We start from the raw sequence: 143,402 nt of genomic DNA, 5'->3' as shown, positions 1-143,402 counted from the left end.
CCAATGAATTCACTCGAAGACTACTCCGCAATCTCCCTAATGGGGAATGAAATTTGCAATCTTCCTGACGAATTGGTATGTCCAAAACTCCAGATTTTATTACTACAGTCAAATTTTCGAGTAGAGGAGATCCCAGAAGATTTTTTCCAAAGCCCAAATGCATTAAGGGTATTCGACATAAGTAGTACCGAAATTTCTTCATTACCCTCATCATTTAATCTCTTAACCAAGCTCCAAACGCTGCATCTAGATCGTTGTCAGTCAATAATGGATGTATCAATTCTCGGAGAACTGAAAAAGCTGGAGGTTCTTAGTTTGAGAGAATCTGGTATTGAGGAATTGCCGGAAGAAATTGGACATTTGACCAATTTAAGGATGTTGGATCTCACTATGAGTACCTACATTGCAACAATTCCATCCAATGTGATATCGCGGCTGTCCAAATTAGAAGAACTATACATGCAACAGAGTTTCGCTGACTGGGGCAAGAAAGTTGAAGGAGAAGATGACAAAACTAATGCTAGTTTTGATGAGCTAATTAGCTTGTGTTACTTAAACATTTTGAAGGTTGACATTTCTGATGCAGAATGCCTTCCGAAAAATGTAGGGTTCCTTCGAAATTGGGTAAATTTTGATATATGTATCAGCAGAGACCTATTTTATCGGTCCGTGAATGTGCAATTATCAAAGAATACTATTACTCCATATTCAAGAGCCTTGCTTCTGGACACAACAATCAACAAGCTGCCAGATTGGTTTAACAGCACAGTAACGGAGAGAGTGGAGAAAATAATCTACATGGAGGCTAGAAGTTTAACTGACATTCTTGTCGAGTACGGTCATGGGAAGTTACATGGACTCAAGTTTTTGCATCTCCAGGAGTGCCGTGAGATGGTAACTTTGATGAACACAGTAACTAGGGTTCCAAATAAGCCTGTGTTCGAGAGCTTGGAAGAGTTGCATGTCTTCTACTGGGACTGCTTGCAACAGTTATGTGTTGGTGAATTACTGCCGGGGTCGCTTGGAAATCTCAAGATCTTGGAGGTGGAGCAGTGTGAAGGTGTGGCGGATGCACTTGTTCCATCTAATCTGTTGCGGAGACTACAAAATCTTGAAGTACTTATTGTATGTGGGGCTGATATGGTTTATATATTCAGATCTCAAGGGCTTGAACAAGGAGAAACGGTCTTGACAAAATTGAGAGAGATGAAACTGGAGAATCTGCCGGAACTGACAAACATATGGAACGATCCTGCTCAGCCTGCAATGTTTCATAATCTTAGAATTCTGACAATTTCCAAGTGCAAGAAACTGAAAAGTCTCTTCACATTCGACATAGTTCAATGTCTGCTGCAATTGGAAGAGCTTTGGGTGGACAAATGCCATAGCTTGGATCAACTTTTCGGCCTAAGCGAGGGATTAGTAGTGCAGGATTCCGAGATCATTTTTCCACAACTGAAGAACTTAGCATTGCAAAGTCTTCCAACGCTGACAAGCATCTTCGCTGGAAAGGCTAGACTTTTGTGCCCTTCATTGGAATACTTGCATGTGCTGGACTGCCCCAAGTTTTTAACCTCTACTTCTGACTTCCGCAGCCAGATGCAAGTCCAACTAAACAATGAGCAACATTTCCTCCTCCTAAGGAAAAGGTACACCTGTTTCATGCGTAAATTTCATTTGTCTTTTCATTTTCACTCTATTTTCTCTATTTCCTTCAAAGGAAATGGCTAAAATTACCACAAATCAAATACTAATTGATTAACTAATCAAAATTAATTACCTACTACATATCAATCAATGAGAATGCTAGTGGGAATCTATCAAAAGTTGACTCTCTCCTGTATTCTGGTTTCTGCACAATGTTTTATATTGTTGGTACGAGAATTGACGATAGCAGAGAATCCATAGAAGGTGCCACTTTTGAGAGAGTGTTTCATCAATCAATTATTGACATTGAAATTTGAAAATAAATTGGAAAAAGGGTCCAATTAATGATCTGCAACAACATTACTAAATGTCATTTACATACATTCAAATCTTTTCTTTTAAAGCAATTGAGTAGCTTATTATGACAATGCAGATGGTTTGTTTACACTAGCAGAGACCCGTTAAGGGTTACCCTGAGCTATAGCCCATGTAACTTTCAATGAAAAATAATATTTTACATGTAAAGTTTATTGATTTTCGAATGTGGCTTACCATATATTTAGTCACTAATCGGAATTCTATCAGTTTAATTATATAAAATTATATAACTACAGTTTACAAACCATCTCTTTTTTAACATCCTTTTTCTCGTCACTTTTCATACATATACAAGTTTGGATTGTTTTGAATTTTAACACGTATTTATTTAATAATGAAAATTCTTATCTCACCTTGTGAAAATTTGATATTGTGAAAAAATATTGTATCAAGTTTCCTTGTTTATAAAGATTCAAATAATTAAGTTAGCCCACCCGGTGAAAAATTCCTAGCTCCGCCATTATTTATCTTTTGTTTTGAATTTCTTTTAATACTTGAATTACACAAATAGTTATAAATTTATTTGGAGAGCAAAAACCAAAGCAAATTGCTAACTTATACTTGTCCATTATTTTGAATTGACCAAAAGGTTGTGGGAGCAGAGGTAATTAATTTTCCTGGAAGAAGAAGTTGATGAGAAACACATTATTGCATAAGGTCGCACATCTTTCACCATCCAGGTGGTGGCACCTTCTCTCCTTGTGAGAGATTTTCTCTCCTTCTAAGAGCTTTTTTCACTGGTGTGTGTGTCCTCCACTTCGTTCTTCCCGCAGCCGCCAATCCTAGCTATGGCCAAGGTTGGTGGCCGTCCTTCCCTTCTCCTTCATCTTCCATTTTCCACTGCCCAGTGGCCTGTTTGCCACTCAGCCCCCTGTGCATCTGCTTTCTTTGACTTCAATATCTTTTCCAACTTTTCTCATTTCTTCCTTCCTTCCACTGTTCCCCTTTGTTTCCTTTCGTCTTCCTTCCACCTTTTCCCTTCTTTCCACCTTTTCCTCCTTGCCCCCCCCCCCCCCCCACACGTTCCCCAATCCAGATTGGCTCCATCCTTCTTCGACTCCACAGGATCGCCTCCCACTTTTTTTTCAACGCGATTTATCGCGCTTCTCCCGGAAGGTGAGTAGAGCGTTGGTTCAGGTGTTCACACCACCTCCTTCCTTTGGTTTGCCTTTGTTGGCACTGTTGCTAGTGGGTTTTTTCCCACTGACTTTCTTCGATTTGTGGCGGCTACTGTTGTGGTGCTCTGTGGAGGAGTTTGGGGCTCTGTTTTGGGGTTCTGCTGTGGCTTAATTTTCATTTTGGGGCTCTGGTTATTTTTTTATTTCAGATGGTTGCGGGGGATGTTCGTTCGGCAAGCAGGTTGGCGGCAAAGGTAGGAAGCTGTTAGGGTTTGCTTTTATTTTTTTTTCTGTTTAGGGCTCAGAACTATTTTTTGGGCTGTTGGGTCAATATGGAGGTCCATCTTTTTGTTTGTGTGTTTATTGTATTTAGACATTTTCTTATGTAATTTGTTGACTCCATATGTATAAATATCTGGGAGACTACCATATTTCCACGTACGAGTTATGATACAGTAGTGTCATGTTATTTGCACACTAATCTAATTTCCTAAAGTGCCAACCGCAAGGTTCTTGTGCAGAGGTAAAATATCCTAAATTATGGGATTAATTGTAAGAATTTAATCTCCTAAATCATTGCACGTTGGTGGATTCACAGTGGCCTTAGAAGCCAAAACTTCCAAGGCTCCCATTGTATGCATATATAACAAGGATTGATATCGCAAGTTAATTTGGACTCTTCATCTCCCAATTTTGTTTCTTCTTTTCCTTCTTCCATGAATGATATGTGCGGCATTCTCCTATTTGCGTATAGGCATGGTAATCTGATTAGTGTACTGTTTTCTGTGTGCGCCTCACTGTCAGCATATAGGAATTTGTATATGCATTTCCATGTCGATTTTCTTGTTGGCAAACTCATTTTTTTTTTAGGAAATAGATAAAAGTGACTCATTTTCTTAAACTTAGGACAAAAATAGGAATTTTCGAATATACAAACGTCATGCACAACAATACGACAAAAATGATATTTTTCCTCGTATATAGATGGGTTATTTCGTCCCACCCAGAGGTCATTTGCAGAAAATCTCTCTTACACCCTCTCGGTTATCTCTCTTCTCTCACTTTCTCCCTCACGCACTCTCTCTGCCATTTTCACTGTGCACACACGGTGATGCCTACAAAGCAGAAAACTAATGATGCCTAAAAAGTAGCATCATACCAAAAAACCGATCTCCCAAGCACATCCTCCATGTCCATAGAGCAACCAATTTGATCACAAAAGAGCACCATACCAACAAAAAAAACAAAAAACAAAAAAACAAAGAAATTCCTTAAGAAGTGCTGAGCTAATTCTCAAATCTATAGGAAACTATTATTGAATGCAACCTGGAAAATAGTAAAACGAGATAGAATAAATAAGTGTATATAAATTAGAGGTTTTTTTAACTTTGATCCTTCAAGAAGATTGAAATTTAAAATAAACTTGGTGTTAGATTATATATTGATTATAATTCATTGATGTGTCCTTACTTCAAAATAATTAATGTGCATTTTATTTAATGTCTCCCATTAAATATTTAAATTTATTAACATATAATTTTTAATTTATTTTTTGACCAAAAAAGAGCTTTTTAATTTTTTAATTTTATTTAACATTCTTCAAACTTGAAAAACTCGTTAATGTACCTAAATGTTAGTACGGAAATGTATTATATTGAACTAATGTATTTAAATGTTAGTACTGAAATATATGTACCGAAATATATGCACCGAAATGTATTATATTAAATTAACGTACCTAAATGTGTGTACTGAAATGTATGCACCGAAATATATTATATTGAATTATTGTACCTAAATGTTTGTATCGAAATATATGTACCTAAATGTATGCACTGAAATGTATTATAATGAATTTAATGTACCTAAATAAAGAAGACAAAGTACATCAAAATATATTGTATGGCAAAAAATAGTTTATCTAAATGTTTACAACAAAATATATTACGATAAATGAAATGAAAATTATAATTATAGTGAAATAAAATTAATATATTAAAAATTAGGAAGAAAATGAGAAATAATTAAAAAATCAAAATATAATTAATAAATGAGATTATTAATGTATCAAGGGACTAAAATTAGATTTTGATCTTACTCATGGTTATAATCTAAAAATCATCTTTACCAAGGATTAAAATGAAGTTTTCTATACCAAGGGAACCCAATCAACTTATCATTTTTATTATTTCATATATACACAAACGGCTTCTATGGTGGTGCTAGATATATCTAACCAAATTGATACTAGAAAGTTCAAGTAAATATACAAATTGAAAATACAATAACAATAAGCTCACAACCAATTTTAACAATGAAACTAAATCCTTTCTACCCTATTCACCTTTAGATCATGAATCATGATCCTTCTCTTTCATTTTTTTTAATTGTATCTCACACTCACTTTTTCATAATTTTGTTGCTGAAGGCCCTAATAATTTCTATGTTGTCCTACATCTGTCTTAATATCAAAATATTTGAAAATTATCACACTACGTACCATTGAGCAGTTATAAATAAGTTGATGGACCAAAAAGAAGGTGTCTTATAATCAAACCATCTGGTACACCACGATGTTTCAATGTTTTCAGAAATAACTTGCAGGATTTGAAAAAAAAATAGAAACCAGTAGATGCGGAATTATGAAAAAGGACCAAAGCATCATAACTTTTAACTAAGTTAATGATCATTTCTAGTGTCTCTAGTTAGATTGAAAATGGCAAAGCTTTTAACAGAGTCAATGAGCATTAATAGTTAGAAGGCTCATTGAAAAAGTGTATCAACCTGGTCACCACGGTTCATTTGTTGCGCATTGGGAAAAACGAGTTTCAGTTCTTGCGATAGTATCAACATGTGCCTCAGGAGCTGCAACCTGTGTGTCAGGAGATGCCTCTCGGTAGATCATTACCCTGTCATTTGATGTGTCACTAAAATTGATTTCACAAATATTCAATATGATCCCAATGTTATTAAATCACTAAGCTGATTTTTCATAAAAAGATGCACCAATTCTGTCAGTGCTCTGACCCGATTAGTTAAATTGTGCACCTTTTCATCCATCTGGTGATTACGCAATTTCTGTTCTGAAAATATAATATTTCAAGCTTTGTAGGAGGAACACCACCTCCGACTCCTCTTGCACAACCATGGCGCTCAGCACCAAAAACTTTGGAAAGAACGTCACCTCGAAAACCAGATGATGATCCATTTCCATATTGCTTAATTTTTTCGTAACGTTGCACATCAAAGTTAAGACCTCATCAGTTTGCATATCAACAAACAAGAAGAAATAAATGGCTAAAAATTACTTACAATAGTCTCCGCAGCAAGCAAATTGGATGGTCCACCACCCTTCTTAGTATGTGCTGAAATCCAAACATCACCTCTAGAAACTAGAGAAGGGTCTACACTTTTTCTTTTCTACAAAATAGAAACATAAATGTAGTAAACACACAGTAGAACACAGAATAAAATTAGTAAATTGTTCTTGTCCTGTAGAAAAGAAGGCACTAGAATCAAATGTAATTACCAAATCCTCCGCCAACCTAGCATATCCTTTGCGTCTACATGTGTGCGGGAGTAGCTTAGACTTCATCTCTCTGAATGTTTCGCTTTTGTCCTATCAAAAGGAAACAAATGATTCATATCACGTATCGATTAGCTAGCATGTACCAAATCTATCTTCAAACTAATTTAACATGCAATCAAGATAGAATCCCACACATGTTTAACTAACACCAAATTCTTGTGTAGACGGGCTTGGTGTTGAAATAGACTTTTAACTACTATCAATTTGATTTCTGTGACCCAATTTTGAACTCAAACGAAGATAACTAATCTTAGAAATAAAATAAAAGGAGAATGAGCTTACAATTTCATCTTAGAGTCATCTTCTTTGCAAGGAAAGTCTTCCAATCTTGAATTAATTTGACATTATTTGGTATGACCCTTCTTTCTTTTAGTTAGATTCGACTCCTCTGTGAATAGGTCATCTGGTACTTCTTCGTCTTCTTCTTGTAAGATCGTCAGGTGCAATTTCAACATAATATTCTTTAGATCAGCCTGAATGCCGCGATCTTTTCTTTCTTGGAAAAATCATCCTCAACTAATGAACCTGGAAAACAAATACTGATAGTACATATTTAACAGAATTTTGTTATAGAAACCATTGTTATACTCACGATTATAAAGAATTAGAAACTGTCTATACTCATGATTATAAAGAACTGAAAACTGTACAGTCAACGATGCAACCCTTAAATTAGTGAGAGTCATGTGCATTTCATACATGAATCATATCCATGTAACGCACTCCACAAATTTGTAAAGGAAAAAGAATCTTGGGTAATTTGGACATGTAATCAAAATTATGTATAAATATGGAACTAAAATTATGCGTCAATATGTGCTTACTTTTCAGTATTGTACGTATGAGAGTAAACAATGAAAGTATAAAAGCGATGAACACCCCTTCAAAAGAAAATTATAAACGTCAACAGCACCCTGCTACTAGGGCTCTACAACTTTGTCTTGGCCATCTTATCAACAAAACATAATCCACATAAGAACGATTGACTACTGTAATTAGAACACACTAGATTCGCAGCCACCTTTCTTCTCAGTTATGTTCACTATATTATTGAAATCACCCATTAGGCACCACGGTTTTATCCTTTGGATCTAATTCAAGGATATCCTCCCACAATTCCAACTGTAACCGTTTTTTAGAAAAAGCATACACAAACGTAAAAAACTGATCTTAAGTAGAACAAGGACCGATCACTAAACAAGGCAAATAACGAGCAGTCAAGGTGATAGCATTAACTACAACCTTGGACGAGTTCCAAACTAAACATAGACCACCATCCCTGCCAGCAGGGCTACAACTAATCATCTTATCAAAAAACTTTCCATAAAAGTTTCCACGGACCTTCTCCACATCTATTTTAGTTTCCATTAAACAAAAAAGGTCCACCTTAAAACTAGCACACAAATAATTAAAATTACTCTTAAAATCAGGTCTTCCAAGACCCCTGCAATTCCACATCATGCACTTCATTAATCTATTTCTTTAGTCAGACTAATGTAGCTCGGTCTTGCTTCTGCATCTCCTCACAGACTCTTTTACTTGGACTTAACACTTCGTTACTTAGCCTAAGGGAAGACGTCGCAGCTCCTGCTGCCTTAATGGATGCCACAACATCCCCCACAAGCCTATTTCCCTCCCCCACAATCCTACTTCCTACCTGAATCCCTACATCCTGGCGATTAAGCATACAATTACCAGCAATCATATTTAGACAAGCCAAGTTCCAACTTACATAATTCTCACAACAGTAAACCATTAACACCTTACTAGTAAAATCAATCCATAGTTGATTATTTATCAGCATATTATCCCAATAAAACCAAACAGTACCAAGCTTATTATGCCTAATTAAAGGGTAAGCAAACAAGGAACTATACTTTTATCAAACCATAAACTATAACACCTAGTACTCACCTTTTGCATACAGTCAGCAACCTTCTCGGTCCTTCTCCAGTCCCGTACCAGCCCCGCTCTCGTAACCCACACCTAACAGGCTGAGGTGAGGATTTCATGAAAACCAACTTCGTCATCACTCCCAAAGATCTTCACTCCTTTAGCGCCCTGCATCTTTACTTGTTCCCCAGATAGCCCGCATAGCACATGAACCCTCACATAGGCTTCTATCTCATGTTCGTCAAATTTATTGAACATCAAATAAGCTACAAACCCCGTATATTTGCAAGGGATTGAGCAATTAAGCTCTAGAAACCCGAAACCACGGGTTTGTGAGGCACCATTTAATTGAATCACAGCCAACCCGAATTGTATTTGAAACAAATGCAAATGCCTCAATTCGACATCCCACTGTTGGTGTCTAAGATTTCTTTGGAGAAGGATCCTCGGACCTTCGCACAGCTTCTTAAGGGATTGGCACTTTGGATGTGTAGTCGGGCTCTTGCTTGTGGATGTGCTACAAGAAGAGGACAAAGTTAGTTTTGAAATGTGCCTTTGTGGGGCCTTAGGTGAAGGCCTTGAGGCTCGCAATCAAAACTAACTAAGTGTTAGGCGTGCCACTGCTATCTCAATACAGTAGATGTAGAACAAGAGTATTTTTAGTCGATTACTTACGCCCCAAGTTACTCAGACTTCTTGTTATCAAAGGATTGTCGTGGATGGGTTAAGTCCACATTAAGTTCTTTTTCTTGCCTTGTAAATGAGGACTTTTAGTTCATAGTCTTGTATGTTCGAATGAAGAGAGTCCAAATCCCCTTAAGCTATTTGCTTGGTTCTTGATTGATTTTAATGAAAACATATCCATTAAACTAACCAGATCCAAATGCAAATGGAACTCTCAAAGTAGGAAAACTGATGGAAATGACTTGAATACATGCTGAAGAATGCATTAAGTAATAGATCTACAAGTTTAGAAAACAAACAAAGAGCTTCGGGTAAGATTTCACCTTGTCTGTCAAGGTTGAACCTCTTACAATCATTTCTCTTTGAATTAACAGGGGTTTATATGTTAAAAAGGGATGAATGGTAAACAATTTTACACAAAGGAATCGATACTACACCACCGAGGGAGATAGCAGAGCTTTAAACTGGACAAGAGATAGCTTGTCGCTAAAAAGGACTGAATCTGGGTTGATTTCAGCTTTTGAATGCAAAATCTGGCTTGAGAACAGAGTTTGTATGTTTGTTTGTTTGATTGGTTGAGTGTCCTTGTTTCTGGGACCTCTTCCTCCTTTTATAGGCAAATGAGCCCGACTGCTGTGACTTTGTTCTTGCCCAAAAGCACTTTAAGGGTAGTGAGTCATCAGCTTTTTACTTGGAATGCCACGAGAAAGTGTTCTTTGGCTCGTAGTAGGTTAGTCCCCATCACTTGTCACTTCAATGGTAAGCACGTGGCTTATATCTTGGCTGAGAAGGCTTCACTTTGCCTGTGGGCTTGGTGCTGGGCTTCGAGCAAGTCCTCTTTAATTTGGCATCCTTAGGCTTTCTTTCATTTAAGCCCAATGTTCAAATATTAACCCAAACACCCACAATAACCAAAAAAATCTACCCCATATTTTAATTTTCTCCAGTTACCTTCCTTGGCTCTTACATTGTTGCATGCCCAAAAACCTAGTTTTAAACTTTGCCTCTAGGCTCCACTCCCTAAGACCCACCATTGATAATTAGCTAGAGGAAAAATCCTAACTACAACCCAATTAGACACAAAGCTGCAATTTGGATTGTAAATTGGACGAATACCTTCAGCCCACCCATACTTATCGTTGAACAAAGCATTTACGCTAAAGCGATTAGCTAAATTGCAAAACTGAACTAAATAACTGCAATTATCTGTTCTCCAATTAACCTTCAACCCATTAAATAGCCTATCTACTTTCACAAAAATGCAAATTAGAGCAAGAACCAGGGACCAGAATTGAATTCGTACCAAGATACTTGGCCTTATGCGCTGTCAGCGCCTCCACCAGTCTTTAGATAACCCTAGCATCATTTTTCTGTTTCGAAATCCACTCTATATTTCTCTTTCAAGTTTACCAAGAAAATACAAACCCTTTTAAGATTTGAGGGGGAATTTTAAAAATAAAAAAAAAAAAAACCAAAAAAAGAAGCGGCTAAATAAAAAATAGACGGCACGAGAATGAATTATTAAGCGGGCTTCTTTACACCAAAACTTCTGTGCTAAAAGCCATTATTTACCAAGTGTTATGTGTACCATAAGAGGTACGAACCCCAGTATATGGAAAGTCCACTTTATGACATAACGCAAAGCTTTAAAAGAAAAAGGAAATGCTTTGTATAAATTGTCAAATACAACACACAACGCTTAAGTTATATATAATTTTATTTACGACTTACACAAAAGTGACTCTGTGAATGACAGACCATGCACAAGTATTATGACATGAGCTTTATAAATGTTATGAATAATATCATTTATAACATATCAGTATTATACGCCCTATATTTCAAGTCGTAATAAACCTAAAATGTTGTAGTGGTATGAATGAACAGAAAAATATTGAAGCACAAGTATTTAAGGAGAGGAAAAGAGCTCAGCAAGGAGCTGTACAAGTCAAAGAGAGCGGCTGCAATATTCAGGGGGGTAAGCTAATCTAGCTGACTTTGACACTAACTGCAAACTTTGCTTTGCTTTTATGTTCAAAAAAGGTTGAGAGTTAATTGTGTGTGGGGAGAGTTTGTCCACGTTGGTGAGAGACAAGTCTATTTAAAGACTTATATAATTTTAGGCTACTTTTTATATTGTCAATTAATTTTATAGTTGAATTTTAATTTTATCGTGGTATCAGAACATATTGTCTCTCTTGTGAAAGTCTAAAGGGTCACACGTGCTCACACGTCACACTTATTGCCCATGTGTAGGCTTGAAAATCAACCATACGTATTGTCAATTGATTTTATGGTGAAACCCTAATTTCATCACTTTTGTATATATTTTCAGGGTAAAGTTTAAGAAACAAGTTATCTAAAGCTGGTTGGGGAGGGCTAACTGTAGAAAGTGTGACAGTTATGAAGGAATCAGTTTGACAGGGGGAAAGTTTAGAGAAAGATTGAATCTAAAAAAATGTACTCTCATTAACCTTCAATGAATGTACATGTGGAGTATAACAATATGCCCACTATACTTGCTGACTAAGCAATCTTAAGAAACAAGTTATCTAAAGTTAAGGTGTAACTATGTAAATAAAGGCACTTGTGATGCTTAAGCCATCTCTAACCGAAGGCTGGCCAAATGGTTCGTTTTAGCCAAAGTTCTAAAAAATGCTAGGCGCTAGTCGGATGGTGGGCTAGCGCCTAGTGCCTAAGTGGCTAGGCGGGGTCTAGGCGGGCGCCTAAGCGGATTTAGGTAAATTTCTTGTATATTTTGTAAATAAGTGCATATTAACACTTACAAAAAATTATACTTGTATGAAATCCATGGATAAGATAATAAAAAAAATGATAAAATACAAAAAGAGTATCCAACAAGTCCAAAATTTAAAAACACATTAAGCATATATGCCATATAACCATAGTAAGGAATATAGGATAACACATATACAACAAATTCTCAATTTTAAACCACTTAGACTTAGATAGGATTTTTATTTTTAATTTCATTAAAAAAAAAAGGCCTAGCTCCGCCTAGCCCCGCCTAGAGCCCATCTGATTTTTCCAACCAATTTGCAAGAAAACGCCTCGTCTTGCCATCGCCTAGCGCCTAGGCAGCTGCCTAGGCCCTTTTTTAGAACATTGGTTTTAGCCCTCTAACTCTCTAAGAAATTAATATTTTAATGAACAGTACATGGCCATATTTGCCTCCATCTCCAACTGAGGACCATATGGCTCGTTTTAGCCCTGTTATAAAAAACCGTCTTCAACCGAGGGCCATAGGGCCAAACATAATTTATTATTTAAAAACTACAACTTAAATTTAAATACAATGTAATGTTGTTTCATGTTACTTAATTTAATTTAATGTTGTATAATGACTTAGGAAGTTATAGAAAAAAATAGAATTTAAAAAATATATGAAACAAATTTTGTAAAATAGAAGTTATAGGAAAAAAATATAATTTAGAAAAAAAATATAAAACAAATTTTGTAAAATAGAAGTTATAGAAAGTTATAGAAAAATAATTGTGTAAAAAAAATTCAAAAATAACGACTAGCTGACGTCAACTAGCCATTGCATTTGAAATTTGGCCTAGAATTCTGTCGATTAAATTCGACAGGAATGCTAGAATTTTTGGCCCAATTCGAGGCTGGCTGGTTGGATTAGGCCAGCCAGTTGGCACTTTGACCCTTTCAGATTCCGTGGGGCACATGAACCCTTTGGCCTAGCCCTCGATTGGAGACAGCTTTCAGACTAGTTTTGGCCCTTTGGACTCTTCGGTTGGAAATGACCCTAGGATCCGTTTGGCAGAGAATTAAAAATTGTTTTTGAAGCAAAGAAGTCTATGCATAAACTTCTACGGAGAGAGTCCATCTACAGCTCTTACGAATTACGAGTGAGTAGCTGTGCTAACACCCCATGCCAACAGCAACCTAGTCCAAGTTGAACTGGACGGACATGGTGGCGGAGTGGAGTTGGCGAATGAAAACTCAGATCATCAAGTTGTCAGGTATGGAGAGAAAATGCAGATGTACAGAAAAGAGGAAAGTATTTTTGAGTGAACGAGGATTCTCGCCGGATTCTCTTTGTGAGAATCTCGAAAATCTTCTAATCATATCTGTTTATTGTGCGATTAGAAATTATTGTAAATTTTTTATTTAAAATTGAATATAAACAATACCTGACGAAAACTAATCGTAAGATATACGACAAACGGATGTGATTGGAGGATCCTCATTCTTTTTGAGTGAGTGAGTTAAGGATGTCATTTTATTTTCTTAACTCTCTGCATTCTAGAAGTGGAAATTTAAAATTACTAAGTAACCTCAAAATGATAGAATTTGAAACTATAGATTTTAATTTTTTAGAATTTGTAAGCTTTCTTATTGGATTACTAGCCCTCGTAGTGATAGGGTAGTCAAAAGAAAGTCCAAAATTGAAAATTCTATCAACTTTTTGTTAATTATTAGCACGTGAACCACTCATATTAGGCTAAAAGTTGACGAAATTTTTAATTTTGGGCATAAATCCTAGGGGTGTGCTATTCACACACCTCATTTTACTTCTCACACACCCTTTGTTAATTTATGTCTGCTGATCTTTTTTAATTCATCCGATCCGACGGTCGAAAATTAGAAGGGTGTGTGAGAAGTTAAAAAAGGTGTGTGAATATCACATCTTTAAATCCTAATAAACTTCACTACAGAGGCTTAAATCCTAATTTTTTTACCACATGCATTATCTTCCAACTACCCTATTTCCACGAGAACTATTAATCTAATTAAATCTAATCTAAAAATAATGAAAGCTTTAACAAAAATGATTTGAACTAAGTTTAATTTAACCAAAAACTACTGTGTACTATTATTTAATCAAGAGTTTCATATTTAATCATAAGGACAAATTAATCTATATTAAGCTCCGCAAACATTGAACAGATATGGGCTGAATTAAAAGCCCAAAACGGAATAAATTATTTTCCAGCTTTTGCCCCTAAGACCATCTCCAATGGTTAGGCTAAAGGTCAAATTTTTTAGCCCGAAAAATTTAGCTTTTAACCCAGAAACAGCTTTTCTACTCCAACCATTCTACCCAAAAATTTTAGCCCGGGATTATTAAAGAATGAATTTAGGCTATTTTTTTTGTTCAATTAAATTTTTTTTAAAAAAATAAATATGTAGACTATCGTAAATTAATTTTATGAACATTTTAATCTAAAAAAATTTAAATTCCGAAAAATATTGGGTAGAGTCCACCCTGATTTCTGGGCTAAATTTCGGGGGGAATTTGGCATTGGGTTGGCATTTAGCATTTAGCTCAAATTTTCCTCTTGGGTTGGAATGCGTTTGGGGAAAAATTTTGGAGGGTAATTTGGCTTTTAACCCACCATTGAAGTTGGTCTAAGAGAAAATCCCACTCTGTCAGCCAATTCTGTTAGAAATAAACTTTTCTTTATGTACAGGTATGCCACTCCCTCATAATCCACCAGACAAAAATTAATTTTGTTATTCAAATTTCCAGATGCAAGCCAAAAGTAAACCATTTTACAAATTTCTAGTTCCTTCTTTTTTCTTAAAAAATTTGAAAATTTTAGAAAGAATTCTGAAGATAAATCTACTGAAATTCTAACCAGATAAATGTTTGAACAAAGTTGATCAGATTCATGAGGAAACTCGGGATCAATTAAACATTTAAAGAAAGAAAATCAAGAATGTGCCGACTAAACTTCATAAAAATACAACGACAAATAGAAACGCAAGTTCAAATTCCAAAAACAAATCAAGAAACGCAAAAATTTGAGAAAATAATTGAAACACAGTAGAGAAAAATTAATTCCAAAGAAACCTGCGAACCTCTCGGAAGAGTGACTCATCACCGAGTGGAGGAGCCAATGCATCCGTCGCCGAGACGCAAAGCAGCCATTTTTGTTTTTTCAAATTAAAGCAGAGAAGAGGAGAGAGAAGAGTGCGGGCGAAAGCCTGAAACCCACACCCATTATTTTTCTTCTTTCTCTCCTGGTCCTGACAGAAATCAGAAAATGAAAGCTGGCATTTTTGTAAAATGGGTAAACTACATTTTACCGCTTTAAATTTGGATGCAATGGTAACTTTACAGAACATGTTTAAAACATTTCATTCACGTACATTTTTGAAAATGGATAAATTACGTTTTACTCTTTCAAATTTGGATGCAATTACAATCTCATACAACATGTTTAAAACATTTCAGTAACATATATTTACTTATAATTTAATTATAAATTTATACATTCATTAATCAAATCGTCAATTTAACTGTTAAGGGATGACGTGACAAATACAAAACTCACATGTTTTTAATTAAAAATCAATTAAAAAAACTAAACTAAAACAAAATCATTCAACTCATCTCTATCTCCCTCCCTCATTTCTCTCTCTAAAAAACTTCATCTCGCACAGCCCCAAACTCAGTGGCTACTGCCACTGCTCATCGTCTTCTTCGATGATTTTCCCAACGTACCCAAACAACTTAGACGGCGATGAAGTCGTCGTTCCCCGTCGACGTCAGACCACCAACATGACCCAATGTTTCCCATGGAACAAACCCATGTCTTTGCTTGGTGATTTTCAAACCCCAAGCCCTCAAATCGAAGAGCCCCGTCGAGGACAAGGAAATCGAAACTTAAGTCTCTGCAGCAACACTCACCCTTATCAACGCTAGAAACCGAAATCGCGGAGCTCCCAATTCAAGACCCCGAAGGCCACACAGTCGCGTTGAGATCTAAACCGTCGGGGATGAGGAAATCCTCGGCCACCGATGGCAGGTAGAGGTCGTCCAAGTCGTCGAAGGTGAGCTCGAACTTGCAATTTCAGCGGCACCGAATCCAAAGTCAAGATTGGACATAAATGCGTTGTTGGAGGGCACAACGACGGTGACCATGCTGTTGTCAGATGAGAAAAATTCAGGGTCGAGAGGAGGAATCGTGAGGGAATGACGGTGAAGCATCACTTTCTTCTAAGTCTAAATTGTGGACGGAGTCCCATTTTAGGGTTTTAGAAAGGTTTCTTTGAGAATTTAGAGGGAGAGGCCCAGATAGGGAGAGATGAAGATTGAGGAGGAGGAATCTCCTTCGATTGTCAAATACCAAAATCCCATTCGATTTCGTTGCTGGCTGCGTCTCACGGTTCTGATTGACGCTAATTCGAGGTTGGAGTGAGAGAAAAAGAAAGAGAAAAAGATGGAAGAGGTCGACGGAAATAGGTGAGAGGACGACAGTGGTGTTTTAGGGGTTGTTGACCCTAAAAATTACAAAACCTACGTGGCGCGCAGGCCGAGTAACTAATAAGCTAATTACGTCATTCAGTTAAATGCGGGACATGCCAACTCGTCGGCTGAGCTCAGCCGAGGAGTAAAATTTGTTAATGTTGCGTTGAGCGCGTTACTGACTTTTATATCTTGTGACTACGGCCGAGGAAGAAACAGATCTCGGCCTTTGGATTCTCGAGCCTGAAGACAAGGCTGCTAGTTCTACGAAGTTCACAATTTGTCGGTGCCCGATTCGGTCATAATGATTATATTCGTAAGGGTATAAGCACGTCGAATCGACACCAGACTATACAGACACAAGTACTCAAAGCTGATGTATGTCTTGATGGTGAATGTGGTTCGGTTGTTATAATGCTGAACTCTGAAACTCACTCGTGAATATCCAATCATAAAGACATTCGGCGTCCAATACGCCGAATGTCATAACTCGTTCTTACTTCGCCAAAAAGGCTAATAAGATGACCTCTGCCAATAAGGATTCGAAAACCCTTCTCGACCGAGACTTGGATAGGTAACCAGTCGGCCTCAACGCAGTGCTGTTTATTCAAACTGAAGGTGCTCCTCGGTCGGCTGATTCTACAACAACAGTGCTGTTTATCCAAACTGAAGGTGTTTGCCGGTTGCCTTCACAGTGTTATTTATCCAAACTGAAGATATGTCGGCGGGAAAAAGAAAATAAAAATCTCAAGATGTTTGAGAGGTTTTGTACAGAGCAATTGTGTGTTGAATTGAAGGTCCAGAATTGTTACATGATGTCTTGTATTTATAGCACCAACTCCTTCTTGAGATCGAATTAAACTCATATCTGGATTGGGAGTTCTTGTTTCGTTCCAACTTTGCTTCAAACAACCTTACTCCTACTAGGACTTTGAACTCACCCCTTTTTAGGGCTTTATTCATTGTTGGTCGAGAATCCTAATTGCACTAGGACTTCCTTGACCCCTTTGCTTATCTAAACTACTCCTTCTTGTGATAGGACTCAACCATCCCTGCTAAATGGCCCGGAATCACCAGACAGCCCATAGTACTTTTGACACGCCTTTGGGCCTAGCACAAACAAATACTCGGCCCAACAATATTATTTTGGGCCCAAACAGGGGTATTTCCTTTTTTTCTTCTTGGTAATCTGTTTCAGAAGGTTGATTCTTCGGTGTGTGTGTGTGTGTGTGTGTGTATATTTACATATAATTTTTTTGGTTGATTCTTGTGTTAGGAAAAAAATCTGGGTATTTTGGGATGTGGGGGGTTAGGTTGCAGACTTGCAGGGACGGGAAGAAGGTTGAAGGTGAATAGTTGTAGTGGTGGACCCATTATGTTTTAAAACTTTTAAAATTATTTTCTTTTTTCTGTGGCATGTTAGTGACATCCACTTCAGCAAAAATGTGAGCTGTATAAGTTTCACGTCATCATTTAATGATGAAATTGACGGTTTGACTAACAAATGTATGAAAATGTAATCAAATTCAAATTTGTGTACGAGATTGAAATGTTTAAAAAATTATGTATGAAGTCGTAATTGCACCTAAATCTGACGGGGCACAATGCAATTTACCCATATAAAAAAAGATACCGTGTCTAGAAAAATGAAAGGAGAAAGCCGAGAGGAATAAATTGTACAGGAGATAGACTCTGAACTTTCTCTCTCTGAGTTTTTTTTTTCTTTTTTTTTTTGCTGACGTGCACACTAACAGCGCCAAGGCACTTGCTTATAACTGATTAATTATACGTAATTAATTATGTTGCGTAATTATGTGAGATTTTGCTAGATTATCAAATATTTTTGTATACGTAATTATGTTGCACGTGTCCTTATTTTGTTATTTTTGTTGTTGGGTTTGATTGCTTATTATCCCCTTTCGTAAAGTTTGGCATGATTACAATGGATTTGAATCCTCTCCTGAGCCTAAGGACAGGATCCTACTGATCAAATAGTGTGCGCCGTTGGATTTTCATCCAATGACTATAATTAATATAACTTTAAAATGACCTCTATGTTTATAGCCATTAGATAAAAATCTAACGACCTACACTGCTTGGTGTCATGAGAGGATCTTCTCCTTGAGCTAAGGAGAGGATTCAAATCCGACTATAATAACGAAATGCAAGATGAGTATAACGAATTGAAATACTGATTAATATATATATATATACTTTTTTTTTTTTGAGAACGTAAAATATTACAATGCAAATTTAACATTTTATTGGATACCTCCTATATTTGAAATAAAAAATAAAAAGTCTTGGATTAAAATTGACAACATAGTGGCTCATGAGATGGCGAAATTCAAATTACATAGGTTTTATCACTTGGATTACATAAGAAGAACCTCCTTGGTTGAGCAAAGCTTCCTTCTCGGAAATTGTGGGGACACTGTTAATTATGGCTCCACTGTCCACTTGGGTTGGGAACGAGGTATGTAATTATGACATCACAGTGTCATTGCTTTAACATTTTTACATAGTAATCCCATCATACGATTGGTTTGAAATATCTGCACCTTGGCCTTCTTGCATGTAAGCATTTTTGTGATGGGAAATTGAGCTTTTGTGTGAAAATTTTGTTCCTGTTTGAAAATCGAGTGGAGAGAATTGACTTTCATGAATTTGGCACTACTCGTTATTGAATTTGGATGGTTAGGAATTGGGATGGGAAGTTGGTTTGGCATTTCTTGTACATGATGAGGCTAAAAAACGCACAAAATAACATACACTATTTTTGAAACTACTGTAAAATAACTCACATTAATTCTAGAATTATAGCAAAATAACTCGCATTATTTCTGAAACTAAACCAAATAAACCACACCATTTCTGAAAGGGAACAAAATAAACACTATTTATGAAACTACATCAAAATAGCGAACACTATTTCTAAAATCGAACTAAAATAACTCACACTATTTCTAAAAAGGAAACAGAATAAACATTATTTTTGAAACTACAGTAAATAACAAACACTATTTCTAAAACTAAACCAAAATAACCCACACTATTTCTGAAACTATAGCAAAACTGCGTATTATTTATGAAACTGAACCAAAATAACTCATACTATTTCTGAAAATGAAAAAAATAAACATTATTTCTAAAACTACAACAAAAAAAATGAACAACATTTCTGAAACTAAACCAAAACAACCCACATTAAAATTACGCACTAGTTATGAAAACTAAACAAAAATAACATACACTATTTATGGAAGGGATCAAAATAAATACTACTTTGTGAGTTACATCAAAACAACACACTATTTCTGGAAGGGAACAAAATAAACCCTAAACTAAACCAAAATAACTTAAACTATTTCTAGAAATGAACAAAATAAATACTATTTCTGAAATTGTATCAAAATAACAAATACTATTTCTGAAACTGAACCAAAATAACTTTCACTATTTCTAGAACTACAGCAAAATTATGCACTATTTCTGAAAACTAAATTAAAATAACTTTGGGTTGACAAGTGGGTTTCAAGGTGTCGTTGTGCATGGGGTAAATAACTTTGGGATTAACATGTAGCTTTGCCAACAACGGTGGAAGCTGGTGGTGTTGATGTAATCCCTTAAAGCCTCACACCTCATGGTAAATATAACAACTATAAATTGAAGTTTTGCATGTTGGACTAGGAAAGAAGCCATCTCATTGTCGGAGACCACTAGCAAATGAGATAGACTACACCTTGCAAGACTACACCTAGCTAATTGTACTAAACTATCAACTAGGAGTTGACAATGAAGAAAGTTAGATTGTAACATCCCACATTTTCCAGGGGAGTGGATCATGTAAGCCTTATATTTATATTCTCATCTCTACCTAGCATGAGGTCTTTTGGAAGCTCACTGGCTTCGGGTTCCATAAGAAGTCTGAAGTTAAGCGAGTTTGATGGGTGACCCGCTGGAAAGTTCTCGTGTGAGTTCCCAAAAACAAAACCGTGAGGGCGTGATCGGAGCCCAAAGTGGACAATATTGTGCTAAGCTGGAGTCGAGCCCGAGATGTGGTAAGGGCCCAGGCTGAGATGTGACAATTTGGTATCAGAGCCAATCCTTAGTCCTAGGAAGTTTTCATGTGAGTTCCCAAAAACAAAACCATGAGGGTGTGGTCGGGGCCCAAAGGGGACAATATCGTGCTACGATGGAGTCAAGCGCGGGATTTGGTGGGGGCCCGAGCCGGGATGTGACATGGGTTCCACCATAAAATTAATTGGCAATATGGAAGGTAGCCCAACCTCTTATAAGCCCATGCAAGGTCCTTTCTCCAATCAATGTGGGACTCATTCTCAACACACCTCTTCATGTGTGGCGAATTTTCAAGCTTAATACTTGAACAATACAACAGGGTGATGTGGAGCACGTGGGACAACCAGCTGTGTGGGACAACCTACTTTAAAACTATGAAGAAAGTTAAGGTTCCACCATAAAATCAATTAGTAATATAAGAAATAGCCCAACATTTTATAAATCCATGCAAGGTCCCTCCCTCTCATCCATATAGGATTCATTCTCAAGAGACAACAAAATGCCAATACTGATATAATATATATATATATATATATATATATATATGAAAAAGAAGTAATATCATAATAATAGTTTGAAAATACCATTTTTATTTCTATATTTTAAAACTACAGGTTATCACATGAACATTAGACCAGAACAGACACAGAGAAAAGTTTATTAGGCGCTGAAAATACAAGAAAAACTATATTTATATTAGTTTAGTTTGATAATTAGGCGAGCCAATTCTTTGTATCCATGCATGGAAGATCATGATATTATAAGTTTATATTGGTGAGCAATGTTATCAATTTTACAAGGGTAAATTACATTGCCCCGTCAAGTTTGAGTGCAATTGCAACCTCATACATCATGTTTAAAATATTTCAATCTCATACGCAAACTTAAATTTTATTACATTTTCATACATCCATTAGTCAAATCGTCAATTTCACCGTTAAGCGATGACATGGAACTTTTGCGACCCACATTTTTGCTAATGTGAATGTCACTAACATGCCACAGAAGAAAGAAAATTATTTAAAACATATAAATAGGTCGACCACTACAACTATTGCCCTTTCCTACAAGTCTGCAACCTAACCCCCTAGATCCCAAAATACCCCAATTTTTTTTCAAACACAAAAATCAACCAAAAAAAATTATATGTATACATATACACACCAAAGAATCAACCCTCTGAAACAAATGACCTAGATGAAAAAACGGAAATACCCCTAAAAACAACACTGTTGCCCTCTCACCTATTTCCGGCGACCTCATCCATCTCTTTCTCTTCCTTCTTCTCTCACTCTAACCTTGAACTGGCGTCAATCGGAACCATGAGACGCATCCAGCAAGGAAATCGAAGGGGATTTTGGTATTTGACAATCGAAGAAGATTCCTCCTCTTCAGTCTTCGTCTCTCCCCATTTGGTCCTTTCCCTCTAAATTCTCAGAGAAACCTCTCTGAAACCCTAAAATAGGACTCCAGCCACAATTTAGACTTTGAAGAAAGTTATGCTTCATCGCCATTCCCTCATGATCCCTCATCTCGACCCTGAATTGTTCTCATCTGACAACAGCATGGTCACTGTCGTTGTGCCCTCTGACAATGTATTTATGTTCGATCTTGACTTTGGGTTTAGTGCCACTGAAATTGCAAGTTCGAGCTCACCTTCGACGACTTGGATGACCTCTACCTGCCATCGGTGGCTGAGGATTTCCTCCTCCCCAACTGCTTAGATCTCGGTGTGGTTATGTCGCATTCAGGGTCTCTTGAATTAGGAGCTCCGCGGTTTTGGTTTCTAGCGATAAGGGTGAGTGTTGCTGCAAAGACTTAGGTTTCGATTTCCTTGTCCTTGACGGGGCTCTTTGATTTGAGGGCTTGGGGTTTGAAAATCACCAAGCAGAGACATGGGTTTGTTCCACGGGGAACATTGGGTCATGTTGGTGGTCTGACGTCGACGGAGAACGGCGACTTCACCACCGTCTGAGTCGTCTGGGTGCGTCAGGAAAATCGTCGGAGAGGACGATGAACAGTGGCAACAACCACTCAGTTTGGGGTTGTGCGAGATAGAGTTTTTTTAAAAAGAGAAATGAGGGAGAGAGATGAGTTAGGTGATTTTGTTTTAGTTTAGTTTTTTTTTATTGATTTTTAATTAAAAGCATGTGGGTTTATATTTGCCATTTCATTGCTTAACAATTAAATTGACGGTTTGACTAATCAATGTATGAATTCGCACACAAACCTGATGGGGTAAAATATAATTTCTCCTTTTTATATCTACACCAAATTCGTCATCAACCCACTTATCCAGGTGTAGCAAATAAACGGGCCAAAACTGACATTAAGGGTAAAATTGGAAGCTTAATTGAATATTTTGTTTGGGCCAGTCTTATTGGGATGATTTGATTTTAGGTTTTGTCCTAATCTTTAAATAAATGGTAAATTACATAAAACTACCTCAACTATTAGGTCACTCATAGTTTTATACCCTGTCTCTAAAAAAATTTAATGTCATACCTTATCTTCGAATTTTTTGCAATGTCATACCTTCCGTCAGTTATCTGTTAAATGCTGATATGGCTTGAGGCAGGGCCCACTTTCTATTAAAAAAATTAAAAAATAATAACTTACCTTGAAAAAAAAAAAAAAAAAAATACCCCAAACACCCATCTTCCCCGACCTTCTCCTTCCCTGCAACCCAAATCCAAAACCTCTCCCACCCACTCCCATCACCACACCCCTTATTCCAGTTCACCCAGACATCCACCTCACCTATCTTCATCTCATTCGCTTTGTTCTTGGAAGAGATCTAGATAGACATCCACATCACCTATCTTCATCTCATTCGCTTTGTTCTTGAAGGAGATCTTGATAGGGGCGGATGAGGTCTTGATGGGGGTAGTATGAACGACAAAAGCTTCCTTGGTGGGCTTTTCCCCAGTCTTGTCTACCTTTAAAGCGAACACATTATCCTTTTTGAAGTCGGTGATCGGCTTTTTCTTCCTATGATTGGCGATACTCAGCTCCATTTCTTGGGATCGAGTTGCCAACTCCTTAAATGTTCTCGGCTTTATGCCTTGGAGGATGTAATGTATCCCCCAGTGTATACCTTGAACACACATCTCAATGGCAGAGGTTTCAAAAAGTTGGTCTTTGCAATCCAAACTTAATGAACGCCATCTATTAATGTAGTCGACGACAGGTTCATCATTCCATTACTTCGTACTTGTTAGCTCCGGCATGCTTATAGTGTGGCGGGTGTTGTAGAAGCAGTTGAGGAATTCCCTTTCAAGCTGATCTCAGTTGTTGATAAACTCAGGCTTGAGGTCGGTGTACTAGTCAAATGTGTTACCTTTTAGCGAGGGCACGAACTACTTGACGAGGTAGTCTCCCTCTGTCCCAGCATTGTTACAAGTTTCGATGAAATGGGCAATATGTTGTTTGGGATTGCCCTTTCCATCGAACTGCATGAATTTTGGCGGCTAATAACCTCTTGGCATTCTTAAGGCGTCAATCCTTTTGGAGTATGGCATTGAGTACAGCACGAAGTCATGTGAGCTTCCTTCGTATTGTGCATTAATCGTGCTTGTGATCATTTCTTGCAGATGTGTCAGCTTTCTTGTCGTGCTGCTCTTCCAGACGATTGACGAGTGTAGCAATCTACAAGTCATTTTCCTCTACGGTCTTTGTTAGCCATGCAATTGCTTCGCTTATTTGTGCCAATTACTCTTCGATTGAAGTCGCACCAGTAGTCATGACTTGCATGACTATGGGATGTGATATGCTGCTTGAGTCGACATCGAAAGTTAACGACTCGGAGTACCTTATTGGGTTTTCTTCCCTTGGCGCCCTTAGCAAGGCCAAGGTGATCACAGGTTCGTGCCTCGGGTGCTTTTGCTCATTCGGCAGGTTTGATGTATGGGTGGAAGGCACGATAGAGAGAACTCTTGCCTTGCTTCGGGTTGTGACGCCCAAAGTGCCACAACTTACAGCAAAGATGTTCTTGTTATTCGCATCAGTAGCGGGAACAACTTGATCATTTCTTGATGCCATTTGTACTTTTTGTGGATTTGAAGACAGAGATGAGAGGCAGAGATGTCCCACTAGGCGTGCCAAATTTGTAAACGCGAAATTTCCGTAACGAATGAAACAAAAACACGTGTACGAAGTAGGTTTGTATTAATTGAATTTGTAGGATTACAATCTCTATTTACAAATTTCCTCTGATTTAGTCTTCAAATTTGATGTAGATGCATAGTTGTTGATCCAAGGGTTGTGATGACTTGATCTCACACAAACGATTGAACGATTGCTTCAAGTTTTGAGCTTGAAACAACTCGTGGATAGTCTTTACCTTAGGTTTAGGACTACGGCAAAGGTGATGTTGATGTAGGATTTCGTTGATTTATGGGTCTTGGCGACTTGATCTTGAAACGAATGTCGTTACAAATTTTGAGCTTTCAACAGAGTCTTGAAGGAATCAGCACAATTGCTTGTTGATTCTTCAAGGGAATGCTTTAGCTTTGGTCGAAAGAAAGCTTTGGCTTTGGTTATGCGTTCTTTGAAAAGAGCTTTGGCAGCATATTAGTTTTCAAAGATTTGGCAGAGGTTCTCATTTTGTGAGAATTTTGTCCTTGAATGTATAAATTGTTGACCCTTATGCTGAAGGAAAATTTGTGAAAAACAAGTTCATTTGAGCAACATCAACAACATGCAATTAACAATTAAAGGCGGAATCATGCTTGTATGCACTTAAAAACAAAACATTTACCCATGAAATTCAAAGCCTAGTAGATAGGTGAACCAAGACTCAACTCAAAACAAAGTGAGTTGAGAAATCAATACCTTTGTAGATTCCTCTTTGCATAAGCAAAGGCTAATCACCCAAAGAGAGGGCCTTCATTCCTTGCATCTTAGATCCATGGATTTGGATGGATGAAAAGGTTTCTCCAAGTTCCCAAAATTGAGAACCTCTAATGATTCATCACCAAGGCATAATGAAGAAGAAATGAGTGACCTTGGAGGAGTTTGATTGCTAGATGATCCCTCCAAGGTTGGCCGAAATTTTAGAGAGAAAGGAGAGCTTGTGTTCTCATCCTTTCCCCCAAAAATATCCCTTAATGAATTTTGGCTATTAAGTCATACTTATTCCTTAATTCATTTGAGTGGCAAACTTGTAAATAAGTCCAAAACCACTCCTTCTCTAACATGGCCGGCCTAAGGGGATTTATTGGGCTATTTGGGCCTTTGTGAATCATTATTCATTAAGTTGTCATACAACTTAAGTCAATGGACTTGACGTTCGAAGCCCATTAGGCCTTAAGATCCAAAACTATCCCGAGGTCTTTTAACGAACTTATTCGTTTGATTAATTAGCATATTAATTAATCCTTGCCATTGGATAAATAATTAAACCATTTAATTATTCTTACTCATCTCCGTTGTTTCTTCAAACTCTACCTTACTCGGTGAACGATCCATTAGATTCCTTTTAGCGAGGCAGTGGGCGATTAAAACTCTTTCTAATCGATTGTGAATTGAAACTTACTTTCAATTCTCCCGTTAGTGATAATATACTTTTAGGGCTTCCACAAACCATGGTTGACGCCTAGCAGCATGTCATGGTTACCCAAGCTAATCAGAAGAGGTGGAGAACCTATTCAGTTTTAGGATTACAAATGCAATACGGTCTTTCTCTAATACAATACTCTTGACCACATTGTTTGGTTTGATAGTTTATTCATGTCTACTATCCAATGTGAGTCTTGTGCTTATATGATTACCTTAAATGTGATTTGGAACATATTCCTAAATCTCATTCATACTTTGGCCAAAGATTCTTAATCATATCATAGAGTATTCTCCCTCAAACAGTTTGAAGGTTAGAGATCCCTTGTTGCGCATTCACTTGCCTTCATGGCTAAGTGGCTTAACCCCAACGATGCCTTGGACACCCTCCTGATGGAGTGACTTTGACATAATCAAAGATTAAGGACCTAACCACAAGACAACTGTGATGCCTCAGGTCAAAAGACTAATTTGCATTATCCCAACCATGAGTTCTCATGTGACATGAATATGAGAACTCTTCGTTGATCGTGTTCAGTGAACTCATTCTCTATTGAGCACCTACGTACTTGTCTTGATGTCATACACACCAATGACTCAAGACTAGTCACTCTCCCTGAGAGAAGACATAGCACGTACTGATCTTAACGGACTGTCAATGCCCAATTGACAATCCTATGATCAGGAACGTTTAGGATGTGTCAACGAAAGAATGCTCTCATGAATCTAACTTTTTTAGATCGCATTCTTCCAATCACATATTCCTTGGACTTATCGTTTAAGCATATAACATTTATATGAGACGGCTCAAACAATAATCTTTGCCCTTTACATTTAAACTACATTAGTTTAACTTTCTGAAATGTCCGTAAAGTATCATCATATGATTGGTTTTAGGGCACATTTCCAACATATGCTTGTCTGGGGACCTGGTATTTATAGACTTCCAAAGCCATGCCTTTGGATGGATTTGGCCTTGATTTGTGTCTTGATTCGTCCATGGGAGAATTTAGGCATGTTTTGTGTCTTAATTTCAACTACTTTCCCTTGTTTGGCCGAAATCTTTAAGGCTTGTTGCCTATTTTGTGAGCAATATTCAATTCTTACTTGTTTTGTGAAGATGCATTAGCTTTCTTTCCGGTTTTGGGAGCAATTTAGACCCTTTGCCGATTTTAAGGGATATTTCCCCTTTTTTGCCAAATTCAGAGGAAGTTTTGAGCTTCATTTCCTTGATTTGTGCCACATGTCAATGATGACTTGTCCATTTGTGATGAGTCATATGTCACGTGAAGCTTTGTGATGCATCATTTGTATGCAACAAAATTTACATGTCTACATCGTCTCTAGAAATTTTGGGATTATTTTAAGCTTCACATTATCCTTTCTTTCTAATCTTAGCACCTTTTAGAACTTTGAATATAACTACAATTTTGTGAGCCAATTTTATAAGTAGTCCATTTTATTTGTTACGATTGAAAAAGGTTCGATGAGTCCCTCATCTTTATTTCGATACCAAATTTATCTTACAAGTATTTAATCTCTTGATTTCAAGCTTATTTTTCAATTTTTTTTAAACATTTAAAGAATAAAATATCCTAAATCATAGGATTAAATGTAAAAATGTAATCTCCTAAATCATTGCAACGTCGATGGATTCGCAGTGGCCTTGGAAGCAAAAAATTCCAAGGCTCCCATTGTCTACATATGTACAAGGATTGATATTTCAAGTCAATTGGGGCTATTCATCTCCTAATTCTTTTTCTTTTTTTGTCTTTTCCTTCTTGGTTCCTAATTATGTAGAAAAATATGTCTGAATGAATATTTCATTGTTATGGGAATACAATATATATACAATGACATTCCTTGTATGACAAGAAGACTTCCTACAAGTTAGGGATACACTTATAATTACAATTTAACTCTAACTGATTTTCTAATTGTCTAACACTTCCCCTCAAGTTGGAGAGTGTATGTCAAGAACTCCCAACTTGCGTAACATGCTCGAAAATTTCTCCTTCCCGAGAGGCTTTGTAAACATGTCTGCCATTTGTTGTGTTGTATCAACATGTCTAGTAGCTATTGTGCCATCAACAGTTTTATCACGTATAAAATGACAATCCATCTCAACGTGGCGAGTGCGTTCATGAAAAACGAGATTGACGGCTATATGCAATGCCGCTTGATTGTCGCAAAATAAAAGAGATGGACCAGTTAAATGAACGTTCAAATCCTCCAATAGAAAACATAACCAAATCACTTCACAACAAAGCTCCACCCATAGCTTTATACTTCGCTCCAGCAGAATAGATCAAAACCGTTTTCTATCGTTTTGTTCGCCATGAAATCAAAGAATTTCCCAAGAACACACAATAACCTGTGGTCGAGCGTCAAGCAATAGCCAACCCAATCAGGATCACAAAAAATCGTTAACTTCATTTGGTTATCCGAACGGAATAATAAACCTCAACTCGGAGTAGATTTTAAATAAGAAACAACCCGTAATACGACATCCATATGTGGAAGCCATGGCTCATGCATGAAACGACTTATAACATGTATAGGGTAGGTAATATCTGGTCGGGTTATTGTGAGATAAATGATTCTTCCTACAAGACGTCGATATTTTTTCAGATCCTTTAGGAAAAGAAACAGGGCGTGCTCCCAAGAAACCATAATCTTTGAGAATCTCCAATGCATATTTACGCTGAGAAATATAAATGCCATTTTTGGATCGAGAGATCTCAATTTGAAGTATTAATTTTAATATATGTAATATTTATTATAATTTGTTATATTTTAATTGTCATGTTCTAACTGTATCCGTGTCCTATTTTTTTAAATTTGCCGTGTAACAGTATGGTCGTGTTGCGTGTCACCGTATCCGTGTCCATGTCGGTGCAACTTAGGCTACCATGACTACGACGTCAAGCCCAGTTTCTGTCTAATTAAATCTCGCGGTTCTTCCTCACTGCTTCCTCCCCAACGTTGAGTTTCCTCCCTGCCATGACCACCAAGTAGGTTCCGCAAGCTCGACCTCTCTGTCTTCGACACTCACTGTAGCTCCGCCCTAACTCACCTTCCTCCATTTTTTCTCCAACACACGAGAGATTTTTTAGTGTGATCGAAATACGGAGTGATACAACACGTGTCTCTGTACAAATGGTGGGATATGAGTGTTATAAAGTTAATACCTTAAAAAGTAAAATTTTTCACTACTTATATAAAAACACATGGTATATCATCTGTGGCCACACTAGAATTATTCTTCACCCTGCTGGAAAATTTGATCAGAAGTCCTCGCACAAAATTATAAATTACAACTGAAAAAGTTTGGAGACAAAAGGAAGAAGATGTTGATGAAGAAGCAAGTCCAGCAGCTATCCAATGCCAGAAATGATATCAGAGATAAAACCCAAACGGAAAAATTTGAAATATTTAGAAGAAAACCCAATACAACTCAACAGTCATTTAATTCACATAGGAGTTAAAGAAGTTAAGTTGATAATCTTATGTTCTAATTGTACCTATTTCTTCCTCCTCCTCCTCCTCCTTCTTCTTCTTCTTTTTGAATACCCAGAAGCCAAAAGTTGAAGCTTTTTAAGAATAGAGAGAAAGGTAAAAAAAAGGCAGAGAGAGAGAGGCAAAAACGCATGTATATAGCTGTTTTGATAAACTTGTATAGCTGTTTTGACTTTAGAGTAATTGCTAGCATGACTCTCTCTCTCTTCCCCGTCTTCTTCTCCAAAGAACCAAAAGCAAATTTCTCTCTCCTATGCTATCCCATTTCCGATTAAACTCTCTATCCGAAAATGCATATCCGATTAAACTCTCTAGCGGATCTGACTCTGCCTCCCTGCGAGAAGGTCTATGACTTTTGAAAGAGCCTAGCGGATCTGAATCTGCCTCCTCGCCCGAAACAGCTTAGCGAAATTCCGTCCACAGTGTCCGTAGTGTGTCCAAATGTGTCTTGACCATGTACAACTCGAGTCAAGAGCGTGTTCGAGACGTATCGGCGTGTCCGAGTGTCCTACACTCCGACACATCTAGACAATGAGAATACAGATGGGTTTAGAAAAAGAGTCCAAACACATCTAGACAATGAGAACGCAGATGGGTTTCGAAAAAGAGTACAACTTAGTCACTAAGGCTATATTAGTACTTTCATATCAATTTTTTGTTATACAAATTTTAGTTAGTTTTCCAAATTTTTATAAAATGAGAGAGTCTGAGAGAGGAGCAGAGACTCAGTGAGAAATTTTTTATAGAATGGCAAGGGTGGAGAAAAGGAAAGATGAGAGAATTCTGACAAGGCTGGCAGATGAGTTCGAACAACTGGCCGCTCAGCTGAACTCTCCGGCACCATTCACCATGGAAATTGGCAATTTCACCCAAGCCTGTCGTCTCGTTTCTCCTCTCATTCGATACTTAGGCGTCGCTATGAAGTTCGCCGACATAGAGTACTCTGATAAGGTATTATTCATCTATTAAACTTGAGAGTTTGATGCTTTTTGGTGATGGGGAGATTTGGGTTGCAAACTTGTCATTGTCTTCTACATTTGAATCAAATTTCAAAAGTTTGATATAAAACTTGGGTGTTCTTTAGGGTTTGGTGGCTTGTGACTGATGAGTGCTTTGATTTCTTTGGTGCATTTGACTCATGGGAAGTATACACATGATTAAATCAGTTACTCATTTTTAAATAAACAGCAAAACTAGAGGATACTATGACCTGGTTTGGTAGTGAAGTGATTCTGAAAAAAGCTGGTATCAAAAAAAGCTGGGAGCTGTTTTTGTGTTTGGTAAACATTCAGCTTCAGTTTTTTTTCATAGTTTTGAATGAAAAAAAGCCAAAAACAAGAAGCTGCAAAACCCAGCTTTAAAAAACCATCTTTTTTTCACATCTGTTTTACATAAAAGTTTACCAAACACTAGAATACTGCTTTTTTTTTTTTTCAAAAGCACTTTTACAAAAAAATTTACCAAACACATTTCACAGCTGCCTATTCTTACAGCACACCAGAAGCGCTTGTTTTCAAAGCACAACAATACCAAACCAGCCCTATATAAACAATAAAAAGGGACCAAATTTTATTTTACATAAGTCCTTATCGTTTATTCAGCGTTTCTCAACTTTATAATTGATTTGCTCATAAGTCCTTTTGATTTAATGGATGGGAAGGATATCTAACTTTTTTTGTTATTGATTTTTTTTTTTTTAAATTTATAGTGATGAAGTTTTTATTCATTGCGTTAAAATAATAAAAGGAAGGAAAAAATACTAAATAAAAAACTCAATTATATAAATTACTAAATATTTCTTATTATTCTTATGTATGGTGATGCATGAGATGTAAAAATGAAAATATACTACTTTTTTTCACATCTTCTGGTGAGGGTGAGTAATTTCAATATTGAAATTCCGGTGCATTGAATTTGGAAGAGACTTTAAGAAAAAATTTGGAGTATTTGGATCTAATGAAAGACATGGCACATAACCGAGCTCAATGATATTTAAGGATTCATACAATTGACCTCACTTAATGAGAAAGGGCTTTGTTGTTGTTGTATACTTCCCTTTGATGTAAGTGTTTCTTTGTTTTTTTTTTTTTTAATTATATTTTGATTAATGTGGTGGTTGCCAGATTAGTGGGATTGAAAAGGCAGGAAAGTCAGTTAATACCCTAGAAGATTTGCTTGATAGTGAAATACAACAGAATACTATTAAGCACCAAAGTAGTGCTTCGAGATTCCTCATCAGAGTGAAGCGTTCACTTGAGATGCTTAAGATAATATTCGAGCAAATTATGGCCTCAAGGTTTTACTTATCTCAAACCTAGCCTCGATCTTCTCTGAATTCACTACTTCATTAACACGTTGAAGATCATTTTCGTTAGCAAATGCAATTTCATGCTGCTACATCCACTCATATGTTCTATTTTCTCATATCCACATAATTTATTTTTCCGTTGATCATGATTTTTTTAAATATTTAATATTCATTAAGTGCTTTTAAAAAAACTAAAAGCGCTTTTAATAAAGATGTTTTTGAGTTTCAAGAGCGCTTAAAAGTGCTTATTGCAAGAAGTATCAATTATGTGATTTTTGCAAGAAGCACTTCAATTGTTTTTTTTTTTCTTTTCATAATTCACTTGCATTTTAACTAAGGATTGATTTTAAAAGTACTCTCATCAAACGTACTTTCAATTATTTTAAAAGCACTTACAAACGAGCTCAGTGACTCTTCTCATTCTAAACTCGTGATATCCATTATACCATGACTTAATTATTCTACTTAAGGCACATAATTATTTATTGACTAATCTTTGAATTAATTATTCACAAAAGAACAAACCCTAAATCAATGACTGCTCATCTCTAATTTTTGTATGTCTCTATAATTTGGCAGCTAGCTGTTATTTTACTATCACAGATTCACAGTTACTTATAACTTGAATTTCTTTTTCTTTTCTTTTTTAACTTGGGCAGCGAAATTTCAATCATGGATGCGGTTAACACAGCATATAAACAAGTTTTTTACCCCTACCACGGATGGGCCATCAGAAAGGCTGTTGGTGGTGCACTGCTAACCGTTCCCACAAGGTCACTGTTCTTCATAAAGCTAAAAGTAGATGGTAAGACTATTCTAGTATGTAACTCATCGTTGTCATACTATCTGCTTGCAAACCAGGCTTCTAGCAGACTAGCTCATATCTATTGACATTAGGCTAGAGATTTGGGATTGATCGGTTTGACTGCTCATGGTAGCGGTAGCTACCGTGGCCGGTCGCAGGTTCTTTCTTTCATATCCAATATATAGAGAAGAAAAAAATTCCTAGGTTGTGATACTGAGCATAATTGAAATGAATTTAGTATGACTGCTAATAATATATGTACATGGGTATTTTAGGGTTGGACTTGATATTGGTAACACAGTTTGTTTGTTATTCCATTTTATCAGAGGCATCGGCTTTTGTTCAGATGCAAAGGACAATTATTGCATTGGCTCATCTGATACACTACATCGACAACTTATTCCATTCAAGGGAGTCAGCTCAAGAGCTGCTAAGCTTGATTTGATCGATTTCCGTCTTTTGCACGTACGCATGCATTTTTACAAATATGCTTTGATTTCCGTATTTCATATGTATGATATGTTTGAACATCAGTGTGAACCTTATAAGGATTGTTATTCGATTTGGTTATAATTATGATAATTTTCCTTTTTCCAATGCCTGCCGTTCTATACTTCGTGTATTGTTGGTGAACTTTTTTGAACTAGAAGATCTGGACGGTTCGAAGCGTGGTAAAAAGTCAAAAGATGCGCCAGTAATGTCACTTTTTCATTAAGTATTTAATGAGAGGGAAAGAGTTCAGCAAGGAGCAGTACAAGTCAAAGAGAGCGGCTCCAATAATGAAGGGAGTAAAGCTAATCTACCTAACTTTGACACTGACTGCTGACTTTGCTTTGCTTTTATGTTCAATACTCCCTCACAAGCTGCATCAAGTGGGTTAACGAATCCAAGCATGCTAAGAGCAAGTCCAGCGTGGGTTCCAGCTCGATGGACCGGTTTCATTTCCTACCCAATAATCTCAGCTCCTTGCTTCAGCCCACGTGGACGATTGGGTTGAGGGGGCTCAAGTGAGAGGCCCGGCTCGAATTGGTGGCCTGAGAGCCTAAGGCCAAATGATGCATGGTTGACGTTAAGATAACGTCAGTCACATTAAAAAAATATAAAAAATTAATAAAAAAATGTAAAAAATTAATTTAAAAAATGTAAAAAATTAATAGAAAATTAAAAAAAATGTAAACAATTAATAAAAAATCCGAAAAAAATTTAAAAATTAAAAAAAAAAAAGATTTAATTTTTCTATAAATATCTTATCATTATCTTCCACCTTGCACCACAATTTTATATTTTCTCAAATACTTTGAGTTGTAATTTCTTATTTAATGAAATGTGGTACAACGAGACCGATTACAAATCATATCCGAAATTTGAAATAAAATTATTCTTTATTATTTTATAAAATAAAATATACTAATATTTTATTGCATATTGCCATGGCTATTCAGTTTAGGGGGTGGAAATGCAAAAGGCAATTATTGTTCATTAAAGGCAATTACTGTTCATTAGAGGTTATTCAATAGGAAGTTGCCCTAGAGGTTCTTGATACGCTGGAGTTTCTCTAAGTAGACGCTAAAAATGAGAAATGGCCAAGGCTCTGGTAAACAAATCGGCAATTTGATCGTGGTTGTGAGTGTAGACTGTCTGAATAACCTTGGACTGAACTTGTTTCCTAATGTGGTGGCAATCCACCTCAATGTGTTTTGTTCATTCATGAAACACTGGATTAGCTGCAATATGCATGGCGGCTTGATTATCACACATAAGAGACAATGGTTCTCTGCTAGAAAATCCCAAATCTGATAAGAGACTTTTGAGCCGAATGAGTTCACATGCAGTGGAAGACATTGCTCGATATTTTGGTTTGGCACTCGATCGAGCGATAACCTATTGTTTTGCACTCTTCCAAGTGACAATATTGCCCCCAACAAAAGTACATTACCCTATAGTGGATTTTAGATCAAGAGCATTTCCTACCAATCAGCATCTGTGTAGGCAGATATCTTGGTAAAATGGTTATTGCGCATAAGAATACCATGACCAATGAAACCCTTGAGATAACGCAATATCCGTTTTACAATAAGGAGATGTTTCACAGTGGAGGAATGCATGAATTGGCTAACAAGATGTACTGCATATGTGATATCAGAACAGTAATAGTAAAGTTAATGAGTTTGCCTACTAACCTTTGATAATAACTCACATTGGCAAGTAACTGTCCATCTAATTCAAGTTTTAACTTGCAATCAAGGGGCGTCGTGGCTGCTTTGTAGTCGAGCATGTCAGCTTCTTGAAGTAAATCAATCACATATTTTCTTTGGTTCAAGAACAGCACTTTATGGGATACGCTAACTGCTGACTTTGCTCTGCTTTTATGTTCAATAAAAAGTCATATTTTCTTAATTCAATTCATGCGGCTTGCACCTTTCAAATATTAGCCCACACTCCTTTTAAAACTATTGCCTCCGCCCTTATAAAATGACAAGTGCTACGTCAGTGCAAGGCATCTTTTCAGTTTTCAGACTTTTGTGTTCATTTTGTCCTTGATAATTAAAAAAAAATGAAATGCTAAGAAAACTCTCTTAAATTATAACTCTTCTTAGATTATTTGTCACTTCGTATTTATGGCATAATATTTTATAATGTTAGTATAGAAATTGTGCCAAAAATATGAGATGACGGAGAATTCATAAAGAGTCCCACTTTTAAGAGAGTAACCTTAATATTTCTCTTAAAAAATGTAGGAGTACTTGTATATTGTTTAAATACATCAAGGCACACCTGGAACTGTCCTTGACCTTTGTGCTTTTATTGACATTAAAAAAAAAAAAAAAAAAAAAAAAAAAGAAAACCGCACCGGAACAACCAATCAAAACAAGGACGAAGGCAGAGACCGGGGGAAGCCCTCAACAATCCAAGCCGATAGGCAAGTTTTGCATGCACCCCTCGGGGACTATGTGGCGTCCTGAGCCAATATAGATTGATATTTGTAAATCTCTTTATATAGTATCATGTTGTTGGTTCAGAATATTAGTACAGCGACGAACTCGGTACAGATAAGTTCTTCTTTTCAATTACGAGTGATGAATGCGAAAGAAATATGGGGCTACTTGTTTGAGAGGAGCATTTGTTCTTCCTGTTGCATATTTTTCCACCAAAATCTATGTCGTGTGAAAGGTAGTCATGTCAATGCAATTCCAAGCTCCTTTAAATCATCATATGTAAACTAGTGAGCTACTCACGGGACAAACACTCATTCACTCATATTCGTGGATTAATGTGTTTTGCTCAGGTGATCTCATTATACATGCCGCCATATACTTGCTGTCCACCTAACTCGATATCAATGATGTTGGAACCAAATTCGTGTACCCTGTAAGCGGCGGTTGAGCACAAACTTGAGCAACTTGCAAAACAACAAAAAACCGTGAACAAGCCTAAGATCGGGAGGTGTGTCGGCCAAAGGCTTTAAGACGGTCAAGGTAGTGGATGAAATGACACTCAAGCAGTGGGTTAGAGAATTATAGCGTTTATATTGCGTTATTTACACCATGGGAGAGAGACCTTTTTAGGATAGAATTCTCTTTCTAAGTCAGGAGAATCATGGAGGATATCTAGTAAGTAGATATTGTTTCCTCTTAGGAGTTGTGATTATTTGCGGCACATGCATATCCCTAAATTGTAGGAACTCCAAGACTTATAGGATCAGATTGTGTCCAATTCCAAATCAGATCGCTTGTCTTGTAGAACAAACGTGGTCAACCACTGGAGTCATTTGGACTCTGTCTAGTGCCCCGAAGTAGAGTGATGGTGGCACCCTGCTCCGTCTGATTCAGCTCTGCCCAGATCTGGTGAATCCATAATCGAACTTCTAAGGTAACAGTATTCGGATCAGCCATACTTCAATCCTGGAAAATCATGGTCCAAAAAATGACAAGTAACAACTCAGATCAAAGGACTTCAACAAGGTTGTAATGAGGTTGAGGTTAAATGGCTATACAATAAAAGGTATGGAAAACAAAGTCTAAGGAAAACGTAGAGCAATGGAAAATTTCTTCACAATAGAGAGATCCAACTGCATTGTAGAAACCTCGAAGCACTTAGAACACAAGAACATCACCTTTTTTCGTGTGTGTGTGTGTGTGTGTGTATTTTTTTGAATTTCATAGCACGACTTTTACTCTCTTTTTTACCTTTTTTTCTTAACAGAATTTTTTTATCACCACATTCATCCTTCATGGCACAAATAATTTAGCGCGTTATACGTACGATGTGTTGTGTATGTGCACTACAAGAAAACGAAAATAGCCACGGTGGATGTTGTTGGGAACTTGGGATGGTTATACCAAAGCGTGGCAATTTAAAAAAGTAACCATGGCCAATGTTGTGTAGTATTGTGAAGTTCCATACGAATGAACAGAAAAATATTGAAACACAATTGTTTAGGGAGAGGGAAAGAGCTCAGCAAGGAGCTGTACAAGTCAAAGAGAGCGGCTGCAATAATGAAGGGAGTAAAGCTCATCTACATAACTTCGACACTAACTGCTGACTTTGCTTTGCCCTTATGTTCAATAATGTTGAGAGTTGATTGTGTGGGTGAGAGTTTGTAGTTTGTACCACATTGGTGGTGAGGGACAAGTCTATTTAAGGACTTACATAATTTTGGGGTTTTTTTATATTGTCAATTAGCTTTATGATAGAATTCTAATTTCATCATGGTATCAAAACAGGTTGTCTATACTTTGAAAGTCCAAAGGGTCACAATAGTACTCATACATTTTTTTTAAGGAAAATGTTTAGGTGACTCTCTCAAAAGTATGACTCTTTATGAACTCTCCGCCACCTCATGTTTTTAACACAATTCTCGTGCTAACATTATAAAATATTTTACTACAAATATAAGATGATAAAGAATCTATAAAGAGTTATACTTTAAGAAAATCTTGTTAGCATATCTCTTTTTTAATTATCAAGGAGAAAACTGAACACAAAAGTCTAAAAACTGAAAAGATGCCTTGCACTGACGTAGCAGTTGTCATTATATAAGGGCGGAGGCAAGAATTTTAAAAGGAGTGTGGGCTAATATTTGTTAAAAAAAAAAAAAAAAAAAAAAAAAAAAGAGGAAATATATATGGACACTGAAGGGACGCCTAAATTTGAATTGTAAAACTTGAAAGGTGCAAGTGGCATGAATTGAATTAAGAAAATATGACTTGTGTATATGGTAACACAATATTTATACATTTTTATTGCCCATATTGCCTAAGTTTTGTGCTATGTTTTTTTGTGAAATTGGTTGTTTGATGTGTCTAGTGCGTATTTTGTAGATAATGGACCGTAGAGAAGACTTTGGAGTCTTTTGGTGATTTCCAGACTAAAAAGGATCAAAGCTGAGAAGAACTGAAGTCAAGAAGTATTCCAACGATTATTAGATGCTAATTTGTTCAATCCACAATTTAATGGCTGCTATTTGGAAATTATAAATGGAGCTGGAGGGTGCTGCGCAGAACTGTCATATTCGTTGGGACATTACAAATTCATCAGGACGAATTGGGTGTTGTACTACATATGTATGAAAAGCTCTGGATGTTTGGTTTTGGCAGAATTTTACAGATCATGATTCTGATGCATCTAGAAGAAGTTATACCTGTTTTAGTGCGAGAAAGTCAGTTCAAGAATTCTATGCGATTCCGAAGAAGTGGAGTCCAGCCAAGAAACCGAAGTGTAGTAATGTTGAGATTCCTGTTTGGGATGGGATTCAATAATTGTGGCAAAGGCTAACCTAAACTTTCCCATATATTCCTTGGATGGTTGTTAGAAAAAAAGAGGAGAGCAGCAACGTGGAAAGGAGTAGGAATCACTTCATCATAAAGGATTGACCTAGGGAAGAAGCCAAACACCAAGGGGTCCTTCATTGTTTTCTTTTACATATTTTCAAACTTTGTTTCATGATTATGTTTTGTTATAATTTGAGGAACCGGATCCTCTCTGGATCCCCAAAAACTAAGCAGCCTGAATAATAAATCAGGGTTGTTGAAATTTGATCCAACGGCTACAATTATTATAACTTTTAGAGGGGCCCCCTATTTGTAGCCGTTGGATCAAATTTCAATGGTCCAGGATCATTGCTTAGGCTACTCAATTTTTGGGGATCCGGTTCCATAATTTGATGGTTATGATGAACTAAATTCTTTATTAAGGATCCGATGTAGCCTTCATGATAATTCTATGTCGTAGTTAACTTTATTCTTTTATCAATTCAAATGTTTCTAGTTTCATTCATTGTGCTTAAATCATTCTTTATGTTCATGTTATTGATTAGCTACCTTTAATATGAATTTTTATGCTTAGCCTTGAAATAGCTCTCTTGGATGAATGAATTGTTGTTGATGCATACGCCATGCTAAGACATTTTTTTTGTTTTCTTTGTTCTTCCTACACTTAATAGTTTTTTATTATTATTGACTTAGACATTGTTAAGTTGATGATTAAGAATACTTGGTTACACTCGGACGCCGAACAAACAATCATAATAAAGAGAGAACGAACCCTAGAACCTAAATTGAATTGTTCTTAGTTTCTTACTAAGTTATCTAATGACATAGAATTGGATTGATATGGTGAAGTCGGATACCTAGTGTTTCAACCATTGTTTTTAGAAATTATTTACACAAATTCTCTTTTTAATTTACTGCACTTAAGATTACTTAATCAACTTCTCCTTGGTTAATTAATTGAATTTCTTAGTCTAGTTGTTTTCGTTATTTTTATTCTTGTGGGTGCTGCATAATTGGACTTAATTAGGTGACTTACAAATCTCTGTGGATACAACACTCGTATTTGCTTGCTATACTATCATATCTATTCGTGCACTTGCGAGAAATTTAATTTGTTCATCAAGTTTCTGGCTCCGTTGGCGGGGATTTGTGTTAAAGTCCTATCTAATTATTTCTAGTTATGTATCTCCTGAATTTGTTTATTTTATTTTTTCTAAATTTATTTGTTTCTGTAGGTAGTGAATGCAAAGCCGTCGATCGCAAGAAGGAGAACTATTGTTGATTGACGATAATATTGATCGAATAAGAAGAGGTACAAAAAAGCGTGGAAAAGAAGAAGAGTTGGATTGTGAATTTGATTCCAATCATAGTGCGTCCACATTAGAATTAGAAGAAAGAGAAGAGGACGTTAAAGACATCCAAAAGATGGTAGATGCAAATCTACGTCCCATGAAAGAATTACACGCCCAGTTGTTGAAACATCACCATCATGCATTTTATTAGATGCTACTGCTAGAAATTATGAGTTGGAAAATACTCATCATAATATGATTCCTTCTTTTTATGGTGTTGCTAGTGAAGATCCTTTGTCATTCATTCGTGATTTTTATGCTACAATTCAAACTCTTCCTTTGCAGGGATTAAGTGAAGATCAATTGCAGATGAGGTATTTCCCATATACTATGAAGGACAAAGCTAAACAATGGCTTATGTCTTTGACACCCAAATCACTTGTGATAAGCTCATATTTATATATATTTTACATCAAATTCACTTGTCATTTCTTAGTTAGTTCCTTATATTTTTGAGCTATTTACTTTGTTTTTGTGTTTTGTAGGATTTGTCAAGCAAAGAAAAGAAAAATAGCACAAGTGGGATTTTAAGTAACAAATTTGTCAAAACTGTCTGTGCAGATCAGCTAACTTTGGAAGCAAGTTTCGAACAGCTCAAAATGAATTAGAGAATGAGCTTTATATTCTTGCAAAGCTACGGATGTCTATTTTCTGAAGCATTTCACGGATTGTTAATATCATTTTTCTAGAAGAAGTTATGGCCGTTTTAACACTGAAAGGTTCACAAGAGGCTGAGCAGTTTGTGACTGCAATGAAAGCAATAAACCCAATAAATCTAGCATCCAAAAATGATGTAGCCAAGAACAAGCCAATTGACACCTATTCAAATATTAGAGGAAATGAAATTAAAGATGAGGATTAAGTGGGAGTAATTGGCATAAAGGCTGGCCAAAGAGTTACAATCCAGCCGCACTCAACCATTTCCTCTCTCACTCATCCAATCGATACAAGCCATTTTTCAAGGCCATCAAGAAAGCATAGAGAAACAAGTGGGACGACGAGTACGAGAAAACATTTCAAGACTTGAAGAGATACTTGACATCCCCTCCGCTATTATCCAAGCCAAAAGCATATGAGGAATTATGCATCTAATTGGTAGTCTTAGACATAGCAGTAAGCTCTGGCCTCATACAAGAAGAGCTAGGGGCCCAACTGCCAGTATTCTACATTTCTAAAGCACTCCTCGATGCGGAAAAAAGATACCCGAGGATTGAAAAGCTAATTTTGGCACTAATTGTGGTAGCTTGGAAGCTCAGACCATACTTTTAGGTGCATACAGTCATTGCCACTACTCAATATCCCCTACAATCTATCATATATGGTCCAGACATTTCTCAACGAGTGATGAAGTGGGTGTTGTAACTCAACCAATACGACTTGGTTTTCTGACTACGCATGGCAAAAAAAGCTTAGGCCTTGGTAGACTTCATAGCGGAGTTCACTCCTGGCTTAGAAAATGCAACAGCACAGCCTGAATGAGCTTTTGAAGCAGCTGAGCATGCTCTGGCAGCACCAACCCTTGCCAACAAGGACTTTTGGTGCCTGCACGTCGACAGTTCATCCAACTACAAGGGTTCAGAAGTAGGCTTGGTTCTTGTCACCCCAGACGACTCGATGCTCGAGCAGGCAATCACTCTAGGCTTCAAGGCATCAAATAACGAAGTAAAGTATAAGGCCCTATTGGCAGGCATCTGAATGGAATAAGATTTGGCAATCAAGAAGCTCGCAATCCATTCTGATTCTCAGCTCATCACTAGCCAAGCTACTAGGGAGTATGCAGTAAAGTATCCAAGGATGACACTATACTTCGAGAAAGTATGTAAGAAGCTTGAGGCATTTCAGACTTACACCTCACACAGGTGCCACAGGCAGACAACACATATGTAGACGCCCTGGCAGCCTTAGGCTTTACTTTGGATTACCAGTTCAGACGCTTCATCCCGATCGAGTATTTGGATAGCCAAGCATAAAAGAAGAAATGGCAGCCGAGGTGTTACAAGTCAACACAACCCCAAGCTGGCAAAACCCCATCATTGACTATCTAGTTAATGAGACACTCCCTGCAGAAAGATTGGAAGCTAGGAAGCTCTAAATAAAGGCGGCACGCTACTACATGTGGAACGGCATTCTCGTCCAAAGATTATTTTCAGGCCCATATCTCCGCTGTCTAGCGTCTCCAGACGATTTAAAAGTTCTGGGCTCGATCCACGAAAGAGTTTGTGAAAACCACTCAGAAGGCCGATCATTAGCACATAAGGTCTTCAATGCTGACTATTATTGGCTTATTGTGCATCAAGATGGTAAGAAGTTTGTATAAAAATACGACAGATGCCAACATTTTAGGCTTGTACTCGTACTGCCTGCTAGCGAGCTCTACCCGCAGACAAGCCCATGGTCATTCATGCAGTGGGCAATCGACCTGGTAAGGCCTATGACGCCCGCTACTGAGACTAGGGGCATGATGATCGTGGCTATTGACTACTTCACCAAGTAGGTAGAAGCCGTGCCCATGGCCACCACTACTCAATCAAACATAGAGCGCTTCATATGTAGGAACATCATATGTCGATTCGGCATCCCTCAATCTATCATCAGCCACAACGGCCCGCAATTCGTGGGCAAATACTTGGCTAAGTTCATCCAGAAATATGGCATCAAGTAGCATATGTCTACGGCTAGATATCCTCAAGGCAATAGGCAGACGGAGAAATCTAACAAGACAATCCTAGACTGCCTCAAGAAATCCCTCACATACAAGTAGGGAAAGTGGCCAAACGAACTTCTCGATGTCCTATGTGTGTATCGCACAACCAAATGACAAGCAACCAGTGAAACTTCTTTCAAAAGCAAACATCCATCCCAGTGTCATTGTGCCAAGCATCAACACCATACTGCTAACTTTGGAATAGAACAGAAAGGAGATGGCCACAAATCTAGATTTGGCAGAGAGGGAACGCGAGAGGGTCATCATTCACATCGCAACCTACTTACAGCAGCTTCTCTCTAGCTACAACAAAAGGGCAAAGATCCGGCAGTTTCAGCCTGGAGATCTAGTCCTAAGAAAAGCATTCATCACCGCCTAAAGAGAAGGCTCCAAAAATATGACTCTAATGTGGAAAGGTTCATACAAGGTCAGTAAAGCAGGCGGCAAGGGTAACTACACCCTCACCACCATGAACGACAAAGAGATTAACAAGCAGTGAAATGCCTACAATCTGTAGAAGTACTACACATGACCTTTCACTTCTTCCTAAGCATTGCTCAAACGAAATAAAGCTCGAAGACTCAACCACCTCGACAAGCACTACCTCGCAAGCCGAGGACTATCCAGTTGCTACGCAGTTTCTACCTTTCAGCTAAGTTCGATATCCTTCATCTCATTTTTCAATAAAGATTTCCAAAGTTATTCACCACTTGGCTCGATTGTGTATTTGCAACAACTGTCTACTCCTGCTCTCATTGAAGATCATGCCCAATCAAGGGACCTATCGCAAGAATTGCACCCCCTCATGGACCAACCTTGCGCTCCCTCTAGGAGATGGTAAACTACGCACTTCGAATATCTAGACGTGGATGGGTCGGGTTGCCCTAGTGTGTAACTAGAGCACGATGGCCTGCGCCGGCTTCCCTAGAAGTAGCCACAATGGTCTTTTTCAAGGCTTAGTGTGGTCTTTCTCAAGGCTTAGCTAGATTGAAAGATTTTAGGCCTTTGGCTTGATTCACGGGGACCTGGGCCTCAGAGACAGAGGAGGCACGCTGTGTAGTTCGCCCTTTGGACGGCTGATAAGATTTTTAGTACTTATGAAAAGAAAGTCAAAATCACATAAAATGCTTGCAAGAATACAAGGTTGTTGTAGTATATATGCTCATGCAAGGTCATTCTCCACAAGGATTATTTAAATAATTTATGTATAACTAATTCCTAATTAATCACTTAAAAGTAGAAATTGAGAAAAGAGATTTTGAATTTGGATAATATGAAAAACGAATTTGAATTAAAAACCAAATAATAAACTCAAACCAAATTTTATAAGAATAAAAGAAAAGAGTTTTTAAAAATCAATTATAGGGTTCTGCCATCACCTAGCAATCCTATGTATTTTTACCAATTATTCATGATCTACACATGCCACTTTGAAAGGTTAGGTTTTCCTAATATATATTTGTGGGAGGATAAAAACCAGTTTCAACTCAAGGGCCAATACTGATCATCCAAGGAGAAAGTGTTGTGCAAGATAAAAAGTCCACAAGGAATATACAGACGCAAGGGGAACGTGCCTAGATAACTACCCCACTACGAAGGAGAAGTGGGAGAGGAAGACAAGTCCAATCAACTGATTTGAGCATCGGAGTATCTTTCACAGGTACCTCGCTAGCGTTAGATAGGGAGGAAGATTGTTTAGGACGCCTCTGGTGAGGGATTCGGCGAACGTGAGCACGAGGATTGCAGTTAACGAATCTGTGGAGGTATTTTTCACATAAGAAATCTCGCTCCAACAATATTCTACTTGGAACCTCCAACATAGATCGTATATCTAACCTGCAATCTGTCCGGACGTTTGGATCAAATATGAACATGAGAGACTCATTATATTTTGTGAAAACCCTTTGAAAAACCATGCAACCCTTAAGACGTGGTGTTCATCTTAAGTGAAATTACAATATTTATCACAAGAAGCCAGCGTCAATTCCAAGGAACCTTCTGACCAAAATTGCATCAAATTACTTTTCTAAATATCCTAATGGTGATCAAGCATTAAGACAATTAGATAGTTTAAAACGGTGATCAATAATTCAAAGCATGCATGCAATCAATCATAAGCAATTAAATAAAAATTACATATTCATGCTAAGGATCAAGGCTTCACCCCTAGAAAAACAGATTAGTTACACATATTCATAATTAAAATCACAGAAAATACTATTATGAAGAAAAAGAATGAGAACACCTTAAAGTAAAAATCTAAAAATCTCTACGCTTGGCCAATTTCCTCTCTCAAAGAATGCACGGAGAAGAAGCCTTAATAATAGGGCCGGCCAAGCTTATTTAACCTAGTAAAAATTAAATTCTCCTACTAAAAGGTCTTCCAATCAAACTAGGAAACTAAAATAACTAAAATAAAATAGGAAACATAACCCTAAATTAAATGATAAAATTCGCCTAAAATCTACATAGCCACGTTTTGGACCTATATTTGCTCCAAAACCGGCCAAAATAGCTGGATTTAAAGTTTGGAATATTCCGAAAACTTCTCCAGAAGGCCACAAACCCATAAGAGGTCATCTTGGGCTCCAAAAACACAATTTAAGCCCATAAATGTCACTTTCCAATATCGCGCACTACTTCTTTATTCCATTGCCAGAAAATAACCGCTTGGTAGAAAAATCCCAAATTTTGACAAAAACACACCAAGAGACACACAAACGTCCACCAATTTGAATCACTCCAAAATTTGTCCATTTGACAATGTTTTGCTCCAGAGGAAGTCAAATGTCCTATATTGAAAATATAAAGCAAAGTATCAAAATTCTACCACAATTACCATTTGATGGTCTTGAATGTGTAAAAAATTATTTCCATTAATCATCAATTTTATCTTAAAAGTAATAATACTTTAAATTCCTCTTATCCAGTATAGTACCAAATATAGTATAAATAATATAGTCGTTAGTCCGATACTGTACCAAACGTTAGACAAATTTAATCAATACTATCTGATGACTATTTATAATATCTGACTGAAATAGTCAGTACAATTTGAGTTGTCAAACGAGACCTAAGTCTCTACAATCTTTAAATTGAACTCCAGTAGTTCCTTATAAATAGATTATTCTTATAGATATCATTTTTTATTGGTTGTAAATACTTGAAAAATAGTTATCACGCACCCCAAATTATAATCACTGTACAAACTTTTTTTTTTTTTTTTTTTTTTTTTTTTTTTTTTTAAGTTCTAACGGCATCTAGTCCCTAGAACTCTCATAAAAATACTTATTTACTCATATCGTAGATTTTTTGTCGACAATTTACCTATATCATAAATGGGGTAACCCCCGCGTATGCCGCTTTTAAGCCTTGTTCTAATATCCGGATGTGCCAAGAAAAGGTATTCAACTCTATCTCAAACATATTTCGTTTCAAAAATTTTGTAATCTTTTTATTTTATAGGTATGTTACAATTGGACTCAATTTAAATAACAACTTGGATTTTTATACCTAGATCTAAACTGCCCTTTTTTTAATTAACGAACAACTAAAAAGTTGAGTTGAAGTTTAGCTAAAATTTAATTTAGGAAAAATTAGTATCATGTCTCTAGTTACTAATTTTCATTGACTGAAACCTTATTAGTTTTCAAATTTTGATTCAAGTCCCTAGTATTAATGTAATAATGAATTTACATGTCTGTTACATAATTTTTTAAAATAAAAATTAATAATTGATTTAGAATTTCAATACTCACACCTTTATTAAACACCTAACTAATTTTCAATTCAAAACATTTCCAAAATAAATAAAAAATTAGAATAAGTTTGTACCATTAGCTTTTTTAAAAAATGTTTTCATTTTTTTAATCTTATAAGTACCCATTCATGTAATTTTTTCAAATTTTTAATCTTAAAATGTACTCATTCTTAAATATACCAATTTGTTATATGTAAAATGTACCCTTTTATATATATATATATATATATATATATATATATATATATATATATAATCTATTCAATTTTTTTCTAATCCATTTTTAAACTTATATGGGTACATTCTTTTTTTTATTTTTTATTTGAGAATGTATCCATGTCACATCCCGGCCCGAGCCCCCACCACATCTCAGGCTCGACTCCACCGTAGTACGATATTGTCCGCTTTGGTCCCCGACCATGCCCACACGGTTTTGTTTCTAGGAACTCACATGAGAACTTCTCAATGGGTCACCCATCCTAGAAATGCTCTCGCCTGAACTCGCTTAACTTCAAAGTTCCGATGGAACCCGAAGCCAGTGAGCTCCCAAAAGGCCTCGTGCTAGATAGAGATGGGAATATACATATAAGGCTTAGGAGGATCCACTCCCCTGGACGATGTGGGATGTCACAATCCATGTCAAGTTTAGTCGAAGAAATTTACTAATGTTAATAAGCCTAATTTCCTTTTTATTCTTTTTTGTGTGTTTTTTGAAGAATGTACCCATGTTTTGGTACAATAATTTTTTGGCTAGTTTTGATGAATGTACTCATGTTTATATATATACACACACACAATAGTATAATTTATATTTTAATATTTTTAATCCCACAAATTATGGTTTTTTATTTAAAATCTCATTAATATAAACAACTATAAATTTCAATTTTTAATTTAAAAATATAGTAACATACATAGAAATAAATTATCACTTTAATTTCAGAGATTTCGATCAAAAATTAAAAACTAACAAAGTTTCAATCAGAAAATATTAATAATTAGGGACTTCATCTAAAATCTCCCTTTAATTTAACTTCAAAATAAAAAGCATGATTAGAGACGCATGAAAGCGTATCGAATTTAATCCCAGTCCTCTCCAAAAAATACAAACCATTAAAATATTAGTTGGATTCTTTTCTCTGCTGATCCTTCGTCTACCTTTTCTGTTATCAGACATCATCAGAACCAGGCCTAACCATCCTCTCATAATTGACATTCGTCCAACGTACAAAAACGTTCTCAAAGTCTGTACCAGTTGAAGCTAAGGAAGAACCAGGTTAATCATCTAGTTATCAAATCCCTACATAGTTTTTCTCCCTTTTTGGTGGTACCTATTTTATTGTTTGAACTTTGAATCTTACAACTTTTTTTCTCTGTTAATTAAAAATAAAAAAAGGACAGGTATGGAAATTGTTAGTTTCGTACTAGAATTAAGTTGGTAAGTTGTTATGGACTCCAGTGAAGCGTAATGTGGGTTACTTGGTGCATTACAAGAGCCACATGCAGTCTCTTGAAGTTCTGGTCGGCCATGCAGAATGATTACAAGCGAGAAGTGGATGCGGCGCTAATGAATGGAGACGAAGTTAAGTCCGTGGTTCAAAAATGGCTCAAGGATGCTGACAAGGCAATAATCGATGCGAAAAGACTGAATAATGAAACCGGAGAAGACAAAACATGCCACGGAGGCTGCTGTCCGAATTTGAAATGGCGTTACAGTTTAAGCAAGAGAGCCGTTAAGGAGGCAGAAGAAATGAACAAGCTTAAAGAAGAGAAAAGGTTTGAAACATTTTCGCTTCAAGTTAACCAACCCGTTGAGTTTGAGTCCACCATGTCAACAGGAGATTTCAAAGCATTTGAAGCAACAAGGCAAGCCATGGATGGGGTCATGAAGGCACTGAAAGACGATAACATCACTGTCATTGCGGTCTATGGAATGGGAGGCATAGTCAAGATGACCATGGTGAAACATGTAGGTGTGCAAGCGAATAAAGGAAAGCTCTTTGATCATGTGATTATGGCTGTCATTTCCCAAAACCCTTTCAACAACAGCTTGCAGAAATGCTGGCTTTGAATTTGAATGAGCAGACAGAAATAGCCAGAGCAGCCAGATTGAAGGAGAGAATAATGAGAGGAAAAAAGATCCTTACAATTTTGGACGACATTTGGAAGACAATAGATTTGTCTCTCATAGGGATCCCCGATCACTACGAGCTCCAAAACTGCAATCCCAAAGTTCTAATCACCACAAGGATATGGAATGTATGTCATGCCATGAAGAGTGAAGAAAAGATTCATCTTGATATCCTATCAGAAGAAGATTCTTGGGCCTTGTTTGTGAAAATGGCAAACAGGTCTTTTGAATCAACCAATTTCTATGACATAGCAAGGAAGGTAGCTGGAGAATGTGGTGGTCTCCCAATTACTTGGAAGAATTAATGGAGAGAAGCAGCAGACTAGAGATGTCCCAAACTACCAACCTTGATGACGAAGGGGATGTGCTTAGATGCATAAAGCCGAGCTATGATTACTTGAATGGCAGTGACGCCAAGTCATTTTCCTTACTTTGCTGCTTATTCCCGGAGGACTCTGATATCCAAATCGAAGACTTGATGAAGTATGGTATTGGGAAAGGATTGTTTCGACATGCCAACTCAATGCTAGAAGCCGGAAGCACAGCACATTTGGTGGCCAAGTACCTTAAAGCTTGTAGCTTGGTTTTGGATGGTGAACAAGGATGTGTAAGAATGCATAATGTGATTCGGGACATTGCAATACTAATTGCATCATCTGGGGATGGGCAAGACTCCGCAATCTCCCTAATGGGGAATGAAATCTGCAACCTTCCTGACGAGTTGGTATGTCCAAAACTCCGGATTTTATTACTACAGTCAAATTTTGAAGTAAAGGAGATCCCAGAAGATTTTTTCCAAAGCCCAAATGCATTAAGGGTATTCGACATAAGTAGTACCGAAATTTCTTCATTACCCTCATCATTTAATCTCTTAACCAAGCTCCAAACGCTGCATCTAGATTGTTGTCAGTCAATAACGGATGTATCAATTCTCGGAGAACTGAAAAAACTGGAGGTTCTTAGCATGAGAGAATCTGTTATTGAGGAATTGCCAGAAGAAATTGGACAGTTGACCAATTTAAGGATGTTGGATCTCACTATGAGTACCTACATTGCAACAATTCCATCCAATGTGCTATCGCGGCTGTCCAAATTAGAAGAACTATGCATGCAACAGAGTTTCGCTGACTGGGGCAAGAAAGTTGAAGGAGAAGATGACAAAACTAATGCTAGTTTTGATGAGCTAATTAGCTTGTCTTTCTTAAACATTTTGAAGGTTGACATTTCTGATGCAGAATGCCTTCCAAAAAATGTAGGGTTCCTTCGAAATTGGGGAAATTTTTATATATATATCAGCAGAAACCCATTTTATCGTTCCATGAATGTGCAATTATCAAAGAATACTATTTCTCCATTTTCAAGAGCCTTGCTTCCGGACACAACAATCAATATGCTGCCGGATTTGTTTAACAGCACAGTGACGGAGAGAGTGGAAAAAATAATCTACACGGAGCCTAGAAGTTTAACTGACATTCTTGTGGAGTACAATCATGGGAAGTTGCATGGACTCAAGTTTTTGCATCTCCAAAAGTGCCGTGAGATGGTAACTTTAATGAACACAGAAACTAGGGTTCCAAATAAGCCTGTGCTCAAGAGCTTGGAAGAGTTGCATGTCTTCTACTGGGACCGCTTGCAACAGTTATGTGTTGGTGAATTACTGCAGGGGTCGCTTGGAAATCTCAAGCTGTTGGAGGTCGAGCAGTGTGAAGGTGTGGCTGATGCGCCTGTTCCATCTAATCTGTTGCAGAGACTACAAAATCTTGAAGTACTAATTGTATGTGCCACTGGTATGGTGTATATATTCAAATCTCAAGGGCTTGAACAAGAAGAAACAGTCTTGACAAAACTGAGAGAGATGAAACTGGAGAATCTACCGGAACTGACAAACATATTGAACGGTCCTGTTCAGCCTGCAATGTTCCATAACCTTAAAACTCTGGCGATTTCCAAGTGCAATAAATTGACAACACTCTTCACATTCGACGTAGCTCAATGTCTGCGGCAATTGGAAGAACTTTGGGCGGAGGAATGCCATAGCTTGGACAAACTTTTCGGCCTAAGCGAGGGATTAATAGTGCAGGATGACGAGATCATTTTTCCACAACTGAAGAACTTTGCATTGCAAAGTCTTTCAAAGCTGACAAGCGTACTCGCTGGAAGTGCTCTTTTGTGCCCTTCATTGGAATACTTGCATGTGCTGGACTGCCCCGAGTTTTTAACCTCTACTTCTGACTTCCACAGCAATATCCAAGTCCAAGTAAACAATGAGCAACATTTCCTCCTCCTAACAGGGACGAAGCCAGAGATTTGTATGAATAGGGACATCTTCAAACAAAAAAGTCATAATTAAAAAGCTCAAGAATTTACTAAACACAATACTTATATATTAATCCAGAAAGTTTTTCATACAACAGTCCCTTACAATATCCCTCGACGCGTTTTCATGTTCTGAAAGCGTTGCTTGACAACATCATTACCAATACCATCAAATATCTCTCTTTCTATAAAAATAAGCATGTTACCATACATCCATTGATCTCCCATCCGATTTCTTAATCGATTCTTCAGAATTTTCATGGCCGAAAATGCTCTTGCAACGGTTGCAGTAGTAACTGGAAGAGTTAGTGCTAATGTCACAAGCAAGTAAACCAACGAATACACCTTGTGTTTTTTGCATTGAACCATTTTTTTGCATTGGCAGCTTTAAGTATCACCAGCTCATTCATAGAGAAGTCTTTAGGATAAAACTGATCAAGACGCAATAGCTTTTGGCTATCAAAATCAGAGAAGAAGTCGACTGGACATAAACATGCCAAACAAAGAAGTAACTCAGAGTTGGTCTCATTGAAACGATTATTTAGTTCTTGAAGCTGCCAATCCAAAACAACATAAAATATCCCAACACGATAATGATGCATATTTGTGACTGCTTGTGCTTTTCGTTGCCCTCGCCTTCGAGAAAGAAACATATCATCCTTATTAGGCACATCAATATTATGTTTAAGACAAAATTCTGAGACTTCACTAAGTAAAGAATCCCAGCCACTTTTCCTCATTATCTCCAACCTTTGCTTACCAACTCCAACCAACTTCATGGCATTTACAATATCCTGATCCTTCCTTTGCAATGCTTGTGACAATTCATTGGTTATTCCTAGTATATCTTTCATCAAGTGTAGATTAAACACAAAATCAAATAATTGCATGGAATCCAATAAATGATTTGCTTCACATCTTTGTTGAGAGCTTACTCTATCATCAGCTATTACTTCAAGTACATCAAGTATGGATGAAAACATAGTCCTTATACTTACTAAAGTACCAAAGTGTGAACCCCACCGTGTTTCTCTAGCACGTTTCAAAGTAGTTTCTTGATTTTTGCCTTTCCCACTTGTAAACTCACCACTGTTTAGTGCTTCAATAATTGCAATAGATTGCTTCTCTCGAAGAAGATCACAATGCTTCGATGAAGCTCCAACAACATTTACCAAAATAGTAACTATACTAAAAAGAGACTCAATTTGGATATTCTTCTTTGCCACATCTACAAGTGCTAATTGAAGTTGATGTGCAAAGCAATGAATATAATAGGCACAGCCATTTTCTTTTATAATAAGAGCTTTAAGACCATTGAACACACCTTGCATATTGTTGGCCCCATCGTAACCTTGCCCACGCAACCTAGACATGCTCAATTTATGTCTAGAAAATACCTCATCAATGGTTTCCTTGAGTGAGAGAGCAGCGGTACTAGTAACATGCTCAATGCCAATAAAACGCTCAACGACATGCCCATTCTTGTCCACATAACGCAATACAATAGTCATTTGTTCCTTTGTTGATACGTCGTGAAATTCATCAATTAAAATAGAGAACAACGAAGTGCGAATGTCCTTAATAATAGCATTGATGGTCTCAGTTGCACAAGCATTTACAATGTCTTTTTGAATATCTGGTGATGTCAATTTGTGATTCTCTGGAGCATTTTTCAAAGTAACAGCTTTCACATCCTCATTGTGGTCGGCAAGAAACTGTAGAAGCTCAAGAAAGTTTCCATGGTTGCTTGAATGTTCAGATTCATCATTACCACGAAATGCAAATCCTTGTCTCAAAAGAAATCAACAACAATCAATTGATGCATTCAACCGAGCTCTATATTGAATTCGAGCTTCATCATGCGTTTTAGAGAAAAAAAATTGGATATGTTACTTTTGACTCCTTAAAGATTCAAAATTACTCCATGCTTGATTGTGTGCACTATTGACGCCTCAAATATGGGTTCAACTTCTATAAGGTTTTGGGACCGCACTGTTCTTGAAATTAGGTAAAATTCGGCGAATTGATCTGTTTTGGAGGGTACTAGTGGGTGCAAGTTCAAGTTCTTGATTAAACTGATCAAATTTTCGACGTGGGTTTGCTAAATTGATCGACTTTTGGCGTGGGTTTGCTAGGTTTTTAGCGAAAGTCTTGGTTTTGAGGAGCGGTGATGGACTACGAGCTCTCTGATAGCAGTGGTAAGCTAAGTTGAATTTGCTTATCTGTTTTTCAGTTTTGGTTTTAAAGTACCTTTGTTCTTCCATTGTGTAATCTATTGGTTCTCAGAGTAATTTTGACTCAAATTCTTGAATTTATGTTAGGTGTGGTAGAATTTGGGTTTAATCACTGCTCTGGAGGTATGTTTTACTCTTGAATTCATCATTTTAGTGGGTTTGTCTTGAAATTTAAGTTCTTTGGTCAACCACGGTAGAATTAGAAGAAAATTTAATTGTAATCTAGTTTACCCGGCTTGTGCTCCGAGGTAATAGGATTTTGTATTCGGCTTTGATCTTTCTTTTACTTCTTATAAGTTGGTTTGGAAGCACCATGTAAGACCTTTAAGTTCTCCCACAACATGTACTTTGATGCCATTATTTGGAGATTGACTCCGATTCGGGTATTACATTCTTCCAGTCTGTAAGTTGGTCTTGCTTATTGTTTTGAATCTTGTATATTTGCATTGTGAACACTGGGTGGACACCCAAAAGATAGGTACTCTTTTTGGTTGCTTGGAATTGTTTTTTCATCCTCTAGGGATTAAAGTCACTCGTAATTCTCTATGGAAGGTGAATGGTAGTTAGGTCCTACTATTCTGATTCTAGCCAAGGTCACACTGTGTTGGAGAAAGAGGCTAATTGTTTGAGAAAAGAAACCTACTGGCATTTAGAGTTTTCATATTGGCCACATTTTGTGTGGTTGTTGGTTTGGTTTTAGCGATTCAGTAAAGTTGATAATTAATGGTTTAACCAAGGATGCTTTAGTTTAGTGTAGAAATAATGAAAGATGCATTTTAAGCATATTATAATGTTTTTGTTTTAAATACCTGTAGGGCTGTTATTTAATGTTTTTGTTTTGCTTCATGGGTGGATTGGTTTCATTCCATTGCTACTCGGCGGTTCAAGTTTAAGGAGGAGTATGGTCTTTTGCTTTCTCATGTCGCATTTACTTGTTGGCATATTTGGAAAGTGAGGTGCAATTTTCTGTTTAATCAAACTCCAATTCTACCTACCGAGGTTCTTGCAATTTCAGATTCTTCTGGTGTGTTTCTGGAAGTTACTGGTGATCCTCCTCTTTCTCTCCCAGCTATCTTCACGGGGGATGCTTCTGCTGCACATTGGTCTCCCCTATGGCCCCTTTCCTGAAAGTTAATGTTGATGCTAGTTGGTCGGTTTCATCGCGGGATGGTTTTGTGGGGATGTGATTAGGGGTGCGATGGGTAGGTTCATGGCTGCGGCACGGTATGTGGTCCAGGCTCCAAATGTTGCCTCGGCCGAAGCTTTGGCTATTTTGCAAGGATGTGAGCTGGCTGCTGCTTTGGGCCACCGTTGGTAATCATTGAATCTGATTCGAAGGATTCGATTTCATCTTTATCAACTTCGTTGGAAAATGGCAGATAGGAAGCCTTTCCTCCCTTATTGACTGTTAAGTGAGTTAGGGAGTCTTTTCAGGGTTGTAGCTGGTCTTGGGTTCCAAGATCAGCCAATATGGCAGCGGATACTTGGGCGTCGCAAAGCAACTCGAAGATGAGCAATTTCACTTGTGTCAACCGCCTCCATCTTCGTTCGTTCATGTGCTTAATAAAGATGGCTTACCTTGTCCCCCTTGAACTATTATGGTAGTCGAAGGGGCGACGCTAGAACTCGGTTCTAGTGTCTTTCTTTTGATCCCCTTCGCTGCTGTGTTTTTTTTGCTGCTTTCTTGCTTGTTGGCCTCGGTGTAGGCTTTCTTTGTAGTTCTCTAGCATCTTTGCCCTGGTAATGTATTTTCAGTTTCCAAAAAAAAAAAAAAAAAAAAAAATTGGAAAAAAAAAACACCCGGAATAACCAATCAAAACAAGGACGAAGGCTAAACCGGGGGAAGCCCCCAACAACCCAAGTAGGTAGGCAAGTTTTGCGTGCACACCTCCGAAACTATGTGGCGTCCTGAACAAATATAGACTGATACGCGTAATTATCTCTTTATATAGTATCACGTTATAGATTCAGAATGCCAATAGAGACTATACAGTGGCGACCTCAGTATAGATAAGTCCTTGTCCGGTAAGAGTGATGATTGTTGGGAGAAATATAGATCACCATCCATCAAGAATGCAGAGAAAGACCCTGTTCTAGATTGAACTCTCTATGTTATATGGGTGTTTTTCCTTTGTTATATACGAGAGGATTTTATGCTTACTTATAGTGCAACTATATATGTAAATAAAAAGCATTTCTCAGCCTATAGTTGGCAGAGAATTAAAAATTGTTTTTGAAAGAGTACTAACATCCAAAGTAGGGAACAAAATTTTTAAAATTAAGCAAAGAGAAGTCTAGGCATAAAAAAATATTGATTTTTACAGTGATTTTGCTGTTTTTTTTTATTTTCTTCTGAAATTTGGATTTTTGTCTACTACGTTTGACTTAAGTTCTTCAATTCGACTAGTAAGTTTGTTTTTCTTTCTTTATTTTCTTATGAAATTTGGATTTTTGAGTAATGGGTTTTATTAAAATTTTGTATTAGGCTGTTTACCGGCCTTTAGTGAAATTTGTTCCAACTATAGTTATGTTCAATTTCGATTTTAAACGTAGAATGTTTGAAATTTGATTCGGGATTACTGAAATTTTAAACCAAAAACCATTCTGCAATTAAATGTAGAGATTGTTGGTTTTGCAACTAGGTCTACCTAGAAAAGTTGTGTTCCTTGATTCTATATTTGTGGTTTGTGAGTATATATATCGAATCTATGCCTGTTTGTAGTTAAGTTTCCAACTTTCATTTTATGTTTTTTCTTTCCAATGGAATTATTCTTGGCATAGTAGAAGCTTTCATGTTATGGATTCTCATTCAGCAGCAAATGTTGTGCTTAATGTATATCCAAGTGTCATTGTCTTTTACTTTGCATTTATATAATTGAGTAGGTAATTAGGTACAGTGACTTATGAACTTTATATAGGATAACGTGGGGGTGAAAATGGCAAAGAGATATAAGAGAATGGTTCTTGTTTCAACTTTGGTATATAAATCTAATGCATAAATCTTACCGAAGGCCACCTAAGTATTTCATTTGCTCTCATTTAAAAAGTAGGGCTAAGCTTTCTTTTGTTCACTTGCATGTTATGCATGCACTTACGCAGTCAGCAATTTTATGTACGTATGTTGATCACTTTTACCTAGTAAAGTCGTTATATTTGCTATGATTTCACTTTGTTGTTAAAAGAAAAAAAAATCTTCAATTTAATCATGGAGCACATAAAAGTGAGGCAAATATATTTCCTTGTTGATTCCGTAAGTTTCATGCATATATAGATCAATCATGAAACTACATCGAGTCTTTTTAGTGTGTAAGGTAAGTTTTAAGGAACCCGTATTCAGTAATTTTGCCCATTTGTTGTTATTAGCAATTTCTTTGATCATGTGAGTTTGATAGTGTTTGGCTGCCCAGAAAATTTCGGAATCATGTGAGTTTGATAGAGTTTGGCTTCCCAGAAAATTTTGGAATCTAAAACTATCATTAGATTGTAGTTCCCTTTGTTCTTATCAATTTCTCAAATTGATAACAAAGATTTACTTTTGTAGTTCCCTTTGAGTTAGTTATGTTTTTATTGAAATATTTTTGTTTACCACAGACCTACCTTTATGTTATAGCTTTGTTCATTTGCGATTAAGATTGCCAGTGTTTGGATGCCTAGAAAATTTTGAACAAAAAGAAACAGGGATTACCAAGTTGTGTAGTTCCTTTTGTTCTTATCAAATTTTCAAATAGATAACAAAAGGATTTACTTTTTTGAAGTGCTAATATGTTCATTGAAATGTTTTCGTAATTTTAGACTGAGGAGGAGAAACATAGCTTCAATTACCTCCAATTTGTTCAAGTGGATGTTTATTTTTAAGTTTGTTTTATTGGTTTTTATATAAAGTTCATGTTGCGGTTTACGGATGTAAAGGGGAATGAAGAAGAATGAAAACTCTGAAAGGTTGCATTGAGGTTATTTGGAAGGCGAAGACAAGCCAGATTGGTGAGTTTTTGCAACTAGACTTGCATTATCGTTGGACTAGATACTGTGTTTGTAGAGTATGGTGGATTCTCTTTTCTTCTTTTTTTTTTTCCTAAATTTGAACAGTTTACTGTATGATACAGAAAAAAAAAATGGAAAGTAAAAGTGAGATGATATGGATCCAAATCCAAATACCACAATCTCGGTTATTGTTCAAGTGAGGTGTTTTATTTATATGAAAATTTTTGTGTCTGAAATATCTTATGCATTGTATCAACATGAGATAATTGTAATGTAGTACATGTAGCTTTGATGCCTTTTAATGCTTTTTGCGTTAAACACGTATTTGTTTCATTAGAACGTAGAAATGGAATTTAGGAATCTTTGTACTATTTTTTGAAGAATGTTGGGTTCTTTCAATAATTCTTCCATCTATTTACCTTTTGTTTCTTAAATGAATCTCTATGAAATTCTCATAATTAAATAAAAAAGTTTTAGAAAGCCAAAGAGAGTGGTCAAAACACGTTTGGCCCTTGAATTTGGTTGTAAAAAAAAAAAAAATTTGACCCAAAACAAAATGGTAATTACCATTACCATACCATGTCAACTGAACTATTTAGCATGCCGAAATTCGGTAGACCGAAAGTTCAACACGGTAATGGTAATAGATTTTATCATACCAAAAATTTGGTATAGTAATTGGTATATGGGTTTTGGTAAGGTAATTGTACCAATACCACCCTAATAAGAAGTATGTAATTCATCATTGTCATTACTTTAGTCTAAAGTGGGGGAACGGCATTGTGCAATTTCGCCTCAATTTCACTTTATTTACGAGTTTGCCATCAAGTTGATTTCAATGGGTTTAAGAGGTACTGGTTTGGTACTGAGATTCTTTTAGAAAAAAGTGGGTATCAAAAAAGTTGAGCTTAAAAAGATATTTGGTAAACACTTAAAAATTGCTTATTTTCACAGTTTTTGATAAAAAATAAGTTTATTCTCATATCACAGCAGAAACAGTTTTTTTTCAAAGTAGGTTTGTTGTCATTCAGTGAGGGTTTCGGGGATGGGAGGCCATGCCTCCTCTGAGAGAGAGAGAGAGAGAGAGAGAGGGAGGAGTGGGGACCTCAGCGCCATTGCTGCAGATCCTTGATTGCATGAATGGGAGAGGGGGATAGTCAGAGAAAAGTATTGGGGGCCGTCGGGATTTGAGGGAGAGGGGTAGGGATCGTTGCCGAGGCTCTGGGTTCATCCCTTTGGGCCGTCTGCAACAGCACCACTACGCTCAAACACACACTCTCTCTCTCTCCTCTTTCTCTCGCTCGTACTATCTACTCCCAAACCAGGTTTCTAGCAGACTAGCTCATATCTATTGACATTAAGCTAGAGATTTGGGATTGATTGGTTTGACTGCTCACGGTAGCTACCGGGGCCGGTTGCAGGTTCTTTTTTTCATATCCAATATTGAGAAGAAGAAAAAAAAAAAATCTTAGGTTGAGATACTGATCATAATTAAAATGAATTTAGTATGAATACTATAAATATATATGGGTATTTTGGGTTGGACATGATATTGGTAACACAGTTTGTTTGGTATTCTATTTTATCAGAGGCATCAGCTTTTGTTTGGATGCAAATGATCGTTACTGCATTGGCTCCTCTAATACACTACGTTGACAACTTATTCCGTTCATGAGAGTCAACTCAAGAGCTGCTATACTTGCTTTGATCGATTTCCATCTTTCGCATCATTTTTACAAATGCTTTGATTTCCGTATTTCATATGTATAGTATGATTGAATATCACTGATCAACCTCGTTAAGGATTGCTATTTGATTTGGTTATACTTACGATAATTTTATTTTGCCGGCCCATACTTCGTGTATTATTTGTCCATTTTCTGGTTCTGTTTTTTTCATCACTCACATGCTCTCTACGCTTCACACCTTGTGCGACTCCTATTTTTTACGTTTGGATTCAAACACTACAACAGAGGGTCCGTTTCCTAGTTATGTTTTTGACATTTGGATTCAGATGTTGTGTTGCAGTGTCTGTTTCCTAGTTCTTTTCTTTTCCATCACTCATATGCTTCACATGCCTCCTAATTGAATACTCCCATCAAAATTCAATCCACTCCTCCCGTTTAGAGTGACAGGAGTAGAAATTTGGTGTTGAAGGTTCGGAAAGCCGATAAGCGATGGATTTGGAGACCATATTTGCAGCACATCCACGTCTTCGTTGACAAGCTGGACAGAAGAAACAAGAGTTGAAGCTTTATATGAACGTCAACGTGCCCGACAGAGCATGGAAGCCGGTCCCCTTCACTCACATGTCGACCTTGGAGACAATATCCATGGAGTTCGATCTCAAATCGAAAGTCAAAGTCAAATCCGATGGGTACAATACGTTGTTTATTTCAAAACCTACCCGTGTTTAAAGAAAATTATTATTTTCCTTAAGAAATCATTAAGTTCTCTTGTGGTAACTTTATGTAGGGGTACAAAAGTCTTTTTACTTTAAATAAAATTATCCGATTTCTTGATAAGATTTTTAACACCTGCAAAAGTAGGATAAAAATATGTAAAAATACTTGCAAGAGAATAAGGTAGTTATAATATAAACAACTCGAGCAAGATCGTTCTCCACAAGGATTATTTAAAACGATTTATGTGGAAACTAAATTTTAATTAATTATTTGAAATAGAGTTTGAAAAGGTTGATTTTTTGACTTAAAATAATAAAATTTAATTTAATTAAAACAATTTAAAAGATTCGGCAAGGGAAAATAATTGAAAGAAAACGGTTCACCTTAATAATCCTACGTAGTTTCTCCAATTACTTATGAATTACACATGCATATTTTGAAGGTTAGGTTTTTCTAAAGTATGCTCTACTTGGACCCCCAATCTAGAACGTATATCAAACATGCAACCATGTCCAAACATTTGAATCGAATGGGAACATGAAAGACTCATTAAGCTTTATGAAAACCCTTTGAAAAACCATGCAACCCTTAAGACCTGGTATTCATTCTTGTGAAATTAGTGAAATTACAATTATTAATCACAAGAAGCCTTCGTCAATTTCAGGAAAAACCCTCCAACCAAAATTTGCATCAAATTATTTTTCTAAATATCCTCATGGTAGCCAATTATCAAGACAATTAGATAATTTCAAATACGGTGATTAATAATACAAAATTTGCTTACATAATATTATAAGTAAATTGAAAAAAAACTACATATTTATGCTAAGGTTCATGGCCTCGCCCTAGCATAAATAATTAATTACACATAATCATAATTAAAAAGAAAAATATCATTAAGAAAATGATTGAAACCGCCTTGTAAAATAAAGATGAATCTTCAAAAGCTCTCTAAGCCGAATTCTCCAAAGTAGTGCGTTGTGAACCCTAATGGGTAATTAGCCTTATTCATACTACTACAAAATAAATCCTTCATAGAAAAAGTCTTACAATAAAACGAGGAAACAAAATAAATTATGAGAACCTAGGAAACAATCTCCTAGTTAAACATGGAGAAATCTACCAGCAAACTAATCAGTCACGTTTTGGGCCTTAGACACCTTCAAAACAGGCCCACGATGAATCTTTACAAATCTTAAGGTGTCCTGAACATATTTGCAAAGGGTCTGTTGTCAAAAGGCACCATCTTGGATTCCAAAAAGCCTAAAGAATCTCTAAACGTTGGTTTGACAGTTTCGCTCGCTGGTCTTTTCTTTAATGGGCATAAATTAACCGCTTAGTAGAAAAATCTAAAACTTTGATATGAACAAGTTGAGAGACCCACGAATATCCTTCAGTTGGAATTACTTCAAAATTCATCTGTTTGGTCACTTTTTGCTCAAGAGGAAGTTACATGTCCTATATTAAAAATATAAAGCAAAGTGTCAGAAGTTCACCAAAACAATTACCAAAGCATGCTAAGAATAAAGTTAAATATATAATATAAAATCGACTCACCAGGTGTCCAGAGATAAAACCTGGGTGTATAAAGAACTACTCAAAATATTTCATTTAAGGTTTTTTAGCCAAAATGGTTCCTGAGATTTGCATAACTCCTTACTTTGGTCTATGAGATTGGAAATCAATAGAAGTGGTGCCTAAGATTGTCCACTATCAATCATTTTAGTCCTTGGGTGAAAAATTATTTTAAATAAGGATCAAAATGACAATACTATCCTCAATTTAATAAATATAGGCCAAAATGATTTGACCAAAATTGACGATATTTTTGTCATTTTATTCTTATTTTATGGAGATTTTTCACGGAGTGACCAAAGTGATTGATTGTGGACAAACTCAATGACCAATTCTATCTATTTCAAATCTCATAGACCAAAATGAAGAGTTATGCAAATCAGATGGACTATTTTGGCTAAAAAACCTTCACTTGTTATAAATAGGTAAAAGTTAAAGAGATAACATTTAACTAGTGATGACACACCCCGATCGCTGGCCATCACGTGAAGGTGACGTAACTATGTGCACAGTGCGGAAGGTAATAAAATAGTAATAGAGGAAATACGAATAAATAAAAACTAGCATACAAGGTAATAGTAATAAGTGCTAGCGTAAGTGAGACACAAGTTCAAAGCAGAAGCCTAAAGCAGTCCAACTAAAAAGACGCGACAACAGTACACCCGAAGGTGGCCCTACGCTGGTGATCGTCTGTCAGAAATGTCGGGAAGCCCTTTGGGAAACCACCGAACCAACTGAACAGCTAGAACCTGAAGGGGCGCAAAACAAAAGCGTGAGTGGGCAAAAATAAAGCTTTTCTAAAACCATTTTAACAAATAAGTTCTAACCCCTCGCCGTAAAACCTGTATACTTCCCAGAAAGTAAACATATGTACGTATATATATATATATATATATATATATATATATATGCCAACCATGCATCGAGAATATGCCATGTTGGAACCTCAGAATGAAATGCAAGTGCTCAGGTATAAGTTACATCAATAACATATAATTTGGCAGCCGGAGTCACCTAACATGACCTGTACGGCTGCATCTAGAGCTTAAATCTCAATCACAATAACTAAACCTGCCCACAAGTCGGAACCACCTAAAGTGGTCTATACGACAGGCCTGGGTGTAATACATATAAACGCTCTAGTGCTACGATCACATGAAGGCTGTGCGAATAATCGCGGGTCACCCACGAGTTGGAACCACCTAAAGTGGTCTGTACGACAGGACTGTGCACCTAACTTGGATCCAAGCTGAGCATGTGGTGCGGGAGGTGAACAACACGTGAAGGACTGTGCCCTACTCTGGGCGGGAGCACTAACACCGGGGGTGCAGGTTATGAGCTCTCTAAGCATCTCGAATTACTACTGAATGTAAACATGAATAAGACTTACCTGGCACTTACCTGTGCGTCCACAGCACCAATACATACGAACATATATATGTATATGTAAATGCAACTAATCATGCATAATAACCAACAATATCAAAATGGTACATAACTAATAAACATTTAAATCAATTCCGGGGAAATATAAGTATATAGGTATATACGGAAAACCAAAAGCCCACTCACTGATAAGTGGAAGGGTCATAACCCCCCTGCCTCGAGTGACCACGCTCGTCCTCGGGATACGTCTCACCTATATGCGAAATAACTATAAAAACGTTAATTTTTAAGCACATAACCAAACTTTAGAAATAACTTCTCATACAATGCTCAAATGGGGTGTATGAATACACCAACGTGATCTACTCAACCTCAGGAACATCCCCATATTTTTAAAATAATTTTTCACCACCGCACGCGCCGGCCAAGGCACGGCCACACGCGCCGGCCACGCGCAGGCACGTGCCTGGCACGCTGACGGTGTCAACTGACGCCGTAGGGAATATTCCGTCAGTTTTGACAGATTCTGTCAACGGTGTCAGGAATATTCCATCTTCTTCCCCGGCGAACCTCCGGCGGCGTCGCCGGCGCCGGAAAACTGGAAAATTTCAAACTTTGATATCTTCTTCGTTTTTCAACCAAATTCCACGATTTTGGTACCAAAATGAAGCTTAGAACTAGAGGAACACAATCATACCACTTTCAAGGGTTAAAAACCACGAAATCTCACCTCAAAATTCAACCCAACTCCGGCCAACTTCGAAACTAGTGATCCCGACGTCCAATTCCTTCAAAAGAACTACTCCGAGCCTCCTTGGGACCTCACCAAGCTTCCTACAAGCTTGAAATTTCCTAAAACGTGAGAAATCACGTGTGCATGAATAGTACCCAAATCGGACATCGTTGAATCGACGTGAAAACGATGGAGTTCTTACCTGGAAATGGTATGGTTGGACTCCTACAATCCTCACGAGCTCGAATATGTGCTTGGTTTCCTCGATCTGTGGACGTTTGATGGGTTTATGGGTGTGTCCGTACGTTCGAAGGAAATGGGAAGGGAAATGGGGACTCGGGACAGTGCAGGAAACAGGGAGAAAAAGGGCTGTGGTGTGTGGGAAGGTGTGTGTAGCTCCAAACATGCCAACCAAACTCAAAACAACCAATAAACGTAACGAAATCGAACTAGGGGCAAAACAGTCTTTTCACGCGTACGTTTTAGATATTTCCGGGACGGGCTGTCACAAGTGACATGAGTGAAGCAGCCAAACAGGTGTAAAATATTACACTGTAACTATAACATAAGAGGATGACAAATAAAAGATGGAGGGATGGATAATGATGTTATTGGTTTTTCCTTGTTCTCTGTGTATCTTGAAAGCATACGAAACGCTCTATTTATAGAGCAACTCCAAACAAGCGTATTAACTATACATTGAAATTTACATCACACACCCCTTGACAATACGATCCTCCTTCATTTCCCAAGTCAATATCACTTTGTGTGGGCAATGAAAAATCTACCAATGTTTTCAATATCATTGTGGGCATTCATTAACCCACCAGTATTTTCAACACTCCCCCTTGGATGCCCACATATCAACATCAGTTGCCTCGTTAAAACCTTGCTTTGAAAAACCCAGTGGGAAAAAACCATAGCAAAGGAAAAATAGTGCAACTTTACCTGGATTGTTGATATAATGTTAAATATGCTTATGTTGCCTCGTTAAAACCTTGATAGGAAAAACCCAATGGGAAAAATCCTAATTGAAGAAAAAAAAGTACAACATGCATTTATCGTGGGTGCTCCCCTTGATATGTATCTCCTCATGATTCTGCATTTTCCAAATTTAGCTGATTGGTGAGTCGACGTAATCCGATACTTTGCACTAACTTCAGAAACGTGCACTTTGGTAACGACTTGGTGAACAGGTCTGCCAAATTTTCATTGGAATGGATTTGTCTGACTTCAATAACTTTAGCCTTCTGAAGCTCATGTGCACTGAAAAACTTTGAAGATATGTGTTTAGTCTTATCGCCCTTGATGAATCCTTCCTTCATTTAGGCAAGCTAAGGGATTCCTCCACCCAAAAGTCAACAGACATCGAGTTACGAAGAGTGTGAACGCACTTTTCAATTGCTTGCAATTGGACATTGTTTTAGCGTTAAGATTATGGAAAATAGGACAAACCTAAACTAAAATATTAATTACAACTTGAACATTTTAATACTATCTTCATTAAATAATTTGATTGAATTTGTTTTATGGGTAAAGTACAAAAAAATTACCTCAACTATGGGTCGAACGACACTTTCATACCTCATCTTCTAAAATTGACAATGGCATACCTCATCTTATGAATTTGTGACAAAGTCATACCTTCCGTCAGTTTGTCTGTCATCTATTCCGTTAAGTAGTGACGTGGCTTAAAAAAATTAATTAAATATTAAAAACTAAAATTATAAAATCATTTAACAATTTTTTTTTTACATGGGGACCCACCCCTTATCCCTCTCACCTTTCTTCCCTCCTCCCGTTTTCCCTCACCCAAAACCCAGATCCCATCGTTACCCGCTCCCGTCTTCCCCTAACCCACCCCCCAAACTCATCACCTTTAACCTTCTTACGCACCTGTCTCCCCCGAACTCATCACCCTCACCCTTCTTCCCCATTTCAGTCCCCAATTTTTAATTTACTCAAACAAATCAAATCCCAATTGGAATTTCGCAAATTGGGTGTGCTCTATTGCTACCCCTTTGACACCTCTGCCTCGTGCATCCATCATTTTCTTTCTCCCCTGTTTAAATCCCAATTGGAATTTTGCAAACTGGGTGTGCACCGTGACGGCATGCTCATGCGTCCATGGACTGCTGCATCGCAGTAGAGGAATTAAAGCGGGAAAGGTGTCGGACACACCGATTAAGGCGTGATTATCAACCCGATTCTTCACTAAAAGCCTGAGCTTGGCCGCTGCAGATTGCTTCACGACAAGCGACGAAGATTGAAGGCCGTCGATGCAGATCTTGATTGTCAGCTGAAGATTTTCCGGCAAAATGCTCTCGATGATCTCGGTTGAGAAGTTCTCCCTCTGTAAAAACCCTTGGCATGGTTCCAGTTCTGGCGCAGCCTCAGATAATTCAGAGGTCAACACGTTTTCCGGCGACGGCAAGCTTGCGAGCCATTTTAATTCTCCCAATATGTTGTTGCTACAGGTAAAGAAATCACTGAAGGCTTAGGATAGCTAGATACTCCTCGTCGGAAGACACAGACTTACTGGCGGAGCTGTGGGTGTGGAGGGCGAGCTCGCCAAGGCGCATGTCGACTACCAAATCGGTCAGGTTCTCGGAGACGAAAGGCTCTCGGCGTGAGTGCAAAGGACAAGGTTTGTGAAGTTTAGGGCTTGGAGCTTGTGGACAATGACAGAGCCGAAGAGGCTGTTATTGCAGCGTGAAAGGGAGAAAATTGAGGGGAGGGATGGTGGTTCTAGGCATGGCGAGGGAGAGCGAAGTAGGGATGGGATATAGGTTTGGGGTGGGGGAAAATGGGAGGAGGTAAGAAAGGTGAGGGGGATAAGGGATGGGTCCCCATTTAAAAAAAAAATTGTTAAATGATTTTATAATTTTAGTTTTTAATATTTAATTAATTTTTTTAAACCACGACACTACTTAACGGAATAGATGACAAACAAACTGACGGAAGGTATGACATTGTTACAAATTTGTAAGATGAGGTATGACATTGTCAATTTTAAAAGATGAGATATGAAAGTGTTGTTCGACCCATAGTTGAGGTAGTTTTTTGTACTTTACCCTTGTTTTATTTTTACACCATCAATATTAAGGGAGGAGAATATCCAACCAAGGACCTAGAGTGTAAGTCAAATTATTCTTAACCATTTGAGTTACAAGTTATTTGTGCTCACCTCTAAACCTTGTATGTCTCACTCATTGGTGAATCTATAAAGGGACTGGACCACCAGGACCCTCCGAAGGTCGGGAAAAACAACTGTGAAGGAACTCTCACCCCTTTTAGAATTGTGTCATTTAGTACTTCGGTTTAATGGGTTTTTTCTTAATTTGTAAGTGAGAGTCTTAGGTTTCGATTCTTGCTGAAGACGAAATTGAACCATATTATTGCTAGCCCATTGTAAGGCTAAGCTCATCCGCTCCCTCTTAGTGTAGATAATAATGTTTGTTAAAAATAAAAAATAAACTTATACTTTGAAATATTTCTTATGCAAAAGGAAAATTATTTAATTAATTAAATAATAAACTTACCCGTTTACAAGTCTTCGTCAACAAGTCTTCGTCAACAAATGTAGGCGCGTTTACTTATAAAATGACAGTTTGAGTTTTCCGTATTTGGAAGTGTTTCATTGGATAAGAGAATTCCGTGTACGGTGATTGTCAGACAGATCGATCGATCGAACAAAAGAGCAGAGACTTGGTGAAGAAATTATAGAATGGCAAGAGTGGTGGGAAGGAAAGATGAGAGAATTCTGACAAGATTGGCAGATGAATTCGAACAACTGGCCGCTCAACTGAATTCTCCGGTACCGATCCCCATGGAAATTGGCAAGTTCACTCAAGCCTGTCGTCTCGTTTCTCCTCTCATTCGACACTTAGGCGTCGCTATGAAGTTCGCGGACATAGAGTACTCTGCTAAGGTATTATTCATCTCTTAAACTTGTGAGTTTGATGCTTTTTGGTGATGGGTAGATTTGGGTTGCTACCATTGTCTTCTTCATTTAAATCAAATTTCAAAAGTGTTGTTTAATTTAGGGTTTGGTGGATTGTGATTGATGAGTGATTTGATTTCTTAGGTGGGTTTGACTCATGGGAAATATACACATGATAAAAATTAGTTAGACATTTTTAAATAAATAATAGAACTAGAGGATACTATACGGACAATAAAAAAAGACCTAATTTTAATTATATGGTTTATTCGGTATTCCTCAACTTTATAATTCATTTATTCATATTTCTCTTTGATTTAATGGTTTACAAGTTATTGCTAATTTAGTTTCTTAGAGCAAACTTTTGTGCAACGATGTAAATGAACATTTTACAACTCTAGAGACATATTTTGCTCTAGTACGTAGGAGAATATAAATTTCATGATGAAAATGAAATGCTTCTAACTTTTTCTGTTATTTCTTTATTTTTTAAAATATTTATGGTGCTGAACTTTTTATTCTTTGCGTTAAAATAATAAAAGGAAGGCAAAAATACTAAATATTTTTAATTATTCTTATAGAAACTAAAAACCTCAAGTAAATTACTACATATTTCTTATTATTCTTATAAATATTTTTATTTATTTTACATCTTCTGGTGAGGACTAGTAATTTCGATCTTGATATTCCGGTGCATTGAACTTAAATACATTTTACATATTTCAAACATGATCTTAGTTATATTTTCCTTTTGATTCTGTTCATATCTCCCTTTGATGTGATTGTTTCTTTTGGGTTTTCTAATTATATTTTGATTAATGTGGATGTGGTTGCCAGGTTAGCGGGGTTGTAAAGGCAGGAAAGTCAATCAATACCCTAGAAGAATTGCTTGACCGTGACATACAACAGAATACTATTAAGCTCCAAAGTAGTGGTTCGAGATTACTCATCAGAGTGAAGCGTTCACTTGAGATGCTTAAGATAATATTCGAGCGAAGTATGGCCTCAAGGTTTTACTTATCTCAACCCTAGCCTCGATATTCTCTGAATTCTTTGCTTCATTAACATGTCTATATTAGATCATTTTCGTTTGCATATGCAATTTCATCTTGAGTTGTGCTGCTACGTCCACTCATCCACTTAATTTATGTTTCTGTCCATCATCATTTTTTTTTTAAAATTTAATATTCATATCAACGCACTCATTCATGAACTCTTCCTCCATCTTCTAGACTCTTCTCATTCTAAACTCGTGATATCCAATAATACCATGACTTAATTATTCTACTTAAGACACATAATTATGTATTGGTTAATCTTTGAATTAATTATTGCCAGCACGAATCACTCTCTCGCAAAAGAACAAACCCTAAATCAATGACTGCTATCTCTAATTTTTGTATCTCTATAATTTTGCAACTAGCTGCTATTTTACTATCACAGATTCACAGTTACTTATAACTTGAATTTATTTATTTATTTTTACTCGGGCAGCGGAAATTCTCTCATGGATCCGGTTAACACAGCATATAAACAAGTTTTTTACCCCTACCACGGATGGGCTAGTAGAAAGACTGTTGCGGGTGCACTGCAAACCCTTCCTACAAAGTCACTGTTCATCAAAAGGCTAAAATTAGATGGTAAGACTATTTTAGTATGTACACCCATCATTGTCATACTATCTCCTCCCAAACCATGTTTTTAGCAGACTAGCTCATATCTATTGACATAGGCTAGAGATTTGGGATTTGTTGGTTTGATTACTGCTCACGGTAGCTACCGTGGCGGGTTGCAGGTTCTTTTTTTCAAATCCAATATAGAGAAGAAGAAAAAAGAAATCTTAGGTTGAGATATTGAGCATAATTAACATGAATTTACTATGAATGCTATATATACGTGGGTATTTTAGGGTTTGGACTTGATTGGTAACACAGTTTGTTTGGTATTCTACTTTGTCAGAGGCATCGGCTTTTGTTCAGATGCAGAGGATGGTTACTGCAGTGGCTCCTCTAATACACTACATTGACAACTTATTTCTTTCAAGGGAGTCAGCTAAAGAGATGCTACGCTTGCTTTGATCGATTTTTGTCTTTCGCATGCTTGCATTTTTACAAATGTTTTGATTTCCGTATTTCATATGTATAGTACGATTGAATATCAGTGTGATGACTTATAAGGATTGTTAATTTGATTGGGTTTTAATTATGATAATTTTCGTTTTCCCATAGCCTGCCAATGCCATTCCATAATTCGTGTGCTGTTGGTCAATTTTTTTGAACTAGAAGGTCTGGACAGTTCGAAATGTGGTAAGAAGTCACTTTTTCAGTATGGGAGCATTTTTGTTTACCATCATAAATTATGGTGTATACTTACTATACACCTTATCATTTGCCAAGTGTCATTTCATTTAACCTTAGTCATTTATTTTCAAAATTAGAAAATGAACATCTAATTTGAAAGTTAGCCAGAGTTAGTTGAAAGAACTCGTGGTAAATGATGAGGTGTGTTGTGAGCATACACCACAATTTATTATGATGAGCTAAAATACTCCTTTTGTATATTGGCCATTTCTTTATTTTTTTGCCACACTTTGGCTAGAGAGACTAAATATGAAGACAAAATTTACAAACTAAATGATCTTAAACTCAATCATCAACTTTCATATCATTTAGTTTACAAAACTTTGTCTACAAATTTAGTTTATCTAGCATTACTCTTTTCCCTTTTTCTTGTAATGCACATACACATCACACCCTAAGTATTATTTACTTTAATATGCTCCCGTTGATCTCAGCCCAAAATTGAAAGGGACAATTTTAGTTTCACATGTAAGGCTCAGGTGCAACCTATTAACAAAACTTTCAATTCTAGGTTTGAATCCTAACAAAAATCAACACAAGGGTAATTCCTAATATTTCTTCCATATGAATTATCTTTCATATACTCTATAACCACCAGGACCATTAATCCAATTTGACCTTAAATATATTGCTCAAAGTGTCCCTGTGGCTTTTCTAGCTCCGCCACTAGGCAGGAATACCTATCATTTAGTACCACAACCACAACCACCATCCCTAACGTAATTGGAGCCCCAAAGGGAGATACTAATTGGACTCAATATGCACCTATTGTCCACCATACCATATGGATTGGCTAGTGTTCTTTCTTCCTTGGATCAATTAGAGTTTAATATAATGGCAACTTTAAGTTGGTCTTCTTGGCTAGGGAAAGAAAACCAACTAAATACGTTTGTTTTGAATGCTGCCTGTCTATAATTTCGTAATGAGAGTGATTTTCATTTCCTCTACTTTGTATATATATTTATAGTCAATAGATTGAATAACTTAGAGTAAAATTACCAAACAAAATCAAGAAGAGGAGTGCAGAATTTGAAAATAGAAGTGCGAAAGTCACACATTTAATCACCAATTCCACCTTTGCCCCTCATGGGAAGCCGTGAAATATCCCTTTTAGTTGAGCGATAGAGTAATATTGTTTTGGCTGGCCACTCTTGCTTGCTTGGGGTTGCTGACTTTGTCGTTTTGTTATGGTCGCTTGGCCTGGTCCCTCTGCGTTTAAAATTTTTTTGGTACGTACGTCCAACGAGCCTTAATAATGGCGGACCGCGTGGAAGGTGACTTGAACCTGCTATGCAGTTTAGGAGTTCAGGGAAGAGAAAGGCATACTGGCATACCCACTCGACCTTCACATTGGTTTATATATTTTTGCAGTACACCAACCACTTCTTTGGATTGTTTTCTAATAGTTGTAATACCACTACACGTACAATAGTATAAAGATGTTGAGCCATTGCATGATGATTTAGATTCAAATTTCGCTAGTAGCTAATCTAATAAAATCTATCGTTTAACACAAAAAAAAAAAAAAAAAACCTTCTAATTAAAGAATTCGTCTAACAAAAATATTTACACTTTTTTTTTAAGAAACCTTGATGGTACGAAGAACATTTTATTCTTTTTTATTTTGGAGAATCTTGACGGTACGAGAGAATTTTATTGATATAAAAAAAATAAATTACACCTAATTATAGGAGACATAAACTTTACTTCTCATTAAAAAAAAAAAAAAAAAAAAAACAAGAACATCCAAAAAAGAGTGGGGACATAGGACCATACCTCTTCAAATTTTATATATGCTAAGCGGATGGGTACTGTTCATTAACAGTGCCCGCCTGGTTTTAACCCTCATTTTATTCATGGTTTTTGAACTTTGGTGGTATTGTGCAGTAAATTATCTATTTTGCCCCTCCTTCATCTTTGTTTGCAGCTGTTGCGCCCTTTTGAAAGATGCTTTTTGGTGTTTTTTGGTTGAGCTTTGGCCAAGTTGCATTTTATAGGAAAGATGCCGGAAGCATCTTCTTCGACTGTTTCTTTTCCTCTTCTTTTTTCTCTCTGTCGTTCCGTTTCTTTTTAGTTTTCCCGTCTGTCTTTTGATTTCGGCTCCGATCGGATCTTCTCGAAGGTGTTTAGCGTTTTTCCCCCTGTTTTGCACAAGCGAATCGCTCGAGTTCAGGTATGTTGATTCATGTGTTGGTTTATTTTCTGTTTGGTTAGGAAGAAAATTTTATGATTGATTGTGAATTTGGGCTATTCGGCTTTTTTGCCCAGCGTTTTCTTTGTTTTTTCGCACTCTACGTCTGGTTGTTATCTCTGATTTTGCATTTTGGTTGCGGGAAACATTTTTCTTCGAGTTTTAGGGTTTTATTCTTCGTAGCTTTTATTTTGGTGTTTTAATTAAACGACAAAATTAACCTGCAAATTCAGTTCAGGTATCAATGCAAAACCTAAAAGGTAAGAACTTACAAAACAAAACCTGCAAAACAAAAAAAATATATATGAAAAAGGATTAGATAAAAAAGAAAATGGCACATCAAAACGGAGAGATAATTTTATAATTTTTCCTGTTGGTGGGGGAATGGTGGAGTAAAGTTAGCTTGTGGGGACATTCTCTCTTGGAAACGAATATAAGTCTAATGGCATTATCCGTCCAATAAGTACTTGATATGTATTTGAAAAGAGAATCATTTGACTAATAAACATCTGTCACATGGTGAGTTGATAATAGTAAAATACCTCTCTTTAACTTTGTAGGACTTTGCGCGTCAAAGCAAGTTCTGGCAATTTGTTATTTTGCAGCATGTATTTTGACGTTTTTCGGCTTTTGGCAGTTAGCCCTCCCCAACCAACTTTAGATCAATTGTTTCAACTTTACCCATTCTTATATTCAAAAGGAGAAGAGTTGTCTGCCCTTCCCTTTTCGTTGTCTTCCTGTGTCTTTCTGTTTTGTGTGTTCACGATTAAGCCATATTAATATTTTATATCTTTTTTAAATAGATATAATAAGACAAAAATAAATAGTAATATAAAATATTGATGTAACTTAATTGTGATCATACAATCAGGATGGGACGGGAGAACACAAGAAGTGAAGGGACAGACAATCCGTGTCCTATTCAAAAACCATACTTTCTTATTCAATTCATGACACTTGCACTTCTCAAGTTTTACAAGGATTTAGGTGTTTCTTCGGTGTCCATATATATACATATATATATATATATGTATGGGTGTATATATATTTTTTCTCTTAACAAAATATAGCCCACATTCCTTTTAAAATCCTTCCCACCGCCCTTAAAAAGAAAATGACAAGTGCTACGTCTTGATGATTATAAAAATGTAACGTACTTGCATATTGTTTAAAAACTTGTTGCTTCCTTTCATGTCAAATCAAAACAAGGACGAAGGCAGAATAGGGGGAATCCCTCAACAACCCTAGGTAGGCAAGTTTTGCATACACATGCACCCCTCTGGAAACCATGTGGCGTCCTGAGCCAGTATAGATTCATATGTGTAAATATTTTGGGTAAAATACAAAAAATTATCTCAATTATTGATGTCACGATATTTTCATGCTTTATCTTTTAAAATTGATAATGTTATACTTCATCTTTAGAATTTGGTTCAATGTTATACCTTCCGTTACTTGGTCGTTTATTTTTTAGTTAAATGCTGATGTGGTTTGATTCAGAACCTATTTTCTATTAAAATATTATTAAAAACTAAAAAAATTATTAAATATTTTTAAAATATTAAAATAATAATAAATAAATTTAAAAAAAAAAGCCTCATTTCGTCCCCCCTTTCTTCTCCCCATCTTCTTCCCCTTCCCCCACCTGCAAACCCCCAAAAAAAAATTAAAAAAAAAAAAAAAAACCAGATCTCGTCGGTGGGAAGATGGGTGTGTAGAGAAGGTGGAGGATGGGTGCGGAAGAAGATGTGGAGAATGGATGAGAGTGGTGGATTTGGGGTTTGATGGGTTTTAAAAAAAAAAAAAAATTTCTTCTTCCTCCTTCTCCTTTTTTTTTTTTTTTTTTTTTTGATTGTAGGTGGGAGGAAGAAGTTGAAGATGGGGAGAAGAAAGAGGAGGGGGGACGAACTGAGGGTTTTTTTTATTATTATTTTTTTGTACTTTTTATTATTATTTTAATATTTAAAAAATATTAAATATTTTTTTTGTTTTGAATAATATTTTAATAAAAAGTGGGGTCCGAATTAAGCTACGTTAGCATTTTACTGAAAAGTAAACGGTTAAGTAACGGAAGGTATAACATTGGACCAAATTTTAAAGATGAGATATGAAAATGTCGTGATAATAATAGTTAATGTAGTTTTTTATACTTTACCCAAATATTTTTTATGTAGTTGCGTTATTGATTCAGAATGTAATGATGAACTTGGTCTTGATAAGTTTTTATCAACTACGAGTGATGACTGCGGGAGTAATATAGATCACCATCTAACAAGAATGCAGAGAAAGAGCCTATTCTTATAGATCTCTAAGTTATAGGGTGTTTTTGCTTTGTTTGGCCTCTTAATTTGACTTTGGTAATTAAGAATTCGTTTGAATATACTTTTAAAATAACTTAAAGCATTTTAAAAAAAAAATATTTTTGGATTCTACAAGTACTTAAAGTGTTTTTTACAAGAAACACTAGTTATTTATTTCTTTTAGAAAGCATTTTAAGTGTTTTTTTCAGGATTTATTAGCATTTTTTACTAAGGATTGTTTTTAAAAATATTTTCACTAAAAACGCTTTCAGTTATTTTAAAATCACACTCAAACAAGCTCTAAAGGACAACATAAAGAGTAAAGTGAATGATATCATGTTTGATTTTTTTAATGTAAAAATATGTTTTTTCGTTAAAATGAATAATACCGTGAGTTTTTCGTTAAAACTCTTATAATAAAAAACATTTCTGATGCTTAGGATCCGTTCTACAGAGAATTAAAAATTGTTTCTGAAAGACTACTTACGTCTAAAGTAGGGAACAAAAATTAAAAAGTAGAGAAGTCTATGCGTAGACTTCCTCAGCCCTACAAGTAGAGAGAATTATCTGATGAGCGAATAGCAGTGGTAACACCCCATCCCAACAGCAACCTAGTCGAAGTTCAACTGGATGGCCATGGCGACGGAGAGTTGGTGAATCAAAGCTCAGATCAAGAAGTTGACAGGTATAGAGAGAAAACGCAGATGTACAACCTGTTAAAAATTATGTATTTAATTTACTTGATTAGAAATTGGCTTCAATTCTTTGTTTTTATTTGGCAAACTGATCATTATGTGTTATATCAACATGAGTTCGAGAGGTGTTACTAAATAGAAAAGAGGAAAGTACTTTTGAGTGAATGAATTGAGGATGTCATTTTGTTTTCTAAAGGGATTTTCTTAATTCTCTGTCAATTTAAAACTACTAAGTAATTTTAAAATTATGGATTTTAATTTTTTAGAATTTGTGGACTTTCTTATTTGTCTAAGGATCTAATAATATAATAAATGTAAATACGGAAGGTGGTAGTTGGTAGTTGGTAAATGTGCTAGGGACTACGGTGATGATCTGGGTGATGGAGGCAGTTTGATGATGGGTGGTGGGGATGGTGGCAGTGTTGGTAGGGGAAGCTATAGTTGTGGTGTTGTACAACGATGGTGGTGGGAGTGGAGGTAACGGTTGCGTCGGTGGCACCTGCGACGATAATGGTGTGCTAGGGCTGGTGATAGCAAGGTGTTTGTGGCATGATGGTGGGGTAGAGGTGAGGATGAGGATGGTGAGTAAGAGCGAAGGAACCGTGATGATAACTCTCATTTATAGAAATTTAGAAATGAAATTAAGGCATTTAGATCTTGCTCCAAAAAAGCAACATAGGTTGAGTCCAATATTATATTTTCTTCACCTTTATGTCCTCTATGCTCATTTGTTTTTTATTTTTTAAATATTAGAGATACATTAAAATCTTCTAATTTCATGCATGTTTTAAATTCCAATAAATCTACTTAATATCTTTCAACAAAAAACTAATATACTAACATAAATCTATGTACAAAAGATACGACCCTAACTCAATTAACAAATATATGAATGTACATTGTACCTATAAGTGAGATATGAAACATAAGTAAAATGTACAAAAACATAATATACCTACAAGTAACACACATTAATTTGTGATGCATGTATTATAAAAAAGAAAGAGTCTATCATATAGGTAGACAGGTACAATTAATCCGTGATTTAAGTTGATTACAAAAATAATAAAAAAATAATGAAAGGGGTTTAGAGCATGAAAAAGAACAATAAATAACAAAAAAAGAAGAATAAATAATTAAAAAATTAGGAATACATTCTATTTGTATAATAAATCTTATCATTAAAGAGATAATTAAAAAAATAATACTAAACTTAAGGGATTGGACTTATCTTAATAAGCCAGACTACTTCCAATATTGACTAAAAAAATTGAACTTATATCAGTTTTTAATGGTTGTAAATACCCCAAAAAATAGTCATCATGCACTCCAAATTAGAATCACTATATAAACATTTTTTTAGTTCTATCGGCCGCTAGTCATTATAACTCTTAGAAACTAGACATCATAGTATTGTCATAAAGATAAATTCAACATAAATCTAATTTTGTGAGTTATTATTAGGAATAGTCCACATTTTAAAAATTGGTCTAAGAAATATTATCTTAATAATCTACCTATATCACAGAAATCGTTTTTAGTTACCTATATTTTAGATTTATTTGCTTATAAGCTACCTCTTCAAAATTAGTTATATTCAATTATATCTTAAATATATTTCTCTTGAAAAATTTTGTAGTCTTATTATGATATAAGTATGTTACAATTGAACTCAGTTTAAAAAAACAACTCGAGTTTTTGGACCTGGATCTGTACTACCCCTTTTTAATAGGAAACTACATTATTATCCTTTAATAAGATCTATTATATCTGTGCATTTGATATAGGATGAAAGATAAAGGAGAATGGAGAAGAAAGGGAGAAAATGAATGAAAAACAATTAATGAGATGGAGAGAGATTAAAAGGCTTTTAGAATTTCATTCCCAATCTATTATTATTTTAATAAAGAAAATTAATTGAATTAATTTGATTACATCTCAACCCATAAAAAAATGTACAAATCTAATGACTTAAAACTTATGTCAAAACTTGTGTAAAATACGTGGTGCCACCGATTCGTCCCATATATATAGAGGAAGAAGGCAAAATTAGTGAATCCCATAATCTAAAAAATGCCCTTCTCTCTATAGGATTTCAAAAGAAAAAATAAATTCACAAAATTGCCCTTTTAAAATTATGGTATTTATTGTTTTGTTCATTGTGTGTGCATATTAGTTCATTTGTTTGGTTTTGTGCATTGTATGAACAAATTTTTATGTACAATTTATTTCTCATTAACAAAATATTTTTAAAAGTCTTCATTTTAAATTGCTAAAATTTGATTTGTAGAAGTCGAAATTCCTATTTTTAAGGCTTAATTGATGATCAAATTAGGAATATTAGAAAGAAAATTCAAAAATAATAAAAGTGGGCAAGGCATTTCATATGACGTGATAATGAAATTAAAATAAAAATAATAAAAGTGGGCAAGGGTATTTCATATGACGTGATAATGAAATTAAAAAATAATAAAAGTGGGCGAGGGTATTTCATATGACGCAATAATGAGTTTTAAATGTTGGACTAAAGCTAAATTTATAAAAGCATAAAAAATAATATTATGTAGGCCCTTAAGTCTAAAGGAATAGGATATTCTCCTGATCTTTTTTGTGGAGATCTAGATAATCAATCAATCGTGTTCGTTCATCGTACATCATGTAGTTAAAAATTATTTTAAATTTTAAATTGAATATAAATATTACTTAACGAAAACTGGCGTGCACGATAGACGGATATGATTAATTGATCTCGAAATCTCCACAAGAAGGATCCGAGAGGATCCTTGTCCAAGTCTAAATGCCCCTTTTTAAATTAACAAACGACTAAAATGTCACAGTTGAAGTTTGGCTAAAATTTAATTTAACTTCAAGATAGGAAGGATGATTGGAGATGTTCGAAATTGTTTAACGAGTCTAGTCCCAGTCCTACTCCGAAAACTGCAAACCAATAAAATATTAGTTCTTCTTTTCTCTGCTGATCCTTCGTCTACCGTTTCTGTAATCAGACATCCGAAGAACCAAGCTTAACCATCCTCACATTTTCCATGACATTCGTCCAAGGCACAAAACGTTTTCAAGTCTGTACCAGTTGAAGCTAAGGAAGATCCAGGTTAGTCATCTAGTTATCAAATTCCTACATAGTTTTTCTCCGTTTTTGGTGGTACCTATTTTATTGTTTGAACTTTGAATCTTATATTTTTCTCCCTGTTAATGTTTTATTTTAAAAAGGACAGGTATGGACATTGTTAATTTCGTACTACAAGTCGGTGAGTTGTTATGGACTCCAGTGAAGCGTAATGTGGGTTACTTGGTGCATTACAAGAGACACATACAGTCTCTTGAAGTTCTGGTAGGAAAGCTTGAGACCACGCGGAATGATTACCAGCGAAGCGTAGATGCGGCGTTAATGAATGGAGACGAAGTTAAGTCCGAAGTTCAAAAATGGCTCAAGGATGCTGACAAGGCCATAATCGATGCGAAAAGACTGAATAATGAAGCCGGAGAAAACAAAACATGCCTTGGAGGCTGCTGCCCGAATTTGAAATGGCGTTACACTTTAAGCAAGAGAGCAGTTAATGAGACAGAAGAAATGAACAAGCTTAATGAAGAGAAAAGTTTTGAAACAGTTACACTTCAAGTTCGCCTGCCCGTTGAGTTTGAGTCCACCATGTCAACGGGAGATTTTGAAGTATTTGAAGCAACAAGGCAAGCCATGGATGGGGTCATGAAGGCGCTGAAAGACGATAACATCACTGTCATCGGGGTTCACGGAATGGGAGGCATAGGCAAGACAACCATGGTGAAACATGTTGGTTTGCAAGCGTGTAAAGACAAGCTCTTTGATCATGTGATTATGGCTGTCATTTCCCAAAACCCGAACCTGGTTAAGATTCAACAACAGCTTGCAGAAATGCTGGCCTTGAATTTGAATGAGCAGACAGAAATAGCCAGAGCAGCTAGATTGAAGGAGAGAATAAGGAGAGGAAAAAAGATCCTTATAATTTTAGACGATATTTGGAGGGCAATAGATTTGTCTCTCATAGGGATCCCCGACGACTACGAGCTCCAAAACTGCAATTCCAAGGTCCTTCTCACCACAAGGTTACAGAATGTATGTCATGCAATGAAGAGCCAAGAAATGATCCATCTCGATTTCCTATCAGACGAAGATTCTTGGGCCTTGTTTGTGAAAAAGGCTAACAGGTCTTTTGAATCAACCAATTTCTATGACATAGCGAGGAAGGCAGCTGGAGAATGCGGCGGTCTCCCAATTGCTTTGATTGAAGTTGCAAGAGCACTCGGAGATACGGACTCGGAAGAATGGAGAAAAGCAACTCGACGACCAGAGATGTTCCAAATTACCAACCTTGATGACGAGGGAGATGTGTTCAGATGTATAAAGTTGAGCTACGATTACTTGAATAGCAATGATGCCAAGTTATTCTTCTTACTTTGCTGCTTATTCCCGAAGGACTCTGATATTCATATCGAAGACTTGCTGAAGTGTGGTATCGGGAAGGGATTGTTTCGAGATGCCAACTCAATGCAAGAGGCCAGAAGTACGGCACATTTGGTGGCCAAGTACCTTAAAGCTTGTAGCTTGGTTTTGGATGGTGAACACGACGGATGTGTAAGAATGCATGATGTGATCCGGGACGTGGCAATACTAATTGCATCATCTGGGGATGGCCAAGGGTTCTTTTAAAGGATTGGCCAAAGAATTCAATCGAATTAATTTAAAACATAATCCGTTCCTGTAATGAAAAAAAAAACAAAAAAAACAAAAACAAATCAAAACTGCAACCAGTGATACAAAGCATAGAATTTTCTAAAGAAATGGAGAATGGAGAAGCGAAAGAAATAGAGAACGGAGAGGCCAAAGAAAATTATAAATAATGGCACGTATCTTATTTAATGCAATAATGGTACTGGACTTGTATTGGAAGTACTCTTAAAGATATTTACTACACGAATTTCGAAATTCAAATTTATTTAAATATGATAAATAGGATGGTGAGCATATACCATACTAAATAGTGGTGAGCAAAAATGCTCCCTAAGATAACTAAAACTTGTATCATAGAAGCACTTATGATCATGTTTGGCAAGTTAAAATGCTAATGAGTTTAAAAAAAAAAAAAAAAGTCTTTCTGCATAAACATTTCATTGTGCTTCTAATAAAAGAAGTTTAAAAGCGCTTATGAATAAAAGTCTTTTTTAAAGAAGCACTTGCAATCTAGTTACTTAAAGTACAAAGAAAAGTAGATGATCCAAAATCAAGAAAGTGCTACTTAAGTGTGTTCGACAAAGGTAGTAGAGTACGATGAAAAGTAGATGATAATATATGACCTTTTCATATAATGAGAACTTAATAATAATTGTCGATGATAAATAACATTTGAGTAAATTGTAGTAATGGTCCCTCAATTTTAATCAAGTTGGAGTAATGGTCCCTCAACTAAAAATTCATTACTATTGGTCCCTCAACTTATCAAAATGTGTAGTTATAGTCATTTTCATCAATTTTGTTAAAATAAGTTATGCTGGAATAACCATTTATATAATAAGGGTCCCTCAACTCATCAAAGTGTGTAAGTATGGTCATTTTCGTCAATTATGTCAAAAATTTAGTCAAAATGAGTTATATTAGAAGGCCTATTGCTACAATTGGGTTAAAGTTAAGGGACCATTTCTCCAGTTGAATTAAAGTTGAGGGACCATTGCTGCACGTTTTGATGAGTTGAGAGACCAATGATAATGAATTTTTAGTTGAGGGACCATTGCTTGAATTAAGTTAAAGTTAAGGGACCATAGCTACAATTTACTCATAACATTTTTATTATTTATGAGAATTAATATATAACCTACACACAAAAAAGTTGAATAATTATTACAATCTAATTAATATTAAAAAATTATAATTAAATGTTGAGGACTATAGGTATTTTTTCATCTTAGATAAGGTTTTATTTAAATTTTTTTTTTTTTTTTATGGATTAGAATAGAATTTTAAATTCATGGTACATACGTCGGGCACCCTACGTACATCCAATAAGCCTTTAATAGCCTATTTTAAAGAACAAAGCAGGACAATGCAATATAAAAAAGAACATGGAAGGACTAAGACTTTAAGACCAAGTCCATCAGGAGCCCTTAGGCCGTCCCATAGGCCGGCCTAGAATGCGCTGAGCCAAGGCCCGGCCTATGTGACGTCATGTTGACGCCATCATGACATCACATGCCAATTTAAAAATTTTTTGTGTCAGGCACATGGGAAGCACACGCGAGTGGGCGCATGTACCCAACAAGAAAACGTGGGCGGGGCCAGCATGCACAAGCACACTTACGATTCCAACGGAAAGGCCACGTGGCTCGTTCTGGACCTAGATTTCCAACAGCTAGTTTTTTGGATCGTTGGATTTCCAATAGCCAAAAAAATTTGAATTTGAAAATGAACGGCTAGTAACGTGGCGTGATCTTTGCCGTCTGATCTAAAGATCAACGGTCCACGTTTTTCCCTCAAAAATTTAAAAAAAAAAGGCACAATGGTCAGAATTATGACTGTTGGCCATGTGTCAACATATGGATTGTTGGATTTGAATCTTTTTCAAATCCAACGGTCTAAATTAATTAACTAAATTAAAATTATTAAAAATTGTTAAAAAATACTGAAAAAATTTAAAAAAATATTTATTTTTTATATAAATACCTAACCTTCATCTTCCACCTTACACCACATTTCAATATTTTCAACACTTTCCCATCCTCGTTATCTCATCCACTTGATCTGCAGATGCTCCATATATTAGCATCCGCAAGGCAGCAATAATTTTTTGCTCAGGAAGAATACCTTGAACAAGCAAAATATCTTTCTTTTTTTTTTCCCACAAAGTATAGATCATGGTTGCAAATAGCACTCATGATTTTGTCGAACAAACTTTGTTGCATTCTAAAATGATGTCTAAAAATATGATCAGGGAATATACAGTTGGGGATAAAATAATCTTACAAGAGACCTTTACCTCGGTTTTCCCTCTTTCTATCCAAGTTTGCAGCACGTCTGGGTTTGGATATTTGACCCATAGCTTCCATGACATGGCTGGAATGTGAGGCCCTCTGCCTTCTATGTTCATCATCCTCATCCTTCTCCATTGCGAAAGCCTCATCTCCACCTTCCTTGAGATTGAACAATTCTTCCTGTTGTGCCGACAATCATTTCTATTGCTCCTCAAACTGTTTGGACAATCTCCTTGAAGAAGACATTGTAAGAACTCAAGATTTAAAAATAATGAAGAAGGATTCTGAGCTAAAAAGAAGGATTGAGTTTGGTATGTGAATGATGATGGATGTAGGGTCTATATGGACAAAAAAAAGAAAGGATGAGGTTCTGGACACTGCCACGTGGCACTACGTGATTGGTTGAAAATCTTATCGAAATCTTGGCTAAATTATTGTAAACAGATAGCGACATGTGGCGTGACGAGATTGGTTAAAAATTCTATTCGAAATTAAAACTAAATTTAAATGAAATTTATTATTTATAAACAAATTAATAATATTTTAAATGGGCTGGGTGCTAGTGCATTTTGTAGGGGTAGAGATCGTTTGTGCCAATGTATTTTTTAGGGGTGGAAAAGCATTTGGCCAACTTACTGTTCATAGGGTATATCACTGTTCACTGAGTGGATTAAATGAGCTGAGTGCCAACACATTTTTTTAGGGGTGGACTTGCTCTGATAGTCTATTTAAAGAACAAAGTAAGACAATGCAATATAAAAAAGAACATAGAAGGATAGACCTGCGTGGAAGGTGACTTGAACCTGGTGTAATTTAGGGGTTAGGGAAGGGAAATATTAACTATTTCAAATTAAATGAAGCAAATGAGTAACTAAGTATGAAGAGTCGCGAAGAAGAAGCAAAGAATGAGAGAAATGGTTGTGACTTTTCAAATTAGTTTCTTTGAATGTAAAGCTTACTTGATATGCTATAGATAGTAGTTTACACTAGCCGATGACTAAGCACGTCCTTTCCAGCACATCTTCAACAACCTAACTAACTTCTAAAAAACCAACCAACCACCAACAATCTTAACCATATTTGGCTGACATGACACATACTCAATCAACTAATGACATGTGTCTACACTTATCATCCCCCTCAATCTTAGTTGGGTAAGCCAAGCTTAAGATTGCAACAATGTTTAAAGAGAGCTGGACCATGCAATCCCTTGGTAAGAATATCTGCAATCTAGTATTCTGTTGATATGTTTTGAATTTGTAAGTCTTTCATTTGAACTTTCTCTCTCACAAAGTGAAAGTCTGTGTCAAGATGTTTGATCCTTGTGTGAATAACTGGATTTGAACATAGAGCTAGTGTTAACAGATTGTCATAATGAAGCAAAGGTGGTTCAGAGATAAACTGATGCAAATCTTTCAACAAGAGTCTGGTCCAAACTACATCTGCAGCATAGTGCGCTAGTGTTTTATACTTTGCCTCTGTTAAGCTTCTAGAAACTGAAGATTGTTTCTTAGACTGCCATGACACTGGATTTTGACCCATGAATACTACAAAACTAGTAATAGAACTTCTAGTGTTAGGATCTGCAGCCCAATCAAAATTTGAGAAATTAGTAATAGAATTGTCTGAAGATGCTGAATATGTAATACCATAGTGAAGAATGCCCTGTACATATTTCAAAATTCGCTTGACAAGACCAAAATTTTCATTTGTTGGACTAGTCATATATTGATATACCAAATCAACAGCATATGACAAGTCATGCCTGGTAAATGTTAGGTATTGTAAAGCACCAACGAAACTTCTATATGTACTTGGATCATCCAAAAGAGTACATTCAGAAGCAAGAAATTGTGTTTGAGGCTTACATGCAGTAGGCTTGCAACTAACCATACATGCAGTAGGCTTGCAACTAACCATTCTTTAATTGATTGATGAAAATATCCTCATTGTCTCTGTATTCAACTTGTAATTCTAGAAAATAGGATAGCTTGCCCATGTCTTTTAAATAAAACGCATCACCAAGTTCTTGAATAACAACTTGAACCTTTGAAGCATTGGACTTTGCCAATATTATGTCGTCAACATAGAGTAATAAAGCAATCACATTAGTACCATCATGCTTAACAAAAAGGCTTGTATCAGCTTGTGACATTTGAAATCCCAGAAAGATAGACTGTGAACTTTGAATTCCAGGCCCTTGGTGCCTGTTTCAAACCGTACAAAGAGTTTACAAGTTTGCAGACATAACTTGGCTGAGATGAGTCCACAAAACCCTGAGGTTGCTTCATGTATACTTCTCTTCTAAGTTACCATGCAAAAATGTATTTTTCACATCAAGCTGCCTTAACTCCCATTTGTAATATGCTGCAAGAGATATAATCAACCTAACTGTAATGTGTTTAACAACTGGGCTCCAGGTTTTAGAGTATCAAACCATGTTCTCGAGTGAACCCTTGTGCCTCTAAATGTGCTTTGTACCTTGAAATAGAACCATCTAGATTTTTCTTCAACTTGTATATGCATTTACTGCCAATGATTGACATATGTTCTGGTGGAGGCACCAAAATCCAAGTACCATGACCCTTTAAGGCATTAAACTCCTCCTGCATTGTCTTCTGCCAATGTACATTTATTGCTACACTTTTGAAAGATATAGGTTCTGCTATATCACTTATTTGAGATACAAAAGAAAATCCCCCAACAGCATACTCATCTTGATCATCTATGTTAAATGTTGTTAATTAAGGTAGAGTAGCAATAAAACTTGAATAATTATTCTTTTTGTATAGTTACAATTTGTAATCTTGTGTTCATTCTGTGAACTGTGTTGTCAGTGTGCAAACCAGAAGACAAAGGGGGATCAAAAGGTAAATCTAATTGTGTAGGATCCAGGATAGGTAACATTGAGGCTGTAATTAGAAGTGAGTGAGTTGTTTCAGATGTTTGTGATGCTAAAACATTTCTTGAATACTTGATTTTATTGCATAACTTGTTGAACTTGAATTCCCAATATCCACTTATTCATGTTCGATAGACCTTGATTTTGAGACAACTTGCCTTGTCTGCAATGGAATGTTCACTATTACTGGAGAATTTGATGAAGCCTCAGCCTGAGATTCATCCTGAATATGACACCTTGAAGTACTGGTGATATTTTTGCAAGGAAACACACTCTCATCATGTATCTTATATCATGATATTGTCAGTTTTTGAGTCTGTAAATGATAGCATATAACCCCTTTATACCCAATTGCATATCCAACAAAAATACACAGTGATGAATTTGATTGCAGCACAAAGAAACTAAATTTAAGGATTGAATTTTGGGAAAGTGGAAGACCATAGAAACTAAAGAAAGCAAATAGAAAAAGTGACCTCTGGAATCCATAGCGTGAGTGTTACATCCCGGCTTGGGCCCCCACCACATCCTGGGCTCGACTCCACTGTAGCACAATATTGTCCGCTTTAGGCTCCGGCCACGCCTTCACAGTTTTGTTTCTGGGAACTCACACGATAACTTCCCAGTGGGTCACTAATCCTGGGAATGCAATCGCACAAACTCGCTTAACTTCGGAGTTCCTACGGAACACGAAGCCAATGAGCTCCTAAAAGGCATCGTGCTAGGTAGAGATGGGAATATACATATAAGGCTTACATGATCGATTCTCCTGGGTGATGTGGGATGTAACAATCCACCCCTTTAGGGCCCCGACGTTCTTGTCGACACACTTCCGCCCAGGGATTGGCTATGATACCAAATTGTCACATCTCGGCTCGAGCCCCCACTACATCCTAAGCTTGACTCTATTGTAGCACGATATTGTCCATTTTGGGACCCTACCACGCCCTCATGGTTTTATTTCTAGGAACTCACACGAGAACTTCCCAGTGGGTCACTCATCTTGGGAATGCACTCGCACGAACTCGCTTAACTTTGGAGTTCCTATGGAACCCGAAACCAGTGATCTCCCAAAAGGCCTTATGCTAGGTAGAGATGAGAATATATAAGGCTTACAAGATCCACTCCCATGGACGATGTGGGATGTAACAGTGAGCCTGGTGGCTCTGATACCATGTTAACTATTGTAAATCAAATGAAGAAAATGAAGAACTAAGTATGAAGAATCGCAAAGAAGAAGCAGAGAATGAGAGAAATGGTTGTGACTTTTCAGATTACTTTCTTAGAATGTAAAGCTTACAAGATATGCTATATATAGCAGTTTACACTAGCTAATGACTCAACACTTCCTTTCAGCTCATCTTTAACAACCTAACTAACTTTTAACAAACCAACCAACTGCCAACAATCCTAACCATATTTAGCTAATATGGCACATACTCGATCAGCTAATGACGTGTTTATACTTATCAAGAAGGGTGATAGGAATTTTACCACTTGCAAAAGTAGGGATAAAAACACTTCAAATACTTGCAAGAGTACAAGGTAATTGTAGTATAAATGGCTCTAGCAATGTCGTTTTCCGTAGGGATTGAATGTATAATCTATGTTAAATCAAATCTTAATTAATTATTTAAAACAAAGTTTGAGAAAAAGTTGATTTTATGATTTAAAATAATAAAAACGAATTTAATAGAAAATAATTAAATAAAGTGCGAAAATAAAACAAACTAACAGAAAATAGTTTTTGAAAATTAAAATTGTAAAAGCCTAGTGTCACATCCCGCCCTAGGTCCCCACCACATTACGAGCCCAACTCCACCGTAGCACGATATTGTCTGCTTTGGGCCTCGACCACGCCCTCATGGTTTTGTTTCTGAGAACTCACACGAGAACTTCCCACTGGGTCACCCATCATGGGATGACTCTCGGGCGCTACTCGCTTAACTTCGGAGTTCCGATGGAACCCTAAGCTAGTGAGCTCCCAAAAGGTCTCGTGCTAGGTAGGGATGAGAATATATATATATATATATATATATATATATATATATATATATATATATATATATATATATATATATATATATATATATATATAAGGCTTACATGATCCATTTCCCTGGGCGATGTGGGATGTTACAATCCACCTCTCTTAAGGGCCCGACATCCTCGTCGGCACACCACGGCCAGGGTTAGGCTCTGATACCAAATTGTCACATCCCGGTCCGGGCCCCCACTACATCTCGGGCTCGACTCCACCGTAGCACGATATTGTCCGCTTTGGGCCCCGACAACGCCCTCAAGGTTTTGTTTCTGGGAACTTACACAAGAACTTCCCACTGGGTCACCCATCATGGGATTGCTCTCGCGCGCTACTCGCTTAACTTCAGAGTTCCAATGGAACCCGAAGCTAGTGAGCTTTCAAAAGGCCTCGTGCTAGGTAGGGATGAGAATATACATATAAGGCTTACATGATCCATTCTCCTAGGCGATGTGGGATGTTACACTTAGGGTTTTGCCATCACCATAACAATCATATGTAGTTCTTTCAATTACTTATGAATTACCCATACATATATTTAAAAGGTTAGGTTTTCCTAATATATATCTTGCTTGGAACCTCCAACATAGAATGTATATCTAACATGCAACCCGTCCGGACGTTCAGATCAAATATGAACATGAAGGACTCATTATGCTTTATGAAAACCCTTTGAAAAACCATGCAACCTTTAAGACATGGTGTTCATCCTAAGTGAAATTACAATTATTAACCATAAGAAGCCAGCGCCAATTTTAGGGAATCTTCTGATCAAAATTGCATCAAATCACTTTTGTAAATATCCTAATGGTCGTCAATCACTAAGACACTTAGGCCTGGTTTGGTACTGAGGTGATTCTGAAAAAAAACTGATATAAAAAAAAGCTGGGAGCTGTTTTTGTGTTTGGTAAACATTTAGCTTCAATTTTTTTTTCACAATTTTGGGTTAAAAAAAAAGCCAAAAACAAGAAGTTGCAAAACTCAGCTTTGAAAAACCGGCTTTTTTTTCACATCAGTTTTACATAAAAGTTTATCAAACACTATAATATTGCTTTTTTTTTTTTTTCAAAAGCACTTTTATAAAAAAGTTTACCAAACACTTTGCTGCTTTATTTCACATCTGCTTATTCTCACAGCACAACAGAAACAGCAAGCACAACAATACCAAACCAGCCCTTAGATAGTTTAAAACGATGATTAATAATTCAAAACATGCATGCATAATATCATAAGTAAATTGAAAATAAACTACATATTCTTGCTAAGGCTCGTGGCCTCGCCCTAGCAAACAAGAATTAGTTACTAACAACCATTAACAAAATATTATTAATTACAAGGATAGAAAACACCTTGAAAATAAACTTCAAAAATCATCTAAAGTAGTGCGTGCGTTTCCTCCACTCTTTTCCTCCTTAACCCTAATGGCTAAATATCTTATTTATACTACTACAAAATAAAACCCTAGAAGGTCTTAGAATAAAATTAGGAAACATAATAAAATAATAAAACAGCAAATAAAAGGTTTCCTATTTGAACTAAAATTCAGACTTCTCAAAAAATCATACTTTTGACCGACCAAATTAACTTCGATTTGGTCCCAAAAAGTCTCTTTTGAAAGCTGAAGACGTCCCCTACAAATCCTCAGAAGGAATCTTACTCAAAATATGCCATCTTGATCTCCAAAATACCCAAAACGTCTAGAAACGTCAATTTAGGAAAACTGCGTGCTGGGCCTTAATTTCATCACCACGGTCAAACGGCTTGGTAGAAAAATCTAGAATTTTGACACAATCATCTTAAAAGGCACACGAACATCCTTCAATTGGAATCACTCCAAAATTCATCTTTTTGACTACTTTTTGCTCCAAAGGAAGTCGAATGTCCTATATTAAGAATATAAAGCAAAGTATCAAAATTCTCACAAAATAACCAATAAATTAATACTAAAAATAAAGTATAATATATAGTATAATATCGATCCATCAAAAGGAATATTGGCATATCCACTTGACTGGCAAAGAAGGACAACGCAAAAGCATAGAAAGGCAGACCCGCGTGGAACGTGACTTGAACCTGCTACAGTTTAGGGTTTAGGGAAAGGGAAAGAAACATTGGCATACCCACTTCACTTGACAAAGCAAAGAAGGACAATGCAATATAAAAAAGAACGTAGAAGGCGAGGAGGGTAACTTGAACCTGCTACAGTTTAGGGTTTAGGGAAGAGAAAGGCTTGACACGCCCACTTGACCTTCACATTGGTTTATATATTTTTCCAGTACACCAACCACTTCGGATTGTTTTCTAATAGTTATTATACCACCACGTACATTTGATATATAAAAAACAAATAAATAAACTTCTAATTAATGAAGAAATTTACTTAAATTCATCAAAATGTGTTATTGTAACAAACAATGGAACTTCAACATCTGTGTAACACAACTTTGAATGTTTGTATACACTTAATACAAAGTGTGCCTTATTTTTTTTCGTCAAAAAAAATTATTTATAACTTCAATGGTACGAAGATCATTTTTATTCATTTTTCACACAATTCTCTTTTAGTTGAAACCATATAGTAGCTTCAATTCTTGCTGGTGACAATTTATTTAATTTTTCTTGTTGGTGGAGGAGGTAGGGCAAAGTCAGCTTGTGGAGATTCTCTTTTGGAACTAAGAGTCTAAGATATAGTCTAGTCACGTTATTCGCCTAATAAATACTTGATACGTATTCAAAAAATGAATCACTTGTTCAATAAACTCTTGTCACATGATAAATTAATGACATTAAAGTATCTATCTAGCTTTGTGGGACTTTGCGCCTTAGCGCAAGTTTGGGCAATTTGTTATCTTGCGGCACATGTTCTGAGGCTCTTAGGTTTGGCAGTTAGCCCTCCCCAACCAGCTTTTGATAAATTGTATCTTCAACTTTACCCTTTACTTACATATAAAAGTCATTTTCTTAAATCAACTCATGCCACTTGCACCTTTCAAGTATTACAATTTAAATTTAGGTGTTTTTGTCCTTCTACAGTTTTGTTTTTGGTTAACAAAATATTGGCCCAGACTCCTTTTAAAAGAAAGGATTTCGGATCCTCTTTGTGAGGATCCTAAGAATACTTAAATCGTTTCTGTTTATCGTACATCGTACAATTAAAAATTATTTAAAATATTTTCATTTAAAATTAAACATAAACAGTATTTGATAAAAATTGATCGTACGATGTACAATAAATGAGCACGATTTAAGAATTTCCTATATCTTCACAAAGAAGATTCGGAGAGGCTGCTCTTTCCTTTTAAAATTCTTGCCCACGTCCTTACTTGATAAGTGCCAAGTCAGTGCATGGCATCTTTTCATAGACTTTTGTGTCCAGTTTGTCCTTGATAAACTGTTGTTGCTTCCTTCCTTTCATATCAACGCACACCCGAACAACCAATCAAAACAAGGACTAACGCAAAACAGGGGGAGGCCCTCAACAACCCAAGCAGGTAGGCAAGTTTTGCATGCACATGCACCCCTCGGGAAACTATGTGCAGGGGGAGGCCCTCAACAACCCAAGCAGATAGGCAAGTTTTGCATGCACATGCACCCCTCGGGTCCTGAGTCAATATGTACCGATAAGTAAATATCTCTTTCCATAATATCATGTTATTAATTAAGAATGTCAATACAGTGACTGTGACAGTGACGAACTCGGTATACATAAGTTTTAAGTGATGACTGCAGGAGAAATATAGATCACCATCCAACAAGAATGCGGAGAAAGAGCCTATATTCTATACTGAACTCGAAGTTATATGGGTATTTTGCCTTTGATTGGCCTCTTAATTTTTTTTTTTTTGAATAAACAATATTATTTACACTAAGGGAGTAAGAAAATTGGCTAAGCCCTACAATAAGTGAGCAATAACGTGGTTCAAATTCGACTTTGATGATAATCAAACCTAAAACCTCTCACTTACAAGTAAAGAAGAAGTAAATTTATTTATCTACCAAAAAAGGGAGCTTTTAGAGATAAGGGCTTAAATAAGATGATTCTTAGAATATAACTTGAAAGGTTTTCTATATCTGCAAAAAAAAAACATTTATTTTAATGCATGATGACATGTCACTTATAATAAAACCATAGATTTTACCATTTACAAGAATGACATTCTTATTGTTTAATTACAACGTAACCTCCTTCATCGAAGTTTGAAAAATGTAGCCGTAGATTCATTATCACCCATAAACATAATGTCCATATTCATTGTCTAAAAAAAAAATGTCATTTTTTTGTCTATAACTACCTACTTTTTATTTTTTTTTATATTTATTCAAATTTGAATGTTGTATAACCAGTTCCATCGTCATACTTTTGAAAGCTCTCATAATGATATTGTGTGGAGAATACTAATGATAGTTTTGAAAGCTCTCATGATGATATTGTGTGGAGAATACTTTTGAAAGCTCTCATAATGATACTAATGATACTAAAAATATAACAAATTTATAAAAAAAATAATAATTAAATCTGACATGAAATATATATAAATATGAGTCAAGGAACTATTTTTAATTTTTCATCTTACATATAGTATTATTAAAAACTTGATCTTTTCAATGATTAAAGAGAAGTTTTCTATAATTTTCTGAGCAACTAAAGATACGAGAGGATTTTATGCTTACTTTTGGTGCAACTTGTAAAATAAAAGGCATGTATGATGTTTAGGGTCTGTTTGGCAGAGAATTAATTAAAAATTGTCTGAGAGAGCACTAACATCCAAAGTACTAAAGTTGGGAACAAAAATTTTAACAGCAGAGAGGTCTATGCTTGCATAAACTTCTGCAGAGAGAGTCCATCGACAGCTTTACAACTGGAGAGAATTATTTGATGAGTGAATAGCTGTACGTGCTAACACCCCACCCCAACAGGCAACATCAACCTACTCGAAGTTGAACTGGCCGGCCATGGCGGCGGAGTCGAGTTGGTGAATCAAAGCTCAGATCATCAAGTTTTCAGGTATAAAGAGAAAACGCAGATGTACAACCTGTTGAAAATTATGTATCTAATTTACTTGATTAGAAATTGGCTTCCAATTTTTTTTGGCAAACTGATCATGATGTGGTATATCAATATGAGTTCGAGAGGTGTTAGAAAATACAAAAGAGCAAAGTATTTTTGAGTGAGTGAACTAAGGATGTCATTTTATTTTGTTTCTTAACTCTTTGTCTAGAAGAGAAAATTAAAATTATCAAGTAATTTCAAAATTATGGAATTTGAAAGGATGGATTTTAATTTTTTTTTAGAATTTGTAAGTTACTTATTTTTCTAATAATATAAAAATATAATGAAATTTAAACAAGAAAGGTGGCAATTGGGTAAATGTGCTAGGGTTACGGCGATGATCTGATGAGGGGTGGAGGCAGTTTGATATTGGGTGGTGGTGGTGGCAGTGGCAGTATTGTTGGTAGTGGAAGCCATAGTTGTGGTGTTGTACAATGATGGTGGTGCAGGTAACGGTTGTGGCGGCAACATCAACAACAATAATGGTGGGTGTGGTGGTTGTGATGCAAGGTGACTGTGGCATGGTGGGGGTAGAGAGGAGGGTGGTGGGTGTTTAAGACTACAGGTGATGATAGCTCTCACATATAAATTTAGAAATTAACAAAACTATTTACATGAATTTTAAAGTCCAAATTTGCAAACTCAACCCCTACCATTCTTCATACTAGTAGTTATTTATAAAGAGTAATGATACATTTACCACAAATTTATATTATCATTGGTAATATTTTTATCCTATAAATAGATTATAGATATATTTTTTTAATGGTCATAAATATTCGTAAAATATTCGTCACGCATTCTAAACTATAATCACCAAATTATAATCGCCATATAAACACCGTTTTTTAATTTCTGTCGGCAGCTAGTCATTGTAACTCTCAGAAACTGGGCAGCATAGTAAAGTAACAAACAACTAGAAAGTCCAGTTGAAGTTTAGCTAAAATTTAACTTAACTTCCAAATGGGAATACGGATACAGGGATACAACACGATATGACATGAAAATACATGAAATTTCTAAAAACTAGAACACAATACATCAGGGATATGGCAATTAAAAAATATATATATATAAAAAAAAAAATATATATATCTAAAACATTATAAAATAAACATTCAAATTTATTTCAATAAACTCTGAATAGTTAGAAAGATAGTTCATCTAACAAGCAATTAGTCTTAAAACTTGAAAATGTAAAAAGATCATCCAAACAAAGAAAAAAAGAAAGAAAAAAAGTCCATTCAACTTCTCTGTTCATGACGTCTCCTCCAATAATCGAAGTAGTCTCAAATGATTGTTCATCAAGTGAGAGGTTATTTTAAGAGATAAAAAACACATCATGAAGGCATATGTGTTAAATTATTATAATCTAAATATTCATGCTACTACATAATAATAATATATTATATACAAAATACAAGAATATTATAATAATACAAAAAGTTAAAAGTAGAGAAGCAGCAAGCTTCATCATCAGATTCGAATGGATCCCGGTAATGGTATGAGTATTATAATATATTATTGTGGGTAGTGGTATGGATATAATAATGTTAGTCTCGACTTTCAGAAAAGCAAAAGGCTTCATATTTTATTATCAGATTAAACTTTTAGTTTCAGTACTCACTCACCAGGAGTGTTGCAGACAGAGACGAAGGAGACGACGGAGCACTTGTAGACGGAGAAGATGGAGACGACGGAGATGACGGAATGGTTGCAGATGACGGTCTGATTCGTGAAAGTCTCCCAAGCAGAGTGATTTATGTAATGAGGTTCGAGAGGTAAATCCGAATTTTATTTTATTTTTCTAATTATCTTCCGATTTTAGAGTGATTTCAGTTAGCGAACTTCGATCAATCACGATTCTGTGCAGATTTATTGTGATTATTTTTTATTTTTCTTCTGATTATCCTCCTATTTTAGTTTCAAACGTATCCGAAAAGTAGGATACTTGTATCTGCACAATACGATACGCGTCTCTTATCAGTCCTAAACGTATCTCTGCTGATCCTTCGTCTACCTTTTCTGTTATCAGATATCAGAAGAACCAAGCTTAACCATCCTCTCATAGTCATTGACATTCATCCAAGGCACAAAACGTTCTCAACTAAGGAAGATCCAGGTTGGTCATCTAGTTATCCAAATCCTACATAGTTTTTCTCCGTTTTTGGTGGTACCTATTTTATTGTTTGAACTTTGAATCTTACAATTTATTTTCTCTGTTGATTTAAAAAAAAAAAAAAAAAAAAAGGACAGGTATGGAAATTGTTAGTTTCGTACTACAAGTTGGTGGGTTGGTATGGACTCCAGTGAAGCGTAATGTGGGTTACTTGGTGCATTACAAGAGACACATACAGTCTCTTGAAGTTCTGGTAGAAAAGCTTGAGACCACGCAGAATGATTACCAGCGAAGCGTGGATGCGGCGTTAATGAATGGAGACGAAGTTAAGTCCGAGGTTCAAAAATGGCTCAAGGATGCTGACAAGGCCATAATCGATGCGAAAAGACTGAATAAAGAAGCCGGAGAAAACAAAACATGCCTTGGAGGCTGCTGCCCGAATTTGAAATGGCGTTACACTTTAAGCAAGAGAGCAGTTAATGGGACAGAAGAATTGAACAAGCTTAAAGAAGAGAAAAGGTTTGAAACAGTTAAGCTTCAAGTTCGCCGGCCCGTTGAGTTTGAGTCCACCATGTCAACAGGAGATTTCGAAGCATTTGAAGCAACAAGGCAAGCCATGGATGGGGTCATGAAGGCACTGAAAGACGATAACGTCACTGTCATCGGGGTTCATGGAATGGGCGGCATAGGCAAGACAACCATGGTGAAACATGTTGGTTTGCAAGCGTGTAAAGACAGGCTCTTTGATCATGTGATTATGGCTGTCATTTCCCAAAACCCGAACCTGGTTAAGATTCAACAGCAGCTTGCAGAAATGCTGGCCTTGAATTTGAATGAGCAGACAGAAATAGTCAGAGCAGCTAGGTTGAAGGAGAGAATAATGAGAGGAAAAAAGATCCTTATAATTTTCGACGATATTTGGAGGGCAATAGATTTGTCTCTCATAGGGATCCCCGACGACTACGAGCTCCAAAACTGCAATTCCAAGGTCATTCTCACGACAAGGTTACAGAATGTATGTCATGCCATGAACAGCCAAGAAAAGATCCATCTCCATACCCTATCAGAAGAAGATTCTTGGGCCTTGTTTGTGAAAAAGGCAAACAGGTCTTTTGAATCAACCAATTTCTATGACATAGCCAGGAAGGTAGCTGGAGAATGCCGTGGTCTCCCAATTGCTTTGATTGCAGTTGCAAGAGCACTCGGAGATAAGGACTTGGAAGAATGGAGAGAAGCAGCTCGACGACTAGAGATGTCCCAAACTACCAACCTTGATGACGAGGGAGATGTGTTCAGATGTATAAAGCTGAGCTACGATTACTTGAAAGGCAATGACGCCAAGTCATTTTTCTTACTTTGCTGCTTATTCCCGGAGGACTCTGATATCCAAATCGAAGACTTGCTGAAGTATGGCATCGGGAAAGGATTGTTTCGAGATGCCAATTCAATGCAAGAAGCCAGAAGCACAGCACATTTGGTGGCCAAGTACCTTAAAGCTTGTAGCTTGGTTTTGGATGGTGAACAAGACGGATGTGTAAGAATGCATGATGTGATTCGGGACATGGCAATACTAATTGCATCATCTGGGGATGGTAGCCAAGGATTCTTAGTAAAAGCTGGCTGCGAATTAAAGGATTGGCCAAAGAATTCACTCGAAGATTACTCCGCAATCTCCCTAATGGGGAATGAAATCCGCAATCTTCCTGACGAGTTGGTATGTCCAAAACTCGAGATTTTATTACTACAATCAAATTTTGAAATAGAGGAGATCCCAGAAGATTTTTTCCAAAGCCCAAATGCATTAAGGGTGTTTGACATAAGTAGTACCGAAATTATATCATTACCCTCATCATTTAATCTCTTAACCAAACTCCAAACACTGCATCTAGATCGTTGTCAATCAATAACGGATGTATCAATTCTCGGAGAATTGAAAAAACTGGAGGTTCTTAGTATGAGAGAATCTGGTATTGAGGAATTGCCAGAAGAAATTGGACATTTGACCAATTTAAGGATGTTGGATCTCACTATGAGTACCTACATTGCAGTAATTCCATCCAATGTGATATCGCGGCTGTCCAAATTAGAAGAACTATACATGCAACTGAGTTTTGCTGATTGGGGCAAGAAAGTTGAAGGAGAAGATGACAAAACTAATGCTAGTTTTGATGAGCTAATTTGCTTGCCTTATTTAAACAGTTTGAAGGTTGACATATCTGATGCAGAATGCCTTCCGGAAAATGTAGGGTTCTTTCGAAATTGGGTAAATTTCGATATATGTATCAGCAGAGACCCAGTTCATCGGTCCATGAATGTGCACTTATCAAAGAATATTGTTACTCCATATTCAAGAGCCTTGTTTCTGGACACAACAATCAATACACTGCCGGATTGGTTTAACAGCACAGTGACACAGAGAGTGGAGAAAATAATCTACTTGGAGCCTAGAAGTTTAACTGACATTCTTGAGGAGTACAATCATGGGAAGTTGCATGGACTCAAGTTTTTGCATCTCCAAGAGTGCCGTGAGATAGTAACTTTGATGAACACAGAAACTAGGGTTCCAAATAAGCCTGTGTTCGAGAGCTTGGACGAGTTGCATGTCTTCTGCTGGGAGCGCTTGCAACAGTTATGTGTTGGTGAATTACTGCAGGGGTCGCTTGGAAATCTCAAGTTCTTGGAGGTGGAGCAGTGTGAAGGTGTGGCGGATGCGCTTGTTCCATCTAATCTGTTGCAGAGACTACAAAATCTTGAAGTACTAATTGTATGTGCCACTGGTATGGTTTATATATTCAAATCTCAAGGGCTTGAACAAGGAGAAACGGTCTTGACAAAATTGAGAGAGATGAAACTGGAGAATCTACCGGAACTGACGAACATATTGAACGGTCCTGCTCAGCCTGCAATGTTCCATAACCTTAAAACTCTGGCGATTTCCAAGTGCAAGAAATTGAAAACTCTCTTCACATTCGACGTAGCTCAATGTCTGCAGCAATTGGAAGAGCTTTGGGTGGAGGAATGCCATAGCTTGGGCAAACTTTTCGGCCTAAGCGAGGGATTAATAGTGCAGGATGACGAGATCATTTTTCCACAACTGAAGAACTTAGCATTGCAAAGTCTTTCAAAGCTGACAAGCGTACTCGCTGGAAGTGCTACACTTTTGTGCCCTTCACTGGAATACTTGCATGTGCTGGACTGCCCCGAGTTTTTAACCTCTACTTCTGACTTCCACAGCAATATGCAAGTCCAAGTAAACAATGAGCAACATTTCCACCTCCTAAGGAAAAGGTACATCTCTGTCATGCATAAATTTTCATTTGTCATTTCCTTTTCTATCTATTTTCTCTATTTCCTTCTAAGGAAATGGCTAAAATCATCACAAATCAAATACCAATTGTTGAATTGATATCAAAATTAATTACCGACGACATATCAATATGACACTGAAATTTAAAAATAAATTGAAAAAGGGTCCAATGATCTCCAACAATTGAGTAACTTATTATGATAATGCACCTAATTGTTTAACTTTTGCTTTGAATTTTTTTTTTTTAAAGCTTAACATTACAGAATGCTTTATAAATTTGTTTGGAGAGCAAAAACCAAAGCAAATTGCTGAGTTATACTTCTCCTTTATTTTGAATTGACCTAAAGGTTGTGGGAGCAGAGGTAATTAAGTTTCCTGGAAGAAGAAGCTGATGAACAAAGAAGCAAGAGGAATTTCTCAAGGTCCACAAGAAGAATAATATTCCTCAAATATTTTCCTATATTTTTTTTAATAGTGCTCCATTTTCGTTTCTACTCAAACAGAAAATATTTTCTTTTGTACCTAAAATACATTTAAGTTTTATATTTTTGGTTGTTGGGAGATTAATGCTTCTAGGTTTTTTTCTACCTACCCTTCCATCCATGGATGGAGCCAGAAACTTTCTCAGAAGAGGCAACATTACTACAAAATTATTTATAACTAGCGGACTGAAAACCGACAAAAAACGTATATTACTGTGGGATTTTAAGCAAAATCTGACAGAAAATGGATGCAGTGGCGGATATAATAAGCGACAGAATTGTCAACGTCAGAAAATGAATTTTTCGACAAAAAATACTCTAAATGAATTTTCCTCATCTCTATCAACTTCGAAATATAAAGGTTGGTTTCTTTTCCTTTTCTGAATCAAATTATTCAAGAAGCAATGTTAGCATCATGTCCCTTGCCTTTTTTCTTTAAATCTCTTTCAACATTTCTCAAAACTTTGTCTGTACATCCAACATCTGCAATTCCACTTGCCTCATTCTTCATTATTCTGAATTGTTGACTTGTAGGTACATTTGCACTGCTTAGTCTTTCCATGTAAAGCTTCTTTGCTTTCGAAACTTTGCGGTGTAAATGTAGCAGGTGTACCTTTGTAGGGGCTGAAAGTACATGATCATGACATTGTTCAAAGTTACAAGTAGACCACTTTGTCCTAGACTTGTCACAAGAAATGTTTAACTTGGCCTTACAACACACACACGTTGATCCAAGATTCCTTTCTTTTTTGGTTGACGTATTCTTCTTTGTCTTCTGATAAGTCTCATTCGGTACACCTTTTAAACAAACAAATTATTTGTAGGTAATTTCATTCGTTCCTTTTTTCTTCTTACTTGAACTCATTTTGACCCTAAATCCAACTTCTCATGCATAATGATTGTCAAAATCATATGCTTACGTTATTGATGTAAGTTCTTGGCCAACTTTGGGTTTACGTTCATCTGCAACTTGTTCTTCCATAGTACAATTTGCAATTAACATTGACAAAATCCTTTTTAAAATATAGTTAACTTATTTCAAGAAAAAATTTCCTGAAATTTTTTAATCTGAAACCTCTATTTCTTTTTAATTTTTTATATTTTAATACATCGATATTTTTACACTAGGGGAGGGGGAGTTCGATTAAGCCACACAATGGGTAACCTAATTTGGTGTCGAATTTGCCATTCACCAGATTCGAGCCTAAGACTTCTCACTTCCAAGTGAAAATGAATATTACCAGATCGTAGTACCGAGTGGCAAAAAAACAAAAATTAAAACTAATGTGAAAAAAAAAAAAGGAGTTGGGCTTGAACCCATACCACGTCAATTTTTTTATTTTTTTATGTAGTGATATTTAAACACATATTTTTACCTTCCACATACTCTTGTTAATTTTTTGTTATTGTTCTTCATCAATTAACTCGATCTATCAGCTAGAAATTGAGAGAAGTGTGTAAGAGGTAAAAGTAGGTGTATGGATAAGCACTGCCTTTTTTTATCAACAACAAGAAGAATATAAAATTGAAGAATCAAGTTGAGACGGCGTTAATGAAATCATGCAATCGCTCACGAGTTCAAGAACAACTCAAAGAAAGGTTGAAATCTGAACAACTCAAAGAAAGGTTGAAATCAATACAACCACAAAGAAAATACCTTATAGGAGCTTGAAGTATGTGCACGCTGCCTCTGTGTTGACTAAAAAGAATTAACACGTGAACCCTTAATTTTTTAGGAAAATTGATTAAAAAAGTTTGAAAACTTTAAGTTTTAACGATAAAAACAAAATAAAGGGTAAAATTAATAGTACCATGATTGATTTTTTAGTGTTAAAATGTAGTTTTTTGTTAAAATGAACAGTACCGGGAGCTTTTCGTTAAAGTTCCCTAATTGTTTTTTAATTAACCCACTCTATGCAATTTGTTTAGGTATAACAAGATTACATAACCTCATCATTTTGTTATCCTTAAACTGATCTAATAGCTCATATAAAAGACGTCTCACGTGTCCTCAAAATGAGGACCCTATAAAAGATCTATACGAGTATATTGTTATGTGCAAATATGTATCATTAAATCAAAGAGTCCTCGTATATTAAAAAGGTTTGATGTGGCATGAAAACTCCTCCGCTTAGGAGAAATTTTTAGTTGTGACAAGAATACAAGTGGTACATCATGTGTTTTAATAAAAGTGGTGAGAAATTTTATTTTTTAAGTCATTAACTTTTTAGCATACATATCCCACCATTTGTATAGTGACACGTGATGTACTACTCCGTATATCGGTCACACTGAAAAATCTCTCATGTGCTTTATCCAATGGCAAGCATGTGGGCCCACATTTGAGCGCCACATGGATTCCCGAAATAAAAACCAACAGCCAATAGGAAACTCGGAACTGAAACTGAACTATTAACTGAAAACATTAGGGCGCCACAGGAACTAGTTTGAAGTCCGCGACTTCCCTTCCGACCTATCCCCAATCCCCAATCTCCATTCCGTCCGCCGGAATTCAATTTCTTCGAATTCACACTCCAATTCCAATCCCCACTCTCTTCACCCCACATCCGTTCGAAATTCTATTTATGCCCCACAATTAGAGCAGGTGTTCCAATTCCCAATTCGCTCGCATTGACGTCAATCCATCGCCTTCTCCATCACTCTTGGTGCCCTAATTTCAACTTCTATGAGGTTTTGGGACCACACTGTGCTTGAAATTAGGTAAAATTCGGCGAATTGATCTGTTTTGGAGGGTACCAGTGGGTGCAAGTTCAAGTTCTCGATGAAACTGATCGAATTTTCGACGTGGGTTCGCTAAATTGATCGACTTTCGACGTGGGTGTGCTAGGTTTTTAGCGAAAGTCTTGGTTTTAAGGAGCGGTGATGGACTACGAGCTCTCTGATAGCAGTGGTAAGCTAAGTTGAATTTGCTTATCTGTTTTTCAATTTTGGTTTTTAAGTACCTTTGTTCTTCCATTGTGTAATCTATTGGTTCTCAGAGTAATTTTGACTCAAATTCTTGAATTTATGTTAGGTGTGGTAGAATTTGGGTTTAATTACTGCTCTGGATGTACTTTTTTACTGTTGAATTCATCATTTTAGTGGCTTTGTCTTGAAATTTAACTTCTTTGGTCGACCATGGTAGAATTAGAAGAAAATTTAATTTTAATGTAGTGTACCCGGCTTGTGCTCCGAGGTAATAGGATTTTGTATTCGGCTTTGCTCTTTCTTTTACTTCTTATAAGTTGGTTTGGAAGCACCATGTAAGACCTTTAAGTTCTCCCACAACATGTACTTTGATGCCATTATTTGGAGATTGACTCCGATTCGGGTATTCCATTCTTCCCGTCTGTAAGTTGGTCTTGCTTATTGTTTTGAACCTTGTATATTTGCATTCTGAACACTGGGTGGACACCCAAAAGATGGTTACTCTTTTTTGTTGCTTGGAATTGTTTTTTCATCCTCTAGGGATTAAAGTCACTCATAATTCTCTGTGGAATTTGGTTAATGGTAGTTAGGTCCTACTATCCTGATTCTAGCCAAGGTCACTGTGTTGGGGAAAGAAGCTAATTGTTTGAGAAAAGAAACCTACTGGCATTAAGAGTTTTCATATTGGCCACATTTCGTGTGGTTGTTGTTGTTTTGGTTTTAGCGATTCAGTAAAGTTGATAATTAATGCTATGTTATGGCTTATATTAGTTTAACCAAGGATGCTTTAGTTTAGTGTAGAAATAATGAAGGATGCATTTTAAGCATATTACAATGTTTTTGTTTTAAATACCTGCAAGGCTGTTATTTAACGTTGATACTGCTCTGAGATGCTATAGCAACATTCTTAGTGGACCGTGCATGCTTCTAGAACCCATCTTCTGTATTATCAGAACATGTTGGTAAGATTTTCATTTTTAGTTCTTTTTATGCTAGTGTCAGGATACATTTTGAGGAAGGAACACATTCTTATGTGGCTTGCCTGGACTCTGGAATATAAGATCCTTATTTCTATATACATAAATAGCATGCCATTATATGTGGCATGCATATAGACATGTATATAATTGAAAAAGGTGGCTATTGGCAGGGACAAGGGCCTTAGAAATAAAAAGGATTTTATGCTTTGCTATTGCAAAGTTCTTAAAATACCTAAGGGGCTTGTTACTGAAGCTATAAATAATAGTGTGCTATGCTCTGAAACATTTGCAGGAACGGACGATGACTTTCCGCCGTCTCATCAAAACAGGTTTCAAAGAGGAGGCCGAACTTCTGGGAATGGAAGATCTGCTGCCGTCAGTTCTGCTCCATTACCTAGGATGCATGGTGACATGGAAACCCAGATTCACCGCATTGAGCAAGAAGCGTACTGTTCACTTCTAAGGGCATTTAGTGCTCAATCTGATGCCATCACCTGGGTAGCTGTTTGATTAATTATTTGTTGTTTCTTCTTTCGCTTGTCCTTTGGATCAAAGTATTATTTGTGTTAACTTAGGCCTGAAAGTCAGTTCTAATGTACTTTACAGGATAAGGAAACTTTAATGACAAATCTTAGAAAGGAGCTGAGAGTATCTGATGAGGAGCACAGAGAACTTTTGTCCAGGGTCCATGCCGATGACATGATCCAGAGAATAAGGTCTGATAATATTATTCCATGTTGGTTTGAGCACCAAATATGTATTACGTTTGGATAGCTCTGCATTTTTTATGAGACATGTTATATTATATACTATTAGGCAATGGAGAAAAAGTGGGCTTCAACCTGGTACACTTAATGCTGCTCAGCCTGTTCATGACCCCTTACCTAGTCCAACTGTTTCAGCATCACGTAAGAAACAGAAAACATCACAGTCCTTATCCCTCGGTGCTCCAACTCCTGCACTGCCTCCATCCATGCAACCATCCTCTTCAGCCTTGAGACGAGGTCCTCCTCCAGGACCTCGGAACAAGAAACCAAAATCTGTAAGTTGAAATAATTCTGGGTTGAGAAAATGGTCCTATGCTGTTTATATGTTCTTAGATTTGTTTTTACCTATTCTTTTTCAATGGAGTTTGTTGCCTGCTTTTGAAGTCCACACAATACCCTTCCGCAAATATTCCTTTAAGGCCCCAGGCCGCTAATCGAGGTCCCGCTGGTGCCTTTGTGGAGAGTGAGCCTGCTGAGGGAGAAACTAGTGATCCGTTAGTAGGAAGAAAGGTTTGGACAAGGTGGCCTGAAGACAACCACTTCTATGAGGCTGTTATAACTAATGTCAACCGTGCTGAGGTATGCTCTTGTTGTGATTTCTTCTGAACCTGATTAAGCATTAGTAATTAGCAGTTTGACCACACGATTCCAATATAAATCTTTGTGAAGTCTAACAATTGTCAAATGTTGGCAGGGTTTACATGCTCTGGTTTATGATATTGGTACAGTGGATGAGACATGGGAATGGGTCAATCTAAAAGAGGTATACTGCAACTGATTCTCGTTTCTTTCGTAGGCCTTTTATCCTTTTGTAGGATATAGTCTGTCTCATAAATAATTAAATTTCAAATCTCAAAATCAAAGTTTTTTTTTTTGGTTATGTTTTTGCACATTATGACAAATGAGTTTGTGCGGGTTTATAGCTCTGGTGGTGAAGAGAATTTACCTCTATACCTGAGGTCCCAGCTTGATTCCCCTGCCGTATCCCATCTATTGTTGACTGAAAACCGAAAAAACAAATGATTTCCACTGTCAGGAGAATCTGAAGTTGCTTTGCTTTTCTGTGCTGATTTTTGCAATTGATTTTATTGGAATAGGTTTTTGAGTTGCAAAAAAAACATTGAAGTACATCCAGCACTACTGGTGGCATTAAGATGATTGAAACTTAATGCCAAGTTTTTCAATTCATTAACCATTTTATTTATAATAAAGCTGTGAATGCAGATTGATTTAGCTACCTCATAATCAGTATGTAAATCTTCATATCAAAAGCTTGTGTTTTTTGATACCGAGCAGTGTTCTTATACATTTCACCATTGGTGCATTTGATAACCATATAGTTTTTAGTTTTTTATTTCTCACTTTTTGTGCTAAAGATATGGGGAAGAAGGATGAACCTGGGTGTTGGGAGACCGAATACATGCTTAGCATTGTACTGATAGTGTAATGGATTGTGGACCTTGTGGCCCATTGAATTGTGTTTGTGATTTGCCTTGTGAGCTCATTTCCCGATTGCTTTTTGCTAATCGTTGTTGAACCTTCTAATGGCATAGATATCTCCTGAAGATATTCGGTGGGAAGCTGATGATCCTGGGATTTCTCGTAAAGGTGGTCGACCTGGACCTGGACCTGGCCGAGGGAATAAAAAGTCCACGGCACGTGGTGGTGCAGTTTCAGGTGCAGGAAGAGGTAGAGGGACTGCAAAGGGTTCCAAGAAGGATTTGCCCCCGCAGCTAAATGGCATTGGCAGGAAGGCAATGAGCGATATTGAAATACTTCATACAGACTCGTTGATTAAAGAGGTATGTGTACAACTATTAAGTTTTTTCTTACCCGCTTTTCCTCCAATTAGCTGGTGGTAACTTGTTTTTCCCTCTTTGCTTGAAACTATAGGTGGAAAGGGTTTTCAGAGCCAGCCATCCTGACCCCATGGAGATTGAGAAAGCCAAGAAAGTTCTCAAAGTATGAATTCAAGCATCTTTTTGCTTTATTTGCTGATGCTCTTTTATTGCCGGGATTGTAATGGTTTATTTAAAATGCAGGAGCATGAACAGGCACTGGTCGATGCAATTACAAGACTCGAAGATGCATCTGACGTTGAAAGCGGTAATAACTAATTGCATTAACCCATGTTCTATAATACATAATAATAAAGCTCCACTGCCTTGTGTTGTATCTTTAGTCCTGATTAGCCAGATTTGACTGGTACTTACTGAGTACAACTCCAGTTAAATTTTATCTCTAATTTTTTTAATCAAGGTTAAAAATAATAACAAATCTTGTGTTTTACATTAGTGAGGTCGAATCACGAAATTATGTCGTCTTGCTACCGTGTTACATATATATTTTTCAGCAAATTATTGCACTGAATGTATCTCTGAAGCAGCATGGCTGTGCAACGTCTAGTTAATTTTTGCTTATGACCAATGTGCCATTTTTCTTCCTTCTTTGGCTTCAAAACAGATGAACATACATTCTCTCAAAGACAATCACTAGACCAAGAACGAGGATGGAGAAAGCGGCAGTATGACGAAATGGCTGAAGGTCGGGCAGTTGACGGCTCAAATGGCAATAAAATGACAAGAGAGGGCAGAATTGCATCAGATGACCAACGTTTTGAGGGCAACGACATATGACATTTGAGAAATGTAACATCCAGTTACATTCCTTCGTGTACTATTTGTGCCATATTCTGAATCGATGACAAGTCAAGCGGATGCTTTAGCCTAAGTTCTAGGTTTCGTTTCAGTTTTAGTTTAACCTTAAGTTGAGATAACGCTTGCTGTAACTTATGTTTTCGGGGTTGTACTGGTTGACACTTGACCGTGTAAAGATTGATTTAACGGTGCTCTCTCTCTCCCTCTCTCTCTCTCTCAAATTTACTGAGATAGCAGCTTAAATTATACACTGAAGGCACATAGGAAACCAACTAAGCTCCTGCAAATTACACACGGTAACAAGTTAGCGTATACACACTACGGCGTGGAAAGATCCGATCAGTTCTGAAAGGAACAACTCCATTACGGATGGTTGATCATCTACAATGAAGCAATAAATTCAAGGATAAGATTCACCATCTGTGCATCATAAGCAGGGCCTTCCATTTGGAAGTGGCTTGCTCCTTCAATCAGGTGCGTTTCAACACGACCGGCTGCAGAACTTAGCTTGTTCTGTAACTGCTTCACGCTCGTGAACCCATCCTGAGTCCCCATTACGAAGAGTTTGGGTTTTGAGGATTGTAGTACGGCTTTGTGGTGTCTCCCGAAAAGGATTGAGGCAAGCATGCCGAAAGGATACCCCAGACTAACATAGCCCACAACTTGTTCTATCTGATCTACTGCGGAGCCTGCAATTGGAGCACCTACACCATTACACCAGACGAAATTTTTTGATTATACATACAAGGAAATTATGTTACCCCTGACTCGTATGATCGTTAAACTAACAAAACTGACAGGACTACGAATAACATCTTATATTTACCGACCAAGCCTACAATGATGCTACGCAGTTCATACCAGAAAGATCCTAGATCATGCTTCATAGTTTATGGCAAGATTATTTGCAGAAAAACCATCAATTTAAAACTGTTTGACCTCAGGACTTTACTTATGTCCTCCTATTTATGTTCATATTGGAATTACTGGAGACCATAAACAATTCACCGATTACCAAAAATCGCAATTTGGAATCAGAACCAACAGAGAGTTATGTAAGTGAAGGAGCAGCAGTGCGAGGCTGTAGTAATAGACCTATCCAAAACGTTCATCAATTTACAGAGCAATTCGAAATTATAACGCTACTGTATTTTATCGAATCACAGCTCAACTACTTCTGTAATTAAGCAAATTGGATAATGAGTTTATCACAAAGTCACTAGACCACAATTAGTAGAAACTTAGGCTCTTATGATCATTTATCATTTCTTACAACACATACAGTTGCCGGCTGACCTAGAGAAACCTATCATAGTTGCACATAACATTCTTCACCACAGTTCCATTTGCTTTGAATGTGATCAAAATCCCAACTTTTGAATGATCGAAATACAGTTTGATCAGCAACACGAAACTCAGAAATACTCCAAAGAACATTACCAAATGAAATCCCAACTTCATGTTCATCACTTAATATGAGAAATCTAACATTACAAAACGAAATCCAAGCCTCAAACAATCAATTCTCCTTGAAATCCAAAGCCTACTTTAATTTTTCGCCGATGCTTCCAAAATTAATTAGTTGGTATCTAAATAAATTCTGATCACTTCTGCAAACTAATATTCAAATTACAGATCCACAAACCAATTCACCAAACAATAAAAGAGGCAATCTTTTAACCACCAAAAACTAAAACACAATCCACAGATCCACAAAATCATCAACCTAAACCAATTAAACAAGGAATCCATCAACTACTTACATGTAAACAACCCATTTAATTTATAACCAACATGCTTAATCCAATAAAAATTGTAGAAACATATTCTATAAGTGCAGAAAAACTTAAAAATATTTATACCTGCAGAAGAACCCACCAACAAAATCCTGTCAGCAGATAGATTCTCACAAACCCATTTGCACACAGAAATCACATCCTTAATTTCTGCAAACCCAGTGAGAGAAGCCCTCCCTGTTGACCTCCCAACCCCTCTCATGTCAAAGGTCAAAGCTTTATAACCTCTGTCTGCCAACCCAGCTGCTATTCCTCTCAACAGGCCTTGGCAGCCGCCAAGGACGGAGTATGGGTGCACCAGAACCACCGCAGGGCTGCCCTCCTTGATGTCTTCTTCTTCTCTGGGTTTGAAGAGCCGAGTGCTGAGCTTGACTACATCGCTGGTCTCAACTGTGCAGGACTCCACCGTACAGTTTGACATCCAGGATGGAGAGACAGAGAGAGAGAGAGAGCAAGAAAGAAAATGGAGAGAGGAGGAGGTGACTGCTATCAAGTTGGTTGGGCAATGTAGAATGGAAGTTGTTGGGCTAGCTAGTGAGAAAACTGGTAGCCCCTACACTAGACATGGGATTGGGATTGGGCTTAAACTAACCGAAAACTAACTTAACGATTATGTGTGTGTTTGGACCCGATTTTACATCATCGGTCCAAGTGATCAAGACCAAAGAAAGAGTATAGCTCCTAACTGTTGGATGAAAAAGTGAAGATAATTTTGTTATTATTAAGGGATAATGTTATGGTTTTTATCATAATAATTATCTTTTAATATGAATTATCTTCAAATTTTCTTATACAGAATAAATAGGACGCAAATTATATCTCCAACTTGGAAGCGAGCTTGCAGTTCAATTTGATTTGGGATTCTCGGCATTTAGACGTACGCTTGGAGTCGGATAACCATGCATGAAGGTTATCTTTTTGTTACTGGTAATATTTGATGATCACAAAAAGATAATGGTGCGGCATATACCAAGTTGGGATGATTATTAGCACATAAATTTATGCTAATAATTAGCATATTCTTCAGGGACAAGCACGGCATGGCTCAAACATTGCATGTACTTGGACGTGAAGAAGAGTGTAAACATTGCATGGTTGTTTCAGGATGGCTACTAGAAGAGTTTCAGTCGCGTAGAAATTGATCTAACACATGGCTATCATAAGTAGCAAACAACGATCAGGGTTAGCATCAAATCCAGTGGCCAACTTAAGGATGATTATCATGAATTTTCGAATGAGGGGATTATCTCCAAGAGAGTTCTATTTGTGGTAAGCAAAGAATACTTCACGGAAAGCACATGCATATCCAGTCCTATAAATACAAGACGATATACAATGAGAAAGGGACCTCTAACTCAACACACAACTGCCCTGCGCAAAATCTCTCAAACGCTTTGAGATTTTTTATTTTCTTTTTCAGCCGACACATCTTCAGTTTGGATAAACAACACTGTAAAGGCAACCAGCGAACATCTTCAGTTTGGATAAACAACACTGTTGCCGTAGAATCAGTTGACTAAGGAGCATCTTCAGTTTGGATAAACAGCACTGCGCCGAGGCTGACTGGTTACCTATCCAAGTCTCGATCAAGAAGGGTTTCCAAATCCTTATTGGTAGAGGTCATCTTCTTAGTCGTCTTGGCTAAGTGAGGTGTTACAAGTTACTACATTCGGCACATCGAAAGCCGAATTTGATATAGAACTTTGCAGAACTAGCAGCCTTGTCTTCAGGCTCGAGAATCCGAAGGCCGAGATGTGTTCCTTCCTTGGCCGCAGTTGCAAGATCAAGAAGTCAGCAACGCGTTTAACACAACACCAACAAATTTTACTCCTCGACCGATGAGCTGGCACGCCCCGTATACAATTGAAGGATGTAGTTAGCTCATTAGTTACTCGGCTTGCGTGCCACGTAGGTTTTTGTAATTTTTAAGGTCAACAGTGTGTTAGAGCATATTACTGTTTTTGGGTGGATCCATTTCTTTATTTGTCAGTAAGTAATTTCCTCCTTAAATATAAAAGAATATTTTTGCTCATCACATGATGATGATGCTTATCACTCTACCACCGTTGGATGAATTTAAACTTCAAAACTTGTGTAGTGGAGAAACACAAATCTCAAAATTCAAACTCATTCAATGATAATAATTAGGGTGGTGAACATTATCACCATTGGAGGGTGATAGAGCAAAAATGCACCCAAATCTAAAGAGTTATTTCTCGTTACAATTGTAGTTTGACATGTGTACATTTTTTTCTTTTGTAGTTTTAAGGAGTTACTTTTATATACTTGCTAGATGATGATTTACAGTAAAGGAAGGATGATTTTCTTACATGTAAGGAGCAAAGTAATGTCTTTAGTTGTCACTGTCGAGACATTTTTCTAACTATGGATATTCCCTATAAAGGACGTCACGTGATTAACATTCTTTCTTATAGGACAAACATTTCTAGAATATCTCCTCTTATGACCAATTTTAAACTTTAATCTCATTTATTGACATAGTTGATTATTTAAGGGATAGAATTGCCCTTTTAAGCTTTGGATTCTAGATTTTAGAACCCAAGCCTAGAATCTTAGGGCTTGTTTGATTTCTAGATTGACTTAGCTTAGATAATTAATTAGATTTATTGAATTTTAAATGAAAATAAGGATATCAACTTGCATATTTTGTCAAAGTGAAGATAAGAAGATAGAGAAGTCATGAAGAGAACTTGTCCCTCTCAATCCTACTATTTTTGTGGGGATTAGGAGGGAGAAGTATTCTTCTTTCTCATCTTCTACCTTTACTTAGACAAAATGTGCAAGTTGACATTCATATTTTCATCCATTATTCATTGAATTTAATGAGTTGTCCAAGTGAAGCCAAACATAAACATCAAAGGAGGCCTTAAGGTTTAAGATCTAGACGTATGCTTGGAGTCGGATAACCATGCATGAAGGTTACCTTTTTGTTAATGGTAATATTTGATGATCACAAAAAGATAATGGTGCGGCATATACCGAGTTGGGATGATTATTAGCACATAAATTTATGCTAATAATTAGCATATTCTTTAGGGACAAACATGGCATGGCTTAAACATTGCATGTACTTGGACGTGAATAAGGGTGTAAACATTGCATGGTTGTTTCAGGATGCTACGGGAAGAGTTTCAGTCGCGTATAAATTGATATGATGCATGGCTATCATGAGTAGCAGACAACGATCAGGGTTAGCATCAAATCCAGTGGCCAATTTAAGGATGATTATCATGAATTTTCGAATAAGGGGATTATCTCCAAGAGAGTTCTATTTGTGGTCAGTAAAGAATACTTCACAGAAAGCAAATGCATATCCAGTCCTATAAATACAAGACGATATACAATGAGAAAGGGACCTCCAACTCAACACACAACTGCCCTGCGCAAAACCTCTTAAACACTTTGAGATTTTTTATTTTCTTTTTCTGACGACACATCTTCAGTTTGGATAAACAGCAGTGTGAAGGCAATCGGCGAACATCTTCAGTTTGGATAAACAACATTGTTGCCGTAGAATCAGTTGACTAAGGAGCACCTTCAGTTTGGATGAACAGCACTGCGCCGAGGCTGACTGGTTACCTATCCAAGTCTCGGTCAAGAAGGGTTTCCAAATCCTTATTAGCAGAGGTCATCTTCTTAGTCGTCTTGGCTAATTGAGGTGTTACAAGTTACTACGTTCAGCATATTGAAAGCCGAATTTGATATTGAACTTTGCAGAACTAGCAGCCTTATCTTTATGCTCGAGAATTCGAAGGCTGAGATGTGTTCCTTCCTCGGCCGCAGTCGCATGATCAAGAAGTCAGCAATGCGTTCAACGCAACACCAACAAATTGTACTCCTCGGCCGAGCTCGGCCGACTAGTTGGCACGTCCCGCATACAATTGAAGGACGTAGTTAGCTCATTAGTTACTCGGCCTGCGCGCCACGTAGGTTTTTGTAATTTTTAGGGTCAATAGTGTGTTAGAGCATATTACTGTTTTTGGGTGGATCCATTTCTTTGTTTGTCAGTAAGTAATTTCCTCCTTAAATATAAAAGAATATTTTTGCTCATCACATGATGATGATGCTTATCACTCTACCACCGTTGGATGAATTTAAACTTCAAAACTTGTGTAGTGGATAAACACAAATCTCAAAATTCAAACCCATTCAATGATCATAATTAGGGTGGTGAACATTATCACCATTGGAGGGTGATAGAGCAAAAGTGCACCTAAATCTAAAAAGTTATTTCTCGTTACAATTGTAGTTTGACATGTGTACATTTTTTTCTTTTGTAGTTTTAAGGAGTTACTTTTATATACTTGCTAGATGATGATTTACAGTAAAGGAAGGATGATTTTCTTACATGTAAGGAGCAAAGTAATGTCTTTAGTTGTCACTGTTGAGACATTTTTCTAACTATGGATATTCCCTATAAAGGACGTCACGTGATTAACATTCTTTCTTATAGGACAAACATTTCTAGAATATCTCCTCTTATGACCAATTTTAAACTTTAATCTCATTTATTGACATAGTTGATTATTTAAGGGATAGAATTGCGCTTTAAGCTTTGGATTCTAGATTTTAGAACCCAAGCCTAGAATCTTAGGGCTCGTTTGATTTCTAGATTGACTTAGCTTAGATAATTCATTAGATTTATTGAATTTTAAATGAAAATAAGGTTATCAACTTGCATATTTTGTCAAAGTGGAGATAAGAAGATAGAGAAGTCATGAAGAGAACTTGCCCCTCTCAATCCTACTATTTTTGTGGGGATTAGGAGGGAGAAGTATTCTTCTTTCTCATCTTCTACCTTTACTTAGACAAAATGTGCAAGTTGACATTCATATTTTCATCCATTATTCATTGAATTTAATGAGTTGTCCAAGCGAAGCCAAACATAAACATCAAAGGAGGCCTTAAAGTTCAAGATCTAAATGGTGATTCTTATCTTAAGATGATCAACTGTGTTAATAAATAAGATCAAAGCTGAAAAAAAAGAGCAAACATGAAGTTTTCTCAACATATCACCGCCCAAAGAATAACTAGTGGTAATTATTTTGCTTCTTAATTTGGTCACTTGGATTGGCATGATGACAGTGTAGAAAGTTTAAATGCGTTTACACTGAAAAACATGGTCAATAAGACTGGTTTTACGTTCATGACTGGGCATTTTTCTTATGAAGTTGCATCAAACGGATCGTCTAAAGTATATGGTTTCTAATTCAGGTTTTTTGTATGGAAATTAGATTGTTTATGTGCAGTAGCAATATGATTTACGGGAAGAAGGATTCGAACTTGGAAGTAAGGGATGAGGCGGGCACACTATCCGGTTTGTCAAATTAAAATTGGTGTATCACCATAGGACCAAAAATAAATTTGGCCTAATGAATAACAGTAACGAATTAATAGCCTATGCCTAACTAACGGAGATAGTGTTGATTATGAATAATAATAAAGAATTAATAGCCTATGCTTAATTGAGGTTTGCAGATTTTGAGCTGTATGGAAAGTATTAGTCTTCACTGTAGGTTTCATGAATTGCATCCTCTCTACTACTGTGCTAAAGGATCACTTAAAAGGGCTAGTCAATTGTTGTCATCTGAGTTTGTTTGTTATTCTGCTTAGCCTTGTCTTGTAGTGAATGTTGTACTATACTTGCAATAGTTCATACTTCAACAAACTTTGATGGAAAAGTTTTTTTTTTCTTTTTTTGAAATTTACCCAATTTTTATTTACCCAATTTTTATTTCAATCATTTACTTGTGAGACAAGCTAGGCCTAGTAGATCGGTTGAGAAAGTGCATTTAACTTAGGCAAAAACACCTCTTTTTATTTATTTATTTTTATTTGGTTGTATAATGTGTATGTGAGTAGAATATAATAATATCCTTAGGTGAGCGCGACCTTTTGGGTGTTTGATTGCGGGTCTATGAAAATGAACCCCAAAGCTTGTTGGGTGGTTGATTGCGGGTCTATGAAAATGAACCCGAAAGCTTGATTCGACCCCAATCTTTGGTTGGTTAACCACAGCATATTTATTTCTAAATGAATCATCATAATATGTCCTTTAGTTCTTTTCACTTTTAGATAGAACGTGCTGGTTACGTTATTTTTACAATAATCACAAAAATGTAATTCTGTGTATGTTTGTCACATTCAATATGAAAGTTGTAAATACATTTCTACTAAAGTTTTTCTTCTATTGACACATTATTTGATGAATATAATTGATAGAGTCCGACTTTCTTCTAACCCTATTTAACTTTTGTCGGGTAATAGGAGCTTGGATTGGGACAACCCAGATGGCATAAAATGTGCAAAAGAAACCACACCAGTTTAGAACATGACAACCCCGTCGGAAGTGGCCCAAATTATTCGGGAAAAATGCAATTTTTTATTTTGTCATGTTAAGAAAAGTTTTATAAAGCATTTGAAAGTGGTTTTATAGTTTATTAAACCACAAATATACATTTAATAGGGTACTTATGCCGAAAATTGAAAAACAAATGAACAAATATGGTATTGGGGCCCAAAACATTGCCGGAATGGGACTTCTTCCACAAGAATATCAACAAGATTCTTACCTGAACTTTCAAAACCTCATGCATGGTATGGTGCAGGTGAAAAATTAAGATTTTATGAATATTTTTGTAATTTTGCAAAACAACCTAAAAATCATGATGGCTGGCTCACATTTTTCAGAAAAATATAATTTTTTTTTTTTATTTTCAGGAAATATTTCATGTGGTCATTAAGAGATGCTTTGTAAGGTATTTAAAGATGGTTTTACCATTTATTGAGCCACAAATATATATTTAATAGAATATTTTATCTGAAAATTGAAAAATAAATGGAAACAAATAGTAGTGGGTCCGAAAACATTAATGAAACTATACTCTATACTCAAGAATATCAACGAAAAGTTCTACATAAATTTTCAAAACATCACAGTGCATGAAGGTGAAAACATCTAGAGCTTATGATGATTTTTGAATAGTTTTTTAAAACCGCTTAAAAACCATGATGGTTAGACTATTTTTTTGAGAAAAGTGCAATTTTTTATTCTTGCTAAATATTTTCCATCATGTTTAAGGAAAACTTCATAAAAAATTTGAAAGCGGCTTTGCCATTTATTGAGTCACAAATATATATTTAATAGAATATTTTATTTGAAAACTAAAAAAATAAACAGACACAAATAATACTGAGGCCCAAAACATAGCAAGACAGGACTCCAGCTACAAGAATATCAACAAAACGTCTTACATGAACTTTCAAAACGTCATGGTGCAATGAAGGTGAAAACATATAGTATTTATGACCATTTTTTAACACTTTTGCAAAACCGCCTAAAACCATGATAGTTAGCTCACGTTTTTTTTTTTTTTTTCGAAAATGCAAATTTTTATTTTTGCGAACATTATCCATTATGATTAACAGTAACCTTTTAAGGCAATTGAAAGATATTTTACTATTTGTTGAGCCCCAAATGTATTTTTAATGGAATAATTAAGCCAAAAACTGAAAATAAATGGACAAAAATTTTGGGATTGGAATAAGCTAATCCAGGTTGTGGATGTAATTATTGCAAGGAAAATATGTGGTATTCGTTTCTCATTTCGCCCTCAGGCATTGAATTTTCAATGGTCTTCTCATCTGGACTTCTAGTTTGAATACTCATTAGCAACAAACGAATGGACTTCATTTCTTTGTACATATGCATATGTGATCTCGATATGGCTGGCAACTAACCTTCGTTATTTGTAACGTACCAAGTCTCAGAATGGTAGGTGGTCAGTTACAAACATACAAGAGTAGGGAGATATACAAATAACTTGTATGCGAGGAGGAAAAACTAAGCAAGAAAATGGGAACTGAAATTATTCCCACTCATATATTTCTTGTGTGTTTTCCAGGACAGGGACACATAAACCCTATGCTCAGATTAGGCAAACGCCTAGCTGCAAAGGGGTTTTTGGTCAGTTTCTCCACCACTGAAAACTTTGGCAAAGAGATGAGAGCAGCCAACAGTGGCATCAGCGACGAACCCACACCCGTCGGCGATGGTTTTATTAGGTTTGAGTTTTTTGACGACGGTCTTGCAGAACAGGACCATAAACGCACGGACTTCAACTACTATGTGCCACTGCTTGAACTTGTGGGCAAGGATTTGGTAACCCAGATGATCAAACGGCATGCCAATGAAGGTCGTCCAGTTTCATGCCTTGTGAACAACCCATTCATTCCATGGGTTTGTGACATTGGCACTGAGCTTGGAATCCCTTGTGCCACGCTTTGGGTTCAGTCGTGTGCTGTGTTCTCGGCTTATTACCATTATCACAGCAAGACAGTGCCATTTCCGACAGAAACCGAGCCAAACTTGGATGTTCAGCTGCCAAGTATGCCACTTTTGAAGCACGATGAGATACCTAGCTTCTTGCACCCTTCCGACCGATTTCAGGTGAGTGTACACTATACACGGAAATGATCTCTTATACTTATGTTCATGCAGATTGTCAGTCTATACCACAAATTTAGGCAAGAATCAACGTGATCAATGGTTCAAATTCCACGGTCTAGCATCATAACTACCTTGTGCATGGATAAACAGCCAAGGAAGCGATCATTTCCCACTTTATATACTACCAAAACAGTTTCTAAAGTTTTAGAACAGAACTACCATGTTTCATTTGTTCATTGTATTTAGTCTAGCTAATTTGAAACTTACGTTATTCTTTCTACTGTGTTGGGAAAAGGTACCCTGTATGAATTTCCACATAGACCTAAGGGGAAAAAACAGTTGTTACCTTATACTTAGCAAATAATTTTCAGGTTTTTGGGAGGGCTGTTTTAGGCCAGTTCAAGAAGTTATCAAAATCAATGTATGTGTTGATAGACACGTTCCAAGAGCTCGAGCCAGAGGTCATCGAGCACATGTCCCAGTTCTGCATAGTGAAGCCCGTTGGCCCCTTATTCAAGAACCCAAAACCTCCCAAAACAACCATAAGTGGAGACCTAATGAAAGCTGATGATTGTCTTGAGTGGCTCGATTCCAAGCCTCCAACATCTGTTGTATACATCTCTTTTGGTAGTCTTGTGTACTTACAGCAAGAACAAGTTGATGAGATTGCTCATGGATTATTGAGCTCTGGAGTCTCATTTTTATGGGTTATGAAGCCACCCAGCAAAGCGTTTCGACTTGAAGAACATGTTTTACCTGATAAGTTCTTAGAAAAAGTTGGAGATAAAGGAAAAGTGGTGAAATGGAGTCCACAAGAACAGGTTTTAGCTCACCCATCTGTCGCATGTTTTGTAACTCACTGTGGCTGGAACTCTTCAGTTGAAGCACTCACTTCAGGCGTGCCAGTTGTGACATTTCCTCAGTGGGGTGACCAAGTCACCAATGCAAAGTTCTTAGTGGATGTGTTTGGTGTAGGGCTTAGATTGAGCCGTGGGGTGGCTGAGAATAGATTGAGCACGAGAGACGAGGTGGGGAAGTGTTTGTTGGAGGCAACAGTTGGACAGAGGGCAATAGAATTGAAGCAAAACGCATTGAAATGGAAGCTGGCAGCGGAGGCGGCGGTGGCTGAGGGCTGCTCCTCCGATCAGAATCTTCAAGATTTTCTGGATGAGATTAGTAAGACCTGTGCTGCTTAAGAGTAATTTTCATTTTCCAAACCGCTTGTGTGAATTTTGTCTCTCTTAGTACTATAGTTCGGTATTGTTGTAGCTTTTTCAATAAATTAATTGTGTATGCTATGCTTTGAGAATAATTCATTGAAAACTAGATTTAGTAGTTTAGTGTTTGATAATTTGAAATATTAACAGCATTGTGAATCATGAAAAATAGTGTCATGGCATTTGGTATATTTAGGAGCCAAGTTAATTTCTTATCGTCAACTAGCCATAGAATCAGCTAATCATCAATCCATTAGTCAACTAACTTCAATCTAGTAATAATTACCTTAAAAAAAAAAAAGCCTCTGGTAATCAAACGAGAAAACTAACATAGTCAAGCCAAATTTTTTTCTTCCCGAAAGTTCACTTATAGGACAAACACTAGAAATTAGTACCCGCGCGTTACTGCGGGATTACAAATCGTATGAAAAATTATGCTTCAAATATACAAAAGATCGTGTCATATAAAATTAATATCATTTAAAAAAAAATTGGACTATTAACATTAGAAAGGAGTGGTATACCAACCTTTTACCATCTGCACCATAGGCCATTGTTGTGACCAGGAGCATCGTAATCCACCCGGTATCCCATATTGTCGTATAGCCATGCTTTTATTTTTCCATTTACTGATGTTGAAAAGAAAAACTGACAAACAAAGGCATAAGCTGAATTTCAAAACAGAGTAAATAATTCATAGATGGCAAATGAAGAGAGACAAATCAAGGGATTAAAAAAATGATAAGGCGAAGTCCTTACATGGATATTTTCCTTGTTATGAGGGCACACAGAATGCACGGGAGCATCATGACCTTCGAAAGTACCTATAAAACACAAATCAATGTATAAGTTTATCGTGTTTTCTACGACCTATTGTATCACCACTTCTTCAAAACCAACCTTAATGGCCTTATCATCACCGCAAGGTATGGCACAAAGTTGCACAGCCAGGTTGCAGAACGCCAAATCATTAACACTGTCAGAATGAGCATCGATCTAGAAATTGATAGAAGTATTAGAAAAGAGAACAGCAAAATGAAATATACTGAAAAGGTAGAAGATGCAGAACCTACCTCCAAATGCTGGTGAATCTCATTCCCGCCAAAATAAGAATATAATTGGATATGCAACTCCTGTTTGAAAGAACAATTGCCCTTGAAATTTTGTAGAAAAAGCTACCGTGGATCGTATTCAAGCTTACCAAATCGAGAACTTACCAAATAGAGTACCATCGGGCTCCATAATATACGCTTTACTGAGACACATGGATCCTTGATCAGAGTTGCCTGGTCATTAGAATCAAATCGGTTAAGATGATTCCAGTGACATTAAATGTAAATGTCGTCTGTATAATGACTCGGTTGATAAGGGAACATACCTTCAGCATCATTGAACTCGCTCCGATATCCCATACCTGAAAACTTCTCGACATCAATTTGTCCCTAGAACTAACTTCCCACAAACTTATGTCCCCTGCGTTAGTTCCTATTGGTACAAAAAAACCCTTATCAACTTGCTGCTTAAAACAAATACATATAATCTAAGAAGTAGTATTTCTTCTCTTTTGAAGGAAACCTAAGAGAAACCAACCCAGAAGTAGTGTATGCTGAACAGGATGGAAGTCCATGCTTGTGCTTGCGGCTCAAAGTTTTCAGACGCTCAACCACTGATTCGACCACATCACTGATCTCTTGTTGCAACTCAAATGTTCCAAACATTCGAAAAAATTACAAACACATTTTATTCTAACACCAACCAAGGAGTTGTCAGCTCAAACCAGGAAAAAACGAAAAGAGAAAAAACTTACCCAAAAAATAACAGGACCGCCGGAACTGTTGGTAAATCTGCGACTGACCAAGCGAGGATCAAAACCGCAAAATATCCTCTTAGCCAGGAAAACCCAAGCACAGGATCAGTTACAATTCCATCCAAAATTAACCAAAATACAGCAGTTAGAAAATATACCTCATTTGCAGAAAATTAACTTCCCGGTGATGCAAAAACAACCGGTGCTCAAACGGAAAACAAAATCAGAAATAGATCCGACCAAAATCGGTGCAAATCAAACATAAACGAACGCAAAAACCGCAAAATAATGTGGACTTAACGGATTGAAAAACAGCAACCCATATCGGAAAATGCCCAGTTATCACAAATATAACTTATGGAACTCAAAAACTCTAAGAACGAATGACCCAACCCCTCCACTACAGCCGGAAAAGTTTTGGACAATGTAGGAATCGAAGCAAAAACCAAATCCAAGGAAAAGCAAATGGCTTTTCGAATTCGATTTTTTTTTTTTTTTTTTTTTTTTGGAGTTTGGCAGTTGTGATTTGTAGTTTTTAAGAGAAAGAACTGGAAAAATTTCTACTGGGTTGGTTTTTTCAGCAGGAAAGTGAGAGAGAGGAATCGAGATAGTCCCCCACATAAAAATCCAAGACTTTGTACAGAAAGGTTGCAGCTTTACCTTTCTTCAAGAACTACAATTGAAATTGCAACATTTGCATTTGTTTGGTGGTGGGAGTCATTTCTCTGTGCAAGAGTTGCTGAAAATTTACCAAAATTTTAGTAAGATGAAGAACAAAAATAGTAATCACATAACTCAAATTTAAAGCATAGTTTTGTAGCTCCTAAATGTTTCTAAAGAATGCAAACACTCTTGCATATCTCAGGTGGCTGTAACTCATGAATCCAAATCTCATTGAATGAGGCTTAAATTTTCTGAACTAAAAATTTTAGGTTTTAATTAATGATTGGAGATGGTCTAATGAATAACAATAACGAATTAATAGCCTATGCCTAACTGAGATAGTGTTGATCATGAATAATAATAAAGAATTAATAGCCTATGCGTAATTGAGGTTTGCAGATTTTGAGCTGTAGGTTTCATTGGAACATGGCAATAAGCAACAACGCCAACCCCTGATGAATTGGATCCTCTCCACGACTACTGTGGTAGAGGACCACTTGGAAGGGCTAGTCAATTGTTGTCACTTGAGTTTGATTATTATTCTGCTTAGCCTTATCTTGTAGTGAATGTTGTGCTATACTTGCAATAGTTTATACTTCAACAAACTTTGATGGCAACATTTTTTTTGTAATTTACAATTTTTATTTCAATCATTTACTTGTGAGAGAAGCTAGGCCTAGTAGATTGGTTGAGACGGTGCATTTAACTTAGGCGAAAACACCCGTTTTTTGTTTTTGTTTTTTTGTTTTTGTTGTATAATGTGTATGTGAGTAGACTATAATAATATTCTTAGGTGAGAGCAGCCTTTTGGGTGTTTGATTGCGGGTCTATGAAAATGAACCCCAAAGCTTGATTCAACTCCAATCTTTGGTTGGTTAACCACAACATATTTATTTCTAAATGAATCATCATAACATATGTCCTTGAGTTCTTTTTCAGTTTCAAATAAAACGTGTTGGTTACGTTATTTTTAAAATAATCATAAAAATGTAAATCTATGTATGTTTATCACATTCAATATGAAAGTTGTTTTCAGTACATTTCTACTAAACTTTTTCTTCTATTGACACATTATTTGATGAATATAATTGATAGAGTCCGACTTTCTTCCAACCCTATTTAACTTTTGTCGGGTAATAGGAGCTGGGATTGGGACAACCCAGATGGCATAAAATGAGCAAAAGAAACCACACCAGTTTAGAACATGACAACCCCATCGAAAGTGGCCCAAAATTTTTGAGAAAAAAATGTAATTTTTTATTTTTTGCGAAATATTTCTATCATGTTAAGAAAAACTTTATAAAGCATTTGAAAATGATTTTACAGTTTATTAAGCCACAAATATATATTTAATAGAATATTTATGCCGAAAACTAAAAAATAAATGGACAAATATGGTATTGGGGTCCAAAACATTGTCGGAACGGAACTCCATCCACAAGAATATCAACAAAATTCTTACATGAACTTTCAAAACCTCATGGTATGGTGCAGGTGAAAAAATATAGATTTTATGAAGATTTTTGTAATTTTGCAAAACAACCTAATCAAAAATCGTGATGGTTAGCTCACATTTTTCAGAAAAATGTAATTTTTTATTTTTATTTTCGTGTAATATTTCATGTGGTCATTAAGAGATGCTTTGTAAGGCATTTAAAGAGGTTTTACCATTTATTGAACCACAAATGTATATTTAGTAGAATATTTTATTTAAAAATTGAAAAATAAATGGAAACAAATAGTAGTGGTTCCCAAAACATTAACGAAACTATACTCTATATTTAAGAATATCAACGAAAAGTTATACATGAATTTTCAAAACATCACAGTGCATGAAGGTGAAAACATATAGAGCTTATGACGATTTTTGAACAATTTTTTAAAACCGCTTGAAAACCATGATGGTTAGACTATTTTTTTGAGAAAAATTCTGTAACATCTCACATCGCACATGGGAGTTTAAATGTATATTCTCATCCCTACCTAGCACGAGGCCTTTTGGGAGCTCACTGGCTTCGGGTTCCGTAGGAACTCCGAAGTTAAGTGAGAAGGGGGCTAGATAGAGCAATCCCATGATGGGTGACCCACTAGGAAGTTGCTCGTGAGTTCCCGAAAACAAAACCGTGAGGGAATGGTAAGCCCAAAGCGGACAATATCGTGCTACGGTGGTAGAGCGGGCCCGGGAAGTGATCCGTCCTGGGCCGGGATGTGACAAATTCAATTTTTTATTCTTGCTAAATATTTTCCATCATGTTTAAGGAAAACTTTATAAAAAATTTGAAAGCGGATTTGCCATTTATTGAGTCACAAATATATATTTAGTAGAATATTTTATCTGAAAACTGAAAAAATAAATGGATAAAAATAGTAGTGAGGTCTAAAACATTGCGAAACGAAACTCCAACTACAAGAATATCAACACAAGGCCTTATACATGAACTTTCAAGATGGCATGGTGCAGTGAAGGCGAAAAAAATATAGTATTTATGACCATTTTTTAACACTTTGTAACCTACCAAGTCTCAGAATGGTAGGTGGTCAGTTACAAACTTACAAGAGTAGGGAGATATACAAATAACATGTATGCGAGGAGGAAAAACTAAGCAAGAAAATGGGAACTGAAATTATTGTAGAGAAAGACAATATTCCAAAATCCAGAGTATTGCTTCTCAGTTAGTGTAGACTCCACACTAGCCCAAGACTTACAACCAACAGTAAAGAGAAAGAATGGAACTCAACGAAGATGAATCAACTTTCACTAACAAGGAAAATAAGCTTACAAGTTACAACACTCTCACCAAGAGCATGAACAATGCAACCAACAAGAAAGATGAAAAACTAAACTAAAAAAGATAAGCAGCAGCTAGTTATCAATGCAATTAAAAGCTATTGTCTGGAAAGAAAACCAAAACATATAAGAGTGCCTCTGCACCATGAAAACATGCGGGTTCCCAAGACACCCATAATTAAGGAATTAATATAAGTTGTTGGGTATGTGGGAAGTCATTCTAGGAAAACCACTTTAATTTTAACAATTATTCCCACTCATATGGTTCTTGTGTGTTTTCCAGGACAGGGACACATAAACCCTATGCTCAGATTAGGCAAACGCCTAGCTGCAAAGGGGTTTTTGGTCAGCTTCTCCACCACTGAAAACTTTGGCAAAGAGATGAGAGCAGCCAACAGTGGCATCAGTGATGAACCCACACCTGTCGGCGATGGTTTTATCAGGTTCGAGTTTTTTGACGATGGTCTTACAGAACAGGACCCTAAACGCAGGGACTTAGACTACTATATGCCACAGCTTGAACTTGTGGGCAAGGATTTGGTAACCCGGATGATCAAACGGCATGCCAATGAAGGTCGTCCAGTTTCATGCCTTGTGAACAACCCATTCATTCCATGGGTTTGTTAATAATCATAATAGTCGGTTATGCAGTTGTGAGTTTGTTAAGTAGGATTGGGTTTGTTAGAAAGGATGAGTATATGAAAAGGGTAGTATTGTACTTTTGTTGTAGTCAGTTTCTCTACATAAACAAACCTTGTAAGGCAGTGCGGTTTCGGACCAAAACCGAGCCAAATTTGGATGTTCAGCTGCCCGGTATGCCACTTTTGAAGCACGATGAGATACCCAGCTTCTTGCACCCTTCCGACCGATTCCAGGTGAGTGTACACTATACACGGAAATCATCTCTTATACTTGTGTTCATGCAGATTGTCGGTCTATACCACAAATTCAGGTGCGAATCAACGTGATCCATGGTTCAAATTTCGCAATCTAGCATCGTAAGTACGGAAGTACCTTTTGGATGGACAAACAATCCAGGAAGCAATCATTTCCCACTTTATACTGCCACAACAATTTCTAAAACCTTAAAACATAACTACCATGTTTCATTCGTTCATTATATTTAGTCTAAAGCTAATTAGAAACTTGTGTTATCCTTTCTACTATGTTGGGAAAAGGTACCTTGTCTGAATTTCCACATAGTCCTAACTCCTAAGGGGAAAAAAAGTTGATACCTTATAATTAGCAAAATAATTTTCAGGTTTTGGGGAGGGCGATTTTAGGCCAGTTCAAGAAGTTGTCAAAATCAATGTATGTGTTGATAAACACGTTCCAAGAGCTCGAGCCTGAAGTCATCGGGCACATGTCCCAGTTCTGCATGGTGAAGCCCGTTGGCCCCTTATTCAAGAACCCAAAACCTCCCCAAACAACCATAAGTGGAGACCTAATGAAAGCTGATGATTGTCTTGAGTGGCTCGATTCCAAGCCTCCAACATCTGTCGTATATATCTCTTTTCGTAGTGTTGTGTACTTAAAGCAAGAGCAAGTTGATGAGATTGCTCACGGATTATGGGGTCTAATTTTTATGGGTTATGAAGCCACCCATCAAAGAGTATGGATTCGAAGAACACGTTTTACCTGATAAGTTCTTGGAAAAAGTTGGGCATAAAGGAAAATTGATTAAATGGAGTCCACAAGAGCAGGTTTTAGCTCACCCATCTATCGCATGTTTTGTAACTCACCGTGGCTGGAACTCTTCAGTTGAAGCACTCACTTCAGGCGTGCCAGTTGTGACATTTCCTCAGTGGGGTGACCAAGTCACCAATGCAAAGTTCTTAGTGGATGTGTTTGGTGTAGGGCTTAGATTGAGCCGTGAGGCGGCTGAGAATAGATTGAGCATGAGAGACGAGGTAGGGAAGTGTTTGTTGTAGGCAACAGTTGGACAGAAGGCAACAGAATTGAAGCAAAACGCATTGAAATGGAAGCTGGCAGCGGAAGTGGCGGTGGCTGAGGGCGGCTCCTCAGACCAGAATCTTCAAGATTTTCTGGATGAGATTAGTAAGACATATGCTGCTTAGAGTAATTTTCATTTTCCAAACTGCTTGCGTGAATTTCATGTCTCTGTCTTAGTACTGTAGTTTGGTATTGTTGTAACTTTTTATATAAATTAATTGTTTATGCTATGCTTTGAGAATAATTAATGAGTGACTTTGAATGCGGTTCTTATTTATCAACATTTTTTGATTGAAACCTTGTTAGTTTTCAATTTTTTTATTGCAAGTCCTGAAATTAATACAATATTGCATTTCTATGTAGGTTGTTATAATTTTAAATTAAAATTTGATTTATTTAGTTACTTATATTAATAAGATTTTCAATAAAATCCAATTCCATGGTTTCATTTCTCTTTCGCACCTGGGTTCACCACAGGATTTTTGGGAGCTTATGGCTCTTTCATGTTTAAGATCCGCAGATTTACGCAGTTCCAATTCCTAGACAACGTACAAAATCTCTACTTCAGTACTTCTTTAGGGCGAAGAAACAGAACATCCTGTGGTATAGCTCCTTCCTATCCATGGGAGATTTTTCAGAGTTTTTGTATATTTTCCAATAATCGTATTGTGATTTATTATCGTGACATGCATCGGAGAAAGTTGAGTTTCTATCATAAATTGACAATATTGGTTAAAAGTTTAATAACTCATAAGCACATGCAAAGTCCATTCTTTTATCGATATGAGATTCATACTCTCAGCCTCTTCCACATGTGGCGAATTATTAAGTTTAACACATGAATAACACAAATCAGGTGACGCGAAGTACATGTGGCTGTTGGGCTTCACACGAGAGACAATTTGTCCAAATGCTATGAAAAAAGTTGAGGTTTTACTATAAAACCAACTGGTAATATAAGTAGTCTAATTACTTATAAACACATGTAAGATCCCTTATTTTCTCGATGTGGAATTCATACTCTCAACATGCGTTCCAAAAGTGGAGAAGACCTCGATCAAGATTCAAGACTTTAATAAACCTTTGAACTCAACCTCGATCAAGATTCTAAGACTTTAATAAACCTTTGAATTCAATCTGCAGTGAGAAATATCAACATAGAAAAGAATCAATATGTGTTACTCTACAGTCCTGAAGATAATGCCTCAACATTCTTGCTGGGAAACTTTCTTCTAGTTAATTATTGTGGCTTGGCGTTTAAAGTCAAGAAAAAGACTTGCATATAATTGTGAAACCAATTAACATGGTAGGCCATCTAAGTACTGGTGCTACTGCATTTAACAGTAATTGCTTTTTGTTTACGTAAATGAATTCATTGAAAGATAAAAAGTGCACAATTACGAATGCTGAATGAAATAGTTGTTGATATGATTTTACAATTAATTCTAATCTGAATCAACTAATCCAGTTGAAATGGTTGTTGTCATCTGATAGTTAAATTTTCTAAGTTGTCTTCTTAATTTGAAATACCACTAGACCGTAATATTAAGTGACAATTCACCTCCCATTTTGAAAACTCAAAAAAATTTGCTGTCAATTTTCATTTTTTGGAAACTAAAAACAGTTACCAAATATATATTAAATTTCATTTTTTAATAAAAATGAAAACTGAAAATGAAAACGAAATTATTATCAAGTGGCTCCTATTTACGTTATGCACCAATTTCCTCAATTTAATTGCATCTAAAAACCTGTCCAGTGATTACAAGTATTGTGGGATTCATTGTCAAAGTATGTAAAACCTTCTTTTTTACCAAAAAAAAAACTATGTAAACCTTCTAATGTGAACTATGTTCACTCACTACTACTGATTTTTCAGTCTATATATTGTTTACATGAAAGCAAAGACTTCAAATTTCAAATATTGTGGACAAATATCTAAAACCACCTACCTTTTTAAACCTACTTTTTGAGTGAAAACTACAGTGATATGAAGGGATGTGTGAATTAATATGAATTAAAAAACAAGGCTCACTATCTCTTAGTGCAAGATTTGTAAACCCTAGTCGAAGCATGTCTCGCCGGTGTGGTTTTTATGCTACGCATTATTCAATAGTATGAGAGTTTTAATTGTTATATTTGATTTGTGCAACTATTTACATTTTTATTTTCAACCTCATCCAACCATGTCTCACATCAAAAACCTAGAAAACCTCTGTTCATTTGTAGTGGCTCACTAGATTGTCTCTTCCTTAATTGGGACAATAAAATTGTTAAAACACTAAAGTTTCAAGTTAACCCAACTATATATTGGTTTGCATATGTGGTCAATGTCAATGTTCGACTAGTAATGAGTTGATAAACCGTCTTTAAAACCTTAGTTGAAGCATGCCCCACATCAAAAAATTAAAAACATTGGTTGGGGCACTAGATTATCTTTACCCGAGTTGGAACAATGAACTTAAAATGTTGAAGTTGCAGGTTGGCCCAACTATTGGTTTGTACATACGATCAGTATTTTGTTTGATTAGTAGTAAGTTGATGAACTGTCTCTCAAAACTTTGATAACTTTGATGCCCTGTCTCTAAAGTCATCAAAGTCGGAAAGGAATAATCCAAAAACCTTGTATGGACCCTCTTGTGCAACTGATGCTTTGAAGTCTATCTTCATTTTCTACACTTATTTCTCTTCTACATATGTAATGGATCTTAGCGTCGACAACTTCTTTGGCATCATTCCAGACGAGATTCCAGCCTCACCAACTTGGACAGACCATTCTTCTTTTCTTTTAAGGCTCACTCTCTCTGTTTGTTTCTGCATAAATCAGCAAGTTGTCGATTTAAATTTCCACATTTTTGTTTTAGGGGAAGAGAATAGCGTGATTCGAGTTTTTTTTCGATGAGTGTAGGTAAAGTACCCTACCACTAGAGTTGTCCCACAATTGTTTATTTTTGTTTTTTATTTAGGCTCGCTTTCTGTTTGTTTCTCCATAAATCAGCAAGTTGTCGATTTAAATTTCCACATTTTTCAGTCTATATATTGTGTACATGAAAACAAAGACTTCAAATTTCAAATATTGTGGACAAATATCTAAAACCACCTACCTTTTTAAACCTACTTTTTGAGTGAAAACTACAGTGATACGAAGGGACGTGTGAATTACGATGAATTAAAAAACAAGGCTCACTATCTCTTAGTGCAAGATTTGAAAACCCTAGTTGAAGCATGTCTCGCCGGTGTGGCTTTTATGCTACACATTATTCAATAGTATGAGAGTTTTAATTGTTATATTTGATTTTTGCAACTATTTACATTTTTATTTTCAACCTCATCCAACCATTTCTCACATCAAAAACCTGGAAAACGTTGGTTCATTAGTAGCTGTTCACTAGATTGTCTCTTCCTTAATTGGGACAATAAAATTGTTAAAAAGCTAAAATTTCAAGTTAACCCAACTATATATTGGTTTGCACATGTGGTCAATGTCAATGTTCAATTAGTAGTGAGCTGATAAACTGTCCAGTTGAAGCATGCCCCACATCAAAAAATAAAAACATCAGTTGGGGCACTAGATTATCTTTACCTGAATTGGAACAATGAACTTACAATGTTTAAGTTGCGGGTTGGCCCAACTATTGGTTTGTACATTAGATCAGTATTTTGTTCGATTAGTAGTAAGCCGATGAACCGTCTCTCATAACTTTGATAACTTTGATGCCCTGTCTCTAAAGTCATCAAAGTCGGAAAGGAATAATCCAAAAACCGTGTATGGACCCTCTTGTGCAACTGATGCTTTGAAGTCTATATACATTTTCTACACTTATTTCTCTTCTACATATGTAATGGATCTTAGCGTCGACAACTTCTTTGGCATCATTCCAGACCACATTCCAGCCTCACCAACTTGGAGAGACGATTCAGACCTCTCAGGAAATCATCTATCCGATAGAATTCTAGCGTCACTATCGGAGTCTTCGTCCAAGGCCTCAATGCACTATCGTTGAGGGCGACCCGATACATCTAGGGTCCCGCTTTCGAATTAGTGAAAGTAATAATACAAATAAGTACATGGAAGATGTATGTGAAAATTGTAAGTATTGAAACTGAATCTTACATTAAGTAAGTTAGGTTATTCCTCATATCAATTAGTTGTAAGATTCAACCTCAACTTTTTTCAATAAATTTACTAGTCTTTGCACCTAGAAGTCTCCGTAATTTACAGTTTTTTCACATCACAAAACGACCACTTCACTAGCGAATCAGGAAAAAATAAAAAATCCGAAGACCATTTTGAGGAGCATTTTCGTCCGCACACTGCCCGTGAACAGTGCACCTAAGTTTGGGTTTTAGTATAGGTATAATATATTGAAAAAGTTGATTCTATCATAAAATCAATTAGTAATATGAGAAGTAACTCAATAACTTATAAGCACAAGTAAAGTTTATTCTCCCATTAATTTCGAATTCCCATGTTCAATTGGGGGCCCTATGCAATGGCTCCTATTGCTCCCCTCACAGCCGGGAACGCAAAATTGCAAGGAGAGAGATTTGAACTCGGTGCATGAAAGGGAACACATCCAGTCTATGGAGCTACATCCACGTCCGTCGAGATTCAATAATAAAGTCACTGGAAATTGATGTTTCCTGTCGTTTTTAATCAATTTCCTTCATTTACATCTAACCAACTGTGATATGTACAGTAGTTCTAATGAGATTCCTACCAACCCCTGATGGAGGGTTCAAAAGTTCTACTCCAGTCTTGTCTGGACTCTGGACAACTTCTCATTATTTAAAGTCTATAATTTAAAAGCAACGACTTCAAATATGCTGACAATAGTTGAAACCTTCACCTTCCTCCTCCTCCTTATGTGTATATATACGACCTAAACGCGTGAGCAATAATATAATCCGGAATAGAAATAGCCAATAAAAACCATGCCGGTACCTAGACATATAACGCCTTGCGGAGTCCTCTTCAAGTTTTTTGTGATCTCAACCCTCATTTCTACAAACCATGCATGCAACAAAGCAGATCGAGAATCTCTTTCATCATCTTTCGATGCCCCTTCTTTAAATTGGTCTTCTAGTAGTGATTGTTGTCACTGGGAAGGCATCACTTGTGATGAGGATGGTAGGGTAACACATTTGTTGTTGCCCTCCAAACGGCTCCAAGGAGGGGTTTCTCGCTCTCTTGGAAACCTCATGCATCTTTCGCACCTCAATCTCTCCCACAATTTGCTTTCAGGCTCTTTTGAAGCCGGAATGTTCTTGTCCTTGAGTTGCCTTGAGATCCTTGATTTGAGCTATAACCTTTTCTTCGGAGAAGTACCATTATCTTTATCATCAAGTTACATCCGAACAGTTGATTTTTCTAGCAATCAATTCAACGGAACAATTCCATCTTCATTCCTCCAGCATGCCTGGAATTTGAGCAGTTTGAATGTCAGCAATAATCATTTTACAGGCCAAATACCATCCTCTATCTGTCTTCGTTCCTCTTCACTTAGAGTCTTGGATTTCTCCCACAATAGTTTCAATGGCTCAATTCCTCTCGGACTAGGAAACTGTTCAGAATTGGAGGTCTTTCGTGCTGGTGAAAATACTTTGTCAGGGTCTCTTCCTAGTGATATCTACAACGCTCAGGCACTTCAAGAAATTTCATTACATTCCAATAGGCTTTTCGGTCCCATCAGTGAAAATATTGGGAAGCTCTCCAGTTTAAAGCTCATGCTCCTTCATTTCAACAATCTCGAAGGTCCTTTGCCCCCACCTTTGATGAATTGCACAAACCTTGTTGAAATAAATCTGGGATACAACCGCTTTAGTGGGAATATCTCCGTGCTTGATTTCTCTGAACTTACTCAACTTAGTAAACTAGATTTTGTAGCTAATCTGTTCACTGGTATCTTGCCAATAAGCCTTTACACATGCAAATCCCTCAAAGCACTTCGACTGGCTGAAAACAATCTTGAGGGACAAATACAACCTGAGATTCTTTCGTTGAAATCGTTGTCCTTCCTCTCGCTTTCTGAAAACAGATTGACTAATGCCACCGGTGCAATGAAGATATTGATGGGTTGCAAAAGTCTCAGGGTACTCCTTCTTTCAGAAAATTTTCTCGGTGAAGAAATGCCAGATGTTGATATTATGGTTGATTCTTCTGGGTTCCAAAATCTATCCATTTTGAGCTTCTATAGGTGCCAGTTGACAGGTCAAGTACCTTTATGGTTGTTGAAGCTCAAGAAACTCGAAGTCTTGGATCTGTCTTTTAACAGACTCACGGGCCCAATACCTGGATGGTTGGGGACTCTACCAAGTCTTTTCCTTTTAATACTGAATCATAACTTGATTTCAGGAGAATTTCCGAAGGAGCTTTGCAGACTACAAGCATTGGTATCACAAAATGCTGCAACTCAAACAGGCTATGATTATCTCGAGCTTCCCATCTACTACCAACGGGTTAATGCGTCTGTAACTCCCTTGCAGTACAAGTATCTGTCCAACATGCCAAGAGCAATCTCCCTCAGGAATAACAGTTTAAGTGGTAATATACCGTTTGAGATTGGTCAATTGCAACTTCTTCAAGAACTAGATCTTAGCATCAACAACTTGTCTGGAGAAATTCCAAACCAAATATCGAACCTCACAAGTTTGGAAAGATTCGACCTCTCAAGAAATCATCTGTCAGGAGAAATCCCAGCATCAATATCAAGTCTCCACTTCTTGTCTTCATTTACAGTTGCTTACAACAACCTTCAAGGAATAATACCATCCGGCACTCAAATCGAAGGCTTGAATGCCACTGCATTCGAGGGGAACCAAGGACTTTGTGGTGCCCCACTTCCAAACAAATGCCAGCAGATGAATACAAGTAATGACACTACAGATGTGCACACTAGTAATGAAAAAGAAATTCCGTGGTTTCATTTTTCCGTGATTTTTGGTTTTATTTTCGGATTTTGGGGAGTCTGTGGCTCTTTAGTGTTTATTAGGTCTTGGAGACATGCATATTTCCTATTTCTGAGCAATGTTAAAGATATGTTCCTAGCGATGGCAAATTAAGAAATACGATTATTGTTTGTTAATAGTTTTGCCTATATATAATAATTTGATGGCATAAAGCCCCTTTCACTTTCACTGCTAGAAATTACTATTTCCCGATAAAAGGAATTTTGTAAATAAACTTTAATTGTTGGAATTCATATATTCGGTTGCCAAAAACAGTAACGTTTGGTTCTTTAGAGGCTTTTGCTTGACGAACAGATTTCGACGGGCAAAGACTAAGAGATTTTATAGGTGAAGAAATGCCAGATGGGGATAAACTGTCGATTCCGGATTACAAAATCTCTGTGTTTTCAGTTTATTGAGGTGTGATATGACAGGGCACATACCTGCATGGATTTCAAAGCTCGGGAAACTGGAAGTCCTGGATTTGTCTTTTAACAGACCCACTGGCACAATACCTGGTTGGTTGGGGACTCTTCCGCATCTTTTCTTTTTGTTGTTGAATGACAACGTGATTTCGGGTGAATTTCCAAAGGAGCTTTGCAGACTACAAGCATTAGTGTCGCAAAAGGCTGCGAATGAAACAGGCCATTGTTCTCTTGAGTTGCCGGCCTACTTTCAACGCGGTAATAATGCAACTATGCTGTCTTCACAGTACAAGTATCTGTCTAACATGCCAAGAGTAATCTCCCTCAGGAACAACAGTTTAAGCGGCAGCATACCCTTTGAGATTGGCCAATTGCAATTTCTTCAACAACTGGATCTAAGCATCAACAACCTCTCCGGCAACATTCCAGACCAAATAGCCAACCTCCCAAAGTTGGAGAGATTAGAACTCAACAGTAACCATCTGTCAGGCGAAATCCCATCATCACTATCAAATCTCCATTTCTTGTCTACATTTACTGTTGCATACAATAATCTTGAAGGACCAATACCAGCCGGCACTCAGCTCCAAGGCTTCAGTGTCTCTGCATTCGAAGGGAATCCGAAACTTTGCGGTTCCCCACTTTCAAACCAGTGCTTGCCAAGTAATGGCAATGATGCAGATGAGAATGAGAACAACCAGGATTTGGACGATGATGAGGATCAAAGTCTATGGTTTGGGTTATCCGTTGTGCTTGGTTTCTTTGTAGGGTTATTGGGATTCTTTCGCTACGATGTGAGCAATATAATTCCAGTGCAGACATAGCGAAAAACATCATGCCGGAAGCTAGCCGCGTAATACCTTATGGGGTCCTAATCCTGTTTTTTTTGTTGTCTACTTTCATTTCTACAAACCATGGTTGCAAGGAGGCAGATCACAGCTCTCCTTTGTCATCTTTTGATATGTCTTCTTCTCGTTTAAATTGGTCTTCCAGTGATTGTTGTCACTGGGAAGGCATCGCTTGTGATGCCGATGGTGGGGTAACACATGTTTCGTTGCCCTCTAAGCGGCTCCAAGGAAGCATTTCTTGCTCCCTTGGAAGCCTCACGCATCTTTCGCACGTCAATCTCTCCCACAATCTGCTTTCCGGTACTCTGGAAGCTGGACTCTTCTTGTCCTTCAGTCGCCTCGAAATCCTTGATTTGAGCGATAACCTTCTCTCCGGAGAATTACCCTTGTTTCTGTCATCTAATTACATTCAAATAGTAGATTTGTCGAACAATCAATTCAATGTTACAATTCCTTCTTCATTACTCCAGCATGCCTGGAATTTGAGCTGTTTGAATGTCAGCAATAATCATTTTACAGGCCAAATACCTTCTTCTATCTGTCTTCGTTCCTTCTCGCTTAGAGTCTTGGATTTCTCCCACAATAATTTCAGTGGCCCAATTCCTCCCGGACTAGGAAACTGTTCCAAGTTGGAGGTCTTTCGTGCTGGCGACAATAGTCTCTCAGGATCCCTTCCTGCTGATATCTACAATGCTCAGGCACTTCAAGAAATTTCATTATCTACCAATGGGCTTGTCGGACCCATCAGCAAGAATGTTGGGAAGCTCTCCATATTAAAGCTCATGCGCCTTCAATACAGCAATCTCGAAGGTCATCTGCCCCCATCTTTGATGAATTGCACAAACCTTTTTGAAATAAATCTGGGATTCAACCGTTTTAGTGGGAATACCTCTGCGCTCAATTTCTCTAAACTTACTCAACTTAGTAAACTAGATTGTATAATTAATAATCTCACTGGTACCTGGCCAATAAGCCTCTACTCATGCAAGTCCCTCAAAGCACTTCGACTAGCTGCAAATGATTTCGAGGGCCAAATCCAACCTGAGATTCTTCAATTGAAAAACTTGACCTTCCTCTCGCTTGGTAAGAGCAGACTCACCAATGTCACGGGGGCAATGAAAATACTGACGGGTTTCAAAAGTCTCAAGGTGCTCCTGTTAACTTATATAGCCAAGAACAAGATTAAGTCGCTTAAATCACAAACAAGAAAGCATGAAAACTCTTACATAAATATGTAAAGAACTCTGCAATACCACTAAGCTGATGAACTGCCATTTGAAGATGCCATAGCTGCTGCCATTCAATCTCAGTGCGTTGCAATCCTTCTCCTCCCTGTCAGATCAATTGAAGCTCTAACCAAGAATAGGACTTAGTTCTTAATTGAGCGCATATCTGTGAGAGCATAGGTCACAATATATATATATATATATAGACATATATCTCTCCTAATCCAATAAGGATTCCCTATTAAAATCCCTGCAGGAAACAACACATGTCTCCTAATCCACATCAGTTCACCACTATGATAGACTCCTCTATCAACAAGAACTCTCATTCATCTTCCTATAAGGCTTTCTTATACTAATTGGTCCAAATAGCTAATGCCAGTTCCAGGGTGAAGCAATGCCAGATGGGGATATAACTGTCGATTCTGGGTTACAAAATCTGCATGTTTTCAGTTTACTTAGCTGTCATATGACAGGGCACATACCTGCATGGATTTCAAAGCTCAGGAAACTGGAAGTCCTGGATTTGTCTTTTAACAGACTCACTGGCACAATACCTGGTTGGTTGGGGACTCTTCTGCATCTTTTCTTTTTGTTGTTGAATGACAACTTGATTTCGGGTGAATTTCCAAAGGAACTTTGCAGACTACAAGCATTAGTATCGAAAAAGGCTGCGAATGAAATAGGCCATTGTTCTCTTGAGTTGCCCGTCTACTTTCAACGCGGTAATAATGCAACTGTGCTGTCTTCACAGTACAAGTATCTGCCCAACATGCCAAGAGTAATCTCCCTCAGGTACAACAGTTTAAGCGGCAGCATACCCTTTGAGATTGGCCAATTGCAATTTCTTCAACAACTGGATCTAAGCATCAACAACTTCTCCGGCAACATTCCAAACCAAATAGCCAACCTCACAAAATTGGAGAGATTAGAACTCAACAGTAACCGCCTGTCAGGCGAAATCCCATCATCACTATCAAATCTCCATTTCTTGTCTACATTTACTGTTGCATACAATAATCTTGAAGGACCAATACCAACCGGCACTCAGCTCCAAGGCTTCAGTGTCTCTGCATTCGAAGGGAATCCGAAACTTTGCAGTGCCCCAAAAGAAAACGGTTCAGGAATTTCGTCAAACAGATCATGTGCAATCTCTTTTCAGAAAGTTTAAAATTGCAGTAATCTTGTGAGCATAAGAGAGCAGATTAAGGAAGAGACATGTAAATGCAGCTTCATCGTCTACAAACACATGCATGCAACGTAACTGATATGATCTGTAATTAGTGATTAGCTTAATCACTATTAAGGGTTTTATTCTTGGGATTATTAGGCTTATTCTGATATTTAATGAAGTCTGTTAGAAATGTCAGCTGACACTAAAGGTGTAAAGAGCTGAGCTCCTCAATTGTATCACATCAGAACTTACACAAAAGAAATATAAACAAAAACAATTCAAGAGCTCTGCCCTCTCTATCCTCTATGCTAGGATTGGATTAAGCTGGATCATCTTGACAGAACAGGAATATGATGCGCTTTATGCATCTGGAGATGGGACTAAAGTTGTTTTCCATTTTTTTTTTTTTTAAATGGAGACTAGTTCGGGACTCATTTCAGATCAAACTTCAACTATTCGAATAATCTATTTTTCAAGTTGCGTTTCATCATCCATAAAAAAATATTATGCAGGACGGAAATGTTTGAGACATGTAATTGAGTTCAAAAAAAATTATTGAATACTACGTTCTAAGAAATATTGAAATTTCATCACGACAATCAAATGGGTAAATAGTTTCAAATTAAATTGTTCTTTTTGCAAAAATAACTTATAAATGAAGACTAGATAAATAAACAGTTTGGACCGTTGGTTTGAATAAAGCATCTTACCCAACTAAAAAGAAAACAAAATTCTCCATTGGTTTCCCTTGCTCATGACTTAATTAAACCATTGAGAATCAACCTAGATAAGTGGCCATGTGTCCATCTGCAAAATTGTAGCATTCTTTGTGTTAATTGTTATATCATTGAAATTTCGAAGTCAAAGGACAAAAAGAAAAAAGAAAAAAAGAAAAAAGAAAAAGAGAAATGTTAAGGAATTATTTCTGTCACTTCATAGTTTAACGTTAATCTTTGTGCCATCATTATAAAACATTGTGCAAAAAACATGAAGTGACATATAGTCAATGAAGATTTCTACTTTTGAGAAAGTCTCTTAGCATTTCTCAAAAAAAATATACATAGCAGTGTTATAAGACATGCAAGGTAGGTCTACGATATTCTATATTAAATAATTATTGCGCGTAACTGTGCGTTTTTTTTATTTTTAATTTTATATACAAATGACATTTAGAGATGAAAAATCAAGCACATAACCTTGACTTATAAGTCCCTTTCACGTAACACTTTTACTTTGTTTAACCATATAATTACTCATTTGTTAGTTCATAACGCTTTCTACTCGAAGCATTTTTATCAAACAACCGTTTTTTACAACAAAAGTGTCTTCAACGTTTCCAAAAGCACGAACCCAGAGTCAATGTAAACCCTCTAATACGTTCTTATACTTCTTATTTTTAACTATATAATTATTCATCTGTTAGTTCATAACACTTTCTCCTTGAAGCACTTTTATCAAACAACCATTTTTTACGGCAAATTAAAGTGTTTTTAGCTTTTTGTTGCGAAAATTAGACAACCAAAATTAACTTCATTATATCTCGAATTTTAGTTCTTGCAAATGTACGAATCATATGATAGTATAGCGTATAAGCACGGATATCGTTCCACAAAGATCGAATTGATTTTAAAATTCTTACTAACTAAATTGAAACTAATATAATGGAGAAGCTTTAACGGAAAAGATATGATATTTGAATTAAACTGAAATAAAACAAAGCTTGAAAATAAAATGCATAGAAATAATAGATTGAAAACATAAGAAAAATAAGACCTAGGGCATCCAAATTCACCATAACCAATTCTACCTAATTCCCTCAATATGTTATGCTCAAGTAGTTTCCCAATAATGATGATCAATTTTCTCTAAATTATCCAACAGTTAGGCATCTGGTTGCATTAAAAGTATCTTAACATGTTAACCCTCTATGACATCTAGATGAATTTAAACAAGTAAGAACTCATTAAGCTCTATGGAAAGTGGTATCACATAAACCCTAATTGCATGACATATCTGTGTTTATGGTATCAATTGCAAGAAGCTAAACTCAAGTTAAGTATGACATCTACTCTAACTTGCTTTAAAATTGAGAGACCATTGCTTGAGTTGGGTTAAAGTTGAGGGATCATTGCTAGAATTTTTCTCATTTGGTTTACCATATTTGCCCCTCGATTCGGCCTCATGTGTGTGACACGTGACTCATTTTGACAGGAGTTCTAACGGAATTGAAGAAAATGATTATAGTAGCACGTTTTAAGGAGTTAAGAGATCAATGGACATGGATTTTTAGTTCATGACCGTTACTCCAATTGGATTAAGGTTGAGGGAAATTTGCTACAGTTTCCTCAAATAAAAAACAAGCGCAAGCGCATTACGAATAATAAAAGATATTCAATATGAAATAAAAACTTGATAAAACAATACCACAAAGCAATTAAACATTCATGATCAAACTACATCGAAGCCCTAAAAAAGATATAAAAAAAAATCTAGCTTTCTTCCTCCTTGCCGCAACCTTCTGCAATATGATAATTTTGATTTGGTTGAACCCCTTATCACAAAGAATAACCCTTCTTATAACCCATGGCAATAAAAATAAATCCTACAAAATTCTAATGAAAAACCCACTAAAATTCTAACAAATGGACTTTAAGTCTTTGTTAAATAAAAAGAAAATAAACGGAAATACTAAGAACAAATAATCATGTCTCTTCTTAAATCTATTGAATAGCATTTCCATGTATATTCAAAACCTTTGTAGTCTCATCTTCGTATTATAATACATATGTCTTGGAATAGTTAATTAGCCTCGTGCTCAACTAGAATTACTTTAGACACCCGAAATCACCATCTTCCATTTCTTTTTCGCATGGATTTGGATCCCATCCGGTTCCAAATGGTGGGGATCCTACGGATCCTCACATCTTAGTTATTCATCGTGTTTATTAGGTCTTGAAGACATGTGTATTTCCTATTTCGGAGCAATGTTAAAGATAAGTTCCTAGCGATAGCAAATTAAGAAATACGATTATTGTTTGTTAATAGTTTTGCCTATAATAATTTGATGGCATAAAGCCCCTTTCACTTTTACAGCTAGAAATTACTATTTCCCGATAAAAGGAATTTTGTAAATAAACCTTAATCATTGGAATTCATATATTCGGTTGCCAAAAACAGTAACGTTTTGGTTCTTTAGAGGCTTTTGCCTGATGAACAACGTTTGACAGGCAAAGTTCCATCTATCGGGTAAAGTTTTCGCACCAAGGAAAAAACTTGGTGTGTAAATATAACAACCATTGTGCAACGAATAATACAAGTTTTGTTGAATTGTTTGTCGTGCAAGGGTATGTATGTTTTATAATTTAGGGTTTATGGTTCGTCGGGCAAAATCAAAATGTTTGTCGGACAAGGGTCAACTTCCTTTCCTTGACGAAATTATTTCGTCATGTAAATACAATTTGCTCGACGACTTTGTACTATTCATCGGTAAACTCTGCAGTGATGATATGTTTGTGCGACGAACATTGCTCGACAGAATTGTGCGTAATATAATTTCATCTTTCTAATGCTTCTTTGTTCGTAGCTTTACTTCTAGTAAAATTAACAAAAACGATGAAAATACAAAATCTCAATTGTCAAAATGATCACTTTTCGGAATTTTTTTCAATATATCGTAAATATTTGATTCATAATGTCGTCATATCTGATTGATATATGTCGTCATTGTTTGATTTTGATTATCTCAGCAATTAGAATTTGTAAAATCCTCTTTCAGTCAATTTTAGAGATGAAGCCAGAGATTTGCATGGATGGGGACATTGTTAAACAACAAAGTCACAAAATAAAAAGCTAAAGAAATTTCCTAAATAAAATACTTATATATTAGTCCATAAGATTTTTCATACAATATATTACAATATTCCTCGATGTGTTTTCATGTTTTGATAGCGTTGCATAACAATTTTATTACCAATACCATCACATATATCTCTATATAAAAATACCCATGTTATAATTCATTCATTGATCTCCCATCCAATTTATAAAAAAAAATTATGACCGAAAATACTCTTTCAACATTGGTAGTTGCAGCTGGAAATTTTAATGCTAATGTCACAAGCAAGTACATTTTTTGTGTGCCAAAAAAAAAACAGTGGGGGCATCTGCCTCCTCTGGTCCCAAGGTGACTCCGTCCATGGTCAATTTCCTAGTTGGTTGGGGACCCTTCTTGACCGAATTTCAGGAGGATTTCCAAAGAAACTTTGCAGGCTGGTATCTGAAATCACTTAAGCTCAACAGACCACATGTCTTGAACTCCCCATGATCATCATTGTTAATTCAAATTTTTTACATCAAAACTATATTGCGAAGAACTTGCCGAAGCGCTATTCTTTCAGAACCATAGATTTACCGGCAAAATATTTATTGACACAGTACTGGCCCACTGCAGCTTCTCCACGCGTTGCATTAATTTAATATCTGGCCTCAAAACTTGGAGACAGTACTGGACCTCTCCATAAATCATCTGTCCGGAGAAACCCCAGCGTGATTGGCGGTTGTTAATCTCTTGTCATTTTTAATGTATCATACAGTACTTTGCGGTTCAATTCGCCCGCCTCCGAGGTGAATTTGAAACTTTGCGGTGCACCGGTGATGGCATTGGTGCAGATATAAGAACAGCCAAGATTTGGACAATGGGAATCCAATTCCATGGTTTCATTTCTCTTTCGCACCTGGGCTCACCACAGGATTTTTCGGAGCTTATGGCTCTTTCATGTTTAAGATCCGCAGATTTACGCAGTTCCAATTCCTAGGCAATGTACAAAATCTCTAATTCAGTACTTCTTTAGGGCGAAGAAACTCAACAACCTGTGGTATAACTCCTTCCTATCCATGGGAGATTTTTCAGAGTTTTTGTATCTTTTCCAATAATCTTATTGTGATTTATTAACATGACATGCATCGGAGAAAGTTGAGATTTTTTTGTAAATTGGCAATATTTGTAGTAGTTTAAATACTTATAAGCACATGTAAAGTCAGCCTCTTCCATATGTGGCGAATTATCAAGTCTAACACTTGAATAACACAAATCAGGTGGCGCAGAGTACATGTAGCTGTTGGGCTTCACACGAGAGACAACTTGTCTGAATGCTATGAAAAAAGTTGAGGTTTCACTATAAAACCAACTGGTAATATAATGAGTAGTCTAATAACTGATACACACATACAATATCCCTTCTTTTCTCGATGTGGGATTCATACTCTCAACATGCATTCCAAAAATGCAGAAGACCTCGATCAAGATTCAAGATTTTAATAAACCTTTGAATTCAACCTCGATCAAGATTCTAAGATCAACATAGAAAAGAATCAATATGTGTGACTCTAGTCCTGAAGATAATGCCTCAATATTCTTGCTGGGAAACTTTCTTCTAGCTAATTATCACTAGTAGAAAAAACACTTTGAGTGACGTAGGTACCTTCGTCGTGCAAAGTCAAAAATCGTTGCCTAAGGGTTTGCGCGACGCAACCTTCATCGCGCAAAAACCGTCGCGCCAAGGCGGTGACAGTAGAGTTTGCACGACGAAGATACAACCTGCATTGTGCAAAGATGCTTTGCACGACGTATGGCCTACATCGAGCAAGGCCACTTTGTGCAACACAGAACCTACGTCGAGCAAAGAGTCCTTGTGCGACGCATGGCCTACGTCGAGCAAAGAGTCTTTGCGTGACGCAGGACCTACGTCGTGCAAAGTGGCCTTGCGCGACACAATACCTACGTCGAGCAAAGTGGCCTTGTGCGGCGTATGACCTACGTCGTGCAAAGTGGCCTTGCGCGACGCATGACCTACATCGAGCAAAGGATCTTTGCGTAACTCAGGGCCTACGTCGTGCAAAGTTTGCCTTGCGTGACGCGACCTACGTCGCGCAAACCCTTTTTTTTTTTTTTATGTTTTATTCAAAACTAATTTTTTTGATAAATATATTACAATTAAATTGTAAAGAATAATTAATTAACCAAGCAAAAGTATTTAATTATAAAATATATAAAAATGTACATACAAGATGTCCAAACAAAAAAGAAAAAACTACAAGTGAACTAGGTATAAAACATCAAGCTACTGAGTATCGGGAGGGTGAGGTGGCTCTGAGGTCGAAGGTGGATCAAGATGAGGTACTGGTAGCGAGACTTGTAGGCCGGCCGTCTGTATGGCTCGTACAAGGTCTCTCACCGTCTCAGTATAGGTTATCACCTCCTTGTTCTAGGCCCTCAGCTGCGCTTTCATCTGATCGTCCTGGGCCCTCATCTGCTCCCTCATCTGATCGCTTTGGGCCCTCATCTGCTCGCCCTGGGCCCTCATCTGCTCCCTCATATGCTCTTCCTGCATCGCAAGCTTACCCCTTAAGGTTGTCACTTCCTTCATCAATGCATCAACCTCTGCTGTGTTCGATCTGGAAGAAGAGGCACCCGTCTCACGAACCCGTGATTTCCCCATACCCCGAACAACTTGGCCATGACGACGACCAAGGTTCTGATCCAGGACTTCAGTCATGAACTGAAAACCTACATCCTCTGGTACCATGACGTCCTCGATCGAAGTCTCTGGGGGAAGCTGCGATGCTGCTTCTTGGAGAACAGCAGTGCTCTTTTCCACCATAGTATCCTGTAATAATGAAGAAAAAACATATAATGTTTAATAACAAAATATAAATAATATTTGAACAATTCATACATATAAGAATAATAATAATTACATATACTTACATAAAACTGCTCATCGGTTTCATTACCAAGGTGAACGTAAACATCCTTGAACATGTCGATATCTGGGAACTTAGAACCCTCCTGAAGAAAAAAAAAACATTAAGAAAATTTTATTAATCAATAATAATAAATAAATTGTATAAAATTTCAAAGTTAATATAGTTTTACCTAATGTCGTTCCTCAAGCCTATACGAAAAGGGCTTCAAACCAGAATGGTGGAGAAGTATCTTTGACTCCCGAGCTTTCTGGCCAGCAACAGATTTCTTCTGTTAAACACACAATATACATGTTAGTGCGACTATTGAAATAAATTAATAAAAAAAGCTTTAAAAAATAACTAAAACAATACTAAATTATTATTAAAATATTATGTACATACCACAAAATTTGGGTCCGTAAAATGCTTGCAGAGCCAATCCCAATCCTCTGGCCGATCCTTAAACTCGCTTAGAACATGTAAGCGAGCAATCTCCAGATTATCCCATTTCTTAAAATAATTGTGAAAATTGTTCTTCCAATGTTTGTACCAGATTGATAAGGTCCTCTCCAAGTAGGCCATGGCCTCGAGGGATATGTCATCAAGATCATAAATGAACTATGAATATGAAAAATAATAAAATAATAGTAAGAAATTTAATAATATTAAAGATAATATATTTTGGTTTTTAATATTTGTAAACAAAATTAAAAAAAATGATAAAAGCTAAAAATTAATATACTAACCGACAACTCGTGTCGCACCAGTTCCTTTGTGTCCTCGGGAATTTCTGCCCAAGACTCCCACTGAAAAGGACAATTGTCTCGAATAACAACACCACAGCTACTAGCGATGAAGCTATGCTGCTGTGAGGTAGCCGCTCCACGATGTCGCAGGTCATACACAATCTTGATCTTGGAGGCGGTCTGACGTATGTTTTGTTTCTACTTCAACATTCAATTAGGCCCCCTGGTGTTTTTTTTAGCTGGCCAAAAATACTTAAATGGTGAAAACCTTAGGCTTAAATTTGTACAAAAAATTTGACACAACCTCCCCTAATAGTATAGCATTTTCCAAAATCTTAAAATAATAAAATAACAGTAATTCACAAGTTGCAACACATTTTTACAATCCAGCATATTTTCACCATCATAAAAATAATAATTTTAAAATGAAAAAAAAAATGCAACGTAGTGAGAATTAGAAAAAAGGTACCTGGCTGGGAGGCCTCACCCTTGACTTTGGATGCCGAGGAAGTGTGATCAGAAGGCTCTGGCTCGTGGCGACGCCGGGGAGGCCACCATGCACTGAGCAGCTGAACCGACACTGATGACATCGATGAGATGGGCACCTGAGACGTTGTAGAAGTAGCCTCAGCAAGGGGTGTAGGCTCTTGAATCAATGGAGCACTCATGGGTGGAGCAGTAGATGCTGATAATGCGGGAGGCGCAATGGTCACACTCCAACGACGAGTGATCAACTGCGACATCTATACACTTTTTTGAACCATAAAAATATAACTTTAGCAACTAATCCTTTCTTGCATTTGAAACTAATCACCACTTGGACTAATAAAAGTGAATACATTCTTGCGCCATGAAGTAAAGACACAGGAAAACCAAATGTACAGAAACACATGTTGGACTTCATCACTTTGAAGTTCAAGTATGAGAGCTACATCAAGTCATCTAAATGGCGTTTAATCCAGAACTTATGAATGAAATTATTCAACTCTCTTCATACTTAATCATGTCCTACTTATGTGATACGTGTTGTATGAAACTAGTTTTAACGATTCAACCGTCAAAGTTGTTTGTATATGCTTCGAGATCGTGTACACCAAAAATCGCAAAAAACAAACATTCATTTATCAAGTAACGGGACAAACCTTTTCGATGGCAATAATCGAAAAAATCACGATTTAACAGTTATTGTAACTCCGATTTTGATGTTTTTTTTACAGCTCCACTCTTTAACCCTATATGAACACAATGAATTAATTTGATCGTCAATTTAAAACATTTACACAAGTGGATACCAAAGACGTCTGTGCTATACTTGTAGTGATATTGTGTGTTTGGGATGTTAATTAGACCATCTCCAATCAAAGGGAATTTGGTCAATATTAACCTTGAAATTGAACAAAATAATCTCCAGCCAAAGATCATTTACAAATGGGTGTATTTGGGGCTCGAATCAGCCTCTAGAAGGCCTAAAAAGTGCCACCCCCAAGCAATTAGGCATTTCTTTTTGAGCTTGTTAGTTATTGACATGGTGAAAAGGTACTTGGGCATACTAAAAAGGTACGTAATAAAAATATAGAGAGAGTAAGATTTAGCCAATAAGATTGAAGACGGAAAATTTAAAGATTTTGTGTTATATACTTTATGTTGAATATATTTTGTGTTTGAAAATTTAACAAATTAGTTTGTTATTATTCCTTAAAAA

General features: G+C 36.6%; 12 protein-coding genes, 2 long non-coding RNA genes and 2 pseudogenes across 26 annotated transcripts in view; 11 read left to right on the top strand and 5 right to left on the bottom strand.

The window, feature by feature from the left end:
- LOC103954672 (probable disease resistance protein At4g27220) overlaps window positions 1-3,584 on the top strand; it is a 9,412-nt gene extending 5,828 nt beyond the window's left edge. The window contains 2 exon segments of the mRNA XM_018649254.2: window positions 1-1,649; window positions 3,353-3,584. The exon segment at window positions 1-1,649 is cut by the window's left edge and continues 1,202 nt beyond it. Of these exon segments, the coding sequence (XP_018504770.2) occupies window positions 1-1,649; window positions 3,353-3,401 (1,698 nt within the window). The 3' untranslated portion in view covers window positions 3,402-3,584.
- Window positions 3,585-5,924: 2,340 nt separating this feature from the next.
- LOC103954638 lies at window positions 5,925-15,359 on the bottom strand. 3 transcript variants are annotated; one of them, XR_007253008.1, is made up of 6 exons: window positions 15,151-15,359; window positions 7,015-7,257; window positions 6,673-6,762; window positions 6,456-6,563; window positions 6,192-6,361; window positions 5,925-6,052 (listed from the first exon to the last, which is right to left on the bottom strand). It is a non-coding gene; the product is annotated as an uncharacterized LOC103954638 (long non-coding RNA). The 3 variants fall into 3 exon arrangements; XR_007253009.1 differs by lacking the exons at window positions 5,925-6,052; window positions 15,151-15,359 and adding an exon at window positions 8,647-9,141 and having other exon boundaries at window positions 6,082-6,361; XR_007253007.1 differs by lacking the exon at window positions 5,925-6,052 and having other exon boundaries at window positions 6,084-6,361.
- Window positions 15,360-30,265: 14,906 nt separating this feature from the next.
- LOC125470688 (accelerated cell death 11-like) lies at window positions 30,266-33,405 on the top strand. The gene is made up of 4 exons (XM_048570047.1): window positions 30,266-30,646; window positions 31,819-31,991; window positions 32,663-32,808; window positions 33,135-33,405. Exons 1-4 carry the CDS (start codon window positions 30,443-30,445, stop codon window positions 33,251-33,253), a joined length of 642 nt encoding a protein of 213 aa, XP_048426004.1. The 5' UTR covers window positions 30,266-30,442; the 3' UTR covers window positions 33,254-33,405.
- A 14,393-nt stretch (window positions 33,406-47,798) lies between these two features.
- Window positions 47,799-50,689, top strand: LOC125470687 (annotated as a pseudogene).
- Window positions 50,690-50,748: 59 nt separating this feature from the next.
- On the bottom strand, window positions 50,749-52,768 carry LOC103930205 (zinc finger MYM-type protein 1-like). Its single transcript, XM_048569960.1, has 3 exons — window positions 52,764-52,768; window positions 51,188-52,633; window positions 50,749-50,851 (listed from the first exon to the last, which is right to left on the bottom strand). Exons 1-3 carry the CDS (start codon window positions 52,766-52,768, stop codon window positions 50,749-50,751), a joined length of 1,554 nt encoding a protein of 517 aa, XP_048425917.1.
- Window positions 52,769-66,787: 14,019 nt separating this feature from the next.
- LOC103940748 (accelerated cell death 11-like) lies at window positions 66,788-69,326 on the top strand. Its single transcript, XM_048570045.1, has 4 exons — window positions 66,788-67,087; window positions 67,937-68,109; window positions 68,594-68,739; window positions 69,059-69,326. The coding sequence occupies exons 1-4, from the start codon at window positions 66,884-66,886 to the stop codon at window positions 69,175-69,177; spliced, it is 642 nt and encodes a 213-aa protein (XP_048426002.1). The 5' UTR covers window positions 66,788-66,883; the 3' UTR covers window positions 69,178-69,326.
- A 4,192-nt stretch (window positions 69,327-73,518) lies between these two features.
- On the top strand, window positions 73,519-79,632 carry LOC103940749 (disease resistance protein At4g27190). The gene is made up of 3 exons (XM_048570044.1): window positions 73,519-74,635; window positions 77,651-77,754; window positions 77,879-79,632. The coding sequence occupies exon 3, from the start codon at window positions 77,881-77,883 to the stop codon at window positions 79,348-79,350; it is 1,470 nt and encodes a 489-aa protein (XP_048426001.1). The 5' UTR covers window positions 73,519-74,635; window positions 77,651-77,754; window positions 77,879-77,880; the 3' UTR covers window positions 79,351-79,632.
- Window positions 79,633-91,369: 11,737 nt separating this feature from the next.
- Window positions 91,370-97,648, top strand: LOC103940745 (probable disease resistance protein At4g27220). 2 transcript variants are annotated; one of them, XM_048570042.1, is made up of 5 exons: window positions 91,370-91,610; window positions 93,301-93,436; window positions 93,691-93,777; window positions 93,912-97,062; window positions 97,429-97,648. In XM_048570042.1, exons 4-5 carry the CDS (start codon window positions 93,914-93,916, stop codon window positions 97,445-97,447), a joined length of 3,168 nt encoding a protein of 1,055 aa, XP_048425999.1. In that variant the 5' UTR covers window positions 91,370-91,610; window positions 93,301-93,436; window positions 93,691-93,777; window positions 93,912-93,913; the 3' UTR covers window positions 97,448-97,648. The 2 variants fall into 2 exon arrangements, with proteins under 2 accessions (XP_048425999.1, XP_048426000.1); XM_048570043.1 differs by lacking the exon at window positions 91,370-91,610 and having other exon boundaries at window positions 93,208-93,436; window positions 93,907-97,062.
- Window positions 97,649-99,961: 2,313 nt separating this feature from the next.
- Window positions 99,962-105,089, top strand: LOC103940751 (protein EMSY-LIKE 3). Its single transcript, XM_009350925.3, has 10 exons — window positions 99,962-100,474; window positions 101,764-101,969; window positions 102,078-102,187; window positions 102,288-102,513; window positions 102,623-102,817; window positions 102,933-103,001; window positions 103,792-104,040; window positions 104,132-104,200; window positions 104,281-104,344; window positions 104,702-105,089. The coding sequence occupies exons 1-10, from the start codon at window positions 100,447-100,449 to the stop codon at window positions 104,872-104,874; spliced, it is 1,389 nt and encodes a 462-aa protein (XP_009349200.2). The 5' UTR covers window positions 99,962-100,446; the 3' UTR covers window positions 104,875-105,089.
- A 67-nt stretch (window positions 105,090-105,156) lies between these two features.
- On the bottom strand, window positions 105,157-107,247 carry LOC103940752 (uncharacterized protein RP471). 2 transcript variants are annotated; one of them, XM_048569996.1, is made up of 2 exons: window positions 106,758-107,247; window positions 105,157-105,584 (listed from the first exon to the last, which is right to left on the bottom strand). In XM_048569996.1, the coding sequence occupies exons 1-2, from the start codon at window positions 107,110-107,112 to the stop codon at window positions 105,277-105,279; spliced, it is 663 nt and encodes a 220-aa protein (XP_048425953.1). In that variant the 5' UTR covers window positions 107,113-107,247; the 3' UTR covers window positions 105,157-105,276. The 2 variants fall into 2 exon arrangements, with proteins under 2 accessions (XP_048425953.1, XP_009349201.1); XM_009350926.3 differs by having other exon boundaries at window positions 105,157-105,599; window positions 106,758-107,231.
- A 7,132-nt stretch (window positions 107,248-114,379) lies between these two features.
- LOC103954056 (putative UDP-glucose glucosyltransferase) lies at window positions 114,380-116,496 on the top strand. Its single transcript, XM_018649093.2, has 2 exons — window positions 114,380-115,161; window positions 115,533-116,496. Exons 1-2 carry the CDS (start codon window positions 114,568-114,570, stop codon window positions 116,355-116,357), a joined length of 1,419 nt encoding a protein of 472 aa, XP_018504609.2. The 5' UTR covers window positions 114,380-114,567; the 3' UTR covers window positions 116,358-116,496.
- LOC103940754 (protein TPR3) lies at window positions 114,931-119,297 on the bottom strand. 9 transcript variants are annotated; one of them, XR_007253005.1, is made up of 8 exons: window positions 117,969-119,287; window positions 117,757-117,863; window positions 117,596-117,664; window positions 117,452-117,511; window positions 117,279-117,374; window positions 117,138-117,202; window positions 116,907-117,026; window positions 114,931-115,172 (listed from the first exon to the last, which is right to left on the bottom strand). XR_007253005.1 is itself a non-coding variant. In XM_048570039.1 (7 exons), exons 1-7 carry the CDS (start codon window positions 118,003-118,005, stop codon window positions 117,005-117,007), a joined length of 456 nt encoding a protein of 151 aa, XP_048425996.1. In that variant the 5' UTR covers window positions 118,006-119,286; the 3' UTR covers window positions 116,804-117,004. The 9 variants fall into 9 exon arrangements, 8 of the variants coding, with proteins under 8 accessions (XP_048425996.1, XP_048425997.1, XP_048425995.1 ...); XM_048570039.1 differs by lacking the exon at window positions 114,931-115,172 and having other exon boundaries at window positions 116,804-117,026; window positions 117,969-119,286; XM_048570038.1 differs by lacking the exons at window positions 114,931-115,172; window positions 116,907-117,026 and having other exon boundaries at window positions 117,149-117,202; window positions 117,279-117,511; window positions 117,969-118,068; window positions 118,186-118,263; window positions 118,344-119,297.
- A 2,967-nt stretch (window positions 119,298-122,264) lies between these two features.
- On the top strand, window positions 122,265-123,866 carry LOC108867701 (annotated as a pseudogene).
- A 4,542-nt stretch (window positions 123,867-128,408) lies between these two features.
- LOC103954058 (receptor-like protein 3) lies at window positions 128,409-130,726 on the top strand. Its single transcript, XM_018649094.2, has one exon. It carries the CDS (start codon window positions 128,525-128,527, stop codon window positions 130,649-130,651), a length of 2,127 nt encoding a protein of 708 aa, XP_018504610.2. The 5' UTR covers window positions 128,409-128,524; the 3' UTR covers window positions 130,652-130,726.
- Window positions 130,727-131,650: 924 nt separating this feature from the next.
- LOC125470697 (receptor-like protein 3) lies at window positions 131,651-134,523 on the top strand. The gene is made up of 2 exons (XM_048570109.1): window positions 131,651-132,979; window positions 133,419-134,523. The coding sequence occupies exons 1-2, from the start codon at window positions 131,693-131,695 to the stop codon at window positions 134,205-134,207; spliced, it is 2,076 nt and encodes a 691-aa protein (XP_048426066.1). The 5' UTR covers window positions 131,651-131,692; the 3' UTR covers window positions 134,208-134,523.
- LOC125470699 lies at window positions 132,538-133,437 on the bottom strand. The gene is made up of 3 exons (XR_007253031.1): window positions 133,064-133,437; window positions 132,772-132,971; window positions 132,538-132,670 (listed from the first exon to the last, which is right to left on the bottom strand). It is a non-coding gene; the product is annotated as an uncharacterized LOC125470699 (long non-coding RNA).
- Window positions 134,524-143,402: the final 8,879 nt, after the last annotated feature.

Source organism: the organism of the source record quoted next, unplaced genomic scaffold, assembly GCF_019419815.1.
Source record: "Pyrus x bretschneideri cultivar Hongxiangsu unplaced genomic scaffold, Pyrus_bretschneideri_v1 Contig51, whole genome shotgun sequence".
NCBI lineage: Eukaryota > Viridiplantae > Streptophyta > Magnoliopsida > Rosales > Rosaceae > Pyrus > Pyrus x bretschneideri.
The sequence above is the reverse complement of the archived record's forward strand: the minus strand, read 5'-3'. Positions and strand labels throughout refer to the sequence as shown.

Excerpts from the sequence above, each read along its gene's own strand:
- LOC125470688 (XM_048570047.1), top strand. The coding sequence starts at position 30,443 with ATGGCAAGGGTGGAGAAAAGGAAAGATGAGAGAATTCTGACAAGGCTG. Across the intron at positions 30,647-31,818 it reads ACATAGAGTACTCTGATAAG|ATTAGTGGGATTGAAAAGGC; the intron begins GTATTATTCATC and ends GGTGGTTGCCAG. Across the intron at positions 31,992-32,662 it reads GAGCAAATTATGGCCTCAAG|CGAAATTTCAATCATGGATG; the intron begins GTTTTACTTATC and ends TAACTTGGGCAG.
- LOC103930205 (XM_048569960.1), bottom strand. Across the intron at positions 50,852-51,187 it reads TTCAATGCAAAAAACACAAG|ATGTCCCTATTCATACAAAT; the intron begins GTGTATTCGTTG and ends TTTTGTTTGAAG.
- LOC103940748 (XM_048570045.1), top strand. The coding sequence starts at position 66,884 with ATGGCAAGAGTGGTGGGAAGGAAAGATGAGAGAATTCTGACAAGATTG. Across the intron at positions 67,088-67,936 it reads ACATAGAGTACTCTGCTAAG|GTTAGCGGGGTTGTAAAGGC; the intron begins GTATTATTCATC and ends TGTGGTTGCCAG. Across the intron at positions 68,740-69,058 it reads CAAAAGGCTAAAATTAGATG|AGGCATCGGCTTTTGTTCAG; the intron begins GTAAGACTATTT and ends CTACTTTGTCAG.
- LOC103940749 (XM_048570044.1), top strand. The coding sequence starts at position 77,881 with ATGGACATTGTTAATTTCGTACTACAAGTCGGTGAGTTGTTATGGACT.
- LOC103940745 (XM_048570042.1), top strand. The coding sequence starts at position 93,914 with ATGGAAATTGTTAGTTTCGTACTACAAGTTGGTGGGTTGGTATGGACT.
- LOC103940751 (XM_009350925.3), top strand. The coding sequence starts at position 100,447 with ATGGACTACGAGCTCTCTGATAGCAGTG. Across the intron at positions 100,475-101,763 it reads CGAGCTCTCTGATAGCAGTG|GAACGGACGATGACTTTCCG; the intron begins GTAAGCTAAGTT and ends AAACATTTGCAG. Across the intron at positions 101,970-102,077 it reads AATCTGATGCCATCACCTGG|GATAAGGAAACTTTAATGAC; the intron begins GTAGCTGTTTGA and ends TGTACTTTACAG.
- LOC103940752 (XM_009350926.3), bottom strand. The coding sequence starts at position 107,112 with ATGTCAAACTGTACGGTGGAGTCCTGCACAGTTGAGACCAGCGATGTA. Across the intron at positions 105,600-106,757 it reads GTTGGTGGGTTCTTCTGCAG|GTGCTCCAATTGCAGGCTCC; the intron begins GTATAAATATTT and ends GTAATGGTGTAG.
- LOC103954056 (XM_018649093.2), top strand. The coding sequence starts at position 114,568 with ATGGGAACTGAAATTATTCCCACTCATATATTTCTTGTGTGTTTTCCA. Across the intron at positions 115,162-115,532 it reads ACCCTTCCGACCGATTTCAG|GTTTTTGGGAGGGCTGTTTT; the intron begins GTGAGTGTACAC and ends AATAATTTTCAG.
- LOC103940754 (XM_048570036.1), bottom strand. The coding sequence starts at position 118,005 with ATGGACTTCCATCCTGTTCAGCATACACTACTTCTGG. Across the intron at positions 117,864-117,968 it reads TCAGCATACACTACTTCTGG|GAACTAACGCAGGGGACATA; the intron begins GTTGGTTTCTCT and ends TTGTACCAATAG. Across the intron at positions 117,512-117,595 it reads GCCCGATGGTACTCTATTTG|GAGTTGCATATCCAATTATA; the intron begins GTAAGTTCTCGA and ends TCTTTCAAACAG.
- LOC103954058 (XM_018649094.2), top strand. The coding sequence starts at position 128,525 with ATGCCGGTACCTAGACATATAACGCCTTGCGGAGTCCTCTTCAAGTTT.
- LOC125470697 (XM_048570109.1), top strand. The coding sequence starts at position 131,693 with ATGGTTTGGGTTATCCGTTGTGCTTGGTTTCTTTGTAGGGTTATTGGG. Across the intron at positions 132,980-133,418 it reads TGCTCCTGTTAACTTATATA|TTCCAGGGTGAAGCAATGCC; the intron begins GCCAAGAACAAG and ends AGCTAATGCCAG.